The 118,240-nt window shown below is 40.8% G+C and overlaps 2 protein-coding genes across 2 annotated transcripts; both read left to right on the forward strand.

Moving 5' to 3' along the window:
- The first annotated feature begins 40,405 nt into the window (after positions 1-40,405).
- Positions 40,406-86,078, forward strand: HCRTR2 (hypocretin receptor 2). Its single transcript, XM_070738891.1, has 7 exons — positions 40,406-40,806; positions 68,173-68,351; positions 69,497-69,740; positions 72,880-72,995; positions 77,283-77,503; positions 83,087-83,208; positions 85,736-86,078. Exons 1-7 carry the CDS (start codon positions 40,578-40,580, stop codon positions 85,954-85,956), a joined length of 1,332 nt encoding a protein of 443 aa, XP_070594992.1. The 5' UTR covers positions 40,406-40,577; the 3' UTR covers positions 85,957-86,078.
- A 3,565-nt stretch (positions 86,079-89,643) lies between these two features.
- On the forward strand, positions 89,644-117,811 carry GFRAL (GDNF family receptor alpha like). The gene is made up of 10 exons (XM_070738905.1): positions 89,644-89,668; positions 94,933-95,073; positions 95,957-96,106; positions 97,576-97,989; positions 102,516-102,566; positions 104,284-104,614; positions 107,055-107,305; positions 113,200-113,295; positions 115,686-115,767; positions 117,679-117,811. Exons 1-10 carry the CDS (start codon positions 89,644-89,646, stop codon positions 117,809-117,811), a joined length of 1,674 nt encoding a protein of 557 aa, XP_070595006.1.
- Positions 117,812-118,240: the final 429 nt, after the last annotated feature.

Genomic DNA, 118,240 nt, shown 5'->3' on the forward strand with positions numbered 1-118,240 from the left:
CAAAACTAAGCTGAGTCTTATACTCCAGTGCATCTTATACTCTGAAAAATATGGTATTTTGCCCCACAATATGAATGATAACATTTAATTATGAAAAATTAAATAGATTTTGGATTGATAGGTAAGAAAAGACATACACTGAGGTTTTGATGCTGAAGCAGACTTGAGAGGTTTCTGATTCTGGTGCTCACGGGACCTGCCTATACTTGACAAATTCTACCCCCACAAAGGGTATTAAAGAGATCAACTGGTGCTCGCTTTTCCCATCAGTCAATGAGGCTGTATGGAAGAGGAATGCCCCAATTTATTTTAAGAGATTTGTCCAAAACTGCAAGCTAAGGCAACCGTTTACTAGGATGTTTGCTCAGGGATTTAACGCAGGCACACACAAACCCTTCCCAGTGTTTTAATGCTTCTTCAGGGAAGAGTTGCATTACATGTTGCTGGATTAGCCTTGATCAACCAAGCAAGTATAAGGGCTAAAAAAAGTCAGAGTGTTTCCATATCCCTTTAGGTGAGTCAATCCATAGTGCCAAAAATGCAAGTGTCAGTGTTCCGAGTAACACACCCATTGAAAGCAGAACTCCAAGGCACTGAATTAAGGAGAAGCTTGCCACACAGCTCCCAGAGACCACACAGAGTTGGCCTCCTCTGGGTCCCATTGACTAAGCAATGCAGGCTGGTGGGACCACAGGGGAGGGCCTTCTCTGTGGCTGCCCCGGCCCTATGGAACCAACTACCCCTGATGTTTGTACTGCTCCCGCCCTACTGGCCTTTTGTAAGGCCATGAAAACCTGGCTTTGCCAGCAGGCCTGGGGGGCTTTGAACTAGCAACTGTAAGTAACTCAAGGTGGTAAGCACACCCAGTGCTACTTCTTCCTATTTTCCTAAACACAACAACACTGGGAGTGGGGTTGAGCTGCTGAGGGAGAGAGAGACTGGCCAAGGCAGCCTGCTGGCTTCCAGGACTAGAAGTCTTAGTCTCCCAGTGATTTGGCCCAAGGGTAAGGTGACCAGACGTCCCACATCCAGTGGGACAGTCGCTCTTTTTAGCAATTTGTCCCACGTCCTGGGGCATTTTTTAAAAGTCCCAATTTTTTTCTCCCCCCTTTTATTTTTCTTTGTTTCTTTCTTTTTATTTGCTCACTTCCCCCCCTTCCTCTTCCACTGTTGCTCGCTCCTCACCCCTGGCTCAACACCTTCCTGTGGCCACTGCTATGGGGCTGAGCCATCCAGGCAGGAGGGCTCGCTGGCCACAACAGCAAAGGTAGGGGAAGGAAAGGGAGTGAGAAAAAAAAGAGAGAGAGAGCAAGAGGGGGGAGAGCAAGAGAGAGAGAGCGAGAGAGAGAGAAAGAAAGCAAGAGAGAGAGAGAGCAAGAGGGGGGAGAGCAAGAGAGAGAGAGAGCAAGAGAGAGAGAAAGCAAGCAAGAGAGAGAGAGAACAAGAGGGGGAGAGCAAGAGAGAGAGAGCAAGAGAGAGAGAGAGAAAGCAAGAGAGAGAGAGAGCAAGAGGGGGAGAGCAAGAGAGAGAGAAAGAAAGCAAGAGAGAGAGCGCGCAAGTGACAGAGAGAGAAAGAGACAGAGAGAGGGAGAGAGAAAGAGAGGGAGAAAACAGGGAGGGAGAGGGCAAGACAGAGAGAGAAAGGGGGAGAGAGAAAGAGAGAGATAGCAAGAGGGAGAGAGCATGAGAGAGAGAGAGAGAGAGACTGAGAGAGAGAGAGATCAAGAAAGCAAGAGAGAGAAATTTGGTGTGGGTTTTTTGGCTAAACTTTTTTTAGCCCCCCCCCCCCTCCGCTCAATGGTGTCCCTCTTTCCCAATCTTAAAATCTGGTCACTTTACCACTGCACCCAGCAGCCTTTCAGATGGAACTAAAACTCCAACTCTCCCAGTTTCTAGCCTGAACCACTAGATCAAACTGGCTTATTATTGCCCTGTATTTTGTAGTCTAATATGACCTTTTTGCCTTGTCAATAAAATATTATTATTACAAATGCTAATTCCGGCAGCTCATGTGACAATATCTTACCAAACTTCATTCAGTCCACAATATTGAATTGTTTTCTCATGCACTGAGAGGGCAGTCTTTTCCTCAAGATGTCTCCTCCAGACACAATTTTTATAAACAAACATGACGCTAATTTGATAGACTTAGCAGACTCAATTCAACCCTGTTGTCTGGGCCATACACTGGATCCTGCAAATCTGCTCCCACAGAAATCACTAGTGCATTTCCTCTATATCCATAATTGTGAAGTAAATGTTGGTAATGAAATTAGCAGGAAATGTGGAAAAAATGCTAATTCTGCCTTTACTCACTGAAGCACCACTTCTGCTGCCCAAGTTTCATTTGGCTCCCCACCCTAATTCAGATCTGAAAATCACTGGAAATTTGCCTGATCTTCTAACTTTGGGACAAAGCAATGGTTGATCCCCTGTAGATCAGTGGTTCTCAACCTGGAAGTTGGGACCCTTTTGGGGGGATGAATGACTGTTTCACAGGGGTTGCCTAAGACTATGGGAAAAGACAAATTTCCCATGGTGTTAGGAACTAAAGTTTCTATTCTGACACCTTGGAACATATTTTTATAATCTGACCAATCAGGCATTTACAGTGAGGGTGTCCCTCTGACCTTCCTGCCAATCAGCTTCAAGCTCTGTTGGGAGAATTGGTGCTAGACTTATGGTTGGGATCACCATAACATGAGGAACTGTATTAAGGGGCCGTGGCATTATTTATTTATTTATTTATTCATTCATTCATTCATTCATTCATTCATTCATTCATTCATTCATTCATTTATTCATTTATTTATTTATTTATTTATTAGATTTGTATGCCGCCCCTCTCCGCGGATTCGGGGCAGCACACAATACAATAAAAACAATTCCTGACAAATCTAATAATTTACAATTTAAAATTTAAAATAGTCAAAAAACCCAATTTTTAAGCAGACATACCTACAAACATACCATACATAAATTATATAGGCCCGGGGGAGATATCTCAGTTCCCCCATGCCTGATGACAAAAGTGGGTTTTAAGGAGTTTGCGAAAGGCAAGGAGGGTAGGGGCAGTTCTAATATCTGGGGAGAGCTGGTTCCAGATAGTCGGGGCCGCCACAGAGAAGGCTCTTCCCCTGGGGCCCGCCAACCGACATTGTTTAGTTGACGGGACCCGGAGAAGGCCCACTCTGTGGGACCTAATCGGTCGCTGGGATTGAGAACCACTGCTGTAGAGTATTTTATTGTTAGTTGCCTCTGAATGCTTATGTTCTAGAGGTTTTTTTTCTCTAACAGTTGGTTTGGTGTGGTTACGAAATCAGGCTCAGTAACTGGGAGCTCATGAGTTCTAGTCCTGCCTTAAGCATAGAACCTACCTGTTAATTTTTTGCCTAGTAATTAACTTTGGCCAGTCATTCTCTCAGACCTAAGAGGAAGATAAGCGCAAAACACTTCTGAAAAATATTGCCAAAAAATCTATTTTGGCACTGCTTCTCCTCAACCTTGCCTCCCCCAAATCTTGTCAAGAATCAAGACCTGCTTTGAGACATCCTCCCTCCAGCAAGCGTTAAAAGTTATTACGTTTCCCAGATTCATCTGGAGTTGGCAGCCTCTAAATTGTATAAAATAAATCATAGGTAGATAAAATAATTACCCTGTAGCATAACTGGAAATTTGCCTGACCTCAATACTTATTAAGGTTAATTTAATATTAATAAAATAGAGACTTTTGTAGGCTATGAATTAACTAGCTTGATTAACCGTGTCTTCACCTGCAAAAAGTAACATTTCTTTTGACATCTGCCAGCAAAAGCCACAGTGTTGGACCACAGTGATAATGGCTCTGCTTCCAAAATGCTGCAGACCAGAAGCTGAAGCGGGGAGGGAGAATATGAATATGATTTCCTTGCCCCAATACCTTCAGAATTTTCAAGGAGTTGCTAAAGTTAAATAGATCAAAGCCAGATGAAAAGTCAATGGAAACTGTCTGTGATTGTAGAAGTGTAGGGGTGAGGTGGGTGGAAGCTTGAACACTATTAAGTACAACGTTATAGAAGTGAGTTAAAAAGAGACTATTGAATATAACCTCGCTAATGCATTTTTTTTCCATGAAATTGAGAAGGATGTCGGGTTTGAAGTAAATAAATACGCGCTCATGTCTGATCAATTGAATTAAAACCTTTTCTAGGTCAGAGTACAGTGCAAAACGTACAGATTATTTTTTAAAAAAGTTGCCCATATTTAAACCCCAAAAAACTACCTGACAAGAACATAATTAAGAGCAGAACAAGGTTTTTTTTCACAGAAATGATTGTCACCACAGCGCCAGATGCAACGAAAGTTAAAGAGAAAGTACATACGGTATCTAGCATGGTTTTTCCTAAAGGAGAGGTTACAAGAATTGGGCATGGCTAATCTAGTGAAGAGAAGGACCAGGGGATACATGATAGCATTGTTCCAGTATTTGAGGGGCTGCCACAGAGAGGGGGAGGGTCAAGATATTTTCCAAAGGCCCAGGAGGCCAGACAAGGAATAATGGATGGAAACTGGTCAAGGAGAGATAAGGAGAAACTTTCTGACAGTGAGAATGATCAACCAGTGGAACAGCTTGTCTTTGGAGGTTGTGAGAGCTCCAACACTTGAGATGTTCAAGAAGAAATTGGACTGCCATTTGTTGGAAATGGTATAGGGTCTCCTGCTTGAGCGGGGGGTTGGACTAGATGATCTATAAGGTCCCTTTCAACTCTGTTAATCTTTTTTAAAAAGGTCTTCTTGTGACATAAGAGCTCAGTTTTACTTTGAACTTTATCAAGGGTTTTTTGTTATAGTAGTAGTTGGAATGTCCCAGTTTATAGTGTTAGTACGATTGCTTCAATCCATTTTCTTGTACATTCTTTTTAAAAAAAACATTTATGTTCTGCCGGGCTCTCTGGTAGGAGCTTCCCGAAAATTCAAGGGTACAAATTTCAGACACACACACATTTGAAAATTCAAAACAATGTTCTTTATCCCAAAATTCAAAATAAACTAAGCACTCTTTTTGTATTGCAAAGAGCACTCGTCCCAAAACAACCGGGTAGTCTGTACAATTAACCTTAAGCAGTTATTAAGTACTTAGCTAGCAGCTGTGAAGAAACTTCACACCCCTTCTTCTTCCACCGAAGTGAGACACACACGCACACACGTTGCTCTGCTTTGTTTTCAAAGGCATGAAAAATCAACAAGCAAAGTCCAGAAACCAGCAACCCAGGATTGCTGACGAACTGCGATCAGATACTCTTTCACAACGGCCAAACCCACACGCTGCTATTTATAGCAGCAGCCCTAATTACTGGAGCCCCACCCAACCACAGGTGGCATCATTTTCTCTTGTAATAATCCTTTAGTTGTTGTCTCCTATGCATCACTTTACGCATGCGTGGATGTGTCATTAATTCTTGTTCAGAATCCAAAGATGATACAGATGATTGATCTCCTGGGCTGTCTGCCAAACTCCCCTCTTCCCTGTCACTCATGCTTCCTTGGTCAGAGGAGGCTTCATAGGCAGATTCCATCGGGAGCAAAACAGGCCTGAGGCATGTGGATGTCTCCCCCACACCCACCTGCACATTCCTTGGGGCAGGAGCTGGGCCAGAGCTAACCACAACAATTTCTAGTAGCATGATTATATTTGCAGAATCTATCCTGATTTTTCTCAAAAGTTTTATTCCTCCGATGTGCTTATTTTTCTTGGTTTGTTTTCACCAATGTCAAATTTACTAGCCTATAATTTCCACTGACTCTCGTTTTGAAAAAAAATGGTGTCACATTGGCTAGCTCTCCATGCCTTCAACACAGAGAGCCTGATTTGAGTTTCATATTATAAGCAGGAAATCTTCATTTTGACTTCTTTAAGAACCCTTGGATGGATGCCATCAGGAAAATAGCAATATACAACTGTGACATTTTTAAAAAATAATCTTTATTGAATGTATACATTAAAACAATACAATATACAACAGAAAGAGAAAAGAAGAAAAGGAAAAGAAAAGAAAAAGAAAAAAGAAAAGAAAAGAGAAAATAGATAGACATATGGACAAACCAAGTAAGTGGTAGAAAAGATTTGCCATTTTAGACGATGTGACATTTTCTATTGCTTTATTGCAGTTGCCCTCTGCTTTAATAAAAGCAAAACATATTTCCTTCAAAAGAAGAAATCATGCATTTTACATTATTGGGAGCAAGAAGCAGGTCAGCAATGTGATTCATCCCCATCTGTTTAAAGAATTTCAGCGGTTTGCAATTAAATGGGTTTGCATTTTTCAAGCATTGTCAGTGAAAGCAAAATGGAACTAATGGATATACTGGCTTAGATTTTTTTTTTTTTTAAATCCTATATAAAAATATAAAGAAAGCAAAGGCCCTTTCATGATCATTTGTTTTCTCTTTCTTTCCAAAGCATAATAACTGCTCTGCTAAAGAAATTATGAAATAAAGAACAGCACTTTTCTCTGCTTATTAGATGTACTAAGAAGTATAAGGGAATCTTAAATAAATTATTAACATTTTATTTGATTATGACATTTGTGTTTCTCAGAAGTAGGTATTTCATACGCTGACTTTTTTCTGAAATATTAGGGGCAGTGTTGCATTAATACTTTTAAAATCTGATTTCTATAGCTGCCTATCTCAATGAGTGATTCTCTTTATATTAAACAATATAAAAAAGCAATAGATCCAAAGCAATAATTGTTTGTGTTTAGGGGGGGATGGATATTTTGACACTGAATAGCAATAGCAGTTTATATATAGCAGTTTATTTAGAACTTTACAGCAGGGATCATCAACTTTTCATACCACTAAATTCATAATTTTAAATCCTGCGGACCACTAATATGATCTGCCTAATGACCAGCTAGGAGGGCATGGCCAAATCAATGTCACCCATGTCGAAGGGCACCTCGCCCATCTATACTCACCCTTCCCCTCTCAGCCAATCCTTGCCTCCCCACGTGGGCTCCTTAGAGCCCCAACAGGAAGCAGTTCTTGGAGCTAAGCAGCCACCATGCGAAAGAGTTGGCAAAACAGCTCATTTCAAATTGGATCTGGCCAAGAAGTTAGCTCAGAAGAAGCACCTCACTGAGGACTACAAGCATAGGCTTTCCAAAGGAAAGACTTGCGGGAGTGCAAGGCCAGATATCAGGGTCTGGAGGGTCAGCAGGCTGAAATGGTCAACCAGTTCCAGGCCATGATGCAGTCCCACTGGAACAAGACCCCCTAGCTTTTCGCCACCAGTCCAGCGGGACTTCCATCCAGCCTTAGCCCAAAGCCCCACACCAGGAGGCTGAAACAGACCCCAAGTTGGACTTTCTGCCCCCCTCCAACCCACACAAAAAGACACTGAAGGGGAAGGCTCTTTGCAGCAACACAACTGTTCGTTGCCTGTTTCCAGCCCAGGGGCTGTAGTTTGAGGACCCCTGATTTAGTGCAATATAAAAAAATGCAAATAGGTTTTCTGCGGACCACCATCATTTTCTGACGGAACACCAGTGGTCCACAGATCACCAGTTGGTGACCGCTGCTTTAAAATGACAAAGTATTGAAATGTAAATGTATTATTGACTTGGCATTCTCGAAATGTAATCAGAGCCCCTAGGAGCAATTAACACACAACATTTAGCTGTATAATAAAGGCTGTTAAAGGTTATAGTGGCAGAATATATTTTAAATTTCTTTTTGAAAATGTATATATTTATGTATGATGGGGTTCATACATCATGCGACGCTTTAAGATGGTTTCTCTATGCTTGGTTTAGAGTGCTGTGTCAATCAAGCCAATTGTGTTTTATTCAATAAACCATATTTTAAAATCATAATAATAAACCAAAGTGAAAGGCATAGTCTTTACAATGAAATGAGCTTGTCATTTGGATAATGAACTATGTTTTCTTTTAACATTCTATATAAATATATGAGTTTTTGTACTTGTCTAAATATAGCAATATAATGTTTGCAATACATCACAATAAATCTGAAAGACAGAACAGGAAAACAGCTCATAAAGCCTATTCTCTACATTCAAAAACACCCATTTAGCAATGTGAGTTTGTTCACAAAAGGAAGGGTTTCAGCTTAGACCTGCATATAACCCAAAAAATCCAATTCAATTATATAGTCTAATTGCAACACCTCAGTAAATTGCTCCTGGCCAGGGGTGAAATGCTTCCAGTTCACTCGTGCCTGTTGGTCGTAGGAAAGAGGAGTACGAAGCTCCACCCACCTGCCCAGATGCTGCCATTGGGTTCTTTTATCATCTGCGCAAAGCAGAGGGTAAAAGAATCCAAATGGTGGCTCTGGGAGGGTGGGCGGAGCCTCACACTCCATTCGCGACCTGCTCTGCTACGACTGACAAGCATGAGCGAACCGGGAGCATTTCATCCCTACTACTAGCATACTCTCTGAAGTTTACATGCAAAGCAAAGTTCACAATTGCACTGCCAAAATTTAAAATCTCTCACCTTAAATATTTTATACCTACTGCATTTAAATTAGAAGGAGCTTGGTACATATTTTCCAACTTTCATTAGTCAGAAACAAAAAGTTGAGAACCAATGACTTTGATTAAAAATCACAAGCTTACTTGAGGTGCATGGAATGGCTTCTAGGATTTAAACTTGGATGTGACTGAGTGAAAAGAGGAGAGAAGAGAAAGAGAAGAGAAGAGAAAGAGAAGAGAAGAGATGAAGTCATTCCTAGGTCTAGAAAGCTTAGAACTACGACGCAAAACACGATCTAAGTATTGCCCACAAAATCATATGCTGCAACGTCCTGCCTGTCAATGACTACTTCAGCTTCAACCGCAACAACACAAGAGCACGCAACAAATTCCAACTTAATATTAATCGCTTCAAGCTTGACTGTAAAAAGTATGACTTTAGCAATTGAGTTGTCGAAGCGTGGAACTCATTACCGGACTCAGTAGTGTCAACCCCTAACCCCCAACATTTCTCCCTTAGACTATCCACGATTGACCTCTCCAGGTTCCTAAGAGGTCAGTAAGGGGCGTACATAAGTGCACTAGCCTGCCTTTTGTCCCCTGTCCAATTGTCTCTCCTTTATCTCATATATCATATATCTTTTCTTCCTTCATATATCTTCTCCTCTATTTTTATATCTTCTCTTTATATATAATACTTTATGTCCATTCTCTTCAATATGTATTGTGTATTGGACAAAATAAATAAATAATAAAATAAGAGAAGAGAAGAGAAAGAGAAGAAAAAGAGAACAGAAGGCAATTATATGGACAGAGTTAAGGGGTGGTGTACTGATTCCTAATTTTGGGTTCCCAAGCTGCGTACAACTTTCCCCCTATAACCACTTCTTAAAGAAAGTAAAATGATGCAAATATGCATGATGCTAGCAAACATACAGTAGAACCCCGACTTACGAGACTAATTGGTTCCGGAAGGAGGCTCGTAAGTCGGAACGCTCGTATGATGAAACATTGTTTCCCATAGGAAACAATGTAAAGTCAATTAATCCGTGCAACAACAAAAAAAACCGCTGCCGCCGAACGCGGAAGTTAGCGTTCGGCTTCAGGAGACAGCTGCGAAGCGGCGCGCGTGTTTTAAAATGTGGCAGCCGGCCTGGGGGGCTCGGGGGCTTCCCCCCGAGCCCCCCAGGCCGGCTGTGACGTTTTAAAACATGCGCGCCGCTTCGCAGCTGTCTCCTGAAGCCGAACACGGAAGTTAGCGTTCGGCTTCAGGAGACAGCTGCGAAGTGGCGCGCGTGTTTTAAAAGGTTGCAGCCAGCCTGGGGGGCTTGCCAGCACCCCCCCGAGCCCCCCAGGCCGGCTGCAACCTTTTAAAACACGCGGGATACGAGCGCCAAGGAGCTGTCTCCTGAAGCCGAACGCGGAAGTTAGCGTTCGGCTTCAGGAGACAGCTCCTTGGCGCTCGTATCCCGAATGTGAGCTCGGGAGGCGAACAAAAATGTCGCTCCCCTCCCAGCTCTTATCTCGAGTAGCTCGTAAGTAGAGCTGCTCGTATGTCGAGGTTCCACTGTATTTGCCATCTATTTATATGTTGCCTTCTGTTGCAGATATGATTTTGTAAGTGCAAAACCAGGCACTTATATCACTTTGCTTTGAATAATTTCAGCGGCTCCAGAATGCAATTATTCTCTGCATGGACAATGAATTATGTTTTCAGCATTTAGTGACCTCTTCTGCGTTGTGAGGTTATAAATTTGATATTTCCAGGCCATTTCCATTTCCTAGCTTAGTTCACCCAGCTAACAGTTTCTTCCCTAGAAACAAATAGCTGTTGATAATGGTTTATTGCAGGCTCTCCATTCATGTCTCACTTTTTCTGGGTTTAGCAAAAAAAAAAAGCCACTGCTAAAGTTACATGGAAAGTGAGTTTGATTTACAATATGATACAGCTAAAGCATCCTATAACACCTTTGTCCACCTTTCTTACATTATTCCTAACTGCATTTGCAGTGTTCTTGGTCTCACACAAAACAGCACTGACTTTGATGAGGTGTCACATCCTATAATCAAAGGTAGTAGAGGATAGTAACACAACATTTTTGACTAAGAATGCCTCTGGGCATGTTCATAGACCAGAGCTGGGTTCCTACAGGTTCTAACCAGTTCTTTAGAACTGCTAGTAAACTGGTGGTGATGTCACAGAGCTTGTTCTGTTGGTGTTGGTCTATGGGTGCCGCCATTTGTTTTTGGCTTCGGCACATGCACAGAAGGTAATTTTTGCTTCTGTGCATGCGCAGAAGCTCAGTTTTAGACACTGCACATGCATGGATAATGCAGCCACGTGGCATGCAATGTGCGTGCAGCCACGTGGCATGGGAGGAAGCAAACCAGCAGTAATGTAAGTTAGAACCCACCCCTGTCATAGACAGATAATTAGGAATAACATAAGAAATTTTACCATCTTCTTCTAAGATGCCCTCTACCCCCATTTCTTTATCTAGTACCTAATATTGTCCCTTTTTCAAGAGGCAAAAGAACTTTCTGTTTTTTCTTTGAAGATGCTTTGCTTCTCATCCAAGAAGCTTCTTCAGCTCAATTTTTTTGGCGGAAAATAGCCCATAGTGAACAATAGGTTTGCTTTATGACCACCACAAAAAAGGTCGTAAAACTGGGTCTGCTTATATGACACCTTCTCCTTTACAACTGTCATGGCTTATGTCCATAATGGGCAGTTTCCATTACGGCTGTAAGTCGAGGACTCTCTGTCCTCCTTCACATTCAAAGAAATTCTGAAGTGGGTTTATGCAATGCTTATAGATCAAACACTGGCATGAAATTACTCCAGAGAGGAGAAAGCAATTTTTAACCTCACTCTGACCTGACTCCAGGCAGATTTTGGCTGGGTTACATGTGAGGGAATATATGATGTGCCATACACTTTCTGAAGAAGTCACACAGATGCAGTTCAGCAGTGAGTTGCTCCCAGTCTGGACCGGTTCTTAGAACCTTTAGCACTGATGGAATGCTTCTGAGCATGCACAAACACGAACGGGCAGCCAAATTATTTAGAACCAACCACTGATGCAATTGCGGGCGTATAACCACAGACACACCAACACAGTTTCAAAATACATTTATTCCTGCTAGTTAACACTTGATTTCAAAAAGAGCTTTTTAGAGGCTATTTTGAACAGTTTTTATAGTGGTGTCACAGTATCAAGCGGAGTGGCGGTAGTAGCAAGGCCATCTCTCTTCACTCAGCAGTGACACCCAGAGAAATTTCTCCAACAGCTCAAAGGGTGAAGGCTGCAGAAAAGCTACTCTGTTTGTTTGAAAAACAGAAGTGTTCATAGCAAAGCTGCAACACCAAGACAGGGAACGAACCTTTGAAAAGTGTTCGGAAACTTCAGATTGTGCAGAATGCAGCTGCGAGAACAATTATGGGCGTCTCTAAGTATGCCCATATCACTCCAACACTCCGCAGTCTGCATTGGTTGCCGATCAGTTTCCGGTCACAGTTCAAAGTGTTGGTTATGACCTATAAAGCCCTTCATGGCACCGGACCAGAATATCTCCGGGACCGCCTTCTGCCGCACGAATCCCAGCGACTGGTTCGGTCCCACAGAGTTGGCCTTCTCTGGGTCCCGTCGACTAAACAATGTCGTCTGGCCGGACCCAGGGGAAGAGCCTTCTCTGTGGTGGCTCCGACCCTCTGGAACCAGCTCCCCCCTGAGATTAGGATTGCCCCCACCCTCCTTGCCTTTTGCAAACTCCTTAAAACCCACCTCTGCTGTCAGGCACGGGGGAACTGAAACATCTCCCCCTTGCCCATGTTGTTTTGGTGTTAGATTGATTGTATGCGTGTTTTAATATTCTGGGGTTGTTTTTATGAATTTTTAGCTTAAAATTGTAATTGGATTGGTGGGTATTGGATTTGTTATTATGTATTGTTTTTATCTTGTTGTGAACCGCCCCGAGTTTTCGGAGAGGGGCGGCATATAAATCCAATAAATCTAATCTAATCTAATCTTTCCAAAAAGTGATCTCTGCCCTACTTCGATGTATTGAAGATCACTCAGTACCTTTAGACCACTTTGGTGTAGTGGTCAAGAACCTGGCCTAGAAACAAAAAGATTGTGAGTTCTAGTCCCGCCTTAGGCATGAGAATCCCAGGGGTGGGTTTCTCCCGGTTTGGACCAGATCGGCTGCACCGTTAGTGACCCACTGGTGACATAATTTTGGTGTCACGGATCCAGTTCTGTCTGTGCCAGTCTGCGTGCCAGCATCTTTTGGGGGGAGTTTTTGGTAAATTTTGTTGTTTGTGTGGCTTCTCCTTGTTTTCTACTATGAAAAAAGCCATCCCGCCCACCCCCTGACCTTTATTTCTTAATCTGAAGCACAGCTAAGCAGCTCCTCAACTGTGTTTTAGCCTGAAACCACCTTCTGAGCATGCATGGAAGTGAAATTGAAGGAAGGAACAAGCATGTGAGCATAGCAAGCACATGAAATGTTGTGATGCACATCAGTAGCAAAGGTCAGTGGAACCCACCCCTGGAGGACTACCTATATTATTTATTTATTTTTATTTATTTATTTATTTTGTCCAATACACAATGAGGGTTTTAGTGGGTATATATCTATATACACATAGTAAAATACATGATGTAGGTTATAGAGGAGATACTCATATAAAATATATCTATGAAAGAATAGAAAAGAAGATATAGTAATAGAACATATCAATGAAAGAATAGAAGAAGAGATATAGGAATAGAAGAAAGGTATAGGAGATATAGGAGAGCAATAGGACAGGGGACGGAAGGCACTCTAGTGCACTTGTATTCACCCCTTACTGACCTCTTAGGAATCTGGATAGGTCAACCGTAGATAATCTAAGGGTAAAGTGTTGGGGGTTTGGGGATGACAGTATGGAGTCCAGTAATAAGTTCCACGCTTCGACAACTCGGTTACTGAAGTCATATTTTTTACAGTCAAGTTTGGAGCGGTTAATATTAAGTTTAAATCTGTTGTGTGGTCTTGTGTTGTTGTGGTTGAAGTTTAAGTTTAAGTTTAAGTTTAATCAGATTTGTATGCCGCCCCTCTCCGCAGACTCGGGGCGGCTCACAGCAATAGTCGCCGACAGGCAGGACATTGCAGCATATGATCTTGTGGGCAATACTTAGATCTTGTTTAAGGCGTCTTAGTTCTAGACTTTCTAGGCCCAGGATTGAAAGTCTAGTCTCGTAGGGTATTCTATTTTGAGTGGAGGAGTGAAGGGCTCTTCTGGTGAAGTGTCTTTGGACATTTTCAAGGGTGTTAATGTCTGAGATGCGATATGGGTTCCAAACAGATGAGCTGTATTCAAGGATGGGTCTGGCAAAAGTTTTGTATTCTCTGGTAAGTAGTGTGAGATTGCCAGAGCAGAAGCTACATAGGATTATTAGTTGAATCTAAATGCTTTGCTGATTTTAGCCCATCTTTTTTTAAAAAAATTACCCTTCAAACACAGAAACAAGGCCCAGCTGGAAAAGTAACAGAAAGGATAATTCCCTTGGAAAATCAATGAGCACAGAAAGAAATGACTATTCTTCTTCTGCTTGACCTCCATTTAAAAAAAATGTATTATGAACAATCCGAGTTTCTTTTTAATTGGAAAAATAAATGTATAAGTAGAATGTCTGAATCACCACACTTCATCAGAGGGATTCTAATCTTCGTTGGTCATCTGATCTGCATTCTTCTGGTTTGTTTGTTTTTTGTTTTTAAATCTTTGTGCTGAAACACCTACCATGTTTCAAGGTCTTTTTTCAAGAACGGAACTAAAAAAGCAAATCTCGGTTGGCCTTCATTTGCATCATGGCAGAAAATCCACAGCTTTAAATTCAGCTATGAGTCACACTCAACATGAGCAACCAGGAAGGCAAAGTGAGGTGGCAACGGTTCATACATCCTGTTGTCATTTGCACAAAATCCAGCCCAAAGGAAGAAGAGGCACCTATCATCCAGCTTTTGAAAGAATTTCTGGATGCTGAGCTTTCTGTAGTAATGAGGGACTGAGCACTATTGATGGGAGCATGAGAGTGGGACCTTTGCATAACAAGGAGTGCCTTTGATTAATGTTCTTAGTTTTTTGAAGGAACGAACAAGAATGTGAACTTCTGATTAAAACCTGGTTCAGACCAGCGACAGACAAGAATTGTCCAAAAAGTTGAACTTTAATAGCCTGAAAGCTCATTATACTGTGGGAAACACACCTCCTGAATATTCAATTGTTATTATTACAGGACACTATGAACTACTACATGGTACATATATTATTGCTGGGCATAATGTTTTGTCTGAAGAGGTATAGGCCCATGTGCAAACCAATGGCTTGAATCCCACAAGTGGCATGCAGAGCCATATCGGTAATGTGCACCGCCCACCTGATTTTCGGGCCTTCTGGGCCCACTGGGAGATGGGAAATAGCCTGCTTTCAGGCTCTGGAGGGAGTGGGGAAGGCCTGCCTTTTGCTCTCCCCAAGCTCCAGAGCCTTTCTAGGAGCCTGGGTAGAGCAAAAATGGCCTTTCCCACAGCCTTGGAGCAGTAAAGGGCAGTCAAAATTTTTACTGCCACACTGTGGGTGTGGCTTATTTTGTGGGTGTGGCTTAATGGTCATGTGACTGGATAGGAGTGGCTTGCTGGCCATGTGATGAGGTGGGAATGGCTTGAAAGATCATCATCGTTCAAGTGAACTGTTAAGTCCTCGACTTACAACCTTACCAGTGTCGCTCGCTGGGGTTACAATTTGCTTCGCGTTACCCATGCTCTCCTTCCTGGGTCGCCCTCTCACATCAGGCTGGGTAGCTAGGCAAATAGGTGTTTCCAGAAGCATAAATGCTGCCAGCGCCATTTCCACCCACACATTCTGCTTGCACCTCAGGCAGGAGGTGGCCACGTGAGGCTGGAGGGGAGCCGGCAGGAGAGTGGGAAGCTTGTCCGAGGCCAGGAAGGAAGAAAGAGGAAAAAAGCAAGGAGTGCAGATGCAGCAACAGCAGCAGGGAAAAAAAGGAGAGCCGAGCTGAGACCAGAAATCCAGGAAGTGACAGCCGCCGATCAGCTGGAGCTGCACACACAGCTTCATTTCTGCCGGTAGAACTATATTCCACCCCCTCCTGCCTTCTGCCCACCCCTGCCCTTGAGGCCTTCCCTTCCAGAGGCTGGAAGTGACCCATTTGCCAACTTCCAGTTGAAACAAAGGTTCTGGGGTTTTTTGCTCTCCCCATGCTCCTAGAACTGATTTTCAGGCCTTCTGGGCCCACTGGGAGATACTTTAGGTTCTGGAGGGAGTGGGGAAGGCCTGCCTTTTGCTCTCCCCAGGCTCCAGAACTTTTCTAGGAGCCTAGAGAGGGCAAAAATGCCCCCTCGAGGCCCTCCAGAGGCCAGAAATAGCATGTGGCCCAACTTGAAGAACTTCAACCAGAACTTGACAGATGGTCCATTACCTGTCTCCAGAGGGCGCCCAGGGACGGTAGGCCATTTTCACCCTCCCCAGGTTCCTAGAAAGGCTCTGAAGCCTGGGGAAAGCAAAAAATGGGCATACCTTCACGTGCTGGGAGCTAGGGTGTGTGTGTCACGCATGCATATTCAAGGAGTACATGAAATTATGGATATTTTATTTATTTATTTATTATTTAGATTTGTATGCCGCCCCTCTCCGAAGACTCGGGGCGGCTCACAACAAGATAGAACAAATCATAAATAATCCAAATAACTTTAAAATATTTAAAGATTTAAAAGAACCCCATATACTAACAGACATACACACAAGCATACCATGTATAAATTGACCATGCCCGGGGGAGGTGTTTCAATTCCCCCATGCCTGACGGCAAAGGTGGGTTTTAAGGAGTTTACGGAAGGCAGGAAGATAAGGGCAGTTCTAATCTCTGGGGGGAGTTGGTTCCAGAGAGCCAGTGCTGCCACAGAGAAGGCTCTTCCCCTGGGGCCCGCCAACCGACATTGTTTAGTTGACGGGACCCGGAGAAGGCCCACTCTTTGGGACCTAATCAGTCGCTGGGATTCGTGCGGCAGGAGGCAGTCTCGGAGATATTCTGGTCCAGTGCCATGAAGGGCTTTAAAGGTCATAACCAACACTTTGAATTGTGACCGGAAATTGATCGGCAGCCAATGCAGACTGCGGAGTGATGGTGAAACATGGGCATACCTAGGTAAGCCCATGACTGCTCTCGCAGCTGCATTCTGCACGATCTGAAGTTTCCGAACACTTTTCAAAGGTAGCCCCATGTAGAGAGCATTACAGTAGTCGAACCTCGAGGTGATGAGGGCATGAGTGACTGTGAGCAATATACATGTATACACACACACATACACACATACCCTTCACATCCCTTGCACACCTCCTGTTAGCACATGGACCAAAAAAGGTTCACCATCACTGGTGTAGGGTTTCCTGCCTAGAAGACCTCCACGGTCCCTTCCAACTTTGTTATTCTGTTCTGTTCTAATTCTTTTGATGATGTTGGCCAATGAGTGAACACATTTCACACCCAATAAGTTTGAACTGTATAAGGGCCTTTCCAACTTGATCCTGGGGCAGATCCTCTCAATTACATATGCATAAATAAATATTACAGTGATCCCTCGAGTTTCGCGATCTCGATGTTCGCTAAACGCTATATCGCGAGTTTTCAACCCGGAAGTAAACTCCACCATCTGCGCATGCGTGCCCTTCCACGCATGCGTAGATGGTGGAGTTTCCCCGCCGGGCAGAGGCTTCCCTGGGTCTTCCCCCTCTTGCCCCGGTAAGGCGCGAGCAACGGCGTGGGCGGGTGGGCGGCACACGCGCGGGGAAACCCCAGGGCCGCTTCTCAGCTGAGAAGCGGCCCCAGCAACAGCACGGGGGGCGGGCAGCACGCGCGCGCGCGGAGGAAACCCCAGGGCCACTTCTCAGCTGAGAAGCGGCCCCAGCAACAGCACGGGGGGCGGGCAGCACGCGCGCGCGCGGAGGAAACCCCAGGGCCGCTTCTCAGCTGAGAAGCGGCCCCAGCAACAGCGCGGGGGGCGGGCAGAACGCGCGCGCGCGGAGGAAACCCCAGGGCCGCTTCTCAGCTGAGAAGCGGCCCCAGCAACAGCGCGGGGGGCGGGCAGCACGCGCGCGCGGGGGGGAAACCCCAGGGCCGCTTCTCAGCTGAGAAGCGGCCCCAGCAACAGCGCGGGGGGCGGGCAGCACGCGCGCGCGGGGGGGGAAACCCCAGGGCCGCTTCTCAGCTGAGAAGCGGCCCCAGCAACAGCGCGGGGGGCGGGCGGCACGCGCGCGGACAAGCAGCAGCAGCGAGGCGGCGGGGAAACCCAATCTTCGGCTCCTCGCTGCTGCTGTGGAAATAAAAACACCATCTGCGCATGCGCAGATGGTGTTTTTACTTCCGCACCGCTACTTCGCGACAAATCGATCATCGCGAGGGGTCCTGGAACGGAACCCTCGCGATGATCGAGGGATCACTGTAATCTCGCTTTCTGGCTCAGATCCTATTTTGTCAAAGGGCACCGTGGGCTAAAGCAGGTTAGGAATAAAAATTCCATAGTGGGATAGTTTAAGATTTGTTTTTCTGAGGAGCGATAAACCATTAGCTGAAACCCATTGTCTAGAGTCAGGTATAAACTTACTAAACATGGATTCTTGACCTTTAGGAAATAGGAAAGGGGGAATATATTAGTATATGGACTGATTTGGCAAATTGTCATAAGTTGTAACCCACCTCGTTAGGTAAGCTGACAAATGATTGGGAGGTGAGTATTAGGGTATATTAATCAGTCTGACATGGCCTTCTTGCAGGGGTCCATCACGCTTTGCAAATCATTTTTGTTTTTTTTTGAAAGCCCAGAGAGAATAAAACTCTGTCTCTCTTTTCCAAACATTTCATGTGACTTTATTTCCCAAAATTCTGCTCACATAATTGTCTCCAACAGTGGTGGGATTCAGCCAGTTTGCATCGGTTCAGGCAAACCAGTTGTTAAATTACCCACCCACCCAGTGATGGGCTACCAAAACTTTTCCTACCACACTATGGCCGTGGCTCATGCATTTTGTTTCAACATCTTTCAGTGCAAATCGGGTGCTCTGGGGTGGAGCTCCAAATTTTGCTACCGGCACTGCGTTCCTGACCATTCCCGTAGGAGCCCATCACTGCACCCACCCCAATCAAAGTGGATCGTGGGTGTTGCGCTGCAATGGAGAAACGGGCAGCAGAGCAATTGGTGCAAGGGAAGGAGAAGGGTGTTTTCCTTCTTTCTTCTCCCTGCTCCTCCTCCTTCCCTTGAAGATGCTGACATAATATCGCTTGCCCAAATGAGTAATAGCGATCCTGGGAGTGATTCGTTAAAGCATTAGGGGGAAAAAAGAATTTTCTAAGTTTAGAAAATACTGGTTTCTTCTAATGCCAAGCATCTGAAGTTTGATCGTGTGACCACGGGGAATGCTGCAAAAAGTGTGAAAAATCAGTCACTTTTTAACTTCACATGAGTGGTTGTAAATCAAGGACTACCTGTACTATAAGGCACAGTTTCCCAGGTCTTCAGGATTTCATTTGCTTTAAGTATTTCATTCTCTAATGGCTCCACTCCAGACCTTAAGCTGATCATGCCTTTTGTTCAAGACTTGTTGTTCGAGACTAATTTCCAAGAATGCATGTTTAGGCTTGAGCTGCAAACAGAGGAATGTAGGTTAGTTGAGGCTAATTCAACTTTCTGGTTTCATATTACTCACTATTCCCTTTAAGACATTCACCCAGCAATTCCTCTAAAAGAAGTGGCATTCAAAAAGTTGTTTTTTAAAAAATCGATTTCTATTTTCTATCTCACACCAAAATCACTCCAGAAAAAGAATTTAAATTGGTTTGGGTCTCCTCCCCCCCGCACATCAACTCCATCAAGATGTGTCAACATTCCTCGATGTAGAAGTGATTATTTATTTATTTATTTACTTACTTTGTCCAATACACAATGAGGGTTTTAGTGGGTATATATCTATATACACATAGTAAAATACATGATGAAGGTTATAGAGGAGATACTCATAGTAAAATATATCTAAGAAATAATAGAAAAGAAGATATAGTAATAGAACATATCAATGAAAGAATAGAAGAAGAGATATAGGAATAGAAGAAAGGTATAGGAGATATAGGAGAGCAATAGGACAGGGGACGGAAGGCACTCTAGTACACTTGTACTCGCTTATAAGATTCATATTGCAAGCGCTTAGGTGGATTATTCCATTTTATGTTATGTGGCTCGCAGCAAAGCTATAAAATGTTTAAGCCTCTAATTAATCCAAAGCAAATCCGGGATTGAAATCCAGTTTGGTGTAGTGGTTAAAGGTGCTAGATTAGAAACAGAATAGTGTGCGTTTGCTTCGGCCTTAGGCATAAAGTCATATGGGTGACTTTGGGCCAGTCATTTTCTCTCTCTCATCCCTTGAAAAAAAAGACAAGGGCAAACCAGTTTCGAAAATGCTGCCAAGAAAACTGCACCGGCTTGTCTGTGCCAACGCCAGGAATCAAGATTGACTTCAAGGTACGCATTTCCATTTATTTAACATAAGAGCAACTAGCTCAGTGTTCAGGGTGTCATTTCTTGCAGAAATGTTTGCTGCACAGTTTAGCCATCCAACTTGCATTGCCTCCAATATAGTCCTTCACTCAAGATGAAGTTAGCCCCAACCTTGTTGGCCTTACTGAAGGCCTTCAAAACTTGGTTTTGCCATCAGAGTCTTCGGAGAGGGGCGGCATACAAATCTAATAAATAATAATTATAATAAATAATAATAATCTGATTTGGATTTGCCATCAGATCATGGAAGCGGTGAGCCCATTAAATGGCTGGTATAACTTTCTATTGTATTCTTCCCTGCCTTTTTCAATTGTAATTATTAAAGGATAGATTCAACGGATTGTTTAAGGTTCTGTTTGGGTGCTATGTTAGGTACTCTATATAGCCCAGAGTCACATGCAAAATAAAATGGCCAGCTACATAAAATAAATACATAATCAGAGGAGAGAGGAACTGTGTGGGGTGGGGGGTGGAAGGCAGCAGCAGAAATGGAGAGAAAATAATAAAATTACTTTTTCCCCCAAGGCACTTTCTCTGCCCTCTAACTCAGGGCACCCTGCTGAAGATTCTCAAAAATGATATATCTGACTTTGATTAAATATACAATATTTGATTGGCTGGATATGGAAGCTGTGCATTTGAAAAAAAGGGGGGTAGTTCCCCCCCCCTGCCCCTGCCCAGCTAGGTGGCAGCATCAAATCAGCTTTGATTTATCTGAAAGCTAAACCGGGTCGGAATTAATGGGTATTTTGAGGGGAGAAATGTAAAAAAGAATACCAGAATGATAAGAAGAAGGAACAGAAGGCAGTAAAAATGTATTACGCTTTATTGCCAAGATATGCGTGCATGCAATGATCAGTAGTTATGCTTGACTCAAAGGAGATTTGATTTTGATTTTCCTATCCCTCAGTGGATGAAATCATACAAGCAATCTTTAGTATACTACTAAAACTCGCATATCTGTTTGTTCGTTTCTAAGCTTCAACTGGGAGAAATGGTGCACCATAGGACAACAATTTTTTAAATTATTTTTAAAGGTGCTTCAGATGAGGTAATTTACAAAATGTGCCCAAAATCTGGAACCAATTATTTCCATGGCATTGAAATTTGGAAGCATTGGCTACTTCAGCCCCACTACTGCGGTCTCACAATCAATATTTCCAGTGCAGCTGGAACAGCTTCTCACAAGTCAATGGGGAAGATAGCAGGAAGTCTAAAGTTGAGAAGGGATTGCTGAAACTCCCTGCCAACTTCCCATAAGCAAAGTCAGTGAGGAAGCCAGCAGGAAAACTACCAGGCAGGCAGGTGGTAGCTTCTGGGGGAGGGAACAAGGAGGTGTATAAGAGGCACAGTGAAATTTGGGAAGAATGTACAGGGGTGTGTAAGAGGCACACTATGGGTCAGGGAGATTACACAAAGGTGCAGGGTATGCCCAAAAGGTATGGTGAGGATCAGGGAGGGTAACTAGGTTGCAATGTAAGTTAGGGAGAGTGCATAAGGGTGTGCGAGTGACCAGCATGGCACAAGCACTGAGGGACTAGGGTAGGATGCATAAATAAGTGAGAGAGGTTGCAACTTGCAACCTTCCTTGCTGGCTTTCTCATTGACACTCTCCCTTCAAGATTCAAACAAGCAAAGTCAATGGGGAAGCCAGCAGGAAATCAGAAATTGCTCCCACTCCCAGTGCCATTTTGCCTGCCTGGGTCATTCTCTTGATCTGATTAGGTAATCATTTCTTGGAAAAGATAGCATATTTCAAACAATGACCCAATGTTATCTGAATATGTTGTGCTTCTAAAAGCGAGGAAATGTCCCTTCACTGCAACAATTCAATGTATTTTTTTAAATTCTCATTGAAAATGAGCAACAGAAAATTAAAATATTCCAACTACCCATTACATATTAGAGTGGATCATTGTATAATTGCTATAAAAAGATATCAAAACATCATAGTAAGACTAGTAAGGGACAGACAATTCTAAGAATGGGTTGCTTTGGGAAGGAAGGAAGCAAGGGAAGAAGGAAAGAAGGAGGGAGGGAGGGCGGGAGGGAGGGAAGGAGGGACGGAGGCTGCCAAAATGTACTCTATATTTATTTTTTCCTTTTTTTGCTTGAACATTTTAACTAAATATTTTATGTAAATGTAAAACCAATAAGAGGAAAGGTTTAAAAAAGGAATAGATTTTTTAGCATACTTTTTAACAAAAAACCCCAATATTTCAGAAATAACCATAATGACCATATGACATTTATGTTCTTAGAGATGCAGTGAAACTAATGCTTTATTAAAATATATTGTTACATTTCGGTAAGAATCAATGACTTGTATTAACTCAAGCTCATCTTTACTTCAATTATGTGGGTGCTGACTTGAAATGAGAAAACAAATGTATAATTTAGCATTGGAAGCACAAATATATGGCTCCTACTCTTTAGCAGTTTGCAAAATTAAATAATATAGATCAACCGTGGATGACTAATGAATTGTGGGTATAATTAATCAATATACATACATCTATAATATAGATCTTGTATATTTTTATTTTTTCTTCTTTACAAATTCTGTATATTTTCTAATATATACATGTTAATAAACAATGTTTTTCCTGAGCTATAATTCTATTTTATCACTGGCATGTGAAACCTGTTTCATTTATTCAGCAATTAGCCAGTCATATTTGCAATAAGGAGTCATTTTTCTAGTTTGACAAATAAACATTTCTTGGAAACTGTTGTTGGTAGCTAAAACTCTCCCTCACCTCCAAGTGACAACTTTCTTTCTGCAATTTAAATAATGCCATTTTGTTGCCCCAAGCTCTTCCTAGCCATTGTTGTATTGTTTTCTGGCAATTAACTGCAATATCTGGCTATGTTCACAAGAAGATTCAATTGGAAATTTGGTTCAGGCTTTTTTTATTACATAAAACATTGTAACAAGAAGGGCTCTTTGCACTGCAAATGGGAAATATAGAAATGACCTTTTCATCCTGTCCTTTGGTTTAATATACTGTACTTGGAAGTTTTACAGATGACATTTTCAAAGTGTTCTTTGAACATTTTCACTATCTCTCGCTTTTGGCAAAATTTTGGAAGTGGTTTGCTACACCAGCCGGCTTGACATAGTCTGGGTGACTGCAAAGGTGGTTTTAGTCATGAACATATGTGCTAGTTGCCCTTATGCTGTTTACTGCAGAATAATTTTTTAAAGTTCTTATACTTACATGAAATTTTATGGTCTCCTTGTGGGGACCTTCTATATGGAGCCCTTATGAGCAATTCGTGTTCCTTCCATTTATCCAAAATTGTGACCAATCTTTGTTCTTCTGACTCCAGTGAAGCTGTCTTCAGTTCTGCCATTGCTTCCCTAAAAGTAATTCAAACTAACTCAATGTGTCAAATGTGCCAAAATTTAGGCAACCACTGTGTTTTTGTTGTCAGCCAGTGTGGTCAGCTATGGTAGCTTAAAGTGCCCAGATTCTAAGATTGGGAAAGAGGGACAGCATTGAGTGGGGGGTGGGGGGTGGAGGGCTAAAAACGTTTAGCAGGGGAAAAATTCGCAAAAAAATATTCTTTTTCTCTCCCTCCCTCCCTCTTTCTTACTCTCTTCATTTTTTCCTCTCTCTTTTCTGTCTCTCTTTCTCTCTCTCTTCCTTCCTCCCTGTCTCTTTCTTTCTATCTCCCGCCTTCCCTCCCTCTCGGTCTCTTTCTCTCTTCCTTCCTCTCCTTTTTTATCTCTCTCTTCCTTCCTCTCCTTTTTATCTCTCTCTTCCTTCATCTCTTTCTCTCTTTCTCTCTCTCCCACCCTCTCTCTCTTGCTATTGCTCTCTCTCTTTCTCTCTCTCTTTCTCTCTCTTTGTCTCTCATACACCACACTGCCGCCTCCCCCGTTGCAGCTCTTGGGCAGCGGGAAGGGCTCAGGCCCGAGGTGGGCCTGCAGGGGCAATGGGGCCAGGCAGTAAAGGCGGTGCTGCCAAGCAGGGGTCAAAGTAGGAGCGGAAGGGTGCCAGCAGCAGTGGCACTGGGCAGTAGCCACGGAGTGGCAGTGGGGTGGTTGGCTTAGAGTGGGAGCTCCAGGGCAGAGGCACCAATGACAGCGGCGGCTGGACTTGTTTCCGGACGCTGTACATGCTGGCACTGCGCTGGGCATGGGTGCGGTGCTGGCACTGGCCCGCTGGCTGGGCCAGGATGGAGATTAGAAAGTTGGGGGCCCCAAAGCTCACCTGCCACCACTGCTAGGGAAGCTCCAGCCGGGTGGGGTGCTGCAGCTGTGGGAGAGTCCACCTCCAAATGGTAGAAGCTCAGTGCCTTCCTGGAAGGGCTGTACGTGCGTTTGGCTCCAAACCTTTTGCCAGGCTTTGGGACTGGGGGGGAGGGAGGAACCAGCTCCAAAATCAGGACATTTTTGAACCGCCGTGGGATGCGGGGAAAATAATTCAAAAGCAGGACTGCCCCGCTGAAGTCGGGACGTCTGGTCACCTTATGGTAGCTGCTTCAAGTGTGGATTTTTTGGTTTGTTTCTTTCTAGTCTTGGACTCTTATGATAGTAGCACAGGAAGTATCGGCTCTAATTATTATTTATTTTTATTGACCTCAATGATCTCCAGATCTGTAGCCCTATCTTTGTAATATCATCATAGCCAGTGTAAGTAGAACCACTTGAAAAGATAGGAAATAGGATGGGAAAATGACTGTATCGAAACAGTATCAAAAGTAAGAAAAGTGCAGATGAATAAAAACAAATTACTATGATGAAAGTAAATGATAAAAAATTGGGGGAGAGATCAACAAGTGAAAAATAAGCTTGAAGAAAATCTGCCTGGATTTCTAGACTTCAATTTATACTGTTTTCAGAGAAATGGACTCATCCTCTGGTAGTTTGAGAAAGAAGTGTTCCCTTGACTCTGAGGAAATGCACTAATAGTGCACTCTAATTCCAGCCAACTAATTTCACCTTAGAACATCCTGCATTCTAACAATAGTTGTCAAATTTATTCTCTATATTCAACCCTTTAGGTTATTATTCTCTTGGCTTTGACATTCTGCTAAAATACAAATGTCTAGGTGAGGTTAAATGCCTCCTGCATCATCACCATCTACAATGGCGTGAATACACAAATGAGTAATCCTCTTTATAGCCGTATTAAATGTATCTGCATGTTCGACAGATTAATGTTGCAAAGGAAGACTGGCTCCCATCCAGCCTTGGTAAATAGACCATTTTTATGCTCTTCTTGTCATGACAAAGGTGACTGTGTTTTCTTTGACACTATACCAGGTGCTGAATCTCAGAGTCATTTTAGTTAGCTTAGAATTTGTCCACCTTAGACTCCACTGTCAAAATAATGTACGGCCATTATTAACACAGTGTGAATAAAAATAAACCAAAGAAATCTTAATAAAGTGAAATTAAAATATACAGTAAATGGACAAAATGATAAGTGGAAGGAATAGCCATTGTTGTTGTTGCTGTTGTTGTTGTTGTTGTTGTTGATGTTGTTGTTGTTGTAAACTACAAAGCACCCAGGCAATTTACCTAATGGGCAGTGTTATAAGAAATTTGTGATTCTGAGTGCATTCAATTCTCAATTTCTATGGACTTGGAAAAGCTATAATGTCCCCCCTGCCAATCTTTGAAAATGGCAAAAAAAACCATACAGGATGGAATATTCCATTGGGAAACCAGGTCATTTAATACACAATAGCCAGATTTAATAACTTCTAGAGCGAAGGGAAAAACTGCAATTGGCAGCATGATTGCCCAGAATGGATGGAACGTGTCCTATTTTCTTCTCCCATTACTTTCACCCTCATGTCTTCAATCTCCATATTCTCTACCCTAATGTTGGAACTGCCTAAAACAGTGTGCTAATCCGTGACTGCAGAAATACGTGGCAGCTGTTATGAATTCATCTGCTGCATTTGTAATGTAGGTGCGGGCATGCAGTTCATATTGTATTATTGGTCTAAAATTTTCTTTTGAAGTAGAAGAAATCTCGGACTTATTTCTGCATAACCCCGCACCAGAATGTGTTGTACATATCCCATTACCACTGAAAAATGACTATAAGCCTATATTAAAGTATGCTGCAATAATCAAAACCAGAAGCACACAGAGATGACTGATTCAGCAGGATTTATAAACTTCTCTATAAACATAGTGCAGATGAATTTACAATACCATAAGTAGAGTTCTTCTTCAATCAGTTACAGACAGCAGAGAACAGTTAATTTCATTTCAGCAGCAGATAAGCACAGAGTGAACAAGTGAGCAGAATGGGGATTGAGCCATGCCCAGCCTTAAACTTAAGCTTTTAGTTTCGATTCTCTGCACAGACTCAGAAGTGGTTAGCTCCCATTGGCTGACTTAGTTGCTATGACTATGCATTGGCTAAGCTTGTTGCCATTGGCTCTCCCAATTCATGAATATCTTAACAGCATATAATGACTATTTAAATCCCAATAAAAGAAATTTGATCAATATCATATTCCATCACAGATAGAGTGGTAGTTATTGAAAGTTTTTGGAAGTATGGTTTTGAAAACTTCATAGAATTTGGGGATGTTTGAATATTCTGGAAATTACTTTGATATTGGTGGGAAAATGGCATTTTCATGTATTAAATAATGAAACTATCTGAGCTTGCCTTAGAAATGTATTTTTTAAAAGGAACAGATTTTGTTTTTAGCCAATTGTGCCTTTCCCCTGGAGTGGGGATGAGGCATATGCATATAATTTCAAACGCAATAGATGCAGTTGGAAGTGGTCATTCATGCAGTGAATAAAGGTTTTCTTTTTTCATTTTCCAATCAAGTGTGGTAGTACATTTATCTATGAAGAGCTCAGTCGCATTTGCTGCAGTTAGGCCTCCTCCTAAAGCGATACTTGTTATACCTCTGCTTTGCAAGCTGCATTGTTTATCAGTTTCCTTTTGGATCCAATTCAAAATGATGGTTTTGACCTTAAAATAAGGTGACCAGGCATATCGCTTTTGGCTGGATAGTCCTGCTTTTGAGCAATTTGTCCCGCGTCCCAATTTTTTGGAGATTGTGTTGAAGCCGGAAGGACCGGCTCTTCATCTTTTGATGTTGGGCAATGATGTGGCTTGAAGGCAGTGAAGGGTTACCAAACTTTTTTACTACCATGTTGTGGGCGTGGCTTATGCAGGACACCCTGCATTTTCTTTCAACATCTTTCAGTGAAAATTGTGTGTTCTGGGGTGGAGCTCCATTTTCGCTACCCCACTGCGTTCCCCCTGGTCCAGTGGCCTAAAACTTTGGCGCTATCGGCTATGGGTTGCTTTGTGCATGCCCAACACACACACACACACACACAGATCAGTGGGTTCTTCTATGCTTTCATTGATGTGTTCTGTTACTATATCTTCTTTTCTATTATTTCTTAGATATATTTTACTATGAGTATCTCCTCTATAACCTTCATCATGTATTTTACTATGTGTATATAGATATATACCCACTAAAACCCTCATTGTGTATTGGACAAAATAAATAAACAAACAAATAAACAAATGAAAAAATAAAATGAAATAAAATGAAATAAAATAAAATAAAATAAAATAAAATAAAATAAAATAAAATAAAATAAAATAAAATAAAATAAAATAAAATAAAATAAAATAAAATAAAATAAAATAAAATAAAATAAAATAAAATAAAATAAAATAAAATAAAATAAAATAAAATAAAATAAAATAAAATAAAATAAAATAAAATAAAATAAAATAAAATAAAATAAAATAAAATAAAATAAAATAAAATAAAATAAAATAAAATAAAATAAAATAAAATAAAATAAAATAAAATAAAATAAAATAAAATAAAATAAAATAAAATAAAATAAAATAAAATAAAATAAAATAAAATAAAATAAATAGAAGAGACCAAGCGCGCACCTCTCCAGTGTTGGGGGGGAAAGAGTAGGGAAACCACTTTCTTTGAGGTGAAGCCCCACCCTAACACTATTAAGTGGGAAAACAAATGCTGAGGTAAGATTCTGTAGATTTTTTTCAGTCATTCATTCCCCCCCTGCCCCCCCATCCCCCTCCTCAATGGTGTCCCGCTTTACCAAAGTTACAATCTGGTCACCTTATCTTAAAATGGCATGCAATTGAGTTATTTGAGGGATTTCCTCTCCTCATTACATCAGCCCACCTCATTATATCCAGCAAAAAAATGCATGCTTGAGTCCTGTCTGCTACACTGGACGAATCCCAGGAGGTGGGCCTTTTGTGCTCTGGCATCTGCCTTGAATACAACATTTTTCCCCCTGCCTTGAAGTGAGCCCATCTTCATCCCTGTTGATTTTCTTGATTTTCTGCAAAACCTGGTTATGCCATCAGGCCTGGCAAGGCACGCGAGGTGGCTTCACTGTTGTTAACATCTGCTGCCCTCTATCTGATTTTTATTTTTATTTTCTGACTAATAATTAGTGTTTAAACTCTTTTATAAGGATTTTTTTTTCTGACAGTGAGAGCAATCAATCAATGGAACAGAAGTTTCCTTCAGAAGGTGTGGGAGCTTCATCATTAGAAGTTTTTAAGAAGAGACTGGACTGTCATCAGTCAGAAATGGTGTAGGGTCTCCGGCTTGGGTGAGGGGGTTGGACTAGATGACCTACAAGATCCCGTCCAACTCTGTTAATCTGCATCTGCATCATTTTAGTGTATGCCACCCAGGATCCCTTTTTTCATGGTGTCCATGTTATTTGCATGAATAAATGAATTAATAGTATGTAACATCTTTATAAAGAACAGGATCGTATTGCTTTTTATTTTCTACAGGAATGGAGTCTACTCTGCAACCTATAGAAACCAAACAAGCAAATATATTCTGCGGTATTGTTTTTTCTCTACTTAGCCTTTGTCTTACTTCTTTTGCTCAACACTTGATTTGCTCTTTGTTTGCCTAGGCCTTACAGCAAAGCATGACATGACAAGGCCTTTTGTTTTTCAACCTGCTTGTCACAGATTAAATCTGGGCTTGAAAAAGGCTAAGAGGGAGGGAGTTGGTCCAAGCTGGTTTTATTTACCGAGCTGGTTTTATTCTATTATTCTATTATTCTATTATTCTATTATTCTATTATTCTATTATTCTATTATTCTATTATTCTATTATTCTATTATTCTATTATTCTATTATTCTATTATTCTATTATTCTATTATTCTATTATTCTATTATTCTATTATTCTATTATTCTATTATTCTATTATTCTATTATTCTATTATTCTATTATTCTATTATTCTATTATTCTATTATTCTATTATTCTATTATTCTATTATTCTATTATTCTATTATTCTATTATTCTATTATTCTATTATTCTATTATTCTATTATTCTATTATTCTATTATTCCATTATTCTATTATTCCATTATTCCATTATTCCATTATTCCATTATTCCATTATTCCATTATTCCATTATTCCATTATTCCATTATTCCATTATTCCATTATTCCATTATTCCATTATTCCATTATTCCATTATTCCATTATTCCATTATTCCATTATTCCATTATTCCATTCCATTCTATTCTATTTTTTATTTATTTGTTTATTTGTTTGTTTGTTTATTTATTTATTTAGTTATTTAGTTATTTAGTTATTTAGTCAGTCAAGTACGTATTGGCAGTATACAAAGATATAACAATGTTTATATACATGGTACTAGTAAGAGAGAAACATTAGGATAGGGGACGGTAGGCACGCTGGTTCACTTATGTACGCCCCTTACTGACCTCTTAGGAATCAGGTGAGGTCAACAGTGGATAGTCTAAGGGTAAAGTTTTGGAGGTTAGGTGATAATACTACAGAGTCAGGTAGTGAGTCCCATGCATTAACTACTCGGTTACTAAAGTTGTATTTCCTGCAGTTGAGTTTGGAGCAGTTTACTTTAAGTTTGTATCTGTTGTGTGTTTGTGTATTGTTGTGGTTGAAGCTGAAGTTGACAGGGAGTGACATTGTAGCAGATGATTTAATGGGCTATGCTTAGGTCATGTTCCAGCCGACATAGTTCTAAGTTTTCTAAACCTAGGATTGTAAGTCTAGTTGTGTAGGGTATTCTGTTGCGAGTTGAGAGTGGAGGGCTCTTCTAGTGAAGTATCTCTGGACATTTTCTAAAGTGTTTATGGACAGAATGCAGACTGGGTTCCAGACAGATGAGCTGTATTCAAGGATTGGTCTGGCGAAAGTTTTGTATGCTCTGGTTAGTAGCATGAGATTACTGAAGCAGAAGCTATATAGGATTAAGTTAACAACTCTTGAAGCTTTTTTTGGTGATGTTGTTGCAGTGGGCATTAGCACTTAGGTCATTTGATATAAGTATTCCAAGGACTTTTATGGAGGGAGGGTTGTCTGTAAAGTCTTGTTTATTCAGCATTCAACTTCTTTGAAATCCATCGTTTGTCTGGTACTCAACCCACAAGCTAGAATTTGTTGACATCAGCTGCCGTATGACTCACTCCATTATTCCTTATAGAAAATCTTAGTTTGATACTCAACGTTTTTGGTATCTACCCCGCCTCCCAGAATCAATTAACAATGAATACAGAGGTACCACTGTATTCCATTTCCACTAATACATTAATTGAAGGCATCAGAAGACAGACAGTGGGAATTCATTTTGAATTTAGGATTCTGCCTATCTGAGGCTGATAATCCATTTTTTTACTGAACCATTCATTGCATTTATTATAGAGTGGATTCCAATGCAAAAAAAACCCCAACAGGGTTTTTTTTTGCAGAAGTTCCATAATACCTGTCCAAAAACCACCTGTGTCTTTTCCCAGGTGCAGTACTACCCGCCCAAAAATATGTTTGGTTTAGCACGTTACGGAGAGATGCAGGTTCTGGAGCAGCATTTTGCCTTTGAATTTAAAGTCTACCATAGTCATAATTTTTAATGAGAAGGAACAAAAAGACCCATGTTCTCTTATGTAATCCATCACAATGTTGCAGGCATATCATATTTTTTGGAGTATAAGACACATTTTCCCCTCCTTCCCCTCTAAAGAGGCTGATTATTTGGGTGTGTTTTATACTCCATCCCAAGTAGCTGTTTTGAAGCTTTTTTCCCCAGTCTTAACGTGGTGCTAACAATATTCCCGGCTCTTCCCAGGTTGCAGGCTTGTTTTCATTGCTACTGCCTCCAAAAAAGCTTTTTTCAGCCCTAACCAGAGGATAAAATAATGTGATGAACCTGACCAGACTAAGGACGGTAGCCAGGTCGTAGATTTTTCCCCTATTTTCCTCCCCAAAACTAAGGTGCGTCTTATACTCCGAAAATATGATAATCACTGTATGCAATTGTTTTCCAAAGATTGAAGGCAATAGCACAGTAATAGGGCATCTGCTTCTATGCAAGAGGACTCAAATTTGACCTTCAACTCCTTTGAGGTAGAATTAATAGAGTCTCCTGCCTCTACCTCAAGCATCATTGACCGTACTGAGCCAGGAGAATCCACAATGTGATTCCACACAAGGCAAGATCCCACATGCCAAACCTCATATGACAATAGATTAGCTTTATTTTTACATTCTCACAAGTTCCATTGAGCTGTTTGTTTCTCTTTTGCAACAGAGTACTTAGCCTATGGAAAATGTGGAAATTCTCCCCATGAGTACTGTCTCTAATTGAATGAGACATCATTACCAACCAGCAAGCTTGAGACAAGATAGGATGTATCATTGTCCTCTGCACATAAATCATCCACCTGTGTTGATAAGCCTGGCAACTGGAATTTAGCTGACTAACCTGGGGAGACCTAGGGCAGATGCTTCTGGCAATTCCCAAAGGAAGATTGGATTTCTGGCAGAGCAGCCAGTCTCTTTCACCTACACCGTTCACTTGATATGACAGTTGGCATCATGTGATCTCATCAGGTCATGACTTAGTCTTATTCATTTCCTGATTTTTTTCAAAGTAAGGGGAAAAAGCAGTGCAGTAGCAACTGGGTTTTTCTTAAATCCAATTACAGGCTGATAATTGGGTACTGGTTGCTAAGATTTCTTTGCTCACCTCTTGACCAGGAAGGGCCCATTCTGGTAGCTTGTTAGTTATATTTAAGCACCACAGATTCCCAGAATGGAAATAAGCTAGTAATTTTTATAATCAGAAAACTGCTCTCAAGTTCTGCTCCATTTTATTTTGTCCATTTTTTTTATTTTTCTCCTCTACATCACATAGAAATTGACATGCATATACCTTAAAATACTTCTTTCCTTCCCTCCCTTCCTACTCCTCTCCTTTCCTGTCCTTTTCTTTCTTGCCCTGTCCTGCCTTAATAATAACAACAGAGTTGGAAGGGACCTTGGAGGTCTTCTAGCCCAACCTCCTTTGCTTTGCTTTGCTTTGCTTTGCTTTGCTTTGCTTTGCTTTGCTTTGCTTTGCTTTGCTTTGCTTTGCTTTGCTTTGCTTTGCTTTGCTTTGCTTTGCTTTGCTTTGCTTTGCTTTGCTTTGCTTTGCTTTGCTTTGCTTTGCTTTGCTTTGCTTTGCTTTGCTTTGCTTTGCTTTGCTTTGCTTTGCTTTGCTTTGCTTTGCTTTGCTTTGCTTTGCTTTGCTTTGCTTTGCTTTGCTTTGCTTTGCTTTGCTTTGCTTTGCTTTGCTTTGCTTTGCTTTGCTTTGCTTTCTTCTTCCTGGACTGGATTAATTGCTCTCAGACATATCTGGCCCAGGGGCCAAGATTTCTCCATGGACCACCAAATTTTTCTCATGGACCACCAGTGGTCCATCGACCACAGGTTGGTGATCTGTGAACTAGACAAATGTTAGTTTTTCCTTCATAAAGCTCATCGTAAGGAGAAGCAACTGCTGCAAGATGGCTAGCTTGTGCCATAAACTTGGGATACAGCTTTTCAAATTGCATGGAGTATTATAAATTGTTGCTTTTGTTCTGCTCTGAATCTTTCACCACATTTTTTTGAATCAATGTAACTACCAAAGATATTGGCTTCACCTCTCAGGTCTTTCATATGGATGCAAATGTCCTTCAGAATGGGTTGCTATAAATATACAGTGATCCCTCGAGTATCGCCAGGGTTACGTTCCAAGACCCCTCGCGATACTCGATTTTTCACGATATAGTGGTGCGGAAGTAAAAACACCATCTGCGCATGCGTGCCATTTTTCCATGGCCGCGCATGCGCAGATGGTGGAGTTTGCGTGGGCGGCGGGGAAGACCCAGGGAAGGTTTCTTCGGCCGCCCAGCAGCTGATCTGCTCGGCAGCGCGGCAGCAGCGAGGAGCCGAAGATCGGGGTTTCCCCGCCGCCCACGCAAAGGGGAAACCCCGATCTTCGGCTCCTCGCTGCTGCCACGCCCGCCGCTTGTCCACCCGCCGCTTGTCCGCCGCCTGCCCGCCCGCCGCTTGTCCGCCCGCCGCTTGTCCGCCGCCCGCCCGTCCGCCCACTGCTTGTCCGCTGCCTGCCCCCCTCCGCTTGTCCGCCCGCCGCTTGTCCGCCGCCCGCCCGTCCGCCCACCGCTTGTCCGCCGCCTGCCCCCCTCCGCTTGTCCGCCCGCCGCTTGTCCGCCGCCTGCCCGCCCGCCCGCCACTTGTCCGCCGCTTGTCCGCCACCTGCCCGCCCGCCGCTCATCCGCCCGCCGCTCGCCTGCCCGCCGCTCGGTACACGAGAGAGGGAAAGTGAGAAAAAGAGAGAGAGCAAGAGGGGGAGAGATAGAGAAAGAGAGAGAAGGAAAGAAAGAAAGAGATGAGAAAGGAAGGAAGAGAGTGAGAGAGGAAGAAAGAGAGAGAGAGAGAGAAGAGTGGAGTATTTTTTAATTAATATTTTCTGAAAAATCGCGATATAGCGTTTCGCGAAGATCGAGATCGCGAAAATCGAGGGATCACTGTACTTTATTACATGCTGTTACATTTTATTATTGTTTGCATTTTGAACAATATGCATTTTAACCTAAGGAACTCTGCTCCCCTTGACTCGGATAAAATATATGAAAGGTTCTTCTGTATGTTGTTTTGTTTCTTTGTTATATTGTTTGCCATTGCATGCCTTCCCTCCATTTATCTTTTTTATTAGTTTATCAAAGTATAAATTACAAAGAAAAGAATAAGCATGAAAAAGTAAAAAAAGAGAAAAGAAGAGATACTGTATAATATAACACGAGGAAAGAAAAAAAGAAATAGGCATCGTCTTCCAACTCTGTTTAGCACAGTAGAAGGTAACAACATTATAATCATAACTTTTTGCTTTTACACAACAGTATGTACAAGCCATATGCCCATGAAATCAACATTTCATGTATAATCCCCGCCCCCAATAAGCATAAAATCTGGAAGCAATTTCAAAATAGAGACAACATAGAAGAAGAGTGACGGTAGAAAAAGATCTCATGTCCCATCTAGTCTGCCCTTATACTATTTCCTGTATTTTATCTTAGGATCGATATATGTTTATCCCAGGCATGTTTAAATTCAGTTACTGTGGATTTACCAACCATGTCTGCTGGAAGTTTGTTCCAAGGATCTACTACTCTTTCAGTAAAATAATATTTTCTCATGTTGCTTTTGATCTTTCCCCCAACTAACTTCAGATTGTGTCCCCTTGTTCTTATGTTCACTTTCCTATTAAAAACACTTCCCTCCTGAACCTTATTTAACCGTTTAACATATTTAAATGTTTCGATCATGTCCCCCCTTTTCCTTCTGTCCTCCAGACTATACACATTGAGTTCATTAAGTCTTTCCTGATACGTTTTATGCTTAAGACCTTCTACCATTCTTGTAGCCCGTCTTTGGACCCGTTCAATTTTGTCAATATCTTTTTGTAGGTGAGGTCTCCAGAACTGAACACAGTATTCCAAATGTGGTCTCACCAGCATTCTATATAGTGGGATCACAATTTCCCTCTTCCTGCTTGTTATATCTCTAGCTATGCAGCCAAACATAATTAACAACATTAAATATATTCTCTTCTTCACCATATATCGAGGGAAATATACATTCGATTCGCCAGGGGGGGAAAAGACTATAGATCTTTGGCAAATAAAAAAAATATGTTTTGATGGATCATCCCGGAGGGATTCAAAATTTTATTAATATGAAATAAACAAAATAATAATAATAATAATAATAATAATAATAATAATAATAATAATAATAATAATAATAATAATAATAATAGGAAAATAAGGGAGGAAAAGGGGAATGGAAAAATGTAAGGCAAAGGGGAAAAAGAAGGAAACGGCATTGACTCCCAACTCCCTTTGGTGCAGTTGTATAAAATAATAGCATCAAATCTCAACTTTTTACTTTTATACAATAATACAAACCAGCCATTTCTATAATAACAAACCTATTTAATCAGCAAAACCCAAAATCAAAGTTTCATTTTTTTCAAACTCAAGCACAAAATCCAAAAGTAGAAATAAATCTAATTGTGTTTTTTTCTTTTATCAGAGCACTTAATTTGGCCATCTCTGCTAACTCTGTCAATATTTGCAGCCACTCATCCATTTTAGGAATCAAAGTGTCCTTCCATTTTTGTGCATAAAGTAATCTTGCTTCCATCAACATATATACAGGTATATGTTGTAACACATACCTGTATATATGTATGTATATACAGGTATACATATACCTGTATATATGTTATACCTGTAACATCAAAGTCCTCCCTTCCACCCCCCAAAAAAGTATTTTTCCATTAAACCCAAAAGAAAAATCTCAGGATTTATGTTTATATTCACTTTAAGAATTGTCTGTATTAAGATGTGAACCCTACTCCAGTATTTATTTGCTCTGTCACATATCCACCATAGCGTAAATGATAAAAGGTGCCTGGCTTTGCATCCTTGCATGGAATGCCATATATCATTCACCCTGCTTATCTTTCAACATAGCTAATTACTATCACCTGCACAAAGTACATATCTTGATATGAACACATGGGGATCCTAATACTTGATTTGTTTCCATGTTCCATTTATGTGTAATTTCCTGTGATTTGCTTAAGAGGGCTAAGTATGAACACCCAGCAGGCTAGCAAATGGATACAACTACTCCCTGCCTGAATTGTGCAAAGGAAATCAATTCCAGCCTCCAATGCAATACATTTATTCGAGCATCAAATAGAAAGGGATCATAAATTGCTAACTGTTGTTTAAAATTAAACACCGGCAGATAGTGGAAAATGGGAGACTCTGGCATGCTATGATTCATGCAGTTGTAAAGAGTAATATGCAACTTAGCAAATGAACAATAACAACAAATTTCCCAACAAACTTACCAGAAGCTTTCAGAATCTTTGTAGGGGACTATATATCACGGTAATTCTTTGAAACTCTGACAACTGCTTGAAAATGAGGCAAATTTCACCCAAAATTTATTGTGGGGCCAGGACAGAAGTAGATTCTAAAGAGACAAAATCAATGTGACCTATTAGTCATTTGAAAAGCTTCAGATGTCTTCTAGGTCCTCCTTTCCTGGCAATTCCTGCTTTATGAGGAAGTTGGCTTGATATATGAATTCCTGTTAATGTTGGTTTGACTGGATTTGTTATGTTTCTTACTTAGCGAAAAAGATTAGCTGGAGAGGGGCAATCTGATTGGATCTGTTTTGAAGATTTTGAAATTGTATTTTACATTTAGTCTTCACAACTGATGCAGACCAAAATTGTCTGAGAAGACTTGTTCCACTTTCAAGAGTGGAGAATTTTCTTGGTCCACCTCTTCATGAACAACAGATGCATTCCTTTGGGGGAAATTATTTATTGGTGCTTTATGCAGTTAAGACATTGGACTCATGGACCAAAAGATTGACATCTCCTGCCCATCCTGCAGTTCAAAAGCAGGCAAATGCAAGTAGATAAATAGATACCATTTTTGTGGGAAGGTATAAGAACTAAGAACATAAGAAGAGCCAGGCTGAATTGGGCCATAGCCCATCGAGTCCAGCATTCTGTGTCACACTGTGGCCCACCAATTGTACATGGGGATCTTGAGCAGAAAGAGAAGGCAAAACCCTCCCTTTCCCTTGACCCCCCAAAAAGTGGCACCCAAGGGAATCCTTTCCGCCTCAACCAACATAGAGGCAGCACTTGGACATCCATTTCAATAACCACCGATACACTTGGCATCCATGAATCTGTCTAATCCTGCCTTGAAACTATCTAGGCTGACAGCTGTCACAACCTCTTCTGGAAGTGAATTCCATAAACCAACAACTCTCTGGGTGAAGAAATATTTCCCTTGATTTGTCCTCACTCTCTTACCTGTGAGCTTTGTTTTTTCATAAAAACTTTTTCTTTTTCATATACCGTATTTTTCGCTCTATAAGACGCACCTGCTGATAAGACGCACCTAGATTTTAGAGGAGGAAAATAGAAAAAAAATATTTTGAGCCAAAAAGTAGGCTAAAATATTTATTACAATAACACTGCCCTAGGGGAATTGGGAAAATATACAAACAAGCCCCCCTCTCTCTTTCTTTCTATCTCTCCCTCTTTCTCTCTACCTTTCTTTCTCTTTCTCTCTCTCCCTTTCTCTGTCCCTCTCTTTCTTTCTCTCTGTTCTTCTCTTTCTTTCTCTCTGTCCCTCTCTTTCTTTCTCTCTGTCCCTCTCTTTCTTTCTCTCTGTCCCTCTTTTCTTTCTCTCTGTCCCTCTCTTTCTTTCTCTCTGTCCCTCTCTTTCTTTCTCTCTGTCCCTCTTTCTTTCTCTCTCTTATCTCTCCTTCTCTCACTCACTCTCTTTGTAGCTCTCTCTTTCTCTCTCTCCTTCTCTATCTCTCCCTCTTTCTCTCTCCCCCTTTCTATCTCTCCTCTTCCTTTCTCTCTCTTTCTTTCTCTTTCTCTCTCCCTTATTTTTTCTGTTTTTTTGCTGTGGGCGGAGAGCGTGCGGCCCAGACCCTGAGCAGAAAGGGGCCTCCGTGGCTCCCGAGTGGCATCCGAAACCCGCTGGGCAATCTGCCAGGCGCTTTAGGGCCCCTCAAACCCCGACGACCTCACCCCCGGGGCCCTCCGCCGCCCCCGGATCCTGGCCGGGACAGGGCAGCTTCCTCTGACAGGCACCGCGTGGGGCCGAGGGGGCTTCAAAACTCAGGCGCCACGCGGGGCCGAGGGGGCTCAGCAGGAGGCACAGCGGTGGGCGGAGAGAGGGAAGGGGGGGCAGCGGTGTCCCTCCTGGCCTTGGCGGGCCGCCCGACCCTCCCCACCTCCTGCAAACGCGGCGGGCGGCGGGGGGAGAGCGAGGAGCTGGCTCCGGCAGGCGTGGGGCTTGGCTGGCTGGCGGGGGGAGCGCCGCTGGTGGTGCGGAGGGAGACCCTCCTCCGGGAGGGAGGGGGCCAGGCAGCAGCTAGCCAGCCAGCCAGCGGGATGGCGCTTCCGAGTTCGCAGCCAAACTTTGCACAGGCGGCGGCCGGCTGTGAGCGACTGGCTGGGTTTTGGGTCTTCGAAACCTCCCCGCCTCCTGAAGCGATTCCCGTAGCCTTCCCAAAGGCTCGGAGCCGCCAACGCTCCTCCGGTGCTGCTCCGCCTCCTAAACCTGCGCGGTGCAGGCGTCCCCCGGCCCAGCACATCCGGAGGCCGAAAGGCGCGGCTCTCTTCGGAGTTGGGTAGAGGAGAGGCGGCGACAGAGGCGGCAGTCTCCAGATGAGTATATCGCTGCCCCCCTCTGCTCCAGCGCCCCCCCCTCCCTGCCTGCATCTTCGCTCCATAAGACGTGGCTGATTTTTCATCCTACTTTGGGAGGAAAAAAACTGCGTCTTATGGAGCAAAAAATACGGTATATCTTTATAAATTTTGATACAGATTTAGATTTATATTAAGATTGAAATTTTTACTCTATATAACAATATGTATTTTACAGATAAACTTTTTACTTTTATATGAAGACTTCTACTTTGAGTGGAGCGACTGTAGCTCCATTAAGTGTTATATGTTGTGTTTGTTACTCTGAAAAAACCAATTAAAAAAAATATTTTAGAGAGTGCCCCCTCGTCCTAGTATTGTGTGATAGAGAAAATATTTTTTCTCTATCCATCTTTTCTATCCCATGTATGATTTTATACACTTCGATCAAGTCACCTCTTAAACACCGTCTTTCAAGGCTGAAGAGGTCAAGGCGTTGCAATGATAAGAGTTGCAATGGTAAGAGTGTTTCATGCATTTGGCATATATTCATGCCAGCCACATGACCATGAATGTGTTGTCAGACAATTTATTTATTTTTATTTGTTTGTTTGTTTTGTCAAGTACATATTGGTGGTACACAAAGATACAATAATATTCATATACATGATACTAGTAAAAAAGAAACATTAGGACAGGGGACAGAAGGCATGCTGGTGCACTTATGCACACCCCTTACTGACCTTTTAGGAATCGGGAGAGGTCAACAGTAAATAGTCTAAGGGTATAGTTTTGAGGGTTAGGTGATGATACTACAAAGTCTGGAGTTCCATCCATCAACTACTCGATTGCTAAAGTCATATTTCCTGCAGTTGAGTTTAGAGCGGTTTACATTAAGCTTGTATCTGTTGTGTGCTCGTGTGTTGTTGTGTTGTCATGTGTGTGTTGTTTTGTCTGGCTCCCTCTGCTAATAAATGGAAATGAGCACCATCCCCTAGAGTCAGATAGGACTTGAATGGGAAAACTTGAACCTTTATTTTATGGCAGTGGTAAATTGGATTCTCTCTTCTTCCCTCCCTCCCTTCCTTCGTAGAAGGACAGAAGGACTCCTGCAAGAATTCTGAACTGAATCCTAGCTTCAACTCCATGAACTTAAGCAAGGGTCACATTGTCATCAATACCCAAGCAATTTTCTGTACAGTTCACTAGCCATTCAGAAGCAACCATCCAATATTCTTTTATTCTTGGACGATACGCTATAATTTTCCAAAGTCAGGCACTTGAAAAGAGAGGAGAGCCTTCATTCCTTGATTATAAAAATGCTCCCTTACAAGAGATTTTAAAAGAGAGAGAGATGTGATTCATTCATCCAATCCAAAGCACATCACTGTATCAGGAAAGGCAATGGATTGTACAAACGGCGAATCGAAGAGTAAAAGGACACCTTCAAAAGTCCTTGGTGGATTTACAGTCCCACTCAGTTGCAAGTGTGCACAGGCATGTACACACTCTCTCCCTTCTCGTTTCATGATCTCTAGAGTCCCTTGGAACATGCTGCATTTTCATTTTGCCTGTCACTGCAAGAATGTGCTTCGCACACCCTCTGGCTAAATTAAGAAGCTATATGCAGGAATTGCTTCTCATGCCTGCTGCTGCGTTTTGACGACTTCAGTGCCTCCGGAGCTACAGAAAGCATCCTGCCATTGGCAGATCCTCAATGCAAAGCTAGTTGAGGAAGTTTCATTGATACACCTGGTTCTCCCACCCCTCCCCATTTTCTTCTTTCTGCCTACACTCCCCCCCTCTCATTGCTGAATACAGTTAGGTTTGGCAGGCAGAAAGGTAGGCTAAATCCATGAAAGACCAAATTCAGACCCAGAGCAGAACCAATTATGTCTGTGACTCAAGTGGAAGATGGCTTGCTTTCTTGCACAAACTGGTCTTCTAATGTGTCAGTGAATGGGACTCGGGAACCCTTTGCAAGCCCTCTCACAGACTACGATGAGGAAGAATTTCTGCGATATCTCTGGAAGGAATATCTGCATCCCAAGGAATATGAATGGGTACTCATTGTTGGCTATATTATTGTATTTCTTGTGGCTCTCATAGGAAACATTCTGGGTAAGTACCATTTTGTCTGATTGTTTCTTTTTTTATTGAAAAGTTTTTCTATTTATAATTGTCTAATTGTTTCTTGATGCAAGTTAGATGTTTGCAGGGTTGTTTGCAGGGACTTATCCAGGCAGTCACCAGCAGTGAAAATATACATGCCCACACATTATCAAACATCCCAGAAGCACAACCCTGGGAATTAGAAACACAGTTTCTCTCTTTTTTAAGTAATTAAAGATCCATAGAAAATAGCATTTTCATTTTCTCAGAAGCTGTTGGTGTGAGAAACATCTGTGTTTTCTTACAGAGCTATCTCAGCTAGGTAGTCACGTTACTGGGTTGTAATAAGACTTAAATGAATTTTTCACTACATCACTACACACATAAACACACACATAAACACACACATACATAAACACACACACACACACACACACATATGAGTCCTTTGGGAATTGGGCAGCATATAAATTAAATTTATATCTCTATCTATCCATCTGTCTATGTTATCTATCTATTTATCTATCATCTATCTATCTATCTATCATCTATCTATCTATCTATCTATCTATCTATCATCTATCTATCTATCTATCTATCTATCTATCTATCTATCTATCTATCTATCTATCTATCTATAAAGAATTCTCCTAAAATGTGAGTTCCAGGTATAGTTATCAATAAAGAGTAGTTTTTAGTACTTTTAACTAATTTTTTAAATGTTCTGGAGATCTTGATTGATGCAAATTTCAGGCTAAGGCTGCAATGAAGCTATCCATCTGCTTGTGGGTAAGATGAGCATTAAAAATGGAATTAAGCTTATGACTCTAGTCCATATAGGATAGTATTATTCATCTGCTTCACAATGGAGAATTAGAAAGTGTATTTTTCCACCCAGACCTTGTAGAAACTCAGTAATCAGGAAGGAATATCTTGAAGTTTACTATCCAGTGGCTCATTATGTGGAAATGTCTTATTAATAGCAACAGCTCTTTTAAGTATATGCATACCATATATTGCAGATAAAAAGTAATCTCTTCTATCCAAAGGCATCTGAGTATTAGTATAATTGTAATTATTACTCTTATTCTTACTGTTATCTGCTAAGCAAGGGTGCCCAGCTTTTCAACTTTCATTCAGTTCTGCATTGGCAAAACTCTTGACTAAGCCTCCCTTGCAATTCCATTCATATTAGTACAGTTGTGAATGGCTATTTTTACTTGTGGTTCATTCATGTTGTCAGAATTGTCAATGGGATTTTGAATGAGAGTACTGTATAGCTTTATGATGGTCAAGACTGAAAATCTCAAAAACCCTTTTCATGCTCCAATATATAGATATAAAACAGAAAGAGGATGAGAAAAATTTAGCCTTGTGGGATAGAATGGTTTTTTTTTAATGGAATCTTGTGATTGGAGAAATAGTTCAAATGATAAATATCTCAATTTGCAAATCCTGTGCCATGAACTTGTCGTTAGTGCCACAACTGAATGAAAGTCTCAGCTCTTTGACCCCAAACCATTCCCAATTATTCCAAACTTTCTCCCCAGGTTTCCCCCCCCCCCCATTTAGAACAACTAGGAAACAGAAATATTTGGTGAACTTTATGCCCTGTTTAAAACACGAAATATCTGAGAGTTAAAACAAATACAGCTTGTTATGTTCCTTTGACTTTCCCCACGAAAGAAAACAAAAGATGGAGAAAACAAAAGGGAAATACTGGGAATAAGTTGAGAAGACACAGTTTTTGAGGAAAGTAGGAATGGAGAAAAGAATCCAGACACCAGATGCAGCTTAATAACATTGTAGATAAAATGGGTGGTTGACCTGGGGCAAGATAACCTAAACGTAGGAATATAGCTTGAAAAGTGAAAAGAAAAACAGCTTATTTTAATAATAATTCTGTTCAGTAATTGAGGATAAAACTGGACCTACCCAGGCACCATTCATTGTGAAATATCTGGTGGAAGGAAGCTGGTGCTTTCTAAATGGCAAAACGTTTTTTCTAGGATGAAGAGATTTTATTTGAAAGTTACAAGTGCTTTGTACATGTCTGTGGACATATCTGTGTTTCAATCATCATAGCTATTTGTAGGACAAGAACCCCCAGTTTATTTTATTTCATATGGGGCAGCAAAATTCGGCATAGTACATAAAATGTTCAGAATTTACAAAAATTTACAGATTTACAGAAACAACATATAAAAGGTGTATCGAAATATAAAATTCCATAGCAGTACATTATTTGAAAAACACAGCATTGAGCTGTAATCCAAAGTATTTACCGTAGGAGCGATCCTTTAATGGGTCTTTAACCTATAGGGAAGATTTAAGAAAAAACATAGATAAAGTAAGGAACCATATTCTTCATAAATTTTCTGACACCAGTTTTGGAGCAAGTGCTACAGTTCTTAGAACCCCCAGTTCGCAGCCTGTTAGAACCAGTTGAGTTGCAAATATAAATTATCCACAGCCCACTTAGATCTCTTGCTTCTGTTCTCCATAGACTTCAAGCAGAAGGGAGAAGTTTGGGTAGTAACAGGTCTGTATGGCATATACCTTCCAAAGACTTGAGAAGTAGGACTACATTAAGTAAGATTGTTTGCATCCATCTGGGAAGAAGACAGCCAAGCCAAATATATTCCTAGGATTGGATAGCCATATTTAGTGTCATCCAGACTTGTCCTATCATTACTATGGTATATTCTGTATTGAAATCAGCCAGATGGCTAGTAGTTTGTTGGCTACATTTGCAGAATTTGCAGTTCATTACAACATCAAAAATGTAATTTTGGAAAGTTAAAAAAAGCATTATTTAAAAAAAGCATTACTATTAAGATTTTAAAAGCATTATTACGTAAATATGGAAGGAGAAATATACCCTAGATTTAAGCAATGAGTTTTGATAGGCATTGTTGGCTGTTTTTGTTTTTATTTCATTCTTATTCTTATTTTGAGAAAGGGTCAAAGAAGCAGCGTAGCTGAAATTAACTATAAATTTTCATAGTTAAATTAAATCCCCCTTCCTTTCTTAATGGTGTGATTATTTCTGTTGGGTTTAGATTAAATTCTTAATGCTGTTGTACACGTGATTTTAATAATCATCTAGACACAATAAAAATAGAACACCACCACTCCATTCTTTGCCCTACTGTTCAGAGATATACTGTTTTACAACATGAACAATTATATTTGCCATCACAATTAACACATTTTATAAGCTTTCCACCAAGAATTTCTGTAATCCTCATCCAGACTGGAGATGTTTACCACAATTGTGGCATGACTTCAATGTTTTAATCAGCCCAAAGACTGAAGTGAACAGGAGAGGTTACTTCCAGAATACAACTTCTTAAGACAAGACCTAATGACTCAGAAATAATCCAGCATTTCTTATATCATTTCCCCTCTTTGCTTTCAGATTTTGAAATTCCTAGTGTGTTCTTCCCTTCTGCAAATACTATTGAATGCTTGTGGCAGGATACAATTTAGTGATGTAATTTACATGTGGGTTACAAAACCATGTTTGTTAAATAGTAGTGTTTCTTGAGTCCAAGGGCAGAGTTAAGAAACAATATTTAACATGCCTTGAAATGGCACTCCAGTTTATATATGATCTCAGGCGCCCAATGACAAAATAAAACTATAAGCAATGATCAGACTCCCATATACTAACCCAATACCAGTTTCAAGTACATTGCAATCCAACAAGAAAAATGCACTATATCTGAGTTATAAACTGATTTTATTTTCACTCAGAATCTGTGGATTTCCACAATAAATTTCTCTTCTACTTTTTCTACTCACTGAAAGTGAGTTTCTTAAGACTAAGATCCTTAAAGTATTGTAGTTTCCAAAAAACAGCTGACTGATGGGCATTTATCCACCCCTTTGTGGTCCTTTAATCTTGAAGATGAAACTCAAATACTTTGGCCATCGGACGAGAAGGAAGGACTCACTAGAGAAGAGCCTAATGTTGGGAACAATTGAGAGCAAAAGAAGAAGGCGACAACAGAGAATAAGGTGACGAGATGGAGTCACTGAAGCAGTAGGCATGAGCTTGAATGGACTCCAGAAGATGCTAGAGGACAGGAAGGCCTGAAGGAACATTGTCCATGGGATTGTGATGGATCAGACAAAACTTCGCAACTAACAACAAGGGCAGAGTCAAACCTCTCCCCATCTCTCTCTTACAATCTGGCTAGCAGGTTCAGCTTCTTCTTAGGAGCAGCAGAATATCCTTCAAATCTAGTACATAGAGTCCAGTGCTCATACTGGACCCATTTAATGGACGGTAGAGAGAAGTCAAAACATTTTGCAATGTTCCCCCTTCCCCTCCCGCCGCCTTTGGCCAATAAGTTGCAGCATCATGGAGGGCTTTGCAAAACAAAGCCTCACATCTGCCTATGAATGGATTGTAACTCAGTTCTCAGTCTTGTTTAAAATTAACCTGATGAATCTAAAATTTATTCCACAAGCTAGTCAAACCTGTTAGTTTTTTAGTTCCTAAGGGTGTTTTTCTTCCTTTCCTTTTTGGTAGTACCTCTGAGTTACTGAACAGCTGCAAGGATGTGATTTAATCAGATGAGCAATTTAATCCTGGTTTAAAAAATGAACATATTTTGCTGGTATAGGTCAATATTTGCATAAGAACATTAGAGCATAGCTGAAATTCCATCTACTCTCGCTCTTCTACATTTAATCATGTAGCAATATCCGCACATACATTCTGGCTATTTATTTATCTGAATCCAAAGGTATTCTTTAATATATCATCCAAATGATTTTTTTGGCTCTTTTACCCTTTAAGAAATTACTATCTACTGGCCTTATATTTTATATAAACTACAGAGCAAAAATTTCTAAGTAGAGATGGTGGCTTCATTGTCTTATTAGGTGGCTTCATTGTCTTAAATTCTCCTAAAACAAGAAGCTTGCTCGCCTCTCTCACGGTCTCTTCAGTTCACTCCTTGTTGGTCCTTTATTGTCAAGGTAATATAAAAAATGTATAACCCTCCAGAAGTGATTGAATTTCAGTTCCCATTCAGCATGCTGGATGTGAATTGTAAACATTGGGGAGGTCCAATAAGAAGAGTGATAGGGGAAGGAAGTGTTCGAGAATTTCCAGAAAATATAGAAGTGGTTTGGCAGAACTGAAACTTAGAAATCTACAGGCTTTACAATGTTGTAAAAGTAAAGCCACCCTTGGGTCAAGCTCAATTTCTAGTGACAATGTGGATATATTCACGTGGTTCTCTTAGTAACTGTGGAGAAGTGGTTGGACAGCTCCTGATTTGAGATCCTTTCCCCCCATGTCTAGTCTATCCTACAGTGCTGAGAATTCCTAGTGAAATAGGAACCAATCCTTTTTTTAAAAAAAATATAATTTTATTGATTTTTTTTAAAAAAAATTACAAAAAACAAAACATAAAGCATAAAGTGTACCATCACCAAACAGAAAAATAGAAATTCCCTTCACCCGGGAAGATTCAATTTTGTATCCTTCATTTACTTCATCTCTGGGTTACATTGTTCATTCTTTATAAAGTGAGGAACCAATCCTTTTTGACATCAGCAAAGGTGGATTATTTCTGAATTGAGATGACACCATTTTTCCTTTAGCTGCTGTCATAAAGAAATTAATGAAGAAGTTCAGCTAGGGAAAATAAATAAACTTTCCTCCCCATGTTCTATGCAGGGTTAGGGAACTATGGCCCTTTTATGACTTGTAGACTTCAACTCCCAGAAATTCTGGGAGTTGAAATGTACAAATTAAAAAGGGCCATAGTCCTCTCTCCACCATTGCTCTTTGACAGCAGGGGTGTCAAAGTTGTGGCGTAATGATGGCATCACATGACATATAGTGACTTTTCCTCCCTTTGTTAAATTGGACATGGGCATGGGCCTGGCCAATGCATGACGCATCCAGCCCATGGGCCGCAAATTTGACATCCCTGCTCTATAGGTTTATTTTGGGTTGAAGGTTTCAGACTTAGTCTTGCCTCAAAATGTAACAGGCTGGATTATATAGTAGTTATTTAAAGTCAAATATAATGCTCAAAAAATAAAGGGAACACTTAAACAACACACTGCAGAGAGGGGCGGCATACAAATCTGATTAATAAATAAATAACTCCAAGTAAATCAAACTTCTGTGAAATCAAACTGTCCACTTAGGAAGCAACACTGATTGACCATCAATTTCACATGCTGTTGTGCACATTCAACTTTGCACAGAACGAAGTATTCAATGAGAGTATTTCATTCATTCAGATCTAGGATGTGTTATTTGAGTGTTCCCTTTATTTTTTTTGAGCAGTGTATAATTTTGATCCTAAGAAAAGGATTGCCAAGATAGACATCAGGCAAATTTTCCATACTCACAATAGTGGGAGACAGATTTTCCAGACTTGAATATCGGAATTGTTTGTTTTGGTAAAAATTCCTGCTATAAAAGGACCAATTGAAAAGATGCCACATTTGATTATGATTAACCAAATTCCGAGGTCCTTCTGATGTCTTACTGAGTGTCACAGGAGCGAGAAGGTGGGAATCCAAAAATATGATGACACCATAACTCATGTTGCGCCGGACAGGGAATGAAACTCGAACACAAGAGCTGGATGAAAAATGGGTCACTTTATTGATTACAGTAATAGACCTGTAGAGGGTACTAAATGGGGTGAAAAAATCCTGAACAAAATATACTTGGGCAACCAATGGGCGAACTCCTGGAGAGCGAGCAGGGGGCAAAGGGGCGAGGGCGAGGGATGCAGACCCTGAAATACCCCTCCCCTCACTTCCGGCGGCCCCTGCGAGCCAACCACAGCTCGTGGTGACTTCGACGCTTGGCGCCCCGCCAATCAGCTGGGAGGCGGCGTCCCGCCCCCTCCCAGCTGCGACGGACGTCCGGCCAGGACGATTCTTCCCCCGGCCAGATGGGCAAGCTATTTTGCTGCCGAAAGCAGCGCGTGGGCGTGCCTGTGCTCTGCGCAGGCGCGCCCAGCTGGGAGGCGGTGTTCTCGCCCCTCCCCGCTGGCGCAACTATCGGCCGGGCGAAAATCGCCCGGCCTCTTAATTTTCATGGCTGCAAACTGGATGAGTGAAAAAGCCAAGGGGTATGCTGGGTTTCCAAAGAGATGCTACTTTTTGACTTCTGTCTCCCAGTATGACAAAGAAGCGAGAGATCCTCTTCTTCTGAAAAGCAGAACATGCTTCAAGTAAACTTCCGGCTGTTGTTCAGAGATAGACAATTCAGAGTAATAAGAAACTTCTAATATTTAGGAAAGAAATACACTACAGTTCACTATGAAATAGATAATTGAAATGTTTCTAATTTCTGTCAACCAGAAGTAGGCATTCTTTCTGGGATTGGGAACATGGCTAGAATTCAGAGAGACTTAGAGCAGTATTTCTCAACCTCTTGAATTTTAAGACATGTGGACTTTGTTCCCAAAAATCCTCAGTCAACTTTTGGCTGGCTGGGGAATTCTGGGAGTTGAAGTCCACACAGCTTAGGGTTGGCAAGGTTGAGAAACACCAACTTAAACATACTAAAATGGCTGCCATGGAGTCTAATTATTCAATATAGAAAATAAAATGGATTTAATGTGAAATATTACTCATTAAAAGCAGCCTGGAAAGTGTGGGGAAACAAGGATCAACCAACAGATGCTCACTAAAAAATTAGGGCTTTACTGTAGAATAGCTAAAATAACATTTTCCCATTGCCCAGACATTTACTGACATTCTCCATGTATAACTCATTAATTTTCCTGGTGATGTATGGAACAAAGTTAGGAATGTTTAATAAAAGGAGTGGTTGCTGGGTGTAAAAGGGAAAGATCTGATGGAATCACTAATCTGAAGAGCTAGAACATCAAAGCATATGAGACACCATGAGTGAACATTTGAACTATAGCAGACTATGATGTATCCCTGTGTCACATATGTATAATAGTTATCTTTTGAAGGTTGAATGCAAGACAATTTCATTTCAATATATGCTGATTAGTTGTACATTTAAAGGGACAATAAAGATTCTGTTCTGTTGTGTTCTATTGTACCCTACCCTACCCTACTGTATTCTATTCTATTCTCTGACTGAAACCATAGATTAAAGCCATTGTTACCCTCTTGAGAACATTACACTGCCCTCCAGCCATCTTCTCCTTTCATATAGAGCCCTTGGCTCTCCAATGTACCACTGTAAATCTGTTTAATTTTCTCTCTGTACTGTCTCTCTTTCCATTGTCTTGAACAAATGGAGTGTTGAGGAGGACCGAATCATAGAATCTTAGGGCTAGAAGGGACCTTTGTCCAATTCTCTTGCCCAAGGAGAGGAATCAAGAAATCTAAAGGTCTGTCAGGAACAATAGTGCCTCTGTTGCTGGAAAGTTAAATAATTTTTAGCATTTTGCAACTGTTTCCAAATTTGTCAAAATTCCTGCAGAAAGGGAAATATTTCTTAAAAAGACAAAAGCAAGCTGTTATTTTTTAATATCTCCATTTTTATATCTCCAGATATTTTTAATATCTCCATTTTTCTTAAAAGTAATTTCACTCTGAATCAGGAAGACAATCCTAGTTACATTCCAACTCACTTATTAGTGAATCTACTTCTTTACTAGATTATGGCCATGAAACAATGCTCAGGCTTTCAAGTTCTGAATAATTTTTTTATCAGTCAAGGTACAGGAAATAGCAAGTTCAGAACACTTGATTACAATCTTATTTAAATGAGAGCTATATCACTGATAAGCAAATTTCTTTTAAATGCTAGTGATTCAGATTTTGACAAAGATTCCTCCCACCCAATTAGCTGCTGGAATTGAAACAAAACATGATTGATATCTTTTTTTAAATTTTCCCTTCTGTGCTATGTCCATTAAGTCTCCTTTCTGATGTCCTATCTCTGTAAATATTCAATCTGCACGGAGGTTGTCAATCATCCACCAAATAAGAGATTTAATTACATAGGCTAATAGGAATGCAAGTGAAGGCTACTAGCTAACGTTCCATTATCAAGTGCTGCTAGACTGCAGTGAATAAGTGGCTTGAGCTTTGTGTCTGGTGACTTGGGCTCTCTTGGAAGTACCTTGTTTGTAGCTTAATTGAAACTTCTCCAGTTTAATAACATCTGTCAATTTAATTGCTAAGGTCAATTGCTGGTAGTGATGGGAAAAGTTGTTTTTAAATGGAAGCCCCCTGAATTTATCTTATTTCAGTGCTGGCAAGTCTTAAGTTTTCTGTATAGCTATAGCAAGAGCACTTATATATACCACTTTACAGGGCTTTACAGCTCTCTACAAGTGGTTTATAGAGTTGGTCAATTGCCCCCAACAATCTGGGTGCTGATTTTACCCACTTCGGAAAGATGGAAGGCTGAGTCAACCTTGACCCTGGTGGGATTGGAACTGCCAAATTGCAGGCAGCCAGCAGGCAGCAGAAGTAGCCTGAAATTCTACATTTATTTATTTTATTTATTTATTGTTAGAGTTGAAAGGGACCATGCAGGTCATCAAGTCCAACCCCCTGCCTGAGCAGGAATCCTAAAGCACCCCAGCCAAATGGCAGTCCAATCTCCTCTTGAAAGTGTCCAGAGTTGGGGAGTTTACAACCTCCGCAGGCAGGTTGTTCCACTGGTTGATCGCTCTGACCGTCAGGAAGTTCTTCCTTACTTCTAGGTTGAACCACTAACTAACCACTGCGTCACCGTGGGTGTCTTCAAAAGCCACAGTACTGTTTGCCAATCACAATGCCATCACATCTGAATGATATCTGAAGATCCATAGAAAAAAGTCAATTCTATTATAGAAATTCAGGGTTGGAGTTCAACAGCAAAAGGGGGAAAAGGACAAGATCTTCTGGAAAACAGCCTGCTTTGGAAATATAGATTCTATCATTCAAGTATCAGGAGTTTTTTCATTGTATAATTATATTTGTATTTTACGCCTGATGGTTTCTTATTTTATTTGTGCTACAACATTATAAGGCAGTGAGGGTGAACCTATGGCACAGGTGCCACAGGTGGCCCACGGAGCCATATCTGCTGGCACATGAGCTGTCACCCTAGCTCAGCTCCAATGTTCATGTGTCTGCTAGCCAGCTGATTTTTGGCTCACACAGTGGTTCTGGGAGAGTCTTTTTGGCTTCCAGAAAGCCTCCAGGGGGATGGGGAAGAGTGGTTTACCCTTCCCCAGCTCCAGGAGCCTACTAGGCCCACCAGAAGTTGGGAAACAGGCCATTTCCAACCTCCAAAGGACCTTCAGAGGATGGAGGAAGTTGTTTTTGCCCTCCCCAGACATTGAATTATGAGTGTGGGCACCCATGCATGTGCGATAGCATGCAGGCACGCTCTTTTAGCACCCAAGGAAAAAAATGTTTGCCATCACTGCTTTAAGGTCTACTAGGTTGGGGGGGAAATCAGAATCACCCAATGAATTTTTGGAATCTTAAATGCCCAGGTCTCTCCCTATCTGAGGCACAAACTTCATTTAGGTGTTACTATAGGTTGGTTGTACAGTCAGCCAGATGTTTAGATGAGAGGTGGGTTCCTGCAGGTTTGGACCAATTCTATAGAACTTTTAATGGAAATTTGCAGCCAATGGCCGGCTGCACACTCCCCTGAAAAGCCCATGGCATTGCCATCTTGTTTTTCACTTGTTATTCACTTCTGCATATGTGCAGAAGCTGGGTTTCAAGTAAAGCCACCTTTTGCAATTGAATGCTGGTGATTTTGTCAGTGCTGGCGATATTCAAATGGTGCTCAGGACTCAGGTGTTTGGAGATTGCACCTAAGGTTCTTATTACTATTAGTATTAAAATACTAAAAGGGATGAATTGTTTCATGATTATTACAAGAATAGCAATTTTCTCCCTGTCACTCAGATCTAGTATTCTGCTAATTTTGTAATGTTATCCCATTTAGGTTGGATAATTGATCAAGTACATTAGAGTTGGATATCTATGGAGATTCTCAGCCATCCAGGTCATGACTGTCCCAAAGGTGCTTTTCCAGAAGGCAACTGGACATTGTTTTTCCTTGAATATATTTCGCTTCTCATCCAAGAAACTTCTTCAAAAGGTTTGCTTCCAAAAATTGGCGACCCTTCTTCGTTGAGAAGCAAAATATCTTCAAGAAAAAACAAAGTCCAGTAGCCTTTTGAAAAAGCATCTTTAGGATTACAGTTAGATGCTACTTGAAAGCTTCTGAATAACTCTTGTTCTGAGGAACATGCCTCAGTCAGTTGTGCTACTTGTGTGAGGTCAGATATATCCCAGAACATTGTTTGCAGTAAGACAGATCATTGATTCACTGTCAATATTAGCCAGTGAAATTATTACACGGAGGAACATTGACCTCTATAGTTACATTCATTCATACATTATCAGTGAATCTGCCAGGCTGTCAGCCATTCCTTCCTTGGTCCATTCAAATGTTCTCTACCGAAGGTGTCACTTGAAAAGATGCACTGTTTCCAGAGATAGGGAGCAAGGTCATTTTGCATTTCAAAAACTATTGGGGGAGGTGAGGCTGGCCATTTTTCACTTGAAACAGTTCTTGCAAGCTTAAGTAAGAAGAAGTGTGTACGTATTTACAAGTCCTGCCTAGTAATGCAGGAAGGAAATAGATCAAGAGAAGGTGATAACAGAAGGTAAAGCAGCCCGTGAAACATTTTTCTAGCTCTATTGATACTCTTCCAATTATGTTTTCCCTTCCAATTATTTTGGAACGCATTCAACCTCTTTTTCTCCTTCTTCCCTATCTATCTATCACCTTTGCCCCTGCTTTCTCTAAATACTTTAGAACATGGGCATGGGCATGGTCTTACAACCCCAAGTTACAACTCCATGACCAAACAGGGTAGGCTGCAAAAGTATAATTATTGTGCAATTCCCATTCAGCTTCCTATCAGGAATGTATGAGTGCATTTTAACCACTAATTTTGTGTGTCTGTGTGTCTGTGTGTCTGTGTGTCTGTGTGTCTGTCTGTCTGTCTGTGTGTCTGTCTGTCTGTCTGTGTGTGTGTGTGTGTGTGTGTGTGTGTGTGTGTGAGAGAGAGAGAGAGAGAGAGAGAGAGAGAGGTAGATGAATATGGTTTATTTGTATATTTGTTTGCATTGCTTGCATATCTCCCATTCCCACAGGCTTTGGGTGAGTAATAATAACAACTAAAATATTCTGAAACCAGTTAATCTGCACGGTATGTCTTCACCACTCCTGTGTCTCTTCGCACAGGGAATGTGTAAAGAGCCTATCCATTAAGACAGCATGGTGTATGATTCCTGCTCAGCAAACTGATGCTCCACTGGATCTGTCGGCTGTGTATATCTTGATGAAAGTTTGTGCTTGAATAATTATACATAATCTTCAGGAATGTGAACATCTAAGATTAACCTGACTTTCAAGTCAACTTTTTTTCCCATTCCCACCAATTAATGAGCTACTTTTCTGTGAGTGAAAAATGTACTTCTGCAGAAAGAAAAAAGCTAGCATATTTTTTTTTATTTTTCTCCACCATAAAATAAAACAATATATGGTTATAAACAATGCTTAAAATCAATCATATACAAACTTTTCTTTTCTCATTACTCACTCCATGGAAGGTCTTATCTCCCTGTATAAAATTTTCTGTTAATTTTATACAATATTAGCAATTCTTAAAATTCTAAATTAAGTTTTTCCCCTCACCGTCTTACTACTAAAGGTTACAACAATGTAAAGAATAATAAAATCTCTTTTATCTAAATTTAATCTTATATTGTATAGTTGATTTAAAATTCTCTCTCTATATATATATATCTGTAGTAAAAGAAACTGTTCATAAAATGTAACCTACATCATAAAATAAAGTTCTATATGTTTAAATCTAAACAATAGGTAAATTTTGTCTTAGATCATTATATAGTGCTACCACCATTTCTCATCTTTGTCATCTGGTTTGCAAAGCTTAAATTGAATTCTACTTGTTTCTATTTTTCAAAAATTAACCAATTACTAATAATACATAATGTATCTCTTAATTTTCTATCCAATCATAAAACTTCCCCTAAATTTTATAATAATCAGAGTCTTGTTTATCTTTAAGTTTCAAGGTCAATCTACTCATCTCTGCACACTCCATAATTTTTCTCAAAACTTCTTTTTCCGTTGGTATCCTATTTAATTTCCAACATTGTGCATATACAATCCTAGCTGCAGTAATTATATGTATAATTAAATATGTCTCTTCTTTATCAAAATGATCTGGTAAAATGCCCAGAAGGTATATCTCGGGTCTAAAATCAATAGTCTTTCTTAGAATCATCTGAATCCAATGTTGAATTCGTGTCCAAAATTTCCATGCTTCCGGACAAGTCCACCACATGTGATAGAATGAGCCAGGTAACTCGCTGAAGTTCATCTACAAATTCTGGAACATTTTCGATAGCTTTTGTGGTGATATATGCCATCTATAAAACATCTTATACAGATTTTCCTTGAATGCAGTTGACATTGTTATTTTATAATTTCTCTCCCATAATTGCTGCCAACAATCTCTATCTATTGTATATCCTATATTTCTCATCCATTTTTTCATTGTATCCTTAACCTGCTTATGAATTCTAACTCAATCGTTAAAAAGTATTTGTAAATTTTTTGATCAGGTTAACATCCTGACCCAATAAGATTTGATCTAATTCTGTTTTTTGTAAGTTAATACCTTCTGTTCACCAAAGTTTTTTAATTCTCTCCCACTCTATTCTTCATACCCATCACTGGCTAGTTATCCCGGGCCCAAAGAGTTTGCAATTCTGAAGAGAAACAAGAAACAATCTAATCCTGCTGGATTTACAGCTGATATAATAATGCTCTGAAACAGACCAGCCAGGATACTGTTGAATTCCAAGAATGCAGTGAAGCACTCAATGTTTTTTTTAAGCAAATTCTTATCATTCTCTCTTAGTGAAGCCTATAATATCCAGTCTTTCCCAATTCAGCTGGTTTTGCACTTGATTTACCATGCACTTGATTTTCCTTGCTTTCCATCAAGGAATTGAATCTCTTTTCTTGCTTGGAGGGAGTGGCAGGAGGGAAACCTCTATTCTATTGGTTGGAGGCTTTGCATGATGAGCCCTCCCCAGTCAGGTCTATCCCAATCACTTTGCTCTCCTTTTCCCTCCCTCACCCTAGAGAGGATTTCCTGGAGACCCAGTGAAGACTTTTAAAAATAAATAAATAAAACCAAATTGTTGTATGAAGTATGGGTAATCTCGTGGGGATATAATTATTCTAATCCTTTTATCATTGTTAAATATGGGTTAGGGTTGAATTAGAGATTGGATGAATCTTTGAGAAGATTATTGTGTGTCTTCTGATTCCGAATTTGATGGAATGGATCAGGAGTAAATGGATTTGATGTGTTTGAATGAATGGATTGAATGGGGTGTCTGTCTGTTTGTCTGACTGACTGACTGGTTGGCTGATTAACTGTTTAATTATATTTTCAAAAGTTCTTGTGTGAAAAGGAAGATGTTAATTTCTAAGATTTTTTTAAAAAAACACAAATAGAATCAAGTTGCATTTCTTCTTTTGATCCTTCTAGTTCCTCTATTCAGTGGAGTAATTTTTCCCCCTTCAGTTCAATTATGTTCAATTCTCATAGACTGTCTGAACAAGTGCACAGGTACAGCATATGTGATACCTTGCTCAATAGTAGCAACTGCTAGAAGTATCTTGGAGACCTAGTGGACAGCCATTTAAATATGAGCCTACAGTGTGCAGCAGCTACCAAACAAGCCAATGCAATGCTAAACTGCATTAACAAAGGGATAGAATCAAGATCACATGGAGGCCACACTTGGAATGCTGCATTCAGTTTCGGTCACCACGAAGTAAAAAGGATGTTGAGACTCTAGAAAGGGTACAGAGAAGAGTAACAAAGATTATTAGGGGACTGGAGGCAAAAACATATGAAGAATGATTGCAGGAACTGGGTATTTCTAATTTAATGAAAAGAAGGATTAGGGGAGACATGACAGCAGGGTTCCAATATCTCAGTGGTTACCACAAAGAAGAGGGAGCCAGGCTGTTCTCCAAAGGACCTGAGGGTAGAACAAGAAGCAATGGGCAGAAACTAATTAAGGAGAGAAGCAATTTAGAACTAAGGAGAAATGTCCTGACAGTTAGAACAGCTTGCCTCCAGAAGTTGTGAATGTTCCAACGCTGGAAGTTTTTAAGAAGATGTTGGATAACCATTTGTCAGAAGTAGTGTAGGGTTTCCTGCCTAAGCAGGGGGTTGGACTAGAAGACCTCCAAGATCCCTTCCAGTTCTGTTATTGTTGTTGTTATTCCTTGCATTTATTCTTGGCAAAGTTTTCTAAGGTTGAGGGAAAATGATTGGCCCAATGGATTTTTGCCTAGGGCAGGATTAGAATTCAGTCTCCTAGTCTGTAGCTTTAGCCATAATCCCAATTAATTTATTATTACAAAATTATGATGTATGGACACTTAATTATAAATAAGACAAATTTGAATTATACCCTTTATTGCAATATGGGAATTGTTTAAAAGATAAATGAAAATTTCAAAGTTATGTATGGAGGAAACTGTAGTCTTGCATTGTCTACAGGAACAAAGAAGCTGCAACAATCTGGACATCCAATATCAACTATGCCACCTCCACTGAAATCATACTATGTGTACCTTATGCAGGCAGTCCTCAATTTACAATGGCATTTGGGCTTGGAATTCCCATTATTAAATGATGTGATCCTAAGCAAGACTGCATCTCACTGTCATCTCAGTGATGACAACAATCTTTGATGTCCCAGGTGCTTAAGTCTTGTGTTCTCATTAGCAAAATGCAAAGTTTTCAAAAGTTTTCAAAGTTTTTCATCTTGTCTTCTGACAGCCACCACTGGTGGAACAAGAATAACCTTCATCAAGCCTTTCAGACCACGCCATCCACACCCATGGAAGGTACTCAGAATTCACCTGTTTTCTACCCTTTTTGCAAAGTCTGTCATCTTACCCATGAGGTTTTCCACCTTGGAATAGGGGTTGTCACCTCAGGTGGCCACCTTGTGTTCAGAGAGTTGGCGTTTAATACACAAAGACTTTTCCATTTCCTTTCTCAAATACTTGGGATCTTCTGCATGGCAAGGCTGATAGAGCAGTCGCTTGGAGTAATAGAAACCAAGCACTGCTTCTACTGCACTCCGCAGCAGTGCATTTTTTGACTACCCACACCCAGATACAGAGCTTGGTAGAGCAGGTATTTGGGCACCTGAGGGCAAGTTGGATCTCATCCAGCATTTGTCTCCAGTAATCATGGTGGATTATTGAATATTGCATGGCATTTGTGAAGGTCATGAAAATGTCCTGCTGGAGAAATACTCATTTGCTTTGGCATCTGCCATCCCAGGGGCTAGCAGAAAATTAGGGTAGGAGCCTTGCCCTGAAAACCCTTTGATTGAGGATGACAATAGCAGGAGGTCATTGTTATCCTCTCTTGACTGGTAGATGTCATTTTGAATCATTTCCCTCATGTCCAATATAGTTATGAAGAGATCTGGTGTCTGCTACTCTGTCCTGGATACTGAGGACATCTCCTGGGTGACTTGTTTTGTTCACCCTTCCTTCAAATTTGTCCAATGGCCCTGCAAGTTTGCGGGTGGTTACTATTCCCTTCACCTTTGGCCCAGTGGTTGGAATGTAGTATTACAGGCTAACTCTGCCCACTTTCAGCAATTCGATTCTGACAGACTCAAGGCTGATTCAGCCTTCCGTCCTTCCGAGGGCAGTAAAATGAGGACCCAGAATGTTGGGGGCAATGTGGGGGTAAACCCGCTTAGAGAGGGCTATAAAACACTGTGTGAAGTGATATAGAAGTCTAAGTGCTATTACTATTGTTGAGCAAGGAATGTGAGCATGTTTTTCCTCTTTCAGAGCAAAAGGAGAAAGCTAGGGAAGATGTTTTCTGCCAACCCCTCACCCTCCATGGAGCAGAAGGATCACACATATGGACTATATTATTATTGTTGTTGTTGTTGTTATTATTATTATTATTATTATTATTATTATTATTATTATTATAGTTGGAAGGAACCTTGTAGGTCATCTAGTCCAACCCCCCACTCAAACAGGAGACCTTACACCACCCCAGACAGATAGCAGTCCAATCTCTTTTTGAAAGTATCAAAGTTTGGGGCATTCACAACCTCCACTGGCAAGCCATTTCACTGGTTGATCGTTCTCACTATTCTCCCTTATTTCCAGGTTGAATCTCTTCTTGGTCAGCTTCCATCCATTGCTCCTTGTCTGGCTTTCTGGTGCTTTGGAAAACAGTGAGACACCCTTCTCACTGTGGCAGCCCCTCAAGTATTTGAAGACTGCTATCATGTCCCCCCAAGTCCTCCTCTTCACTAGACTAATAAACATTAGTCTAATAAATAAAACATTAGACTAATAAACATTAGATAAACATATATCCATCCTACAATACAAGAAATAGTATAAGGGCATTCTAGATGGACCATGAGGTCTTTTTCTGCCGTCAATCTTCTATGACTATCCATGCCCAGTTCCAGCAACCTTTCCTCGTATGTTTTGGTTTCCAGTCCATTTATCATTCTGGTTGCTCTCTTCTGCACTTTCCCTATATTCTCTATATGAACTACTTCTACTTCCCCCCACCCCTTTTTGTTCCCTCAACAACTTTTCTTTTTTCACTCACAATCCCTTCCATACCCCTGGCTGCCTATAGTCGGAGAAGAGATTTGTGATGAAAGAAATGTTTCTAGAACTGTTGTACAGAAAATGGGGATGCAGGAATCCAACACCCCCCCAATCAGAGACTTTTGACCCCACCGATCCCTGGATTTATTTATTTTTTGTCTGCTAAAATCACCACAGATAAAACTGGCAGGTCCTCAGCTGAACCATTGGCATCATTACAAAGGGAGGCTTAGTGGGACCAAAGCAGAGAATCCCGCATGGTGTGTGTTTTATCTGTTGGAACAAGCAGGCATTAATTTCCCTTGATAGCTTATCACTGCTCTGTAGAGCTGATCTAGTTTAACTGCCACTGTCAAATGTGCAATTATGGCTGTGTATTGCTCTTTTTATTTATGTAAACAAATGTTGGAAACTCTAACTCTTGAGAATAAAACGATGAGAAATGTGCCGTTTTGATTCAGACTTGCAATTTTCATAATAAACTGGTCCAAAATGTGCATATGTCGCTGAAACAAATTGCAGTCGGAGCCATCTGTATGTAGTGCTGCCAGGATGGGGAAGAGTTATAGATAGTAAGCAAGCAGATGTTGCCAAACATTGGCCAGCACCAAGACATAATTGAGTGGTGGTGGCGCAGTGATTAGATTGCAAGATTGCAGGCTAATTCTGCACAGTGCCAGGAGTTCAATCTCCACCAGTTCAAGGTAGACTCAGCCTTCCATCCTTCTAAAGTCGGTAAAATGAAGACCCAGATTGTTGGGGGCAATAGGTTGACTCTGTAAAACTGCTTAGAAAGGGCTGTAAAGAATTATGAAGCGGAATATAAATCTAAGTGCCATTGTTATAATAGAGGCCAAATTCCAAGACAGGATTTGGTCTGACTAAACTCTAAATACAAACAACTTCTGGCAAGTTTTTCTTCACTGGTTACTTCACCTAAGGCAACATATTTTTCATTTTCTCTTAAAGTTAAAGCACTACCCCATAAGGTCATTCATTGTGCAATGATGAGATTAACGTAAGACTTCAGTACAGCACTCAGAAGTTTAAATATAATGGTTTTTATGCCCAGTGTTTGCTACAAGTTTAGATTAGATTAGATTTATTGGATTTATATGCCGCCCCTCTCCGCAGACTCGGGGCGGCTCACAACAATGGCAAAAACAGTACATAGTGACAAATCTAATATTTACCAATCTAATTACAGTTTTAGGTTAAAAATTCATAAAAGCAACCCCAATATATATAAAATCAAGCACACAATCAATCATACAGCAAAACAACATGGGCAAGGGGAAGATGTTTCAATTCCCCCATGCCTGACGACAGAGGTGGGTTTTAAGGAGTTTACAAAAGGCAAGGAGGGTGGGGGCAATCCTAATCTCTGGGGGGAGCTGGTTCCAGAGGGTCGGAGCCACCACAGAGAAGGCTCTTTCCCTGGGTCCCGCCAGACGACATTGTTTAGTCAACGAGACCCGGAGAAGGCCAACTCTGTGGGACATAACCGGTCGCTGGGATACGTGCGGCAGAAGGCGGTCCCGGAGATATTGCCTCCTATTGCTTGCTTGTTGCCTTGCTTGCTCATGTGCCATCAGTGCTGAGTCACTTAGCAACCACTTAGAAAGACCTTGGGGAGGGTGATCTGTAACTCGGTCTGGCCATTCAGATCTCCCAACAGTAGTGGAGGAGAAACAAACCAGAAAATTCACTTATGCATGAGACAGAAGAGAAACAAGAGAAAGAAAGCTTACTTCACATGTGCAGTAAAGTCAGACTGCCACATATACTGTGTTACCTTGCTAGTATTTATTTATTTATTTATTTATTCAATTTTTATGCCGCCCTTCTCCTTATACTCAGGGCGGCTTACAACATGGTTAGCAATAGCACTTTTTAACAGAGCCAGCATATTGCCCCCACAATCCAGGAACTCATTTTACCCACCTCGGAAGGATGGAAGGCTGAGTCAACCTTGAGCCGGTGATGAGATTTGAACCACTGATCTTCAGATCTACAGTCAGCTTCAGTGGCCTGCAGTACAGCACTCTACCTGATGCGCCACCCCGGCTCATAGTATCCAAATAGCAATGATCACAAGTCACATACTTGGAACTTCTTTCTTTCTTTCTTTCTTTCTTTCTTTCTTTCTCTCTTTCTCAAACATAGATAGGATAGTAATAGTTTGTATAAACATAAGTAAAAAGTAACAATAAAAGAGGACAATAGGACAGTAGGACAGGGACAGTAGCCACAATGGTGTGCCCCTTACAGATCTCTTAGAAACGGGGAGAGGTCAACTTTAGACAATCTAAGGTAAACGTTTTTGGGGTTTGGGGAAGAAACCACAGTGTCAGGTAGTGGATTCCAGGCATTGATCGCTCTATTGCTAAAGTCATATTTTCTGCAGTCGAGTTTAGAGCAGTTTACATTTAGTTTGAATCTATTACATGCTTGTGTATTGCTGAAGTTAAAAGTGGAGTATTCATTAACAAGAATGACATTTTGGTATATGATTGTATGAACTACATTTAGATCAGTTCAGAGATGATATAGTTGTAAATTGTCTAATTCCAGTGTTCCAAGTCTGGTAGAATAAGGTATTTTGTCGCGAGTGGAGGAGTGAAGGACTCTGCTTGTGAAATATTTCTGGATTCTCTCGATTGTATTAATGGCTGATATGTGGGCTTGAGTCTAGTGCCACCCTTGAACGTCGGTCATACTACTTTATGTGTATCTGCAAATGGGACAAAACGTCTGAGAAAACCAAGTACAGTGGTACCTCGAGATACGAGTTTAATTCGTTCCGGACCTGGGCTCTTAAGTCGAGCAGCTCTTATCTCGAACGACTTTTCCCCATAGGAATTAATGTAAATAATTTTAATTGGTTCCAGCCCTCAAAAAACTCACAAAGTTAGTCTAAATTATGCAGAAAGACATGTTTTTAATGAAGAAATGTACATGTACATATAAATGAATAATGAAGTTTCTTTCACTTAACTTGTAAACTTTCTTAAACTTTTAAATTTACATATGTTCAACTTCTCTGCCACCCAATCCTGTAGGACAGAGGTCCCCAACCCTTTTTGCACCAGGGACCGGCTTTAAGCGATCAAGAGAGGAATGGGTGAATGAATGGACGGAGGGTGGGAAGGAAGGAAGGAAAGAGGGAAGGGACAGGAACAGAGGAAGGAAGCAAGGAAACTTATGAAAGGGGAGAGTAAGAAAGGAATGAGTGAAGGGAGGGAGGGAGGGAAGAAGGTGGGAAGGAGAAAGAAAAGAAGAAATAGAGGAAGGGAAGGTAAAAGAGAGAAAGAAAAAGAGCAAGAAAGAAAGCAAGAAAGCAAGAAAGCAAGCAAGCAAGAAAGAAAGAAAGAAAGAAAGAAAGAAAGAAAGAAAGAAAGAAAGAAAGAAAGAAAGAAAGAAAGAAAGGGGGAAGGGACAGGAACAGAGGAAGGAAGCAAGGAAACTTATGAAAGGGGAGAGTAAGAGAGGAATGAGTGAAGGGAGGGAGGGAGGGAAGAAGGTGGGAAGGAGAAAGAAAAGAAGAAATAGAGGAAGGGAAGGTAAAAGAGAGAAAGAAAAAGAGCAAGAAAGAAAGCTGCAAGCACCCCCCCCGAGCCCCCCAGGCCGGCTGCAACCTTTTAAAACACGCGCGCCGCTTCGCAGCTGTCTCCTGAAGCCGAACGCGGAAGTTAGCGTTTGGCTTCAGGAGACAGCTCCTTGGCGCTTGTATCTCGAATTTGGGCTTGTAAGTAGAACAAAAATATCTCTCCCCTCCCAGCTCTTATCTCGAGTTGCTCTTAAGTAGAGCAGCTCTTATGTCGGGGTTCCACTGTATTCTGGTTGAAAGCTCATCTTACTCTATAGGAAAAAATATTCTATATACACTGGGGATCTAGTTCCATTGCCAAGTATTGACTGACACACACTGGTAGAAGGAATTCACTGCACTCATTTCACACTTTTTCAGTGCGAACAGAGAAAAACCAGTCTGGTTTTTTCATTGATTGATGGATTGGATTTATTATGCCTGGCTTAGATTTATTCTGATTTATTCCACCCTGCCAACAAGAGATTTCAAGTTTGTCTGGGGAATTCTACTGCAGTTGTTTTCTGTTTGCCAAGAGCAGAATACAAATTGGGACATAAAGCATTCTTTCATAGCAGAGCACATCTAAGAAATGCCTGGAGACATTCTTGAAATGATAATAACTAGACTGTTAGTGGAATCATAATATAGATTTTTATTCCATCTTTATTATTTTATAGATAACTCAATGCAGCAAATGCTCCTTCCTGTTTCTGTTTTTCTTAGAACAACCATGTGAGGTGGGTGGAGCTGAGAAAGAGGGACTGGCCCAAAGTTAACCAGCTGGTTTTCATAGCTAAGAAACATAGAAACATAGAAGACTGACGGCAGAAAAAGACCTCATGGTCCATCTAGTCTGCCCTTATACTATTTCCTGTATTTTATCTTAGGATGGATATATGTTTATCCCAGGCATGTTTAAATTCAGTTACTGTGGATTTACCAACCATGTCTGCTGGAAGTTTGTTCCAAGGATCTACTACTCTTTCAGTAAAATAATATTTTCTCATGTTGCCTTTGATCTTTCCCCCAACTAACTTCAGATTGTGTCCCCTTGTTCTTGTGTTCATTTTCCTATTAAAAACACTTCCCTCCTGGACCTTATTTAACCCTTTAACATATTTAAATGTTTCGATCATGTCCCCCCCTTTTCCTTCTGTCCTCCAGACTATACAGATTGAGTTCATTAAGTCTTTCCTGATACGTTTTATGCTTAAGACCTTCCACCATTCTTGTAGGAATTAGAACTCACAGTCTCCCGGTTCCTAGCCTGACACCTTAATTACTATACCAGACTGGCTCTCTATCCTAAGTAGATGTCTATAGAGTTTCACAATCATCCAGGTGATAGTAGTTTCAACTGGACTGTTTTTTCCTTAATTTGCCTCCCCCTACCAGGGGTAGGTTCTGGTTTTCTTTGCTGCTGGTTTGCTTAGGGAGTGTATGTGGAGTCCTTAAAAAAAGCTTCTGCACATGCGCAGAAGCTAAAAATAAGATGGTGGCAGGCCTGGGTAACTGCCGGTTCTAGCGACCCAGGCTGCCAAGTTATTACCAGTTCTATAGAACTGGTCCAAACCGGGAAAAACCCACCTCTGCCCTCTACTCATCACAACCAATAAGCTTCTTGGGATGAGAAGTCAGTCTAGTTGGCCTGCTGCTAAAGTACTTTTGAGACTATCCTAAGTATTTGTTTGTTTGTTTGTTTGTTTGTTTGTTTGTTATTATCTGTATTTATATCCTGCTCACTCCCAAAAGAACTCAGAGTACCTAACAGTAGTCATAAATTTATTATTAATTGGACTTTATGCCGCCCCTCTCCAAGGACTCAGCAACAGCAATAAAAATACAGCGATAAAGTCAACATACAATAAAAAAAACAATAATACCCTTAAAAAACCCATACTTACTTGCAGTCAATCCTAATTTCAGGTCTGCCGGAAAAGCCAGGTTTTAACGGCTTTCCGGAAGACCGGTAGGGTGGAAATAGTGCAGATCTCCGGGGGCAGTTGATTCCAAAGGGTCGGAGCCGCCACAGAGAAGGTCCTTCCCTGAGGCCCCGCCAATTGTTGTGAGTGTTCCCTGCCAGCTTCTGGAAATATCAGATTCAAAGGAGGAGGAAGAGATAGTAGATTTAGTGTACCCTGGTTTAAGAGAAGTGGGAGAGAGCAGTGGAGATGAGAGCGTACCTGAAAATCAGTTAGAAGGAGGGGGGTTAGAGGATAGTCCATGGTTGGATGCAAGGTTTAGGAGATTAGAGAAAAGAAAGGGGGAGACGTTTGGGAAAAGTTTTGAATCTGCTAATTTGAGACGTCACACCCTGAATATGCCGGAGGAGAAGGGTGCTTTCGTGCAAACTGCATTAAAAAGATGAACGTCTGTCATCGCTCCGGCGACATAAAACTGGGTGAAATTAGCTTTAACCTGTCCCAGACATAAGGAGATGTGAGAAGCTGTCACCTGCTCATTAGAGAGAATGTATAGCTTTGTAATATCCAGCCTGTGAGATCAGAATGTGCTTAGCATAATGTAATGTAACCTTGACGATTTTCCATTGTGGAAGAGAAATAAAGACTTGTTATTTGACAATCCTAGCCTTAAAAAGAGAGTTTTTGGAGCAGCTTAACTGAACCAGAACACCAACCAAAATTGTTTGGTGGATGGGATCTGGAGAAGGCAGACTGTGGGTTCTTATTGGCCGCAGCGAGGTATGAGGGAGGAGGCGGTCCTATAAATAGTCCGGCCCTGAGCCATTTAAGGTTGAATAATAAGCGCCACAGTCAACTCTGCCCTGCAACATTGATGATTGGTTCAGAGGTAAATTGAACTGAGGGCAATGGGATTGATTCAAGGATAAAGTGCATCATCACTTCCAATCTTTAAAAAATTGACAGACGGGTCTATTCTTCCATTTTAAAAACAAGCTTCAGACAGGCATGTTTTGTGTGAATACAGGTAGTCCTCGACTTACAAACACAATGGACCCCCAAATTTCAGTTTCTAAGTGAGACATTTATCGAATGAGTTTGGCCTCATTTTACGAACTTTCTTGCCATAGTTGTTAAGTGAATCACTGCAATTGATAAGTTAGTTGGTAACCTAGTTATTAGGTGAATCCGTCTTCTCCCATGGACTTTGCTTGTCAGAAGGTCACAAAAAAGGAGATTGCATGACCCCGGGACACAGTGACAGTCATTAATATGAACCAGTTGCCAAGCATCTGAATTTTGATCACATGGATTATGGGGATGCTGCAAAGTTCATAACTGTGGAAAAACGGTCATAAGTCCTTTTTTTTCCAGTGCCATTGTAACTTTCTGAAGAAAGGAAAGAAGGAAGGAAAGAGAAGGAAGGGAGGGAGGACAAAGCAGAAAGCACAGAAACGAAGAAGGAAAGATGGAAGGATGGAAGGGAGGGAGAAAAGAGAGGGAAGGGGGAAAGGGAGGGAAGGTAAACAGGAGGGAAGGAGGGAGGGAGCAGGAAGAAAGAAAAGGAAGGAAAGGAGGACAAAGAAGGAAGAATGAAAGGAAGACAGATGAAAGAAGCAAGCAAACAAGCAGGAAAGGAAGCAAGAAAAAGTGGAAGAGAAGAAAAAAGGAATGGGAGGAAGGAGAAAAAGAAAATTAAACCTAAAAGAAGAGTTTGTATATATATAGGAAGCCAATTCCTCCCCCATTTTAGCATTGATGCTGTAACCTTGTTGGGTCACAAGACGTCTGCAAGTTCCCTTTCATTACCTGGTTATTTCTGGAGGGCGGTGGGGGGGGGTGTTTATCAACTCCTCTCCCCCCCTTCCCATGTTGCCTACCTGCAGGGAGGGTCTCACCTTCTCTCCAGAATTGTATTTATTGGGTATTTTCAATTAAAAAATGGAAAAAGAGTTAAGATACTTAGTTATACACATATTAGCAGCTGCCAGGATAGCATATGTCCAACAATAGAAAATGGATAAAGCACCAGAAGAAAATATAGTAATTAAAAAAATATTGGACTGTGCGGAGATGGACAGGTTATCCAAAAAATTAGAGGGAAAGGAAGATTCAGATTATTATAAAATATGGGCAAAAGTTTACGACTGGTTAAAGGAAAGAGCAGCAAAGAAATAAATAAAAATTCAAGCAAAGCATCACGTCAAATAAAAGAATTAAAGAATTAATACTATGTGAAAGAGGTAAAATTCTCTGATCAAACAATAAAAAAAAAAGTGGGGAAACTTTTGTTTCCCAAATGTTGTACGTATATGTTTTGTGTATGTCGTTTTTGTTATATTTGAAAGAAACCAAATACATTTTATAAAAATAAAAAACAGAAGGCCTTTTCCTTTTCCCAGGTTGGAGTTATTACAGTGTCGCCTTCTACTGCTTTCTTTTATTATTGTGATTTTATTGTGGTTTAGATTACTTACGGGACTGCCTTCTGCCTCATGTATCCCAGCTGCTGGTTAGGTCCCACAGAGTTGGCCTTCTCCAGGTCCCATCAGCCAGGCAATGCCGTCTGGTGGGTCCTAGGGGAAGAGCCTTCTCTGTGGTGGCTCCAACCCTTTGGAATCAACTCCCTCCATGGAGTCGTACTGCCCCCACCCTCCTGGCCTTCCGCAAAGCTTTAAAAACTCAACTTTGCTGGCAGGTTTGGGGCCATTGAGTGTTACATCTAACTTCAGACTACAATTAGAATGTATATGGGGTGAATGTAGATGATTGTTTTTAATGAACTGGGGTTTTAGATCACATTTTTAAGTTTAGATTTCTTATCTACTCTATTGTTGCACCTATCCTTGTTGTGAGCTGCCCTAAGTCGTGGGGAAGGGGGGCATAGAAATCTAATTAATAATAATATTTATTGTCATGGTTATTATGGCTCCTGACCTCCCTCTCCTTCTCATGATGGTTTGGGGGTTTTGTCTATTTCTCTTATATTATTTTACTCTTTATGATACAGTAACTGTTAACTCTCTACCTAGAAAATTCCTGTGGTGGAATTCTCCAAACATACCTAGAGAAGGTGGCATTAAAGTGTGGTCAAAGGGAAAACTAGTTTGATACATGAGTGAAAGAGTGAAGCTGGGATTGGGGAAACCCACCTTTATTTTATTCACAGAATTTCTCTGAGTGATTGTGGGTCACTCTCTTCTTTGACACATGGCCCAATATTATGGTGGTAAAGAAAATGGAAGGGAGGATGCTATGTACGTCACCTTGAAATTTTGAAGGACACGCAGGCTATAGATCCAAATTAAGAAATAAACAGATTAATCCATTAGTGAAGTTCTTCACATTTCTTTTTTCCTAATTTTAATTTGCAGTCTCAGTAATAGCCACTAGTAGACAAGGGTGATTAAAAGGCCTTCAGCTCTGTTCACTATAGATTGTAGGGATCCCACTGAATGGATAAAATGCAATTGTGCCTATATAAATCTTCCCAATATGGACAGTGAGCTCTCAAGCTCCCTCTCTTTCTCTCTCTCTCTCTACCTCCATCTCCCCCTTTCCTACCCCTCCCTCTCCTCCTCTCTCTCTCCTTCTCTCCATTCCTCCCTCTCCTTCCTTCCCCACCTTTCCTTACTCTTCCTCTCACCATCCATCCCTCCCCCTCCATCTCCCCCTCTCTCCCCTTCCTCTGTTTCTTCCTCTCCCCTTCCCCCTCCTCCTCTTCCTCCCTCTTTCCCTCTCCCTCCCTCCTTCATCCTCTCTTTCCATCCCTACCCCTCCCTATCTCCGTCTCCCTCCCTGTCTCCCTCTCTCCCCCCACACCATCTCTCTGTCTCCACTTTTCCACCCTCCCATCAATCTTTGGGCTATCCTTATCTGTTACACAATTTTGCCCTATGATTGGTTTGCTCTGCACTATGTAGTAGAGGTTAATTGGTTGATTTTCCAAGTAAAAGGAAGAAATAGCTTGGTCAGTCAATATTTGAGGCACTGATAAATGACAGCACTTGCTGAAAACGGTGTGTATTCTACGCTAATCCTGCTTCACTGTTTTACTTCACTCCTTTACTATTTTGCTATTTTTATCCCTCTGTCTCCCAATGCCTTTCCCCCTTGGGCTGACCTCTTTGCAAAATCAGTTTGTGTTGCAGTGTGGAAAAATCATCACATGAGGACTGTTACCAATTACTTCATAGTCAACCTCTCCTTGGCCGATGTCCTGGTCACCCTCACTTGCCTTCCTGCAACACTAGTGGTAGATATCACCGAGACGTGGTTCCTTGGCAACAGCCTCTGCAAGGTGATCCCTTATTTGCAGGTATTGTTTGCCAGGGTTGTGGTACACATTGAAAAATGAGCTAAGTTGGTGTTTTGGTGCTATCGGAGCTATAATTCAGAAGCTAGATTGTGATTAACGTATTACAGTACTTCACAGCAAAAGAAATTAGACTAAGAGGGGCTTAATTATATCATGGTCAGAATTACGCCATTTGTAATTGTACATTTGCTATGACATCTAAATAAAGTAGAAACCAAAGCGTAAAACTGTACATAGAATAAGTTGGTCACACAGCTCTGGGGACGCACATGTCAGAGCCATATTTGGCTTTTGCGCAGGCGCAGGAAGCAAGATTGTGTGAGAGGATGTGCATGGCATTGGACCAGAATACCTTCGGAACTGCCTGCTACCGCACGAATCCCAGCGGCTGATAAGGTCCCACACAGTTGGCCTTCTCCAGGTCCCGTCAACCAAACAATGTTGTTTGGAGGACCCCAGGGGAAGAGCCTTTTCTGTGGTGGCCCCCGCCCTCTGGAATCAACTCCCCCCAGAATCAACTCCTCCCAGAGATTAGAACGGCCCCCCACCCTCCTTGTCTTTCGCAAATTACTCAAGACCCATCTATATCGCCAGGCATGGGGGAGTTGAGACACCTCCCCCAGGCTTTTATATTTTATGTTTGGTATGTATGTGTTGTCTGGTTTTAATAGCTGGGGTTTTATATGTCTTTTTCTTTTAATATTAGATTTGTTCACTGTTATATTGTTTTTTATTATTGTTGTGAGCCGCCCCGAGTCTTCGGAGAGGGGCGGCATACAAATCTAATAAATTATTATGCATGTGAGATTTCGGCAATTTTCAGCAATTTTTTGCTATTGCACTTGCGTGGAAGCAAAAAAGTCACCGAAATCTCACGCACCCGCGTGTATTCTCATGAGATTTGCTTCCTGCTCATGCGCAGAAGCCAAATCTCGCTCTGATGCATGGCGTGGACACGCACACGAGTCTGCCAATCACCCAGAGCTGCATGCACATCAGCACCTGTAGTGATGGTAAGTTGGTACCCCCGCCTGCCTGAAACCAAGCTTTTCTGATTGTAACAATGGTGGGAGAGACGACCTCTCTGATTATGCTTCTTTTGTCACTCACTGTATATTATTTCCTTTCTCTTCTTCCCTTTGTAGACCGTGTCGGTCTCTGTTTCTGTATTGACCCTTAGCTGCATCGCACTGGATCGATGGTATGCAATTTGTCATCCGCTGATGTTCAAAAGCACAGCCAAGCGGGCCAGGAACAGCATCCTTGTTATCTGGATGGTGTCCTGCCTTATCATGATCCCTCAGGCGATCGTTATGGAGTGCAGCAGCATGTTTCCCGGATTAGCTAACAAAACCGTTCTGTTCACTGTCTGCGATGAACGTTGGGGAGGTGAGCACTGGTGGCCTCGAGCTTAGGATTCGAAAGGCTCACTGTGTCAGGAGTAAAAAAAACAACAGCTGGTTGTTACCAATGATTGAACATTATAGCATGAAATAATTTGCTTTAAGCATAGAGAGTCCCTCAACTTCCCTATCAAACCCAATACTGTCAATAGTTTTACACTTTATCTTAGAAAATTGTCTGCCACTTTAGTCAAAATCAAACTTGTCACGCTAAATACGTATTTGCCAGCCCCTCAGAGACATTTGGTAATGAAAGAGTTAACTATGTGTGCCTTCTAAGATCCTCCTATTATGATGTAATATCCTGCCAGCTCACTTCCTTCTTCTTCAATTCCTAACTCTCTTCTCTTCCATCCTCCATTATGTAAAGACATATATTTGAGTTGTCCCTCGAGACATGATTTATTTCTGTTTTTTAAAATAAAGATATCTTGTTTGAACAAATGACTAAGGCTTTTATCCATCGACTCCGCGGGGTTAAGGTTGTAACGGACTTTAATCAATTTTACAAACCACGACAAAACTTGTATATTTGTTTGTTGGTTTTGTTTGTTTTTGTCAAGCATCTATGAGAAAACAAGTATAAGTATAAATGTAACATATAAACATGTAAGTATAAACAGGTGTAAATATAAGCACAAGAAATGAGTACGAACAAATGGGAACAATAGGACAGGGATGGTAGGCATGCTGGCATGCTTATGCCCACCCCCTTACAGACCTCTTAGAAATGGGGTGAGGACCACGGTAGACAGGTTAAAGCTATAGGGGTTTGAGTCCTTCTGTATGTATTCTGTATGTCTGGATATACAGACTAACAATGATAGGAAGAATCCATTCCTTCTCCCTCCCCTCCCCTGCCTTCATCTCTTTCGTAACCATCACTGTTGCAAAATCTGGAACACCAACCAAGACCAGGGCTTCATTTCTGAAGGGCTTCCAAGATTTCCTCCCCTACAGGACCTTCTTTAAATCACGGAAGTTGCCCAAAGAAAACTTTAATAACGGTTCTAACTGCAAAGCGGCAGGACTGCTTCATTCCAAAGACTCATCCAACAGTTGCTGTGACCTGGAAATGCCAGAAGAAGTTTTGGTATGCAACAAGTACGTGCTGAGCTTCTGTTCCTGGCCAATTATATGACCTAACAAGGACTTTAAGGCAATCATCATCAGTATTTATTTAAAATAGTCATAAATTGCCCCTCTCTCACTTCAGGAGGTATGCGGCCTTTAACATTTCCACACACTAACACATAATAATATGAAACACATAGAAACATAGAAACATAGAAGTCTGACGGCAGAAAAAGACCTCACGGTCCATCTAGTCTGCCCTTATACTATTTTCTGTATTTTATCTTAGGATGGATATATGTTTATCCCAGGCATGTTTAAATTCAGTTACTGTGGATTTATCTACCACGTCTGCTGGAAGTTTGTTCCTAGGATCTACTACTCTTTCAGTAAAATAATATTTTCTCATGTTGCTTTTGATCTTTCCCCCAACTAACTTCAGATTGTGTCCCCTTGTTCTTATGTTCACTTTCCTTTTAAAAACACTTCCCTCCTGGACCTTATTTAACCCTTTAACATATCCAAACATTACAATACATCATAGGACAGTGGTTGTACTCAATCCAGCTCATCAGTGTTGAGAATATAAGGATTTTTTAAATGCTTTATAAATATTTTTCCCGAACAGTGAATAAGGTTCTTCCATATTGTATGAAATAAATGAAAATTATGTTCGCCTGAATCGGCATACAAGTAAAGGAGAAAATTTGTAGTTCAGGGTCAGGGGTGAGTTCTAATTTACCTCACTGCCAGTTTGTTTTCTCCCACACTGCGTGGGAATGCCTTGTGGGCAGATGCTTGCGCAGTGCAAAAAATCTGGGGGGGGGGGAGCCGAAAACAAGGTGGCGGTGCTGGAAACTCAGCTTTTGTGCATGCTCAGAAGAAAAAATTAAAAACTTGAAAAAAACTTGAAAAAAACTTGAAAAAAACTTGAAAAAAACTTAAAAAAACTTGAAAAAAACTTGAAAAAAACTTGAAAAAAACTTGAAAAAAACTTGAAAAAAACTTGAAAAAAACTTGAAAAAAACTTGAAAAAAACTTGAAAAAAACTTGAAAAAAGGATGGTGGCGCCCACAGACCATCACTGATGGAACCAGGTCAGTGACATCATTGTGACATTACCATCAGATTGCTACCAGTTTGGGCGAACTGATCTGAACTGGGAAGAACCCATCTCTATTCAGTGTTGAAATGCAGAGTCCTGGGTACTCTCAGAGTTTGGTTGCTTTATTGCAATCATTTCATTACTCTAACTAGGTAACTTCATCGGTGTTAGTCCTACCTCTGATGATGTTACCTGGTTTAGGCAATGAAACAGCTGCAAGAAAGCAACCAAGCTCAGAGAGCAACCAGATCCCCTTTTCTTGCAGCATATTGAAAAGTATTCGGAAACTTCAGATCTTGCAGAATGCGGCCGCAAGAGCTATCGTGGGGCTTCCTAGATTCGCCCATGTTTCTCCAACACTCCGTGGCCTGCACTGGCTGACGATCAGTTTCCGATCACAATTCAAAGTGTTGGTAATGACCTTTAAAGCCCTACATGGCACTCGACCAGAATACCTCCGGAACCGCCTTCTACCCCACAAATCCCAGCGGCTGATAAGGTCCCACAGAATTGGCATTCTCCGGGTCCCTTTGACTAAACAATGTCATTTGGCGGGCCCCAGGGGAAGAGCCTTCTCTGTGGCGGCCCCAGCCCTCTGGAATCAACTTCCCACGGAGATTAGAACGGCCCCCACCCTCCTTGTCTTTTGCAAGTTACGTAAGACCCACCTATATCGCCAGGCATGGGGGAACTAAGACATCTCCCCCAGGCTTATTATATTTCATGTTTGATGTGTATGTGCTATATGGTTTTTAATTGTTGAGGTTTTTATATATTTTATTATTAGATTTGTTCCATTGTTATACTGTTTTTATTACTGTTGTGAGCCGCCCCGAGTCTTCGGAGAGGGGCGGCATACAAATCTAATAAATTGAATTGAATTGAATTGAATATCATAGCACATCAAAGGAGATATGATTTATGTGCTGTTTTCTTTCCTTTGCAGCTGAATTTTTCCCCAAAATGTATCATACCTGTTTCTTCCTGATAACCTATCTAGCTCCATTGTGTCTTATGGTGCTGGCTTACTTACAGATATTTCAAAAGCTATGGTGTCAGCAGGTGAGTCCTTTTGCTATAAAACCCATCTCTTGGACTTATGCCAACTAAGCCTTTTAACCTCAAAAAAAATGTGTAATTGATTGATAGGTATATAGATGGAATTAAATTATCCTTGGCAATGCAGTATTTTCACCATCTGAACATATCATGCAACCTAGCAAAAATAAATAATTCCATGGCCCTAAGCAAGAGTTTATAAATTAAAATACCGAGATGTTATACATCCTGCTAGGAATGTTTATTTTTCCCCTGTATTTCCATATTTCTTAAATTATATCTGAATGAAGGGATAAGGAAAGAAACCAAAATACAACTTAAAATAAAGTTCTGATTAATATTTCCTAAACAAATTTCCATTGCATTAAATGCATTTACTTTGTTTTATATAATGTTAAGCAAGGGTCATTGCTGCTTTCATTCATGGCAAATACATTATGCTTGATTTTTTAATGTAATCACTGAAATGAGCTGGCTCTTATTTGTTTACTTGCTCGCTTGTTTAAAACATTGATGTAGCTGCCCATCTTTCATTTATTCATTTATTCATTTGTCCAATACACAAATACATAGGAAGAAAATAGACATATTGGTAATACATATAAGGCTAAAAGTGAACTTAGAGGAGAGGATATATGAAAGGAAGAGAATATATATGATAGGTGAAAGAAAGGAAAGACAATTGGACAGGGGACGAAAGGCACACCAGTGCACTTATGTACGCCCCTTCCAATGCTGGATGGCCCCAATTATGTTAAAAGAACTAAAAACACATTTACTATCAATTATACACTAAGTGACATTGAGATAGCAAATATATAATATTTAACTTTTAGAAAAATTAATAATCATTATGTGTTTTCCTCTATAGAGGGATTAGAGCACATCATCAAGAAAACCAATTACAGGGGTACCTTGGTACTTGGTACCCAACTGCTTTGAAACTCATCAAATTCAGTACTCAATTTTTGATGGGAAAAATTTTGTCCCAGTACCCATCATTTACTTGGCACTCAATGCACAAGCTTGGGGGGTGTCAGCTGCCTTATGACTCACTATGTTATTCCTTATGGGAAATATTTGCTTGATACTCATCACTTCTCCTGGAAACAATTAACATGGAGGTTCTGAGATACCACTGAATTTAACAAGAACTGTATTTTTAGGTCTATAAGACACACTCCCCCTCACCCCCCAAAATGGATGGAAATGTCTGTGTGTCTTATAGAGTGAATGTTGCCAAAGCCCAACCCGCCTGCCAGTCCCCATCTTTTGGACTCTGCCTCCCAGCAATTTGTCTCCTTGCAGCAAAGAGTTTCAGCACAGCCTGATTTAGCATGATCAACTGATTGGCAGTTGGATCAACCTCCAAGAATACTGCCAATCAACTGTACCAGGCTGCAGTGATGGCCACTGCCCATCCCCGCTTTGCTACCCATTGCCACCACTGCCTATTACTGCCTCCACATGCCCCCGTTTTGGCCTCCATTCATCCCATTTTTGGTCTCCACGTGCCCTCCGTACACCCCATTTTGGCCAGTTCCAGGTGGGGGGATTGTTGCTGCCATCTATTGCCACCGAACTGTGGTGGTGATAGGCAGCAGTAGGTAATGATAGGGGGTAGCAATTCCCGTTACCTGGAACTAGCTGAAAACAGAGGGCAAAGAGACCAAAATTGGGGCACACAGAGGAGGTGATAGGCGGCCTGCAAAAACTGATTGTCAATATTCCAGGAGGCCGATCGAGCCACCAATCAGCTGCTCGTACTAAGTAAGACTGTGCTGAAACTGACCAAGCTGTTTGCTGTTTGTTGCAAGGAGGCAAAATGCTGGGAGACAGAGTTTTTTGTTGTTCTTGTTTTCCTCCCCAAAAGCCAGGTGCATCTTATGGTCCAGAGTGTTTTATAGTGTGAAAAATATGGTAATTCTTATACTTCCCAACCTTCTGTTTCTAATACATAAATATAAAATGGTTTCTACCATTTTAGCATACGCTGTATGTTTTAGGAATAGACTGGAGATTTTTGGGCTTGTTTAGAATATACGCCCCCCCCCCCAAATTTAACTTCTTGTTTTGATTTTGACCCATTCATACAGTACAAGTGGTTTACAAATGTTGTTAAGGTTTCCAAATAGCATTGAGAATTTAATCCGAATCTGAGGCAAAGTATTCCTCAAAGTTCCAATTTATTAGCAGAGCCATGTTACCACATATGGGAGAAACCTGAATATGAAGTCCCCGGGGGTTTCTCCACACAGTTGAAAGTCCATGAAGTCCCCATTATAATTATCATGAGCCAATTTCTAGCGAGAGAACAAGCATATCTTATCAACCCAGGATTTTAAATCTGAAGTTATTCTATTTTTCTTATATGGAAGAGCAATCTTTTCTTTTAATGTTTCCCATGTTAAATCCATAGCGCTTCCCAAGAGATAAATTCTAAATTTGTGGTATTTAATTCTAATTTGTATTCGCATCCTAAAATAAGCTTTATAACTTTACCATATAATAAACTTTTACCCTATAATAAACTTTATAACTACAGTGATCTCTCGGTTAGCGCGGGGGTTACGTTCCAAGACCTCCCGCGCTAACCGATTTCCGCGTTATACTGGATGCGGAAGTAAAAACCACCATCTGCGCATGTGCGCCATTTTTTTCATGGCCGCACATGCGCAGATGGTGGAGTTTGCGTGTGGGCGGCGGGGAAGACCAAGGGAAAGTTCCTTCAGCCGCCCAACAGCTGATCTGCTCCGCAGCGCGGAAGCAGCGAGGAGCCGAAGATGGGGTAAAGGCAAAGGGGAAACCCCATCTTCGGCTCCTCGCTGCTGCCGCGCTGCGGAGCGGATCAGGTGTTGGGCGGCTGAAGGAATCTTCCCTTGGTCTTCCCGCCGCCCAGGCAAAGGGGAATCCCCAAGATCGCTTGCCGCTTTGCAGCTTGGAGCCTTGCTTCGCCTCCTTCGCTGCAATAGGCAAGCGGCAAGCGATCTTGAGAAAGAGAGAGAAAGGAGGGCGACTTGCCAGTCCACGCCCCCCTGGATGAACAGCCTCGCATGGCCCCAGCGCCGGGCTCCGCTGTTGCCTCTGCCCCCATTCGGCTCTGCAGCTGAGAGGCCTTCCCGGCAGAGCCCTCCCCAACAGCTCCCGCCGCCAGCGCAAAAAAGAAAAGAAAAAAAAATCCCCAAAAGAGGCAGGCACAAAGCGGGGGCACAAGGGGAGCTGCCCGGCAGAGGTTGCTTTTTTTCTTCTCGTGGGCAAGTGGAGGGGGGGAGAGAGAAGGGAGGAAGAGAGTGTGAGAGAGGAAGAAAGAGAGAGAGAAATGATAGAAAAAAGGGGAGAAAAAAGAGAAATGAGAAAATGATTGAAGCATAGTGACAGGAAAGAAAGAGAAAGAGACAGAGAAGTGACTCTTGGTGATGACGTATGACGTCATCGGGTGGGAAAAACCGTGGTATAGCAAAAAAAACCGCGGACTTATTTTTTAATTAATATTTTTTGAAAAACCGCGTTGCAGCGTTTCGCACTAATGGAGACCGTGCTAATCGAGGGATCACTGTATTGTGGAAACAAACTGATCCTAACAAAAAATATTTAGATTTACACAACATTGTTTCCCCAAGGATACCTTCATGATAGGAAGAGGATCACACTAAAGATGATCACATTCTCTGTGATCCTGTAGCTATGCTCATGAGTGGAAATGAATCTGACCTATATGGTTATGACCTATAAAGCCCTTCATGGCACCGGACCAGAATATCTCCGGGACCGCCTTCTGCCGCACGAATCCCTGTGACCAGTTAGGTCCCACAGAGTTGGCCTTCTCCGGGTCCCGTCAACTAAACAATGTCGTTTGGCGGGACCCAGGGGAAGAGCCTTCTCTGTGGTGGCCCCAACCCTTTGGAACCAACTCCCCCCAGATATCAGAGTTGCCCCCACCCTCCTTGCCTTTCGTAAGCTCCTTAAAACCCACCTCTGTCATCAGGCATGGGGGAATTGAGATTCTCCCTCCCCCTAGGCTTATACAATTTATGCATGGTATGTTAGTATGTATGATTGGTTTCTAAATTGGGGTTTTAAATTAACTTAAATATTAGATTTGTTTACATTGTATTATTATTGCTGTGAGCCGTCCCGAGTCTGCGGAGAGGGGCGGCATACAAATCTGATGAATAAATAAATAATAATAAATAAATAAATCTACTTGGCAACTTGCGCTTCAGTAACCAGTGCAAAATTTCCCTTGGTCAAATAGCAACCATTAAGATTCCAATTATTGTGTGCTGTCAGATTCCAGGAACGTCATCTATAGTTCAGAGGAAATGGAAGCCGCTGCAATCCGCAGCACAGACGCGGGAACTGGGGCCACCAGCACATTTGAGGATCAGTGTGGTGGCAGCTGAAATCAAGCAGATTAAAACCAGGAGGAAAACAGCCCGGATGCTCATGGTGGTGCTTTTGGTTTTTGCCCTCTGCTATCTCCCCATTAGCATCCTCAACATCTTAAAAAGGTACTTCCATGTGCAAAGTCTGGAGATATTAAAAATAAATAGCTTTGTTATCTGTCTGGGTGTGAAAATATATTCAACAATAATTGAGTGCGATGATTTTTACTGAGAGCCTGCTACGTTTGCAAGTAGTCCTAGATTTAGGACCACAATAGCCGGAGTGTCGCAGTGGTTAGAGTGCAGCAGTGCAGGCTACTTCAGCTAGCTGTAGTTCAGCAGTTCAAATCTGATCACCAGCTCAAGGTTGACCATCTTTCTGAAGTGGGTAAAATGAGGGCCCAGTCTGTTGGGCGCAATATGCTGATTCTGTAAACCGCTTAGAGAGGGCTGTTAAGCACTATGAAGCAGTATATAGGTCTAAGTGCTATTGCTAATTGGAATTGGAACTTAAATTGCTGAGTCAGGCAGTTGTTAAGTTGAGTCCCACCCAGTTTTGCCATTTTTTAAATTAGTAGTGCAGTATTAGTTATTTTTTATCCAGTCTGTAGAGATTCAGTTATCCAGGTCATAGTTTGTCCCAAAGCTGCTTTTTTCAGAAGGCAACTGGACTTTCTTGTTTTTTCTTTTGAAGATGTTTCACTTCTCCTCCAAGAAACTTCTTCAGCTCTGACAGGATAGTGGGGAATGAAAGGATTTATATTCCTTGCAGACAGCTGGTTATTTGCATCCTTTTAGAGGTTCACTGAAGCAGTTGGAGGTTTATCCGTATCCTTAGGGTCACCTGAGTAGTATTCCTGGTTCCTGTAATCTGCTTCCCCCTCCCTCTGGAAATCCATTCCACACCATTCAAATGATGCTCATCCCAAATTGTAGATATTCTCAGTCATCCAGGTCATGGTTGTCCCAAAGGTGCTTTTTCAGGAGGCAACTGGACTTCCTTGCTTTTTCTTTCGAAGATGTTTTGCTTTTCTTCAGCTCTGACAGGATAGTGAGGAATGGAAGGATTTATATTGTTGTTACCTGCTCTGAGTCTGTTTCAGAATGAGCAGCATATAAATACAATAAATAAACAAATAAACATTCTTTGCAAACAGCTGATCATTTGCATCCTTTTAGAGAGTTGTTGAAGCACTTGGAGGTTTATCTGTCTCCTTAGGGCAGTGATTTTCAACCTTTTTTGAGCCGCGGCACATTTTTTACATTTACGAAACCCTGGGGCACATTGAACGGGGGGAGGGTGGGGGCTAAAAAAAGTTTGGACAAAAAAATTCTCTCTCTCTCTTCCTCCCTTTCGCTCTATTTCTCTCTCCCTTCCTTCTTTCTCTCTCCATCCCTCCTTCTTTCGCTTCCTTCCTTCCTCTCTTTTTTGCTCACTTTCTCTCTCCCTCCCTACCTCCCTCTGTCTTTCTCTCTCTCTCCTTCCCTCCCTCTCTTTCTCTCTCTCTCTTGCTTACTTTCTCTTGTTCTCTTTCTCTCTCTCTTGCTTTCTCTCTCTTCTTCTCTTTCTCTCTCACACTCTTTCTCTTTCTTGCTTTCTTTCTCTCTCTCTCTCTTGCTTTCTTTCTCTCTTGCTTTCTTTCTCTCTCTGAGCTTCGCGGAACACCTGATCATGTCTCACGGCACACTAGTGTGCCGTGGCACACTGGTTGAAAAACACTGCCTTAGGGTCACCTAAGTAGTGGTTCTGTAGTCTGCAATTTTACCTTTGGATTTTTAAAAATCCAGTCTTTATTTATACAAATAATTATCAAAGCAGTCGTCATAGCCAACACACCTTGCTGCTGTTGTTAAGAAAAGTATGTAATCCTTAAGCAAATCATGCAGTCGTTAAACAAATCTGTCTTCTCCCATTGACTTTGCTTGTCAGAAGTTGGGAAGATCACAAAATGAAGAACCAGGGATGCCAGGGTGCTAAAACCATCATAAATGCATGCCAGTTGCTTAAGCACTCAATTTTAATCATGTGATTTGTGGGGACAGTCTGCTGGTTATAAGTGCAAGGGCCAGGAGAGTTCTCAACAGCATTATAACTTTGCAACAAATGAATGTAAATTGAATACTACCTGTAATTTTCTTTCCCATACAAGCATTGAGATAGGACAAAATTTTCATAGGTGCTAATATGACTTATTTTCATATAACGTTCATTACAGGTCGTTTCAAGGAATATTTCACTTTCTATCTCCCCCTATGCTTTTTTCATTAATACGCTGATTTTAAAGTTTAAAATACGTTAATAATTTAAAAATGTGTTTCTAAATGTGATAAATGTGTCCTCAAATTGGTAACATTGGAAGCAATGTAGGCAGTCAAAAGGCTGCAGGATACATTTACTGACACTAGAGGGCCCATCAGTTTATGGACTGAGTTGAAGAAGCATGGGCAAATAGAAAGCATTGCTATACGAAGGGAAAACAATCATATTGTTCCAACAAAGAGCCAAATTCTGAGAACAATATAGGAAAGAAGATCTCATACTGCTGAAAATTATCAGTACCACAAGATTCAGTCCTAGGCCCACTATTCTTCAATATATTCATTAACAACCTAGATGAAGGAATAGAGAGAGGAACTAATCAATTTGCAGATGACAAGCTGGCGGGGGTAGCCAATACCCTAGAGCAGGAGTAGGCAAAGTTGGTTCTTCTATGACTTGTGGACTTCAACTCCCAGAATTCCTGAGCCAATCATGCTAGCTCAAGAATTATGGGAGTTGAAGTCCACATGTCATAGAAGAACCAACTTTGCCTACCCCTGCCCCAGAAGACAGGCTTAAAATACAAAAGGATCTTGATAGACTAGTACTGTTGGCTCAAACTAAAAAAATGAAGCAAAATCCTACACCTAGGTAAGAAAAACCTGTCACATATACCAACTGGGTGAAATGCAGTGGTGGGCTCCTACAGGTACGGTCAGGTATGCAGTACCAGTAGCAAAATTTTGATTTTTTTTCTTTTTTTCCCTTCTGGGCTCTGGGTATGTTTTCCCTATCACAGTAAATGAGGTTGAATGTGTATAATTTTAGAAGAGCTGTGCATGGGTGTGTGTACATACACTTTATATAGTAGATAATCAGGGGTGGGTTACTGCCCGGATTGGGAGGGAGGGATGCAGTGGTGTAGCAAAAATGGAGCTCCACCCCAGAGCACCCAATTTGCCCTGAAAGATGTTGAAACAAAATGCATAAGCCCACACTGTGGTAGTAAAAAATTTGGTAGCCTATCCCTGGTGAAACGACACTCAACAATAGTGACTGTGAAAGAGATCTCGGAGCCTTGGTGGATAACCAACTAAATATGAGTCAGCAATGTGCAGCGATGGCTAAAAAAGCCAACACAATCTTAAGCATCAACAGAGGGATACAAGACTAGGGAGGTACTAATACCACTCTATAATGTCCAAGTTAGACCACACCTGGAGTTTTGGTCACCACACTATAAAAAAGACATTGAAATTCTAGAGAAAGTGCAGAAGAGAGCAACCAGAATGATAAAGGTATTGGAAACCAAAACATACGAGGAAAGGTTGCAAGAACTGGGCGTGGATAGTCTAGAAAAGAGGAGATCCAGGGGGGACATGATAGCAGTCGTCAAAAACTTGAAGGGCTGCCACAGAGAGGAGGAGGTCAGATTATTTTCCAGACAAGAAGCAACATATGGAAGTGGACCAAGAAGAGGTTCAACCTGGAAATAAGGAAGAACTTTCCGATGATGAGAGTGATCAACCAGTGGAACGGTCTGCCAGCAGAGGTTGTGAACACCCCAACACTTGACGCAAAAAGAGATTGGATTGCCATCTGTCTAGGGTGGTATAGGGTCTCCTGCTAGATGATGGGGGGTTGGACTAGATGACCTATAAGGTCCCTTCCAACTCCAATAAAATAAGTAAGTAAGTAAGTAAGTAAGTAAGTAAGTAAGTAAGTAAGTAAGTAAGTAAGTAAGTAAGTAAGTAAGTAAGTAAGTAAATAAATAAATAAATAAATAAATAAATAAATAAATAAATAAATAAATAAATAAACAAACACTATTCCCAAGGAAGTCCCCCTTAGTCAGAGCTGGTGAGCAGACGTTGGCCAGTAGATCATGTCTACAGGCATCAAGGCCAACAAAGAATGTAAATCTTTTTTTTTGTACTCCTTAGATTTGTCAGAATATATTTCCTTCATCTCCTGCCAGTAGTCTGGTTAGAAGTGATAGGAGTTGAGGTCCAATATACCTGGAGGGCTCTAAATTGGAGGACGTTGGCATTTTAAGGCTTTCAATTCTTCCAGATTATGGTTCGGATTAGGATTGGAGAGTTAATGCTAATCCTTCCCAGGAATGTTACTGTTTCTATTTAATGCACGTAATATTTCATCAAGATTGGTCACCTCAATTCAAGACTGAACATTGTCAAAAGAAATCAAATTGCAGGTTAGAAAAGTATGCATATTGAATGCCACATCTCTACAGAATGGGATGGTGACTTTATAATGGGATGCACTGATGAAAAAAAAATGTTTCTGGCTTACATGTAGAACATAGAATAATGTTGGAAGGGACCTTTGAGGTATTCTAGTCCAACCTCCTGCCCATTCCAAACAAATGGATGTCCAGTCTGAATTGTAGATTTGGAAATCTACACAATCCGGCAATAAATTGTACATTATAATACTTATTGTTATTAAAGAGGACCATATCAGGGACACCGAACTAATTCTCCGTCCAGAGAAACTTTTCTTAGTGTGTTCACTGATTTCTGCAGAAAATCCTCTCTCTCTCTTTTTTTTAAAATAAATGTCATAACTCTTATAGTACAGAATCCTGGGAAGGGGCCTTTTTGTACTGTATATCAGTGTTTCCCAACCTTGGCCACTTGGAGATATCTGGACTTCAACTCCCAGAATTTCCGAGCCAGCATTCGCTGGCTGGGGAATTCTGGGAGTTGAAGTCCAAATATCTTCAAGCTGCCAAGTTTGGGAAACATTGCTGTATATAATTTTAAAGGTCAGGCTGGTTTGGGAGAGATGTATTCTTAACAATTATGAGAAAAGGTATGAGTAGTCCCCACTCAGATATTCACAAAAATGCCCACTAGGAATCAGTGGGCAGCATAAATCCAGTCATTTCTGTATATTTAGAAGTTGATTATTATAGCGTTTGTCTAGAATCTATACATTTACCTCTGTTGGAGAATTCAGACATGTATACATTTTCTCTTTCAACTAAGATGAGGTGGGGTAAACTAGTGAAGTGGTACCGTTATTATCAACATCCCTTTGTCTGCTATTTCTTTGTTTATCAGTTGCTTTTATAGCATTTTTCATAATTTTGAATGTTTTAATGATTAATGATGATAATGTATTTAGGTATTTATTGATTATGTTAGTTGTGTTATACCAGTTTGTTTGGAGAGATGGGTAACTAGATAGATAAATAAATAAAATGCATCTGGTTTTTCGTATGTGTGGACCTTAGTTGTATCAAGGCACATCCAATCAACATGACAATTGTACATAAGAGGTGATACATTCCAAGCACAGCCACTGCACTCATTTGGAATTCAGAATTTTGATCTGTATACCATGTAGCTATTTCACGTGTTCATCACTACCAGAAATATGATACATTTTCTACTTCTAACATTTTATTTTCTTCTTTTTGCAAGAGTTTTTGGGATGTTCAACAACGCTGAAGATCGAGAAACAGTGTATGCTTGGTTTACTTTCTCCCACTGGCTTGTATATGCAAATAGTGCCGCAAACCCAATCATTTACAACTTTCTTAGTGGTAAGTTGATTACTCATGACTTTTTATCTTGTTAAAAAACAACAGAGCTGAAGACTCAATGCAATTTATTTACTTTGCTGTATTTATGGCATTCTAAAAGAGAAAGGCATTTTTACTACTGTTGTATAAAGGGAGAAACAGAGATTTAAAGAAAATGCTTCATTCAAGCAATCCAATAAACAGATCTAGAATTTGCGTACATGACAAATTTCAACATATCTGTATCTCTCTATTTGAATTCCTTGGTGCTTAGGCTAAAAATAAAGGAATTGGCCTTCATCAACATCCTCCTCTGCAAAACACTCCCTCACCTCCTGCAATCCCTTATGCTAAAAAAGTCCTGCAGTCCAGGATTTAAACTGGGGAGACTCTGGTTTGAATCCCCAACAATCGAGAGTTCATGGGGTGATTTATTATAATAGTCTTTCTCTCACTCAGATCAATCTAGATCACTTTGGGGATATACTCACAGAAATCACACTATGTTCTGGAGAAAAATAGGAAAATAAATGCAATCTGATAATAAAGGCTTCTGTATCTCCCATTGCATATTAAGAATGATTAAAAGTTGAAAACTTTTGCCCAGGATGCTTATGATAGGCTGAAAGGGTGATTTCCCTGCTCTTTTCTTTTCTTTATTTTTTTATTTTATTTTATTTTATTTTATTTTATTTTATTTTATTTTATTTTATTTTATTTTATTTTATTTTATTTTATTTTATTTTATTTTATTTTATTTTATTTTATTTTATTTTATTTTATTTTATTTTATTTTATTTTATTTTATTTTATTTTATTTTATTTTATTTTATTTTATTTTATTTTATTTTATTTTATTTTATTTTATTTTATTTTATTTTATTTTATTTTATTTTTTATTTTATTTTATTATTTTATTATTTTATTTTATTTTATTTTATTTTATTTTATTTTCTGCATTGGCTGCCGATCAATTTCTGGTCACAATTCAAAGTGTTGGTTATGACCTTTAAAACCCTTCATGGCACTGGACCAGAATATCTCCGAGACCGCCTACTGCCGCACGAATCCCAGCGACCGATTAGGTCCCACAGAGTGGGCCTTCTCTGGGTCCCGTCAACTAAACAATGTCGGTTGGCGGGCCCCAGGGGAAGAGCCTTCTCTGTGGCGGCACCGGCCCTATGGAACCAACTCCCCCCGGAGATTAGGATTGCCCCTACTCTTCCTGCCTTCCGTAAACTCCTTAAAACCCACCTTTGTCGTCAGGCATGGGGGAATTGAAACATCTCCCCCTGGGCATGTTTAATTTATATATGGCATGCGTGTGTGTATGTCTGTTAGTATATGGGGTCTCTTAAATCTTTAAACATTTTAAAAACTGTTGGATTATTTATGATTTGTTGTTACATGTTGTGAGCCGCCCCGAGTCTTCGGAGAGGGGCGGCATACAAATCGAATAAATAATAATAATAATAATAATAATAATAATAATAATAATAATAATAATAATAATTTTATTTTTTTATTTTTTTTATTTTATTTTATTTTATTTTCCTTGCCTTGCCTTGCCTTGCCTTGCCTTGCCTTGCTTTGCTTTGCTTTGCTTTGACTTCTATTCTATTCTATTTCATTCCATTTCCATTCTTTGTGCCTTTAAGACACTGCAGCCCTGATCTCAGTTTAAAAAGATGATTTTGCTACACGCTTCACCAATTCTGCACACAGGAACTCAAAATCCGAATCATAACTGCATATATAAATCATCTTAGAAAACCTGTCAGCCTTCCCAGGTAGACCGACAAGAAATATGACCAGATTAGCTAATTATTGTCAGGCTACATTAACAGAATCTTGCAAGTCTGGAAATAAAAATCTCCCGCCATCTCCTTTACAGCCTGATAACCTAGGATGGAGTCCCTTCTGAGCCTCTTTCTCCACCCATTATGTAGCTTTGGGCTATGCCCCCTCTTATCTGACTGTTCCTTAGGCAACATCTCTTCTTCCCTACCCTGCCCCCCAGGGCCATTCCCATATACAGTAGTCCCTCACCTATCGCTGGTGTTACGTTCCAGACCTGGCCGCGATAGGTGAAATCTGCGATGGGGAATTTATCGACTGATAGTACTTATTTAAGTATTTATATTGTAATTGTTCGGTAAGTTTTCATTGTTTTAAGTGTTTATAAACCCTTCCCACACAGTATTTATTTTAGATACAGTATTTAAATACAGTACAGTATTTACAATTTTAGATATATATTTTTTTTGAAAAAGTTCGGCGGGCTGTTTAAATCTGCCGATCGACTTCCTCAGAAACCCGCGATGAAGTGAAGCCGCAGTAGATGAAGCGTGGTATAGCGAGGGACTACTGTACCATTACATCACCTGCTGCAAAGCTGCCACCTCATTGCCTTCTCTGGATTATGCAAATGACACCAGACACTTCTAATGGAAAAGAAACAAATGTAGGAATTGTGTTATGCATGCCCTGTATGGGAAGACATGGTCTGGCTGCTTCTTCATGATGGTCTTGATCTTTGATTCAACAGGAAAATTTCGGGAAGAATTTAAAGCTGCTTTTTCTTGCTGCTGCTTTGGTATCGGCCATCACCAAAACGCCCCACCCAGAGGAAGGACAAGCATGGACAGTCGGAAGTCCTTGACGACCCAGACCAGCAATTTTGATCATGCTGCAAAGCTCTCAGAACATGTTGCCTTGACTGGAATAGTCTCAGTGTCCACAAATGGCCCTGGATTTATTGGGAGCTGATAGATGGCAACTTTCTATGATAAATCATTGTCGATTGATCTGTGAATCCAGTTATCTTTTGGTCCAGGGACTAAAAACCTTGAAAACCGCAAAGTGAAATAACAGCTTATAACAAAGATAAAATAGACTAAAATACAAAATTGGATGATTTTTTTAAAAAGAAAAAGAAAAAGGAAACAGAACTTTGTTTCCTAACATACACTATTCAACTGTAAGAAATGATTGTTGCGAGACACATATGCACTCATTTTCATTGATGTGATTTGCTGATGAGTTTGGTTCCTATCCAAAAAATGTTTCATTGTAAGATTTAAAATACAAATAATCAGAAGGAGTTGAACAATGAAATTATTATGAAATAATAATACAATGAAATGGTGGAGAAAGCATGTAGTGCGACTTTTAATGCTTTTATCAGTGGCCATAAGAAGAGTCTGTATTTTCCATGTGTAATGAGTGTATTTTGGGTGTAAATGTAAGTTCTTTTGCTATCCTATTCTTTGATTCTTATGCCCCAACATGCTGGCTCCCATTTAACTCTGTTCTCAGAGAGTTAAACTGACAGAAAAGCAAATTAAGACCTAAATCCCTTATCTTTCTTTCCAGCTTTTGCTTACAATGCAAACAATTTTTTAAAAGGCAAGGTCATTTTTTTCCTTTCTCATTTTATATTAAAAAATTAACCAGGTCTAATGTCCTGTGGGTTAATGGTAAACTGATTCTTCATGTCTGGAAGCTTGTGTAATCCAAACAGATGAATGCCCTGGAAATATTAAGCACAGAAAATGCAACTACTAAAAGTCATTCACTTTATTTTGGAAAGGGGTTCACTCAGAGCAGAAGAACCAACAGCCTTTTGGCACTCTAGCTCAGTGGTCCCCAACGTTTTTTCCACCAGGGACCAGTTTCAGCAAGGCAATTTTTCTATGGCCTGGTGGGGGCGGAAAGGGGTGTGGTTGGGGGCGGGATTAAGCATGGGGGTGCTGGTCCTTCCCGCCCCTCTTTCCCGCCATCGCCCTGTGGCCGGCAGAACCTGCCTCCCAAACCCTCTTGCCCGGCGGCAGGTGAAGCGCTGGAGGGAGGGGGTCAGGCCGGCCCTCCTGCCTCCCCGCCCCTCTGTCCCGTCCATCGCCCTGTGGCCGGCAGAACCTGCATCCCGAGGCCTCTTTCCCAGCGGGAGATGAAGCACTGGAGGGAGGGGGCGGTGGCAGGAGGACTGGCTGCTGCTGACTCCACGGACCGGTGCAACATGCCCCGCGGCCCGGTACTGGTCCGCGGCCCGGTGGTTGGGGACCCCTGCTCTAGCTCATACAACTGAAAGTTCAAAAATGCCTCTTTAAATTGCAATTGGAAATTAATACCCAGTCCAGATACACTGTATGCTTTAGCTTCTATTTGTTCAGAATGCTGTCTAAATAAATAATTACTCTAATTTCCTAATGCTGAGATTAATATTTCTTTTTTAATTCTTGATGAACTTAAAGACAGAGAACCTTAAGCTTTCAGGAGGGCAGGGAGAGACAGATAAACAGACATATTGACAGGTAGACAAACAGTCAGACAGACAGATAAATAAAGATAGAGGGGGGAGAGAGAGAGAGATGATAAATAGATGGATTATAGAATACAGATAGAAATTGCAATAGTAACAACAACAACAACAACAACAACAACAACAATAATAATAATAATATAATATTAGATTTGTATGCTGCCCCTCTCCCAAGACTCGGAGATAGATGATAGATAGATAGATAGATAGATAGATAGATAGATAGATAGATAGATAGATCACCTTCAAAGACCCTATACTGGCAGATGAAACATATTTCATTTCTATGTTTTTCCTAGCAACATCTCTCTCACACATCCCCAAACACTGTTCTGTCTGGGTTTTCCCAGACCTCAACACCAACTGAAAAAACAGCCAGACACTCTGGTAAAAGCCAAAAGTATTTTATAGCTGGAAAAAATAAGCACAAAGGAAAACCTGTCTTCACAACAGACAAGCTATAATACGTTACAGCAGGGTCCTGATGTCCAGTCAATACCACAAGCTTCTTGCTGGCACCCCCCCCCCCCCCCAAGGTTTCAATAGTCCAAGGCACAAACCAGGATTGTAAGCCACCAAAGTTCACAGACAGGTCTCACGAATCTCCAAGATAAAACTCCACAAGCCAGGAAGGGTGGGTCCGCCTTTTATCCTTTCCCAAGAGCACCACACCCAAACCCAGCTGTGACCTCTAATGCTGGAAATACTTAGCCAATTGAGTCCGTCTCTGATTAGCTCTCCTTTGTCGCATATCTATGATGTCTTGAGCATTTTCCCCTAAGGAATCCAGGCTGCTTGCTGGGGAGAGCTCCCCCTGGTGGGACTCTGGCTGTCCTTCTTCTTCAGCCTGGGATTCCTCTTCCTCGTCAGTCTGCACCTCCTGTTCCTCAGCCTCTCCCTCTGAGCTGGAAACCGACAGAAGGTCAGCCATTCCCGGAGGGGTCCCAGACTGAACCACAACAAACACTAGCAATTTTAATAAGATCAGTTTATGGAACTATTTTGACCTGCTGCCTAAACTTCATTTGTTTCACTTCTACTTGATTGATATAATAACAATTCAATAAAAAACATTTTTTATTCTTTCCAGAATTTGAACACTAAAAAACTATTGCACTGAACTGAATTTGAATGGCTTGTTTTCCTCACATTTCCTACACCTTTATAAGTACTGTACCTATGTACTTCCCAGTTCACCTTCTCCAGAATTTGGGGCAACCTTCAGTGCCCTTGAACTTTTCCTGCTGATGTAGGATTATGAGAATCACTGACTAATAAAATCTAGATATCTCCTCCTCCTCTGCTATTGTAGAATGATGCTTGGGTGTCCCTTTCCTCCCACAAATTTTGGATATTTTCCTATGGTTATCAGCCTGGCAGCACAGTACACAATGCAGCAAATCTCACACATATTTTCAGTAATAAATTATGCCCTTGGACACTTTGCAACAGAGCCAAGAAGATTCCTGCTTTCACTATACAGAAGATATAATTCTCTTTTAATAATTCTAGACTTCTATGTTTCTATAATAAGAATAAAGTTAGTTTTTCTTCAGGACCATGAAATGTAAGTTATTTCCAGGTCTCACTAAATCTCACTCAACTTACCACAATTTTGGCTTAGCATGATGTGCAAGCCCAATTCAGGTGATTAGCTTAAGGATCGGTGTGCTGTTTGAACCCAGAAAATTGGGGTTCAGTTTTATTTAACTGTATGTAATGTGTTCACATCTTATGTGAACAATGGGTTGATGAACTATACTGAAATTCAGGCACAGAAAGAAATTCAGGAATCAAGCCAAAGGCGAATTGGCTATTTTCCTCGGTTTAATGAAAGAGTAGATGATTATTCAGCAAGCATATTTGATCAGCAAGCATATTTATCGTAGCCTGGACCTCTCCAACAGGTGTGAAAGAGAGAGAGAGAAAGAGAGGCTGTGCTTGCTCTCCAGCAAGGGGTGGGAGGGCGTCCCACAGACTCTGATTGGACCAATCACAAGCGTTTGCTACGAGCGGGCGCTGTCCGACAGAGGATGGTACTGAAACGACTCCTCGTGTTTAAAGGAAGACTTCAGAGCAGATTAAGAGGCAACAGGTAGTTTGCTGTGCTCAGTCTACCTGGAACCTCCTCAATCATGAACTCCATTCTGTTCGTCGCTGGTAAGTTTGCTTTAGTTCAACAGGAGTTTCTCTCTCTCTCTCTCTCTCTCTCTCTCTCTCTCTCTCTCTCTCTCCCTCCTTCCCCACCTACCTACCTATCATTTATCTATGTCGTCTAGATGCCATCTATGTCACTTATATTTATCTATTTATCTCTTATCTCTCTATATAAGGGATAACTCCCAATCAAATTTGCTAGGATTGCAGCCCTGCTTGCCTGCTAAAAAGATGGGCAGCAAACAAATTTAACAAATAAAAACATTTTTAAAACATTTTAAAATACGTGTGCTCAACATGCATCACAATCACTTTCCCCAATGGCACTGAAAATAATAATGGGTGATCTATTAGCTTCAAGATTATTTCTTTTCGGTCTTTCTCTCCTCCTTCTCCACCCCATTTTAACATGATAAAAATAAACAATGGCCTTAATTATTTTTTAAAAGAGCCAGTTTGGTCTAGTTGTTAAGGCACCAGCCTTCGGTATGAAAGTCAGCTGGGTAATCTTGGGCCAGTCACTCTCAGCTATGGGAAGCAGGCAAGGACAGACCTGCTAAGAAAACCTGCAGGTTTTCTGCAGTTACCAGAAGTCAACAACAACTTTAAAATAACTTTTTAAAGGCTAATGAATAAGCTTGTTGATCCTTAGGGTAGAACAGGATTTAAAATGTAAATATCCAAATTATTCTATTGGTCCCCTCCCCCCCCCAGGTCTCAAATTCACTTTTCTTATTGTTGCAATTATTTCCTGTCTACTTATAGTTTTCATTTATGATCTGTCTAAGAAAATAAGGAATTAGCTCAAACCTTCTTGCTCACACAATCAATCAAATCCAAAGGGCCCAAGGAGCAGTTTTCCTAAGATTCTAGAATTTACCATATTTGGATTTACTATGTTTTTTAAAAAAAAATGCTTTGTTTTTTAAAAAGAACCCCATGAGTTACAGTGTTCCCTCGATTTTCGCGGGTTCAAACTTTGTGAATAGCCTATACTACGTTTTTTCAAAAAATATTAATTAAAAAATACTTTGCGGGTGTTTTTCTATACCACGGTTTTTCCTGCCCGATGACATCCTGCATCATTGCCAAACTAATATTTTTTTTGCAAATAAATAACAAAAAAAATAATTATTGTTAATAAATAGTTATGTTTATAAATATCAGGATTACTAAGTGTCTTATTCAATGGTGAATACCAGTAATAATGGTGAGTAAATTGTTGTTAAGGGAATGGGAAATGGTAATTTAGGGTTTTAAAGTGTTAAGAGATGGCTTGTGATACTGTCCATAGCCAAAAATGGTGTATTTACTTCCACATCTCTACTTCATGGAAATTCAACTTTCACGGGCGGTCTCGGAATGCATCCCCCATGAAAATCGAGGGAACGCTGTACAGTGATCCCCCGAGTTTCGTGATCTCGATCTTTGCGAAACGCTATATCGCGATTTTTCCACCCGATGACATCACTCCCTTCCTTTCTCATCTTTCTTTCTCTCTCTCTTTCTCTATCTTGCTTCTTCCTCTCTCACACTTTCTTCCTCCCTCTCCCATCTCTTTCTTTCCTTCTCTCTCTTTCTCTATCTCTCCCCCTCTTGCTCTCGAACGGCAAGCGAGCAGCCGGGCGGGCGGGTGAACGGGCAAGCAAGCGTCCGGGCGGGCGGGTGAACGGGCAAGCGAGCGGCCGGGCGGGCAGGTGAACGGGCAAGCGAGCGGCCGGGCAGGCAGGGAAACCCCATCTTCGGCTCCTTGCTGCTGCCGCGCTGCGGAGCAGATCAGCTGTTGGGCGGCCGAAGGAACCTTCCCTGGGTCTTCCCCGCCGCCCACACGCAAACTCCACCATCTGCGCATGTGCGGCCATGGAAAAAGGGGCGCGCATGCGCAGATGGTGTTTTTACTTCCGCACCACTACATCCCGAAAAATCGATTATCGCGAGGGGTCTTGGAATGGAACCCTCACGATAATCGGGTGATCACTGTATATACATTTCAAGAGGATCACGCAAGTACATAGAAAAAAATAGTTACGTGCAAAGATCAGCTTTTGACACACACGCACACATCTTCTTTTAGAAACCTTGTCATTGACTAGATTCAGATCCCCAGATTTTTGTCTCCCGTTAATTAATTAAATTATTTATTTATTAGATTTGTATGCCACCCCTCTCCGAAGACTCGGGGTGGCTAACAACAATAAAGAAAACAATGTAACAAATCTAATATTAAAAATAATCTTAAAAAACTCAATTTAAGAGACCAATCATACAAACAAGCATACCATGTATAAATTCTATAAGCCTTGGGAGAAGGGAAAAAGTTTCAATTCCCCCATGCCTGATGACAGAGGTGGGTTTTAAGGAGCTTGCGAAAGGCAAGGAGGGTGGGGGCAACTCTGATATCTGGGGGGAGCTGGTTCCAGAGGGTCGGGGCCGCCACAGAGAAGGCTCTTCTCCTGGGTCCTGCCAAATGACATTGTTTAGTCGACGGGACCTGGAGAAGGCCAACTCTGTGGGACCTAACTGGTTGCTGGGATTCGTGCGGTAGAAGGCGGTCCCAGAGATATTCTGGTCCGATGCCATGAAGGGCTTTATAGGTCATTAATATCATCTGTATGGAGGTGAAAAGCAGCAAAGAACTCCTGAGGGAAATTCAGTGAAGGAAAGGCTCCACAGTCATAGTCAACATTTCAGCTGGTCTGAACATTGCTGCTCAGACCAGCACCCATTTCAACAGCAAGCCAAGCAATGTAAAGACCAACAAAAATGTCAAAGTAAATGCGTTCTGTCTGCATGAGTAGCTTCCTTGTGCCCAGGGCTACAGCTGCTGTGTAAAGCCTGGTTAATCCTTTAAATGCTTTCTGGCTCTAGATACCTCCCGAGTCATTGTGCTTCTTGTTCTTAGAGGCCCTGTCTGATTGGAACAGCTTTCATCTATCCCTGGAAAGGTTATAAACAGGTTGTTGACGAAGAAGTGCTAACTTCACAGTTTAATATCCACCCCAGAATATTATTTGATTGGTTGTGATATTTTCATTTTGGAAGAGATGCCATCTATATTTGGTCAGTATATTTCAGAGAGTGTGCTGACCTACTCAAATCTATAAATATCCATTAGACATGGAAGTGGAAGCCTTGTTTAAACGAATAGTTGTTGTTTGCTAAGTAAAAAGCCTAAGAGCATGTAAGGCCACAAGAAGAATGATTGCTACTATTAGTAACATTTCTTTTTGGTCATGCATGAAAAAAAAGGAAGCATAGTGAATATAGGCATACAGAATGCATTAATATAAGACTGAAAGGATATTTTGTGTTTTAGCTTCCTTTCCATCATGGTCAGCTACAGTTTTAAAACATTATTTTAAATAAATCCTGCAAAACGATTGTCAAGTCTGCATTATTTCCTAAGTCTGCACTACTATTAATTTTTTCATAGTTCCCATCACCCATATCCTCCAACTAATGACTGTACGACTGTAACTTTGTTGTTTGTATTCTGGTTCCTAATATGATTTGATGGCTTATTTGTTTCTGGACTATCATTAAGTGTACCTTATGATTCTTGACAAACTTGTCTTTTATGTATATTGAGACCATGTGCAACAAAGACAAATTCCTTGTGTGTCCAATCACACTTGGCCAATAAAATTCTATCCAATCCTATCCTATCCTATTCTATTCAACAACACTGATTAAGCTATGTCACTCAGCTCATTCTACCCTGCTGGTTAGTTTTACCAAACCCTGATTTAAATCAAATCAAAATTTTAAAATAACAGTTTTCTCAACCAGTTGTCTCCCAGATATCTTGGGCTTTCATTCCTATAATAAAATCGTTTGTGATAAGATGGGGGGGGGGAGGACAAATTTAATTAATAAATAATTACTAGACAGTATGGCGATGCCCAGGGATTGCTACCTAGTTGGAAGAGTCTAATACAATATTATATCCCCATTTCATTATGCATTTGGGGAAGCCCTTCAGACAACTATATGCTTAACAAAAACATACCAAACACATATTAGCAAAATATATCCAGATTAAACAAATTGGATATCTTATCATATAATTTTGTTCTGTAACTTGGACCAAGATTCACTTAGAAAATCACATTTGCGACACCAGCAACAATAGGAAATGTCAATATATAATCCATGTATGCAATTCAGCTGTTCAAAAATGAACTTCTTGCATTTCCTTCTACTGTACCTCTAACCATGACCCCAAACCGAAGGGGGCAGTTAGTTCCAAATGCAGATAGTTCACTTCTGCAGCTTCATCAAAGGTAGATGATAGTCCTTACTTAATGATTTGCAAATGGGCAAATCTGCATTGTTACTCAGGAATCTCTTTGAAAATGGGTTTTCTTCAGATCAGATATGCATAGTACTGAGTTGTAAATGAAAGTGTGTCCTAGGAAAATTTCCCATAATTATATTTTTCCTAGGCTTTTTTATATTTAAATTGATTCCTATCAGTATCCTTGATAATAATCCACCAGGACAACATCAACCCAGGAAATGCAAAAACCAAGCACAAGAGACAACTTAACTAAAATCAAAAGCAAGTTAGAAAACAAGTTGCTAAATGTGGGAGTGAGTTCAATATCTTTAAGACAATAATAAACATTTCATCTCCAATCCATGGGGATATCTGCAACAGAGAATATGGATGAGCTAGAGATAGAGATGGAGATAGAAATAGATAGAGATGAAAGAGATAGAGATAAGAGACAGATAGATGAAAAGAAAGAAAGGAGGGAGGGAGGGAGGGAGGAAAGAAGGAAGGAAGGAAGGAAGGAAGGAAGGAAGGAAGGAAGGAGAGGGGGAGAGATAAACAGACAACCGACAGATGTGATATTCTCCCTTTCATCTATTGCATCCTGTGCATATCAATTTAACTGCCAGTCTTCTCATTTCCAGTCAACATGTCCCTATTTACGGTATGTTACCATAAGGGTATTACCATTAAGGATGGTAAGAATTATAAACAATTCATTTGGGAAAGTCATTGGATCCAGGAGGTCAGTGGACCCGACATATTATATCTCTGTTTTATATTATATTGGGAACCTCTGATATTTTTTAATTTGATGTTATCGTGTGCCTTTTACAAGATTTGTTTTCTTATTCATATATTTTTTTAAAGTTACCCCAGAGTCATGTACATTTGATTGATAAATAAATGAATAAATCAGAATACACAGCTTACATACTGAATACGTGCAAATGAACTACATTTTAATAAATTTATATTGCCTGATTTGCAGTGCTGGTTCTGTATTCTCTGAACGCATGTACCTACCAGGCACAGATGTCAAAGTGTCAACAATTGAAAGAGAAATGTGTGGCTGCAGGAAATGGATGCGAAAGTGTCTGGAATTTACTTGAAGAAGTTTGTTACATTTCAGGTAACTTGTATAAAGCCATATATTGCAGAAATATTTCACACCACTGCTGTAAACATATTTTACATCCATTAAAAGAAAAAAAGAACTAGTTAATACTGCTCTTAACAAATCCCAAGAGCAAAAAAAATCCTCTATTTCAAATTATTGGTATAACAATATCCCAGGTATTTGGTTTTTTAAAAATGAACAAAAAAATTTGAACCAATCATTAGTGATTCCCTCAACGTGTATTATATTTAGATCAAAAATTGAAGGAAAAACTTTTCCACCCAAAAGTATCTTTTGTATTACCAATACTCCCACTTTCCATAATAAAGGAAACAATGAGGAAAAGTCAAATTTTGGCAAGATTATATCTCTGGCATTTTAGATGAGCAGCTGAGTCAATTTTATGACCAAGCCTCATGGTACCTGTAAAAGAAAGGCATACCATCTAACACAACTCCTAACCAGCTGAAGAGTAGACTGAAGTCTTGTTATTTTGCTAATTAAATGTTGAACACCATCCAATGTGCTTCTGAACTGGGACCTCTATGTCTCTGAGCAACCACTAAAAAACCCCACCCTTCTGTTGGTTGGAGGACTTTTACAGACTTTTGTCCTGACTTTTGCCCTGAAATTTGACAAAAACTGTCGCAGGTAATAGTTTCAACAACTTTCAAAGGAGTAGTTCATGTCATGAAATGATTTTTATTGACAGGGCACACTCACCCATACCCCATTGATTTTCATCCAAGATTTTAAAAAGTAAAAGAATCTTGGAAATGGTAGAAGTAAAATGTTGAGTCTTGATTGTGTCACAGGTTTTTCTTAGAAAAATGAAGTGCAGATGTTTCATTTTGGGTTTTTTTAAAATTAACAACATTGTATTTCCAAAATCTAGGCAACAGCTGTGCAATAAAAGATTCAACCAACTGTAATAAAATCATTCAGTTTTTAGTTGATCAGTTCCCAGAATTTAAAGACTGCATCTGCATAAAAGATAACTGCAGCATCAGAATGTGGTTGGGGGAAAAATGTTCCCGTGATGAAGGTAACTGTTGGCTTTTTGTATAATGGTTTTATGCTAAGAAAAAGAAATTCTCACTTTAAGGAGCTCATCAGTTCAAGCAATCATAGGATTAAATCAACCAACACCTAATTAGAAACTCCATGGTTCTTGTAAGCACTTGCACTGGACTGTAGATTCTACCCCCTCAAAAAAAATTGATCACATTCATCATTCATTAAAAAATGAATATTTTGAACAAAGTCATTTCTAAGTTGCTACTTAGAACAGTATGAATAATCAAGGAGAAACAGAATATTACAAAATATGGAACAAATTATATGAATGGTGGGATTTTAAAAATAACAACAAAAGTTAAAGTAACAACAGTTTAGAATTTCTTTGAACACATAGTTTTGAAATTTTATAAGTTAGAGTTTAATAGTTTAAAAATGTTTATAATAGAATAAACTTAGATATGTTATTTACTATATTATATTTTTTGAATAAGCATTTTATAGACAAAGTAATTAAATTAACATAAAGAGTTAAATTTAATAAATATTTAATAAGAATGTATGTTATTTTTCTATTGATCTGATTATAGTTAGGTTTTTCTTTTTTGTAGTAGTAAGACTTCTAAGATAAGCGGAGCAATGGCAGCTCCTTGAGTGTTCAATGTTGTATGTCTTTGTTTATCCTTTTAAAAAATTCAATAAAAATATTTTTTTAAAGAACAGTGTGCAGGTTGAAGCCTATCAGATGCATATTCTTACTTCTGTAATTGCAAATGACCCCAAACAGCAGATCATCATTGAGACCACCAAAACTTTGGGTCCAAAACCATTTGTTTAAATCTAATTGGAAACCTGGAAATAACTGGGTAGGGAGGACATGGGAAAGGGGAAAGTAACTAGGCAGCTTTTGTGCTCAAACCTCAGATCTGGGTTTTTTTTCCTTATCTTGTAACCACTTGGCTTTAGTAAAGTTATTCCTTTCACTGCAAATGCAGTTGAAAGCTCTTTCTTTCTAAACCACTGAGTCAGGACAGATCCGACATCATCCCTAACAGTCAGACATATTTTCTTTTGGTAGGTACAGATAACAAAGAAAATAAATCAATTAAAGTTGAGCTACACTCATCCTGAGGTCTCAAGAGCCTTATGTGGCCATGACAGTACTTGGATGGAAATGACCCCAGAGACTTTCAAAACAGTTGCTAGACTGTAGAGCTAATTATCCTTCCTAAATGATACCAAATAATGGCTTGGCATTCAGAGCATGTCACTTCTCTGCCATTCATCAAATTATACTTTTGTTTAAAATTATTATTCTTGGTCTGTGTGAGCCTGTAAAAAAAACTGCTTTAAAGACTATGCACATTAAAGTTAAACCATCTGGAAGACAAAATTGTTAATTGTTGCATCAAGGAGGAGTAATCCCACTATAAAGTGTATTGAGATTTAATTAAATGAAAATGAAAAGAACGTGAAATGAACTCTGTCTCTTCACAGGAAACGTAGAGTCTTCCTCCAGCACAGATATTCAATTCAGCCCTCCAGATCAGGTAAAACCTTCAGAAATGGTCCATTCAAACCCACTTGGAAATGACTGCTCAGTTGCCAAGGAACTCTGTCGAAGGGACCACACCTGTTTTACACAATACAAGACATTCCAGAGAGTGTGCAGAGCAGAGGTAGCAAAATGCAGCCTAGAAATGGTGGTAGAGCAATGCTTTGCCGCATGGAAGTTGCTCAAAAAAACAGTGATGGGCAGTTGCACATGTTCACAGCCTGTGCATAAAAGATGCGTTAAAATATGGAAAAATATATTTAATAATACATGCTTGCAGTCTACCCAGAAATATCAAGATTCTGCTATTGGGAAGCAAACTTATGCAGTTGAGGAAACTCAAAGCCACCATCCAGGTAAATGCTTTATGTTTTAAAAAATAGCCCCTTATAAATAAGTTTCATCCTTGAATCTCTCTCTTGCATTGTCTTTTCTCTACTCCCTGCACAATACTCAGTTTCACTGTCCCTTTATTATTTTCACTGTCCCTTTATTATTTTGCATGGCACAGTATTACATTTCTTGTGGTTATACCATCAATTTAAGATGAATGAAGACAAATGGCCTGAGAGTCAGGAAGGCTCAACCTGAAGGCAATTGATGGTTAAATTGCCTTCAGCTTTCCACAGCTACTGATTTCAATACTCTCCAAATTTTCACAGCTTATTCAGAATCTGTGGTAATCATTTCATAGCTGGTAGGGCAAGGAGAAATCATGGCTAAAGCTTTAATTCATGGTGAAAACAGCCACATTTCTTTGTGACTTTGTGACATATTAAAAGAAATGGATTTGAGTCTTCGGAGAGGGACGGCATACATATCTAATAAATTATTATTATTTATTATTATTATCCACTATTAGAAAAACAAGTTTGGGCAATAAAATATTACAGCACAGCACAGGGCTATCAAGCAGGGTTCTGGGAAGTAAAAGGATAGAAACCTCATGCAACCTGATCATTTGATTAAAATAATATTAAAATTATATCCTGTTGTTAAAATATATTCCAAAAGAGACCATAAGTAATAAAAATAACTGTCAAAGGAAGCACTGCTGCCAAACTGGAAATGAACAAAATGAACTCAATCTGTATAGTCTGGAGGACAGAAGGGAAAAGGGGGACATGATCGAAACATTTAAATATGTTAAAGGGTTAAATAAGGTCCAGGAGGGAAGTGTTTTTAATAGGAAAGTGAACACAAGAACAAGGGGACACAATCTGAGGTTAGTTGGGGGAAAGATCAAAAGCAACGTGAGAAAATATTATTTTACTGAAAGAGTAGTAGATCCTTGGAACAAACTTCCAGAAGACGGGGTTGATAAATCCACAGTAACTGAATTTAAACATGCCTGGGATAAACATATATCCATCCTAAGATAAAATACAGAAAATAGTATAAGGGCAGACTAGATGGACCATGAGGTCTTTTTCTGCTGTCAGTCTTCTATGTTTCTATGTTTCTATGATACTTGGTAATGGATTTGTCTTTTTACTTTCCAAATGCACATGGACATCAAAAGAATGTCCAGGGAAGTGACTTGGATCTTGCTTACAAGTAGATGTTTGTAACCTCTTAAGGTGAAGACTACCTGTAAATAAGTCAAATATGCCCACTTATTTGAGTTTTTTGTATCTAGTTCCATATCGTTGTAATACAAATTAACTAAAATATCACCTGTCCAGACTTGTTATTATTGTTAAATTCCAATGTCTCCTGGGAAATTCAGAAAAAAAGAAATCTGATTTGCAAATGCATAGACCATGCAGGAAGAAAGTCTGACAGGCGTTAATCAATACACTCAAGATCCTGTCTTGCAGCTGCGATTGTATTAACATTGTCACTTTTAATTCAAACAATGTTTTGTCCATGGAAATTGAGAGCTAAGAGGCCATTTAAACGTAATTACCAGTAAATGAATAGCAATGTTCAGTATTACTCTGAGGAACTCCTCTGCGATATAGGCTATTGTATTAAAACTGTCCATGGAATATGATTGCTTTGTCAGAATGAGTGACAGGCATTATGATATCACAGTGCAAACTCAGTGCCTTACCTGGTATGCATGCAACTTCAAGATGCATGCACAAAATTAGGGATGAATTAGGGATGAAATCCAGCAGGTTCTGACAGGTTTTGGAGAACCGGTAGCGGAAATTTTAAGTAGTTTGGAGAACTGGCAAATACCATCTCTGGCTGGCCCGAAAGTGGGGTAGTGTTCTGTCGAGGTCTCTGGTAGAATCCTCCCGAAAATTCACAGATACAAATTTCAGACACACACACACACACACATTTGAAAATTCAAAACAATGTTCTTTATACCGAAAATCCAAATAAACTAAGCACTCTTTTTGTATAGCAAAGAGCACTCCTCTCCCAACAAACTGGTAATTTGTACAAGTCCCTTATTAGTTCTGAGATACTTAGCTTGCAGCTGTGAGGCAATTCACAGTCCTTCTTTCACAAAGTGAAACACACTTTGCTCTGGTTTAGTCTCAAAGCGGGGAAAAATCAGCACACAAAGGTCAAAGTCAGCAAGGCAGGCACGAAACACAACAATCAGATAATCCTCCACAATGGCCAAACCCACAGGCTGCTATTTATAGCAGCCTCACTAAGTACCACAATCCCACCCAACCACAGGTGGCCTTATTTTCTTTTATAATAATCTCTCAGTTGTTGCTGCCTATGCATCGCTCTCCACATGCGTGGCCGTATCATTAACTCTTGTTCCGAATCCAAGGAGGAGCTAGATAATTGATCTCCTTCTGAGCTGTCTGCCACACTCTTCTCCTCCCTGTCACTCATGTCTTCTTGTTCAGAGGAGCCTTCATCGTCAGATTCCACTGGGAGCAAAACAGGCCTGCAGCATGTGGATGTCTCCCCCACATCCACAGTCCTTGGGGCAGGAGCTGGGCCAGAGCTAACCACAACAGATAGAAATGGAGATTTTGCAGTATCCTTCCCCTGCCACACCCCCAAGCCATGCCCATAGAACCAGTAGTAAAAAAAATTGGATTTCATTCCTGGGTAGAGTTTATATCAGTTATGATGCTGGGAGACTAGGCCGAAACCACCATATCTAAATAGGCGAAGATATGTAAGCAGGGTAGAAAAAGGCAGGAAAGAAACCAGGTTTGTTAAAGGAACAAAAGAACAATGCAGTTGGGCCCCTCCCCACCTCTTCTGGAGGGTGTAAAAAGAGGTTCTAAAGCCTACCCAGCCTTTTGAGAAGTTTTTGCATCTCAGACTTCCATCCCTGTGGCTAGTGCCTGGCAGCCTAGCTGAGTACGCTAGATAAGTATGGCTGAGAAGAGTATGTGTGCAAGTAAAAATATCTCAGTAAAAGTTTGCTGCATTTTTAAATTCACTGGATCTCTGTGTATTTTAAAGAAGTGTTTGGGCCTCAATGTTCAGTTGATTTGAAATCGAGTGTGGCAGTTTTCCAAGCCTGGGAATGTGTGAATGAGGAACCATAAGCTGAACCAAAGAGCACACTTACCATATGTAGCAATGCTTGCTTTATCTTTGTTTGTTTGTTTGTTTGCTTGTTTATTTATTTGTTTGTTTGTTTAGTTAGTTAGTTAGTTAGTTAGTTAGTTAGTTAGTTAGTTAGTTAGTTAGTTAGTTAGTCCAATACACAATGAGGGTTTTAGTGGGTATATATCTATATACACATAGTAAAATACATGATGAAGGTTATAGAGGAGATACTCATAGTAAAATATATTTAAGAAATAATAGAAAAGAAGATATAGTAATAGAACATATCAATGAAAGAAGATATAGTAATAGAACATATCAATGAAAGAATAGAAGAAAAGATATAGGAATAGAAGAAAGGTATTGTTGTGAGCCGCCCCGAGTTTTCGGAGAGGGGCGGCATACAAATCCAAATAATAAATAATAAAATAAATAAATAGGAGATATAGGAGAGCAATAGGACAGGGGACGGAAAGCACTCTAGTGCACTTACTGACCTCTTAGGAATCTGGATAGGTCAACCGTAGATAATCTAAGGGTAAAGTGTTGGGGGTTTGGGGATGACACTATGGAGTCCGGGAATGAGTTCCACGCTTTGACAACTCGGTTACTGAAGTAAAACATCTTTATGGAGAAATCTAAATATTAGACAAGAAGGGGCTAAGCAGAGATCTAATAGAATGTTCTAAAAATCCTGGGGCGATGCTGAAAAGGCTGTTTGCACAATCAATGCATTTCATTAGTGTAAAAAAAAGGAATTGTTGCAATATGTTTCATTAGCTTTATTTGGTGGAACCTATGGTACAGGTAGTCCTTGATTTATCACCATTCATTTACCGACCACTCAAAGTTACGATCCTGCTGAAAAAAGTTCAGTCCTCGCACTTATGACCAATTCTGAACTTGTGATATTGTAGCCACTCCATGGCCCTGTGATCACCATTTGTACAATTCACAGCAATTCAGAGCTGGGGTGGCGCAGTGGGTAGAGTGTAGCACTGCAGGCTAATTTAGCTGACTGCTAGCTGTAGTTCAGCAGTTCAAATCTCACCACCAGCTCAAGGTTGGCTCAGCCTTCCATCTTTCCAAGGTGATTGAAATGAGGACCCAGATTGTTGAGGGCAAAATGCTGTTTCTGTAACCACTTAGAGAAGGGTGTAAAAGCACCATGAAGCAATATATAAGCCTAAATGCTATTGCTAATTAATGATCATTTTAAAAATGGTCATCAGTCTGGGCACAACTCAACTTACAATCATATCACCTCTCAATAGAAATTCTGGTCCTAATTCTGGTCATAAGTCAAGGACTACTAGAAGCGATATTCCCTGTCATATCATTTTGGATCCTGCATCATGCAACCCAACAATTTTGAGCCGCTGTATCTCTTTTCTTGCAGATCACATAAAAGCAAAATCACAGTGGAAGTTATCAACACTTTCAAACTATGGTAAAATAAATCAATATCGATATTTCTTCATAGGTTGAATTGGCCTAAATCTATGTAGCTTTGCACATCACAGACCTAGGGGGGAAATATATACATTGTCTCAAAAATGCATCAGTTCCCATTCTCATTTAGATGGTTAATATTTTTGTGTGTTAATATAGCCAGAGGCTAACCATATCACACAAAACTTTCTCCCATAGCTTTCTTCTTTGGCATTGATAAGTCCTCACCAGATGAGAAACAGAGAAATGGGATTTGTCAGTTGTAATATCCTACTTAACTCTCCAGAAAGACAAACTTATGTATCATGTCACTGACCCTGATAACACTGATGGCTTTAACAGCAGTCAGTTGTAGGAAGCAGCTGTGCTGAATCATAAGCCTCTGCTTTGGTATTCGGCTTCTCCGAATGCAAATTGAATGCCTGTGGAAAGATCTTAAAAGGGGCAGCATACAAATCCAATAAATAAATAAGTTGTATAAATGAAATATCCATGCCACGTTGCCCCTAGTGCTAATAGAACCTAGGGACTTAGGGCAGGGGCCTCCAAACATGGGAACTTTTAAGACTTCTGGAGTTTAACCCTCCCCAGAATTTCTCAGCCAGCACTGAATTGAAGTCCCCAAGTCTTGAACTTCCCAAATTTGGAGACAATTCACCCCAACATAGGGCACTGCTAGTCAGAATGGCTTTGAGAGATGGGTGGGGTGGAGGATGGGGAAGAGTCTTGGGAGAGCCTTAAGTTGCCTATCACTGGTATGAATACTTCAAGAGATGGTTTAAAGATCAGACCCAAAGATTCGCTAGATCAACCTTGACAACTTTAAGACCTGTGGACCTAAACTCCCAGAATTCCTCATTTCTGTTGTGGTTGGCTCTGGCCCAGCTCCTGCCCCAGGGAATGTGGAGGTGGATGCAGGGGAAACTTCAACATGTCACAGGCCTGTGTTATTGCCAACAGAGTCAGTTCAGAGTTTAGTTTCCTCGGACAAAGAAGAAGGTGGGAGTGACTCGGCAGAGGGGGGCTTGGCACATAGCCCAGGCAGTCAATCTCCCTTATCTTCCATTGATTCGGATGAAAACGTTTTGGACCCACGCAAGAGCAGAATTATGTGTAGAAGAGACCAAGTAAGGACATATTACAGGAGATAAGAGCGGCCACCTGTGTTTGGGTGGGGCTCTAGTAATTAGGGCTGCTGCTATAAATAGCAGTGTGTGGGTTTGGCCGTTGTGAAAGAGTATCTGATCGCAATTCATCAGGAATCCTGTGTTGCTGGTTTCTGGACTTTGTTGATTTTTCACACCTTTGAAAACAAAGCAGAGCAACGTGTGTGTGTGTGTGTGTGTCTCAATTCGTTGGAAGAAGAAGGGGTGTGAAGTTTCTTCACAGCTGCTAGCTAAGTACTTAATGGCTGCTTAAGGTTAATTGTACAGACTACCCGGTTGTTTTGGGATGAGTGCTCTTTGCAATACAAAAAGAGTGCTTAGTTTATTTTGAATTTTAGGATAAAGAACACTGTTTTGAATTTTCAAACGTGTGTGTGTCTGTAATTTGTACCCTTGAATTTTCGGGAGGTTCCTACCAGAGAGCCTGGCAAAACAATTTCTAGGAGTTGAAGTCCACAAGTCTTAAAGTTGCCAAGATTGGAGACCACTGTGCTAGATCATTCTTGACATTCAGATCTTATAATTGTATTTTGCTTTGCTCTTTCCTAGAGTTCAAGCAGCCGCCCTCTTGCTTCCAAGCAAACATGGAATGTGTGAATGATGAAGTCTGCAACAAGCAGTTGTCTTTATATCTCCAAGCTTGCCAAGTGAACAGAAGTTCCTGTGATGTAAATCGATGCCGGGCAGCCCTACATGCCTTCTATACCGAGATGCCTTTTCAGGTGGCTCAGATGCTGACCTTTTGTGACTGCATGAAGTCAGACGACAACTGCCATCAAGCCAGACAATTCCTCCATGGCCATTCGTGTGCCATCAAAATGGTCCCGACACCTAGCTGTGTTCATGTAATGCAATTGTGTCGGAAAAACAAGCTTTGCTGGTATGCACTTTTGCTTGCTTTCCTTAAATATGAAAATACACAAAATGGTCTATTAGTCTATTTAGATGACAGCACCTAAAGTTTCTTACGTTTTCAAGATTTAAAAGTATTGCATGGTATAGAGTAAGCTAAGGCTAACATTGTTATTTCCCTGGGATTTAAGTCTTCCTTTGAATCTTCTGTAATATATAACCTTTGGCAGGACATATTAGATAAGCAAATTTCAATTGTTCATCAATATGAATAATATACATATCATTTTAAGTGGCAGTCTAGACCAGTGTTTCCCAACCTTGGCAACTTGAAGATATTTGGACTTCAACTCCCAGAATTCCCCAGCCGGTGAACGCTGGCTGGGGAATTCTGGGAGTTGAAGTCCAAATATCTTCAAGTTGCCAAGGTTGAGAAACACTGGTCTAGAAGGCCCTTTCTCCATCCCATGCATTCTTTTAATAAGAAATGTTGCTCCCTTCTCCAAATGGTCTTTCAGCCTTTTTACAACAGGTAGTCTTCAACTTACAACCATTCGTTTAGTGACTGTTCAAAGTTACTATTAATGTATAAGCAGGGTAATCCTTGTTTACCAAGGTTGTGCACACACAGTAATGTTTAGATTGAGATTAGTTGTGAATAACTACTCAGCCATACACAGATATACTAACATGAATTAAAGTTTACTTAAGTTTACTTTGAGAAATAACATATTCAGATAAACAGTCTAAAGTCATACACTATCCACGATTGACCTCTCCAGGTTCCTAAGAGGTCAGTAAGGGGCGTGCATAAGTGCACTAGTGTGCCTTCCGTCCCGTGTCCAATTGTCTCACCTTTATCTCATTTATCTTTTCTTCCTTTCATGTATCTTCTCCTCCATTTTTATATCTTTTCTTCTATCCTTTTCTTTATATATATTACTACATGTCTATTCCCTTCAATGTGTATTATCAGATTACCAGATTATCTCTGAGACCGCCTTCTGCCACATGAATCCCAGTGACTGGTGAGGTCCCATAGAGTGGGTCTCCTTAGGGTCCCGTTGACCAAACAATGTCAGCTGGCGGGACCTAGGGGAAGAGCCTTCTCTGTGGGGGCCTCGGCCCTCTGGAATCAGCTCCCCCCAGAGATTCGTACTGCCCCCACCCTCCTTGCCTTCCGAAAAAGTTTAAAACTCATCTTTGCCGCCAGGCCTGAGGTTAGACCTCCCCCCCCCGCCGACCGATGAATGCTTGGTTTAACTGCTGAATGAATTATATTGATAGTTTTTAATTAGAATTTTAAGATTGTTTTTTAAGGTATAATTGGATTGTTATTATTGTTTCCTGTTTTTCTGTACATGCTGTGAGCCGCCAATAAATATTGTGTATTGGACTAAATAAATAAATAAATAAATAAATAAATAAATAAATAAATAAATAAATAAATAAATAAATAAATAAATAAATAATTAAATAATTAAATAATTAAATAAATAAATAAATAAAATAAAATAAATAAATAAATAAATAAATAAATAAATAAATAATAAACATAATAAGTCAGAATGACAATCCAAATATTACCAAGTACATAGTCTTTCCTACCAGTTGTCTTTGTCATAATCAGCAAACAAAGATATCAAGCCTAAACACATTTTAGCTATAATATGCAGTATAACTACAATACAGAGAGATTGCAGAGAAAATGCAGAGCTAACTTAACAGTGAGTACTGTAGTCATTAAGAGTGAGTCACTTGACAAAGAGGAACTCAGAGGGTAACTCGGAGAAATAAGCTATAAACTCTATCTCCCTCTTGTGGCAGTCTGCAACACCTGCAGCCAATATATTGCCAACCCAACAGTTATGGACAGAGTCCTAACAGTTACAATGGCAATTAAAAAAATAATTTACAACCGGTCATCACACAACTTTGCAGCATCCCAACAGTTATCTGATCAAACATTGTGGGGGCTTGGCAATTGGAAGGTACTTATGATCGTTCCAGCATCTTATACTGACACAATTGCCATTTCCAACCAGCTTCCAATGAGCCAAGCCAATCAGGAAAACAGATTTACTTAAGGACCACATGGATCACAATTTCAGTCATTATCTTAAAAACCCTGGCAAAAAGGTCATAAAATCAGGTGCAACTCATGTAACGGTCATCTTGCTTAATAACAGAAATGCTGGTACGGAATTACGGTGCTAAATCAGGGACATCTGTAATCCTTTCCATTCCATTTTTATCCAGTGCATTGATAACTCATTGTTTAGAATAAGGGATCTCCAATCAATTTGTGAAATCATAAGTAAAACACAGTATTTCCAGCCTGCTTTCCTTCCATCCTCTCTCATCCCCCCCCCATATTTGATTGTTGCACATTGCAATCAAAAGGAACCATGGGGGGTCTATACATCTCTATGTTTATGCTTCCCTTACGTCGCTTTGTGTTTCCAAAGGAGCAAATATGAGGCGTTTACCTCAAAATGTTTAAGACACATCAGCCAAGCCTGCCTTGAAGAGAACTCCTGCCTCAAGACCTGGAACGCCATTGACCCAATTTGTTCAGAGAGCGTCGATTGCAGAGCAGCTTATGTGGACCTGTGGGGATCTGTCCTTCGAGTCAAGTGTACCTGTGAGGCCGCATCACAAGCTGAGCAGCCTGCGTGCCAGTGGTTCCATCGTATGCTCCATGGCACAGTTTGCTTACGTAAGTCGACCTGGTCAAGCCTTAACATTGTCTACTTTAAGCTCAGAAGGTAGCACCATCTGTTTCAGATTATTATTATTATTATTATTATTATTATTATTATTATTATTATTATTTATTGGATTTATATGCCGCCCCTCTCCGAAAACTCAGGGCGGCTAACAGCAATCATAAACAGTATACAATAATAATCCAATACTAAAAGCGAATTAAAAATCTCTTAATATAAAAAACCAAACATACATACAAACATACCATGCATACAATTGTAAAGGCCTAGGGGGAGAAGGAATCTTAATTCCCCCATGCCTGGTGGTAGAGGTGGGTTTTAAGTAGCTTACGAAAGGCAAGGAGGGTGGGGGCAATTCTAATCTCTGGGGGGAGTTGGTTCCAAAGGGCCGGGGCCGCCACGGAGAAGGCTCTTCCCCTGGGTCCCGCCAAGCGGCATTGTTTAGTTGATGGGACCCGGAGAAGACCCACTCTCTGTGGGACCTAACTGGTCACTGGGATTTGTGCGGCAGAAGGTGGTCCCTGAGGTAATCTGGTCCGGTGCCATGAAGGGCTTTATAGGTCATAACTAACACTTTGAATTGTGACCGGAAACTGATCGGCAACCAATGCAGACTGCGGAGTGTTGGTGTGACATGGGCATATTTAGAGAAGCCCATAATTGCTCTCGCAGCTGCATTCTGTACGATCTGAAGTTTCCGAACACTTTTCAAGGGTAGCCCCATGTAGAGAGCATTACAGTAGTCGAGCCTCGAGGTGATGAGGGCATGAGTGACTGTGAGCAGTGACTCCCGGTCCAAATAGGGTCGCAACTGGTGCACCAGGCGAACCTGGGCGAACGCCCCCCTCGCCACAGCTGAAAGATGTTTCTCTAATGTGAGCTGTGGATCGAGGAGGACGCCCAAGTTGCGAACCCTCTCTGAGGGCGTCAATGATTCTCCCCCCAGGGTAATGGAAGGACAGATGGAATTGTCCTTGGGAGGCAAGACCCACAGCCACTCCGTCTTGTCTGGGTTGAGTTTGAGTTTGTTGACACCCATCCAGGCCCCAACAGCCTCCAGGCACCGGCACATCACTTCCACTGCTAAGCTTGGAGACCAAGCAGGGCCAGGTTAGTCCATGGATGGGAGACTCCCAAAAAATAGCAAGCTCTTTGTTACACCAGGTAGTGGGAAGCATTTCCCAAAGAAAGCAACAGAAATGTACTACTCTACTGTTGCTCAGTACATTGTTGCTTTTAATTTGGAGTAATTATTCAGTGGCTTCCTGAGAGGGTCTTCCTTACAGACGATGATAGATAGAGAAATAGAATGAATGGGCACGGAAGTGAGTTAGTGGTCACCTTCATTTTTGACTCTAGTTCTACTCTACAGTTGTTTCAGCTCTGTTGCCTACAGCTATATCAACCCTCAAACACAACATCTGGGGGAATATCCCTCAGGACAAAGATGCCCTCCCCATCCATGTTTAAAGGCACCTTTAAAAGTGCCTCTGTGTAGAGAAGCAGTTCAAATGTATACTTGGGTGAAGGGTCTCATTTGATTTTTGAGCAGCTAACCCTTCAAAATGTAAAAACAAAACGTGATCCAATTTATTTTAAAAACAAATTTCACTGAAATGACATGATGCCCATTAAGCAGATTTAACTGGTTCTCATGCATAAAACCATTACAAGTTTACCATTCGGAGAGACGCCGGGAAAATTTCAGAGGGCTATATCAATAAAGCCATATTGCCCCTCAAGCACAACATCTAGGGGCATTACCTGACTGTGGTTTCTTCCACAAACCTCAAAACTTTAACTTTAGACTGTCTACAGTCGACCTCTCCCCGTTTCTAAGAGGTCCATAAGGGGCGTGCATAAGTGCACCACTGTACCTATTGTCACTGTCCTATTGCCCTCTTTTATTGTTACTTTGTACTTATGTTTATACAAACAACTACTAAGACATATGTCCCCAAGCCATGTTTGAGGCACACAGCAGACACTTGTTCCACACAGAATTGGGGTGTGAGCTAACAGATTTCAGTTTCAGCATTTCAACATTTATCAATCAAAGAAGAGGGAGTCAAACAATTCTCCAAAGCCCCTGAGGGTAGAACAAGAAGAGCCGGGGTGGCGCAGCAGGTAGAGTGCTGTACTGCAGACCACTGAAGCTGACTTGTAGATCTGAAGGTCAGCGGTTCAAATCTCATCACCGGCTCAAGGTTGACTCAGCCTTCCATCCTTCCGATGTGGGTAAAATGAGGACCCGGATTGTGGGGGCAATAGCCTGGCTCTGTTAAGAAGTGCTATTGCTAACATGTTGTAAGCCGCCCTGAGTCTAAGGAGAAGGGCGGCATAAAAATTGAATGAATGAATGAATGAATGAACGAACGAACGAACGAACGAACAAACAAACAAACAAACAAACAAATAAATAAATAAATAAATGGGTGGAAACTAAACAAGGAGAGAAGCAAATTAGGACTAAGGAGAAAATTCCTAACAGAACAATTAATCCAAAAGTTGTGAATGCTCCAACACTGGAAGTTTTTAAGATGTTGGATATTCATATGTCTGAAGTAGTGTAGGGTTTCCTACCTAAGCAGGGGGTTGGACTAGAAGACCTCCATGGTCCCTTCCAACTCTGTGGTTGCTGCTGCTGTTGTTAAGTTGTTAAGTTGTTGTTGTTGTTGATGATAATGTTGATGTTGTTATTATCAATGCTGGAGAAACCTACAAATGTTTTCTATTTTAAAAAATCAAGCAGCCTTAGAGCCATAGGTCTTGGTGCATAACTGACTGCTTGCAATGTTTGTTCTCACAAACATTTCAAATACAACATATATTAGGCACAGAATCATACTTTACTATGAGAGCCTCTTTATGTATAAAAACAAGGTGCATGAATACTAGGCTGAAGAGTCTCACTTGATTTCTTAAGTGGTTCTCATGCATAAAACTATTACAAGTTACCATTTGGAGGGACACCTGGAATTGCACTCAAAAATTTAAGAGGGCCATATAAAAAATGTGTGGTTTCAAGTTGTGCAAAGAAACCATCTCAATAAGCTTAAAATGGGAGTGGGACTGGTTGGAGATCTGGAGGACTTGCATTTTAATTGGGGTTTATACAACTCCATAGGATGAAAACCAAAATTTAAGTATGACAAAATCAGACTCTTAATCAAGTGGATAAGGTTCAAGAAGGAAGGATTTAGAAGGAGTGCTATTGACACAGGTCAATACCACTAAATGTATAATAATTTAAATGGTATAAATAATGATACCACTAAACGATGACATTCTCAATAGCTATCAAGTAGCATGTCATTACCATTTTTTACTTCCTTTAGCACAGCATAAGACTTGTCCAAAACATAACCAGCTCATAAGGAGAGACAACTAGAATCCTGTGGGACTCAGGGAGGCTTACAACAATAAAATGATACAATAATATAATAGAAATCAAATATAAAACAGTAAAAGAATACAGTAAAACCCCGATCAGCTAATCAATAAAATCCTTAAACTAACTATACAATCATACACACACACATACATACTAAGCAAATCAGAATTCGGCCATGAGTAGGTGTTAACTCTCATGGCCCCCAGGCCTACTGGCAAAGCCAGGTCTTCACTGCCTTTCGGAAGACCAGTAGGATGGGAGCAGTATGGACATTGGGGGGTAGTTGATTCCAAAGGACCAGGGCAGCCAAAGAGAAGGCCCTCCCCCACAGGCCCGTCAACCTGCACTGTTTAGTTGACGGGACCCGGAGAAGGCCAACTCTGTGGGATCTAATCTCTGGGAGGTAAGAGGCAAGAGACGGTCCCATAGATAGTCTGGTCCTAAGCCATTTATACTTTAATGTATTATGTAATGCCATCTTTATTGTTTTTAACAGTCTTTGTTAATTTTTTAAAATAATATGTACTCATTATTGTAATAAACCCTGGTAATTTCTAAGGAAGTTTAGACATGTTTTAGAAGTTATAGCTGGGAAGCCATGTTAAATCCATTCTGATGGAATTGTAAACAATCCTTCTCCTATCTAATAAAGTAGGGCCATGACTGTATTACTAATTCAGACAAAATATTCTTATTTTATTTGTTATGCCAGGCTTCACGTTACGAGCCCCAATTAAGTCAGAAATGTAAATTCAAACACACACGCTGTTGTAAAGTAAACAGAGAGTCGGTTTATCAAAACAAAAGTATTGTACGCACACACTTTAAACAGCCAAAGTGCTCTCCCACAAACCACAAGCCTGGAATGCTGTGAAAAGCAAAAACAAAAACAGAGCAGATAAAGGCAGGTGCGAAGGCATCACAGCCACCCCCCTTCAAGAGTCCACAAAATGTACTTAACTGTGAAATATCCAAAAAGTCTTTGTAAATCCTGGAACAGTCCAAATCAAACAACACTCGTCCTTCTCCAAATGGATAATCTCCCACGCACGGTCTCAGTGACACTGGCAATTTATCAGCAGCCCCATTAGCCTAATTGTCCCAGCCACAGGTGTCCTCCCTTATCGTCTATGATACTTGCGCAGTTTTTCCCTTCTCGTCATAAACCTGTGCCTGCAAGCATCTATTAATCTCTCTTCCTCTGAATCTGATGACTCACTAATGGGGTCATGAGCTAATGGGCTGCCTGCATCTACCTCACCATCTGATCCTGCTTCACTCCCAGAGTCTGCCCTTGACCCAGAATATTCACTGTCCAAAGCTGTTGGCAGTAAAACCAGTCTCTGAGAACTTGAGGATTCTCCCAAACCAACATCCACAGTCCTCGGAGCAGGAGCTGGCCCAGAGCCAACCACAACATATATTTGTGTACTGTAGCCAGATTTCTTTTATCTAAAATAATTACAGCTAGAGTCTTTTTCTATCTCTCCCATTTCTTTGAGACATAATAGTTAACAAACTGTGCCCAAGGAGTATTTTTGGCCGAAGTATCTATACAATTAAAGGAAGAGATATCAGTACAGTGTTCCCTCGATTTTCACGGGTTCGAACTTCACGAAAAGTCTATACCATGGTTTTTCAAAAAGGTTAATTAAAAAATACTTTGTGGGTTTTTTCCCTATACCACAATTTTTCCCGCCTGATGACGTCATATGTCATCGCCAAACTTTCGTATGCCTTTAATAATTTTTTTAAAAATAAACTTTAATAAATAAACATTGTGAGTAATAATCTAAATGGTTGCTAAGGGAATGAGAAATTGCAATTTAGGGGTTTAAAGTGTTAAGAGATGGCTTGTGATACTGTTCATAGCCAAAAATAGTGTATTTACTTCTGCATCTCTACTTTGCGGAAATTCGATTTTCACGGGTGGTCTCGGAATGCATCCCCCGCAAAAATTGAGGGAACACTGTAATTAGAATGCAGTATTGCAGGCTACTTCTGCTGATCACCGGCTGTCAGCACTTTGGCAGATCGAATCTAATCAGGCTCAAGGTTGACTCCACCTTCCATCCTTTTGAGCTGGGTAAAATGAGGACCCTGATTGTTGGGGGCAATATATGCTGACTCTGTAAACAGCTTAGAGAGGGCTGTAAAAGCATTGTGAAGCGGTATATAAATCTAAGTGCTATTGCTATTGCTATATTTGGGGAGATAGAAAACATGAGGTTTGCAAAAATAAAAAATCCCCCTGTTTTGTTTTAAAGAAAGGAGTTTCCCTAAAACAAATCCAGGAGATTTTAGGATGCAGAGCAGAGAGGATGGGCAACAGCGAGATAAGAGGGAATGGAATGGAAGGGAGAATCCTGAAAGTGCACAGTTATGAACCAGGCTGGTAGGCAAAGCATCCAATATGGAAAGCACTCCATGAGGCCATGCTAAGATGTCTTTTCTACTCGCTTTCACACCAACTTGTTTTTTTTATTAAAGGCCAGATATCAGGTGGCAACGCTGACCTTTACTCATCGCAGATAGAACTCCCTGGAAATATACTTCCTGTAACTGGCGAGCAGTCTTTGTTTTACGGTAAGCTAGACTTTCAAAAAGAAAGGAAACCTCCACTCCTGCTGACAAAACATGAGGTCTGCAGAGGGAAGATGCTGGAGGTGGGATGTTGGGAAGGGGGGCAGGAGGCTGCTGAAACCATCCCTGTTTCTATCTGGAAGGAGAGGACGGTTAGGCCACTGTTCAAGAGCATGAAAATGTCTTCTATTGAAATGGGGAGTGGGATCATTTGCCTGATCTTTCCCTACAGATGTCCTTCTCCAAATGCTGCCGCTTGGTATGGCATGTGCTGATATAGCCCCAGTATTATTGTTGTTGAAATGTTGTTGTGATTATTTCAGTACATTCTCCCTAAATTCCCAACAATTTAGGGAGGATGGTAGACAGCCATGGCATTGTGCAGCCTCATCTGTTTGCTTGCTTGCTTGCTTGCTTGCTTGCTTGCTTGCTTGCTTGCTTGCTTGCTTGCTTGCTTGCTTGCTTGCTTGCTTGCTTGCTTGCTTGCTTGCTTGCTTGTTTATCAAACAAGTACAGTGGTACCTTGGTTAACGACCACAATCCATTCTCGTACGTTGGTTGTTAACCGAAATGGTAGTTATCCAAAACAATTTTTTCCCATAGGAAATAATTGAAATGGATTTAATTGGTTCCCACCCATTATTTCTTATGGGGAAAATTATCCCTTGTTTATCGCAGGTATTCTGTTCCAGCGATAAAGGATTTTTGGCATTCCCCACCCACTTACCCATTGTCCCCCACTCCCCCGCTCTCCTTACCTCTTTACCTTTTGTCTCTCTGCCTTTGTCTCCTCGGCAGGAAGGTGCTGAGTTTGCTGGTCCCAGGGGGGCTTCTCTTTGAAGACAGCGGTGAGTATGGTGGCTGTTGCGGCTGTGGCAGTAAAGACAGTGTGAATCGAAGAGCAGTGGTGGGCTGATAAATAGCCAGTTTGGTGTAATGGTTGACAAAGGATAAACACCCCCCCCCCCCGTCCAAAGCCATCGTAACTTTGAATGGTTGTTAAACAGCCTGTCATAAGTCAAAGACTAACTGTAGTTATTCACTGATACGTCTTATGAGAAATATTGTTTTATTTTCTATGGAGATATTTCAAACATTTACCTGAAGAGCTTATAAGCTCTTATAACAGTGATGGTGACAGTGGTGGTGGCAGGGGTCAGGGCCTGGGGACCTGGGCATGAATGTGATGTTCCCGGCGCTGCTGTTCCTCAAAAGGAAGCTGCCAAAGCCACCTCAGCTGTTGCTGCAGTAGCTGTCGCCACCGCCGGGACCAGCTGGGACTGCTGGGACAAGCGGCGGCGGCGGCAACTGCTGAGGTGGCTTAGGCAGCTTCCTTTCGAGGAACAGCAGTGGCGGGAACATCACATCCATGCCCAGGCCCCAGGCCTCCACCCTCTCTGCCCCTGTCACTGTCCTCAAAAAGAAGCCACTGGAGCCGTCGCCGCAGCTGCTGCCACCATCAACTTGTCTCAAAGAGAAGCCACCGCTGGGACCAGCAAACGACACTTTGCTGCTTCCCTGGCAAGGAGACGAAGACAGAGAGGCAAAAGGTTAAGAGGTAAGGAGAGGGGGGGAATGAGGGACAATGTGGGGGGCTAAGGGGTAAAGAGGTAATGAGACGGGGGTGGGAGTGAGGGACATTTTGAATAATAACCAAACATTTCTGTTCGGTATCCAAATTTTTCTTCGGTATCCGAAGCAAATTTTTGTTGAAATTTTTGGTTGTTATCTGAAATGTGCGCTAATCAAGGCATTCGTTAACCAAGGTACCACTGTATAGGATTGTAGTTTGTATAATCATAAGTAATAAATAATGATAAAAGAAGACAATAGGACAGTAGGACAGGGATGCACTGGTACGTTTATGCATGCTCCTTATAAACCTCTTAGAAAAAGGGAGAGGTCAACTGTAGAGCGGTTTACGTCAAGTTTGAATCTATTACATGTTCGTGTGTTGTTGCAGTTGAAGGGTATTTGTGTATATAAGGGCATTTTGGTATATGATATTATTATTATTGTTATTATTATTATTATTATTATTATTATTATTATTAATTAAATTTGTATGCCGCCCCTCTCCGTAGACTCTACTGTTAGATCAGATCAAAGGCAACATAGTTGTAAATTGTCTAATTCCAGTATTTCAAGTCAGTTTGTGTTAATGTCCGTGTATTTATGTGTGTGTGTGTGTGAGAGAGAGAGAGAGAGAGAAACAAAGACAAAGAGAGAGGGGGGATAGGGAGAGACATTTAGCTGAAACATCTGCTCATCTGAAATTTGCAAGGAAATAATATATACTCCTGTCTGATTCATGCAATTACATTTGCAATTTAAATATTGTTATTAGATTGGATGCATTTTAACTTTTAATTGTTTTCCCAATTTAATTCTAGATGACACAATCATTACTATTCTATATGTCTCCTGCATTGTTCTTATCCTGGGAATAATAATTTTGGCTTTGTTAAAGACCAGGTAAATTTCTGCAAAGGGCAGTTTCCATACATTTCATTCTCTAGGTTAGGGAAGAAGTTCAACTGCTTGTTTTCCCCAGCATATATTCCTTCCCCGATTTCGAGTCATTTTTATCTATTGTTTCCAAGAAGATGGTCACATCTTGATGGGAGGTGGTGGAAGAAACTTGGAACTACTTAGAACAAGTGTATGTAAAGTTTAATAATCAACATAAACAACTGGTATTCCATACATGGCACACAAAGGTCTATTTCTAGCCTGCCTAACGTCGTTATTCTAAAGGTAAATTTAATTTTTAAATGAATTGCAAAGCCTCTATTACCTCTTTGGGTCAAATATGAGCAGCATGCGAATCAGTGGGTGGCTGCAAACCACTGCATTGTTAGGAAGTATCACTACTTGCCCCTCTTCAAATTGGGGTGGTAGAGAACTTCCTGGGGTACTAGCAGTGGGGCTTGTCTTCTTCTAAGTGGGTGATGGGCCTTTTCAGATGCCAGCAGCCACTTTTTGAAAGGAATCATAACATGGTCTCCAAAATGCCTCTACTCACCCTGACTTATCATAGGGGAGGCAATCTGTTGCCCCCTAAATAATTTGGACTGCAGATCCCATCCACTGAAGGGCCGCATTTACCTTTATTATTATTATTATTATTTATTGGATTTGTATGCCGCCCCTCTCCGGAGACTCAGGGCGGCTAACAGCAATAATAACACGGTATACAATAATAATCCAATACTAAAAATGATTTAAAAACCCATTATTATAAAAACCAAACATACATACAGACATACCATGCATAAAATTGTAAAGGCCTAGGGGGAAAGAGTATCTCAATTCCCACATGCCTGACGGCAGAGGTGGGTTTTAAGTAGCTTACGAAAGGCAAGGAGGGTGGGGGCAATTCTAATCTCTGGGTTGGTTCCAGAGGGGTGGGGCCGCCACAGAGAAGGCTCTTCCCCTGGGTCCCGCCAAGCGACATTGTTTAGTTGATGGGACCCAGAGAAGACCCACTCTGTGGGACCTAACTGGTCGCTGGGATTCGTGCGGCAGAAAGTGGTCCCTGAGATAATCTGGTCCGGTGCCATGAAGGGCTTTATAGGTCATAAGCAACACTTTGAATTGTGACTGGAAACTGATCGGGAACCAATGCAGACTGCGAAGTGTTCCCTACCGGATCAGTCCTAGAGGCCAGCGGGGGCATGTGCCCCCCCCCCCGTGAGATTTTGCTTCCACGCATGCACGGAAGCAAAGAAATCTGCGAAAATCGGTGAAATCTTGCATGAGGACAACCCCACATGCGAGATTTTGGTGATTTTTCGCCGATTTCTTTGCTTCTGCATATGCGCAGGAGCACACAGCTTGCATGGGGGTGCATAGGGGCACAGGATGTGCAGATGCGCACGCAATGCTATTTCCGCTACTGGATTGAAGATCCCAGGTGTACTGGGGGCAGCCCAATACTGATCCCATTAGTCCAAGCTAGCATTGGCGATACTCATAGAATTTGTGTATTCTGCAGGGCACCCAGTGGCAATACTCACAGAATATGGGCCATTCTGCAGAATGGCCTTGATAACAACACATTATCATCCTGACCTATCAGTTAAAATGCATTACAGCTACTATTCATGCCAATGGCCCATAAATAATAATAATATAGGAACATTTACAGCTCCACTTTCCCAGAAACAGAGCCACATTTAACCTCATGTTAAGTACTGTTTAATCCTATTTATTTAAATGAAAGAAGATAGGCTTAATTACCTTTTAAGAATCAATGAGACTTAAAAGGGCTTGACAGGTACTAGATCCTGCCCAAAGTTTACCCAGCTATCGATTTTAGCCAAGCATAATGAAGTGCTCAGGCTACCTGGTCTGTTAATGCAACACCTGTTTGTTTGTTTTCAGGGCCTGCACAGCTGTTTATCTGCCAAAGAGAGTTTCCTCCCAGGTGCATTTATCGGAGACGCTCCCAAGCCCTTTTAGCAGAAGCAATTCGACAACTCCAGAACATCCACTGGGCCAAAAATGCTCCTTCTGACTCCTGTAGTAAAGCAGCCATTTTATTGTGTGAAATCTCTTTGGAGAAACAAAACAAAACAAACAAGCAAAAAAAATAAACTGGGAAGGACAAAATCCATAACCATGATCAACCACTTTGGCAAACATTAGGCAATCTACAACATATATCGGGAGCTCTTTTTTTTTCTTTGTAGCATTTGATTGCCTAGGACAGTGATGGCAAACCTTTTTTCCTTTGGGTGCCAAAAGATGGGGGAGAGTGGGCTCAGTAGCCTCGTGTTTCGCCCTCCCCAAGCTCCAAAGGCTTCCCTGGAGCCAGGGGAAGGTAAAAACACTCTCCCCCATCCCCGTGGAGGCTCTCTAGAAGCCAAAAATGCCCTCCCAGAGCCACTCTGTGAGCCAAAAATCAGCTGGCCGGCACTCACAGGCACATTGGAGCTGAGCTAGG

This window comes from Erythrolamprus reginae, chromosome 1 (genome assembly GCF_031021105.1).
Source record: "Erythrolamprus reginae isolate rEryReg1 chromosome 1, rEryReg1.hap1, whole genome shotgun sequence".
NCBI lineage: Eukaryota > Metazoa > Chordata > Lepidosauria > Squamata > Dipsadidae > Erythrolamprus > Erythrolamprus reginae.

Bases quoted from the DNA above. Each gene is read 5' to 3' on its own strand.
- HCRTR2 (XM_070738891.1), top strand. From the start codon at position 40,578: ATGTCTGTGACTCAAGTGGAAGATGGCTTGCTTTCTTGCACAAACTGG. The intron at 77,504-83,086 runs GTACTTCCATGT...TCTTTTTGCAAG, and splicing joins ATCCTCAACATCTTAAAAAG to AGTTTTTGGGATGTTCAACA. The intron at 83,209-85,735 runs GTAAGTTGATTA...TTGATTCAACAG, and splicing joins CATTTACAACTTTCTTAGTG to GAAAATTTCGGGAAGAATTT.
- GFRAL (XM_070738905.1), top strand. From the start codon at position 89,644: ATGAACTCCATTCTGTTCGTCGCTG. The intron at 97,990-102,515 runs GTAAATGCTTTA...CTTTTCTTGCAG, and splicing joins AACTCAAAGCCACCATCCAG to ATCACATAAAAGCAAAATCA. The intron at 104,615-107,054 runs GTATGCACTTTT...GTGTTTCCAAAG, and splicing joins CGGAAAAACAAGCTTTGCTG to GAGCAAATATGAGGCGTTTA.